The 144,179-nt window shown below is 49.9% G+C and overlaps 2 protein-coding genes and 1 long non-coding RNA gene across 5 annotated transcripts; 1 reads left to right on the top strand and 2 right to left on the bottom strand.

The window, feature by feature from the left end:
* Positions 1-54,185: 54,185 nt before the first annotated feature.
* On the bottom strand, positions 54,186-88,604 carry LOC140385050 (probable G-protein coupled receptor 141). Its single transcript, XM_072466842.1, has 2 exons — positions 88,495-88,604; positions 54,186-55,163 (listed from the first exon to the last, which is right to left on the bottom strand). Exon 2 carries the CDS (start codon positions 55,127-55,129, stop codon positions 54,233-54,235), a length of 897 nt encoding a protein of 298 aa, XP_072322943.1. The 5' UTR covers positions 55,130-55,163; positions 88,495-88,604; the 3' UTR covers positions 54,186-54,232.
* Positions 85,069-90,854, bottom strand: LOC140385049 (probable G-protein coupled receptor 141). The gene is made up of 2 exons (XM_072466841.1): positions 90,769-90,854; positions 85,069-88,843 (listed from the first exon to the last, which is right to left on the bottom strand). The coding sequence occupies exon 2, from the start codon at positions 88,819-88,821 to the stop codon at positions 87,907-87,909; it is 915 nt and encodes a 304-aa protein (XP_072322942.1). The 5' UTR covers positions 88,822-88,843; positions 90,769-90,854; the 3' UTR covers positions 85,069-87,906.
* Positions 90,086-120,234, top strand: LOC140385051 (uncharacterized). Of its 3 annotated transcripts, none has more exons than XR_011933279.1 (4): positions 90,086-90,172; positions 99,482-99,583; positions 110,674-110,853; positions 118,788-120,234. It is a non-coding gene; the product is annotated as an uncharacterized lncRNA (long non-coding RNA). The 3 variants fall into 3 exon arrangements; XR_011933278.1 differs by having other exon boundaries at positions 99,482-99,771; XR_011933280.1 differs by lacking the exon at positions 90,086-90,172 and adding an exon at positions 90,561-90,955.
* Positions 120,235-144,179: the final 23,945 nt, after the last annotated feature.

The raw sequence follows: 144,179 nt of genomic DNA, 5'->3' as shown, positions 1-144,179 counted from the left end.
GTTGTTAAATAAAGTTGGTTTGATGTTATACTTGTGTTGTCCTTTGTTTGCCTCTGGGTAAAATGTTTGATTAATACACTGTTGCTAACTTTCTCCTTGGTTCAATTGCTCTGTTTTATTACCTTTGTTCTCGCCAGGTATCTTTATGATACCACCACGAGGTTCAAGTCCGAGTAATGATCAATAACACAATACACCGATCAGTAAGATTCAAATCAAAGCACATTTATTATACACAGTAATCGTTACTCATGCACAAATTCTACGTCGAAGCTACTTCTACAACTAACAGGCCTATACTTAACTTTGGACTGACCCACCAGGTCAGGGGAACAAAAGGCCTTTCGTTCGGGTTCTGAGTCTGCGGGATTCGAAGTTGGTACGGATTGGTAGCTAGGAGCGCCTATCTCGTAGCAAGCGTTGAATTAAGACTTACTTCGTTCGGTGGTCACTGCACCGGTCACGGTCAATGTTGGTTCGTGTTGCTGGGTGACCCGGGCAGGACGAAGAGGTGAAGAGAGCGATTTGAACTTGGGGCTTAACTCTTATAGTCCCCAGGGGCTTCCCGCCTTTCGGGGCGGACCCTGTACCTGGTCCCGAATGATTGGACTTTGTCTCAATCGCTTGGTTCGATTTCTCCAATACTGGAGCAGTTCCCTGATCGATGGGCGGTCTTGAGGTGCTCGTTCACCTCCATTGTGTAGGCTTCTGCTGGCGCTGGGGAGTCTGGCTTTGCTTTGTGTGTTCCAAATGTTACTTATTGTTCCCGGGGATTGCTCATCAGTATGCAGATGGCTGCTACATTGTTATGGTGATGGTCGCTGGTATCGATGTTGTTTGACCTTTTGCAGAGTTTTAATACACAGCAAACCTGCACCTGCCGGTTTCTGTCTTGTTGGCTGACTCTCCCATCAGCCTTTGCCGTTCGCCATTTTAAATCGGGAGTTGGCCAATTTAGGTGGCTGCAACACGGGTCGAAGGTATCTGAGATTTTACAGATACAATAATATGCAGCAGAGACAGCCATGCCATAATGGGCCTCCTGAGCCCACCAAGCAATACCGAACACGGAGCTGTCCGCCATGGTGCAAACCATTGTCTTACAAGATGGACAGTTGCCATCAGAGGTGTCTCACATTTCACTGATCCCACTTCATAAATCGCAAGTCAAGTTGGTGGATGACTTTGATGGAAATTTGTTATTTGCTTAGTGGTTCTGGATTAGAAATACGGAAGTTGGGAGTTGTATTGTCTCCAGCGGAGCGGGCAGAGAGTGGAGCGATTTTTGTAGGGGAGAGCTGGAAGGTAAGCTGAGTTTTTGATTTTTAACTTACTTTTTCAGAGCAGGAAACCGGAAGTCGGCCGTGGGGAGACCTGGGAAGATTGTATTACCCATTAAATTTGAACGGTGAGGAAACCCGAGTGTCTCCCACCCTCCCTCCTCCTCTAACCTAAAAAAAATCTGAGGAAGGAGCAGCGCTCCGAAAGCTAGTGACATCGAAACAAACCTGGACTTTAACCTGGTGTTGTAAAATTTCTTACTGTGCTCACCCCAGTCCAACGCCGGCATCTCCACATCATAAAAAAAAAGACTCAGTGATGTGAGCAGGTAAGCTATTTACTTTTTAAAATTTTTTTACTGGGAGACTAAGTAGAGGTGATGGCAGCTAGGGCAGTGGAATGTTCCTCGTGGAGAATGTTCGAGGTAAGGGAGACCACCGGTGTCCTTGCTGACTTCACCTGCGGGAAGTGCAGCCATCTCCAGCTCCTCACAGACCATGTTAGGGAACTGGAGCTGGAGCTGGATGAACTGAGGATCATTCGGGAAGCTGAGGGGTGATAGATAGAAGCTACAGGGACATAGTTACACCTGAGACCAAAGGTAGCTGGGTAAGTTAGAGGTGGGAAGAGGAGAAAGCAGTCAGTGCAGGGATCCCCTGTGGTTGTTCCTCTCAACAATAAGTATACTGCTTTGGATACTGTTGGGGGGGATTACCTAGCAGGGGTAGGCTGCAGTGACCGGGTCTCTGGCACAAGGTCCAGCTCTGGGGCTCAGAAGGGAAGGGGGGAGATTAGGAGAGCATTAGTTATAGGGGACTCAATAGTTAGAGGTACAGACAGGCGGTTCTGTGGGCACGGGTGAGACTCTCGGATGGTTTGTTGCCTCACGGGTGCCAGGGTCCATGACGTCTCGGATCGGATCTTCAGGATCCTTAAGGGAGAGGGAGGGCAGCCAGAAGTCATGGTGCACATTGGTACCAACGACATTGGTAGGAAAAGGGGTGTGGATGTATTAAACGAGTTTGGGAGTTAGGCTGGAAGTTAAAAGCCAGGGCAGACAGAGTTGTCATCTCTGGTTTGTTGCCAGTGCCACGTAATAGCGAGGCTAGGAATAGGGAGAGAGTGCAGTTGAACACGAGGCTGCAGGAATGGTGTAGGAGGGAGGGCTTCAGGTATTTGGATAATTGGAGCGCATTCTGGGGAAGGTGGGACCTGTACAAGCAGGACGGGTTGCACGTGAACCAGAGGGACACCGATATCCTGGGAGGGAGATTTTCTAGTACTCTTCGGGAGGGGTAAACTTATTTGGCTGGGGAATGGGAACTGGATTTGTAGTCGAGCAACTAAGGTAGCCGATGTTCAGGACGCCAAAGCGTGTAGTGAGGCAGTGGGGAAGGTAACACTGACAAAGGAGAATACTTGCAGGCACGGAGATGGGTTGAAGTGTGTATACTTCAACGCAAGAAGCATCAGGAATAAGGTGGGTGAACTTAAGGCATGAATCGGTACTTGGGACTACGATGTGGTGGCCATCACGGAAACTTGGATAGAAGAGGGGCAGAAATGATTGTTGGAGGTTCCTGGTTATAGATGTTTCAATAAGATTAGGGAGGGTGGTAAAAGAGGTGGGGGGTGGCATTGTTAATTAGAGATAGTATAACAGCTGCAGAAAGGCAGTTCGAGGAGGATCTGCCTACTGAGGTAGTATGGGTTGAAGTAAGAAATAGGAAAGGAGCAGTCACCTTGTTGGGAGTTTTCTATAGGCGCCCCAATAGTAGCAGAGATGTGGAGGAACAGATTGGGAAACAGATTTTGGAAAGGTGCAGAAGTCACAGGGTAGTAGTCATGGGTGACTTCAACTTCCCAAATATTGAGTGGAAACTCTTTAGATCAAATAATTTGGACGGGGTGGTGTTTGTGCAGTGTGCCCAGGAAGCTTTTCTAACACAGTATGCATATTGTCCGACCAGACGGGAGGCCATATTGGATTAGGTACTTGGTAATGAACCAGGGCAAGTGATAGATTTGTTAGTGGGGGAGCATTTTGGAGATAGTGACCACAATTCTGTGATTTTCACTTTAGTAATGGAGAGGGAAGGTGCGTGCAACAGGCCAAGGTTTACAATTGGGGGAAGGGTAAATACGATGCTGTCAGACAAGAACTGAAGTGCATAAGTTGGGAACATAGGCTGTCAGGGAAGGACACAAGTGAAATGTGGAACTTGTTCAAGGAACAGATACTACATGTCCTTAATATGTATGTCCCTGTCAGGCAGGGAAGAGATGGTCGAGTGAGGGAACCATGGTTGACAAGAGAGGTTGAATGTCTTGTTAAGAGGAAGAAGGAGACTTATGTAAGGCTGAGGAAACAAGGTTCAGACAGGGCGCTGGAGGGATACAAGATAGCCAGGAGGGAACTGAAGAAAGGGATTAGGAGAGCTAAGAGAGGGCATGAAAACTCTTTAGCAGGTAGGATCAAGGAAAACCCCAAGGCCTTTGACACATATGTGAGAAATATGAGAATGACTAGAGCGAGGGTAGGTCCGATCAAGGAAAGTAGCGGGAGATTGTGCATTGAGTCTGAAGAGATAGGAGAGGTCTTGAACGAGTACTTTTCTTCAGTATTTACGAATGAGAGGGGCCATATTGTTGGAGCAGACAGTGTGAAACAGACTGGTAAGCTCGAGGAGATACTTGTTAGGAAGGAAGATGTGTTGGGCATTTTGAAAAACTTGAGGATAGACAAGTCACCAAGGCCTGACGGGATATATTCAAGGATTCTATGGGAAGAAAGAGATGAAATTGCAGAGCCGTTGGGAATGAGCTTTTCGTCCACACTACCAACAGGGGTGGTACCAGGGGATTGGAGAGTGGCGAATGTCGTGCCCCTGTTCAAAAAAGGGAATAGGGATAACACTGGGAATTACAGACTAGTTAGTCTTACTTCGGTGATAGGCAAAGTAATGGAAAGGGTACTGAGGGATAGGATTTCTGAGCATCTGGAAAGACACTGCTTGATTAGGGATAGTCAGCACGGATTTGTGAGGGGTAGGTCTTGCCTTACAAGTCTTATTGAATTCTTTGAGGAGGTGACCAAGCATGTGGATGAAGGGAAAGCAGTGGATGTAGTGTACATGGATTTTAGTAAGGCATTTGATAAGGTTCCCCATGGTAGGCTTATGCAGAAAGTAAGGAGGCATGGGATAGTGGGGAATTTGACCAGTTGGAGAATGAACTGGCTAACCGATAGAAGTCAGAGAATGGTGGTGGATGGCAAATATTCAGCCTGGAGACCTGCGTACCGCAGGGATCAGTTTTGGGTCTTCTGCTGTTTGTGATTTTCATTAATGACTTGGATGAGGAAGTTGAAGGGTGGGTCAGTAAATTTGCAGCCGATACGAAGATTGGTGGAGTTGTGGATAGTGAGGAGGGCTGTTGTCAGCTGCAAAGAGACACAGATAGGATGCAGAGCTGGGCTGAGAAGTGGCAGGTGGAGTTTAACCCTGGAAAGGGTGAGGTTGTCCATTTTGGAAGGACAAATATGAATGCGGAATACAGGGTTAATGGTAGGGTTCTTGGCAGTGTGGAGGAGCAGAGAGATCTTGAGGTTTATGTTCATGGATCGTTGAAAGTGGCCACTCAAGTGGATATAACTGTGCACAAGACCTATGGTGTGCTAGCGTTCATTAGCAGAGGGATTGAATTTAAGAGCCGTGAGGTGATGATGCAGCTGTACAAAACCTTGGTAAGGCCACATTTGGAGTACTGTGTGCAGTTCTGGTCGCCTCATTTTACAAACAAAGAACAAAGAAATGTACAGCCAGGAACAGGCCCTTCGGCCCTCCAAGCCCGTGCCGACCATGCTGCCCGACTAAACTACAATCTTCTAAACTTCCTGGGTCCGTATCCCTCTATTCCCATCCTATTCATGTATTTGTCAAGATGCACCTTAAATGTCACTATCGTCCCTGCTTCCACCACCTCCTCCGGTAGCAAGTTCCAGGCACCCACTACCCTCTGTGTAAAACACTTGCCTCGTACATCTACTCTAAACCTTGCCCCTCTCACCTTAAACCTATGCCCCCTAGTAATTGACCCCTCTACCCTGGGGAAAAGCCTCTGACTATCCACTCTGTCTATGCCCCTCATAATTTTGTAGACCTCTATCAGGTCGCCCCTCAGCCTCCGTCGTTCCAGTGAGAACAAACCGAGTTTACTCAACCGCTCCTCATAGCTAATGCCCTCCATACCAAGCAACATTCTGGTAAATCTCTTCTGCACCTTCTCTAAAGCCTCCACATCCTTCTGGTAGTGTGGCGACCAGAATTGAACACTATACTCCAAGTGTGGCCTAACTAAGGTTCTATACAGTTGCAACATGACTTGCCAATTCTTATACTCAATGCCCCGGCCAATGAAGGCAAGCATGCCGTATGCCTTCTTGACTCCCTTCTCCACCTGTGTTGCCCCTTTCAGTGACCTGTGGACCTGTACTCCTAGATCTCTCTGACTTTCAATACTCTTGAGGGTTCTACCATTCACTGTATATTCCCTACCTGCATTAGACCTTCCAAAATGCATTACCTCACATTTGTCCGGATTAAACTCCATCTGCCATCTCTCCGCCCAAGTCTCCAAACAATCTAAATCGTGCTGTATCCTCTGACAGTCCTCATCGCTATCCGCAATTCCACCAACCTTTGTGTCGTCTGCAAACTTACTAATCAGACCAGTTACATTTTCCTCCAAATAAGTTATATATACTACAAACAGCAAAGGTCCCAGCACTGATCCCTGCAGAACACCACTGGTCACAGCCCTCCAATTAGAAAAGCATCCTTCCATTGCTACTCTCTGCCTTCTATGACCTAGCCAGTTCTGTATCCACCTTGCCAGCTCACCCCTGATCCCATGTGACTTCACCTTTTGTACTAGTCTACCATGAAGGACCTTGTCAAAGGCCTTACTGAAGTCCATATAGACAACATCCACTGCCCTACCTGCATTAATCATCTTTGTGACCTCCTCGAAAAACTCTATCAAGTTAGTGAGACACGACCTCCCCTTCACAAAACCATGCTGCCTCTCACTAATACGTCCATTTGCTTCCAAATGGGAGTAGATCCTGTCTCGAAGAATTCTCTCCAGTAATTTCCCTACCACTGAGGGAAGTAAGGCTCACCGGCCTTTAGTTTCCTGGATTATCCTTGCTACCTTTCTTAAACAGAGGAACAACATTGGCTATTCTCCAGTCCTCCGGGACATCACCTGAAGACAGTGAGGATCCAAAGATTTCTGTCAAGGCCTCAGCAATTTCCTCTCAGCCTCCTTCAGTATTCTGGGATAGATCCCATCAGGCCCTGGGGAATTAGCTACCTTAATATTTTTTAAGACGCCCAACACCTCGTCTTTTTGGATCTCAATGTGACCCAGGCTATCTACACACTGTTCTCCAGACTCAACATCTACCAATTCCTTCTCTTTGGTGAATACTGATGCAAAGTATTAATTTAGTACCTCGCCCATTTCCTCTGGCTCCACACATAGATTCCCTTGCCTATCCTTCAGTGGGCCAACCCTTTCCCTGGCTACCCTCTTGCTTTTTATGTACGTGTAAAAAGCCTTGGGATTTTCCTTAACCCTATTTGCCAATTACTTTTCGTGGCCCCTTCTAGCCCTCCTGACTCCTTGCTTAAGTTCCTTCCTACTTTCCTTATATTCCACACAGGCTTCGTCTGTTCCCAGCCTTTTAGCCCTGACAAATGCCTCCTTTTTCTTTTTGACGAGGCCTACAATATCTCTCGTTAGCCAAGGTTCCCGAAAATTGCCGTATTTATCCTTCTTCCTGACAGGAACATGCCGGTCCTGAATTCCTTTCAACTGACACTTGAAAGCCTCCCACATGTCAGATGTTGATTTGCCCTCAAACATCCGCCCCCAATCTAGATTCTTCAGTTCCCGCCTAATTTTGTTATAATTAGCCTTCCCCCAATTTAGCACATTCATCCTAGGACCACTCTTATCCTTGTCCACCAGCACTTTAAAACTTACTGAATTGTGGTCACTGTTCCCGAAATGCTCCCCTACTGAAACTTCTGCCACCTGGCCGGGCTCAATCCCCAATACCAGGTCCAGTACCGCCCCTTCCCTAGTTGGACTGTCTACATATTGTTTTAAGAAGCCCTCCTGGATGCTCCTTACAAACTCTTCCCATCTAAGCCCCTGGCACTAAGTGAGTCCCAGTCAATATTGGGGAAGTTGAAGTCTCCCATCACCACAACCCTGTTGTTTTTACTCATTTCCAAAATCTGTCTACCTATCCGCTCCTCTATCTCCCACTGGCTGTTGGGAGGCCTGTAGTAAACCCCCAACATTGTGACTGCACCCTTCTTATTCCTGATCTCTACCCATATAGCCTCACTGCCCTATGAGGTGTCCTCCCGTAGTACAGCTGTGATATTCTCCCTAACCAGTAGCGCAACTCCGCCACCCCTTTTACATCCGCCTCTATCCCGCCTGAAACATCTAAATCCTGGAAAGTTTAGCTGCCAATCCTGCCCTTCCCTCAACCAGGTCTTTGTAATGGCAACAACATCATAGTTCCAAGTACTAATCCAAGCTCTAAGTTCATCTGCCTTACCCGTAATACTTCTTGCATTAAAACATATGCACTTCAGGCCACCAGACCCGCTGTGTTCAGCAACCTCTCCCTATCTGCTCAGCCTCAGAGCCACACTGTCCCTATTCCCTAGTTCTCCCTCAATGCTCTCACCTTCTGACCTATTGCTCCCGTGCCCACCCCCCTGCCATACTAGTTTAAACCCTCCCGTGTGACACTAGCAAACCTCGCGGCCAGGATATTTATGCCTCTCCAGTTTAGATGCAACCCGTCCTTCTTATATAGGTCACACCTGCCCCGGAAGAGCTCCCAGTGGTCCGGATAATGGAAACCCTCCCTCCTACACCAGCTGTTTAGCCTCGTGTTTAGCTGCTCTATCTTCCTATTTCTAGCCTCACTGGCACGTGGCACAGGGAGTAATCCCGAGATTACAACCCTAGAGGTCCTGTCTTTTAACTTTCTGCCTAGCTCCCTGAACTCCTGCTGCAGGACCTCATGCCCCTTCCTGCTTATGTCATTAGTACCAATGTGTACAACGACCTCTGCCTGTTTGCCCTCCCCCTTCAGGATGCCCTCTACCCGTTCGGAGACATCCTGGACCCTGGCACCAGGGAGGCAACATACCATCATGGAGTCTCTTTCACGTCCAAAGAAGCGCCTATCTGTGCCCCTGACTATAGAGTCCCCTATTACTACTGCTCTTCTGCGCTTTGACCCTCCCTTCTGAACATCAGAGCCAGCCGTGGTGCCACTGCTCTGGCTGCTGCTGTTTTCCCCTGATAGACTATCCCCCCCAACAGTATCCAGAGGGGTATACCTGTTCGAGAGGGGGACAACCACAGGGGATTCCTGCACTGACTGCCTGCCCTTTCTGGTGGTCACCCATTTCTCTGCCTGCACCTTGGGTGTGACCACATTTATATAACTGCGATCTATGACGCTTTCCGCCACCTGCATGCTCCTAAGTGCATCCAATTGCTGCTCCAACCGAACCATGCGGTCTGTGAGGAGCTCCAGTTGGGTGCACTTTCTGCAGATGAAGCCATCCGGGACGCTGGAAGCCTCCCGGACCTGCCACATCTCACAGTCAGAGCACTGCACCCCTCTAACTGACATTGCGTCAATTAAAGTTAAAAAAATTTAAAATTAAAAAAAGTTACTGTTAACTATCTGGGGCGTCATTCTCCGACCCCCCAGCGGGTCGGAGAATGGCCGTTGGCAGCCGTGAATCCCGCCCCCGCCGGTTGCCGAAGTCTCCGAAGGGAGAAAAGTCGGCGGGGTGTTAATGGCGCAGCAGACGTCGGAGAATGACACGGGTGTGCGCAAGGCAGCCGATTTTGGGCCTGCCGAGATTCTCCCGTCCGGATGGGCCGACGTCCCGTCGACGTAAATCAAACCTCCTTTTAATCGGCGTAAACCTGTGCTCCAGGTTCACGCCGACCAGCGTGGAGGTGAGTGACGGTCTGGGGGCTTGGCCGCTGGGCAGGCGATGGCGTGGCCGCAGTCTGAATGTGTGGGGAGAGGTGTGGCTAGGGTTGTGTGTGTGTGTGTGTGTGTGCGGCGGGGGGGGGTGGTTAGAGTGGGCTGGGCTCCGGGGGAGTGCCGGGAGGGGGGTCCGTGCCGGGGAGGAGGATGGGGGGTCCGTGCCGGGGAGGGGGATGGGGGGCCCGTGCCGGGGAGGAGGATGGGGGGTCCGTGCCGGGGAGGAGGATGGGGGATCCGTGCCGGGGAGGAGGATGGGGGGTGGGGGCCCGTGCCGGGGAGGAGGATGGGGGGTCCGTGCCGGGGAGGGGGATGGGGGGCCCGTGCCGGGGAGGAGGATGGGGGGTCCCTGCCGGGGAGGAGGCTGGGGGGTCCGTGCCGGGGAGGGGGATGGGGGGGTCCGTGCCGGGGAGGAGGACGGGGTCCGTGCCGGGGAGGGGGGGCCCGTGCCGGGGAGGGGGGTGGGGGGGGGCCCGTGCCGGGGAGGGGGATCCGTGCTGGGGAGGAGGATGGGGGGCCCATGCCGGGGAGGGGGATGGGGGGCCCGTGCAGGGGAGGGGGATGGGGGGGCCCGTGCCGGGGAGGGGGATGGGGGGGCCCGTGCCAGGGAGGTGGATGGGGGGGCCCGTGCCGGGGAGGATGGGGGGGTCCATGCCGGGGAGGGGGATGGGGGGGCCCGTGCCGGGGAGGAGGATGGGGGGGGGGTCCGTGCCGGGGAGGGGGATCCGTGCCGGGGAGGAGGATGGGGGGGGGGGTCCGTGCCGGGGAGGAGGATGGGGGGGTGTGGGGGCCGTGCCGGGGAGGGGGATCCGTTCTGGGGAGGAGGATGGGGGGTCCGAGCCGGGGAGGAGGATGGGGGGGTCCGTGCCGGAGAGGGGGATGGGGGGGTCCGTGCCGGGGAGGAGGACGGGGTCCGTGCCGGTGGGGGGGGGGATGGGGGGGGGGGTGGGGTCCGTGCCGGGGAGGAGGATGGGGGGGGCCCGTGCCGGGGAGGGGGATGGGGGGTCCGTGCCGGGGAGGGGGATGCGAGGGCAAGTGAGTTGGTCCACCTGGCCGGGTGCCAGCCTCCAACAGTTGGACCCATGCGGTCCATGTCACCTGGCTGGAGGAAAGGAGGGGATATGGGCAATGATGACATGTCGTCGTTCCCACCCCCCCCCCCACCAGGCCGTCATGTTTTCCGATCATCCAGCGATGTTGGCCGCCGTGGCGGCAGCCGCTATTGTCTATGATGCCCTGGATGAGGAGGAGGAGGAGGAGTGTGCCAGAGAGGCGGTGCAGTCTGCCGCAGAGGGGCAGGCGGCAGCCGCCCAGGCTGGAGGGACACCTGACCGACAGGACGAGGAGGGGGAGGAGGACGTCGCGGCCCCACGGCAACGGAGGCACCCGAGGGCGCCCCGTGTGTACCGACCCCGGCAGTCATACCATGACCTCACGGACCGGGAATGCAGGAGGAGACTCCGGATGAGCCGGGAAACCGTGGCACACATCTGCCACCTGCTGGCACACCTGTCACCGCGTGGCACTGGCGGGGGACACCCTCTCCCCGTGTCCATCAAGGTTACCGTGGCCCTGAACTTTTATGCAACGGGGTCATTCCAGGCACCGAGTGGGGACCTGTCCGGCATATCGCAGACATCGGTGCATCCGGGCAGTGACAGATGCCCTATATGCCATGGCGCACCGCTACATCCGCTTCCCTGTGGACCGGGCCAGCCAAGATGCCCGGGCCGTGGGCTTCTCTGCCGTGGCCGGGTTCCCCATGGTCCAGGGCGCGATTGATGGGATGCACGTCGCCGTGCGGCCACCTGCAGATAACAGGGTCGTGTTCACCAATAGGAAGGGGACCTATTCGATGAACATACAGGTGGTCTGCGACCACCGCATGATGATCCTGCACGTCTGCGCACAGGCAGTGTACACGACTCATACGTGTTGTCGCGGTCATCCATCCCCGGCATGTACGAGGGACGCCATCCCCGGCTGAGGGGCTGGTTGCTGGGCGACAGGGGCTACCCATTGCGATTGTGGCTGATGACGCCTATACGGAGGCCACGCAATGAGGTGGAGAACCGCTACAATGATGCCCATGTAGCGACAAGGGGAGTGATAGAGAGGTGCTTTGGCGTGCTGAAGATGCGTTTCAGGTGCCTGGACCTCTCTGGGGGCGCCCTCCAGTATCGGTCACATAGGGTCGGCCGCATCATTGTGGTGTGCTGCGTCCTGCACAACATAGCCCAACAGAGGGGCGATGTGCTGCAGGCAGAGGAGGGCGGAGTGGAGGAGCAGCAGGAAGAGGCGCAGTCCTCCCCAGATGAGGGGGATGGGGGCAATGGTCAGGGCAGACGGGCTAGGCACAGGCGGGTGGCTGTCCACCGTTACCGGCTGGCCCAGCGGGCACGGGGAAGACTGATAGCCGCCCGCTTCACTGACTAGATGGGCGTGGGAATCGGGTAGTATGGCCACAGACCGCACACCATGGCAACAGCCGACCACCCACACCCCCCACCCATCCGCCCACCCAGCACCCTCACCCTCCACCCCAACCCCACCCACCCCACTCACATGCACACCACCCCCCCCCCCATTGCCGATCCACCTGCGGCACAATGGCCGGGCTCACACAGTTGCGGGTGGACGCGTGTCTATTGCAGGCCATGGAGGATGATGACAACCCGCCCTGCGATGAGCTCCTGGCTCCACATCGTTGGACTATGTCTGACCCATGGCCACAGTACCACCATCCACCCGGACCATCCCTGCATGCGGCTGTGACACTGCAGCGCACGGTCCCGTCCTCTGCCCGGGGGGATGTTGATGGCGGCCCAGGGGGAAGGGGGCAGACTCACCTGGGGCTGAGGTAAGACCACCCCTCACACACACACTTGCGCTCAACGTACATGACACCCCCGTACGCTTTGGACAGAGCACAAAGGCAGCTTCGGTAGGTGTAACATTGACTTTAATAACCAAAGGAGTTCATGCACGTGCCCTCGCCCCTAAAACTCATCTGTGCCCTGCACCCGTGCCAACTTACTCAGTGTCTAATTGTTTGGCCTTACGGGCCCTTTGACTACGTCTACGTGGTTCCCCAGACGGTACAGCAGAACTGGAGGTGGACTCCTGTGATTCCTGCCCTCTGACACGGGATCCCTTTGGCGGCCGTTTCCTGGGGCGTCCTGGCCTAGATGGGCCAGGCTGCGGCCCGGGCGACTGGGATGGCGAGCTGCCAGCCTGACCTGCCCGTTGCCCACCCGATGCACCTGGGACGGAAGGGGGGGAGTCCGAGGTGTCGCGGTGTACCGGGACCTCCCCTACAGAGGGAGCCGGGACGGACCACACAACCTCCTCCTCCCTCGGGGTGCCCGATGGCCCCCAGGCCTCTACATGGGTGGGGGATGCGAACGGACTGGCCATCCGACGCCCCCCCCGACATCTGGCGCTGCCAGTCCTGGAGGCCCGTGCTGGTATCGACAGGGGTCTGCAGGTTTGCAGCCATGGAGCCCAGGGGATTGGCAAACCCTGTCTGTGACTGTGTGACGCCGGCTCGCACATGGCCCCTGGCGCCAATGCCCTCAGCGATGGCCTGCTGAGACTGGGCTATGGCCTGCTGAGACTGGGCTATGGCCTGCTGAGACTGGGCCATGGCCTGCAGAGACTGGGCTATGGCCTGCTGAGACTAGGCCATGGCGTTGAGCGCCTCTGCCATCTGGCGCTGGCACTGGCTCATGGCCTCCTGTGAGAGGGCAGCCATGTCCTGGGCCACAGACGCCGCCTGCACGGAAAGTCCCAGGCCTCACAAACCATTCCCCATGTCTGACACCATCGCACCCATTGCCTCCACCGCGGACGCCACCCGTGCGGTGTCGGCCTAGGTGGCACGCATGACCGGCACCACTCCCAGCTCCTGGACGCGGGTGGACTCCTCCACCTGCGACTGCAGCCGCCGCAAGCCGGCCGTCACCCTCTTCGCTCGTCTCCGGGTCGGTGGTTGCATCGGATCTATGTGTGGGTGTGGTAACTCCAGGAACCCGGGATCCATCTGGGCGGCAGATGTTCGCTTGGGCTGGGCTGCCCTCCGACCGCCCCGCCCCTCTGCTGCTCCTACCTCCACCTGCTGTACCGGGACGGCTGTGTTGTGCGCACCAGTGAGTGTACGAGACGCCTCATCACTAAAGTGCCCAACCGAGGTAAGTGTTTCTGCGATGGTGGAGGGTGTTGGTGACAGCAGTGGCGTTGTGTCGTGCTCTTCGTCCCACTCTGAGTCCATGGCACTTTGGGGTGGGGGTTCGTCTCCACCCATCCACTCTGTGTCACTGTCCGGTATTTCGTCTTCCTGGGTAGTGCTGTCCCGGGTAGGGGTGTCCCGGGTAGGGGTGTCCTGGGTAGGGGTGTCCTGGGTAGGGGTGTCCTGGGTAGGGGTGTCCTGGCTCGGCTGTGACGGGGGCCTGTGGCTGCCCCTCTCATCGCTGGGTGGCACACGCCTGCGTCGTCGCACCCGCACGTGACGGGGGCGTCGTCTCCCTGTTGCTCCAGGTCTCTCCGTCTCCCGTGGTCTCCAAGGGACATCCTGCGGGCGTCGTATGCCGGAGGGTCCGGGTCTCTCCCTCTCCCGTGGTGTGCGAGGGGCATCCTGCGGGCTTCGCATGCCGGAGGGTCCGGGTCTCTCCGTCTCCCATGGTGTGCGAGGGGCATCCTGCGGGCGTCGCATTCCGGAGGGTCCGGGTCTCTCCGTCTCCCGTGGTGTGCGAGGGGCATCCTGCGGGCGTCGCATTCCGGAGGGTCCGGGTCTCTCCGTCTCCCGTGGTGTGTGAGGGGCATCCTGCGGGCGTCGCATTCCGGAGGGTCCGGGTCTCTCCGTCTCCCGTGGCCTCCGAGGGGCATCCTGCGGGCGGTCTGCATCTGCGGGGATGGGTGCCTCGACGTTTGCTCCTGCGATACACAATGAAGCATGCATGGTTAGACACGCAGGCAGTGATCAGGTGATATGGGGGAGGGGGATATAGGGGAGGGGGGATATGGGGGAGGGAGGATATGGGGGAGGGGGGATATGGGGAGGGGGGATATGGGAGAGGGGGATATGGGGAGGGGGATCTGGGGGAGGGGAGATATGGGGGAGGGGGATATGGGGAGGGGGGTATGGGGGAGGGGGGATATGGGGAGGGGGTATTGGGGAGGGGGGATATGGGGGAGGGGGGATATGGGGGATGGGGGATATGGGGGAGGGGGGATATGGGGAGGGGGGATATGGGGGAGGGGAGTATATGGGGGATATGGGGGAGGGGGGATATGGGGAGGGGGGATATGGCGGATATGGGGGAGGGGGGATATGGGGGAGGGGGGATATGGGGGAGGGGGGATATGGGGGAGGGGGGATATGGGGAGGGGGGATATGGGGGAGGGGGGATATGGGGGAGGGGGGATATGGGGAGGGGGGATATGTGGGAGGGGGGATATGGGGGAGGGGGGATATGGGGGAGGGGGGATATGGGGGATATGGATATTGGGCGGGGGGGGGGGGGGGAGGCTCACCCTGCCTGCTCTGACGAGGTTGTTCACCTTCTTGTGGCACTGGGTGCCTGTCCGTGGTGTTAGGGCCGCAGCGGTGACGGCCTCGGCCACCTCCCTCCACAGACGCCGGCTGTGGTGTGGGGCAACTCTGCGGCCGTGCCCGGGATACAGGGCCTCCCTCCTCTGCTCCACTGCGTCCAGGAGCACCTCCACATCCCGTGACTGGAACCTCGGGGCTGAGCGGCGGCCAGCCATCCAGTCGGGTGTTCCGGTCGGGTGTTCCGGTCGGGTGGGGGGGGAGCAGCGCGTCGTTATGAGCCGTCACGCCGTGCGGCGTGTATGACGCTGCACGGCGTGAACCACGTGAGCAAGCGCGGATCCCGTCACGTCGCTGCTAGCCCATTTCGGGCCGGAGACTTCGCAACGATTTTTGCGGAGTGACGCAAGTCGGATTTGCGCCGTTTTTTGCGCCGATCGGCGGACTTTGCGCCGATAACGGAGAATTTCGCCCCTGTTTCCTAGCACTAGATTTCTACTATAAATGTGAAAGCTAAATATAGTACTCTCCGATCTCTGGCTCAGATACCCCTCTAAATTATAATTAAGTAATTATGTTTAATTAGTTACCAATGCTTAATTTTTTTAATTTAGTGTAGATTCCCAACCAGCCACTCAGGTCACAGCTTTTCTGTGATGTCACTTCAGTCCCCCCCCCCACACATACACAATTTGAAAAAGGTATAAAAGTAAAAATGAGTAAAAATCACTTACTTACCTTCTTACCTTCTGAGGGTCTTAGATGTTCTCAGGTTCTCTCCCTGACAGAGACTGCTCCTCCTCCTCCGAATGGCTCCCGAAACTAGGCCGCGATCTTTTGAAATCTCTGCTCCGACTCGCAGCTCCCGCGCTTTTTAAATCTCCGCTCCGACTCGCAGCTCCCGCGCTTTTTAAATCTTCGCTCCGACTCGCAGCTCCCGCGCTTTTTAAATCTCCGCTCCGACTCGCAGCTCCTGCGCTTTTTAAATCTCTGCTCCGACTCGCAGCTCCCGCGCTTTTTAAATCTCTGCTCCGACTCGCAGCTCCCACTCTTTTAAAATCGCCGCTCCGACTCGCAGCTCCTGCGCTTTTTAAATCTCTGCTCCGACTCGCAGCTCCCGCGCTTTTTAAATCTCCGCTCCGACTCGCAGCTCCTGCGCTTTTTAAATCTCTGCTCCGACTCGCAGCTCCCGCGCTTTTTAAATCTCTGCTCCGACTCGCAGCTCCCACTCTTTTAAAATCGCCGCTCCGACTCGCAGCTCCCGCGCTTTTTAAATTTTAGGAAGGATGTGGAAGTTTTGGAAAAGGTGCAAAGGAGATTTACCAGGATGTTGCCTGGAATGGAGAGTAAGTCTTACGAGGAAAGGTTGAGGGTGCTAGGCCTTTTCTCATTAGAACAGAGAAGGATGAGGGGCGATTTGATAGAGGTTTATAAGATGATCAGGGGAATAGATAGAGTAGACAGTCAGAGAGCTTTTCCTCGGGTTGAACAAATCATTACAAGGGGACATAAATTTAGGGTGAAAGGTGGAAGATATAGGGGGGATATCAGAGGTAGTTTCTTTATCCAGAGAGTAGTGGGGGCATGGAATGCACTGCCTGTGGAAGTAGTTGAGTCGGAAACATTAGAGTCTTTCAAGCGGCTATTGGATAGGTACATGGATTATGGTAGAATGCTGGTGTGTAGATTGATTTGTTCTTAATCTAGAACAAAAGTGTGGCACAACATCGTGGGCCAAAGGGCGTGTTCTGTGCTGTATTTTCTATGTTCTATGTTCACTATCATCCCAGCTGATATGAACTAAAATGCCATAAGTCCAGGGACTTAACATGAAACCTTCCTGTTCCATCACTCACCTATTGGCAGATAAATATATTGAGTCATCAGAGAGCTATCTGATACCTTTGATCCATAGAACTAAAATAACTGTTTTCAGTATAACTGAATTGTTACAGGACAGGAGGCCATTCAGCCCACCGCGTGTGTACCAGCTCTCTGAATAACCAATTCACATAGTGCCATTATCTCAACTTCTCTATGACACCTGTCGTGTTAATCACCCTGGGGTAACACGGACTGCAACTGGATGCAGTTGTACTTGAAAGTAGACTCCAAACTTTGATGTTAGTTCAATACGCTTTATTGAACTTGTTAAGCAATGCACACAGTTCGCTGTGGGTTTGACACTCTACTAATTTAAGGTGCTTACTAAAACTACCGAGACCAGACTAGCTCTGAGCCACGTGTAGAAGGTGCTAACTGATATATACACCCTGACTGTCACAACAGTTGTCACCAGTGGAAAGAGGCAGAGTGTTGATGTCTCGTGTGTTTTATAGTGGGAGACCACCCTCTAGTGTTCTGACTGGTGATTGGTTGTGTTCTGTCCTGTGTGTTGATTGGCTTTACTGGATGCCTGTCACTGCCTGTCTGTATCTCATTATGTGCATGAGTGCATATCATGACATCTCCCCTTTTAAAAAAAAAATGTTGGTTGCTTGGAGCACATGCGACTACGTGTATAACTATTTACATTAAATGGTGAGTGGATGAATATATACATAAGAGGTGGCTAGCGTGCAGATACAGAACAAATTTACAAGATAAATGTCTATAAGTCCAATCTTTGGGGCTTGCGTCTGATCCTTGTCAACCGCCTGAGAGGTGGAGGTGGGGACGATGGCGCCTTGACAGGCGGGATTGCTGCCAGATTGGTGGCCTCATAGTGCGAGGTGCCCGGAGGAGGCATAACAATATATGGAAAAGTAGGATCTGGTGGTGGGCAGGCAACTTTGCGCAGTGCCCTTCTGTTGCGCCTGACAATGGAGCCATCAGCCATACGAACTACAAACGATCTGGGAGCAGCCTGTCGAACAACAACAGCTGGAGCTGACCAGCCTCCATCAGGCAGCTTGATCCGGACAGCATCTTCCGGAGATAGCACAAGCAAATTGGTAGCATTAGCATTGTACGTCAGTTTTTGCCGGTTCCGGAGTTGCTGCACCTTTTGCAGCACTGGGAGGTGATCCAGGTGTGGCAAGCGTATGGCTGGAACAGTCGTTCGCAGGTCTGACAGCTTCACAACTTCCGGGTAACTTGAGCAGAAATCTGACTATGAATTTGGCGTGTGCCATCTCACTGGTCAGTTCCTCCCGCTTCGGGATCAGGTAGTGTTCCCACATTATGTTCTGGTTATGATCTTTGGGATCTATGCATATCCGCAACTCTCCTGAGGGCTTCTTCGCACAGACCATTGAGCTGACTCAGTCAGTCGGTTCCATCACTTTGGAGATGATGCCCTGTTCTTGGAGCTCCTGTAGCTGTTCCTTTAAGCGTTCCTTCAGAGGAGCCGGCACCCGGCGTGGTGCATGGATTACAGGCATGGCATCAGGCCTGAGTAGGGTTTTGTAGCAGTATGGCAGAGTACCCATTCGATCAAACATATCCGGATATTGAGCAAGGATGTCATCAATGTCAGCTTTAAGATCCACATTGGAAGAAGACATGGCATGGACTCGCTATACGAGGTTGAATAGCTTGCATACATGGGCACCAAGCAGGGATGCTTTATCAGGTTTGACGATTTTGAATCGCAGTGTGACATTGATGGTCTTGTTGGAGACAAACAGATGACAAGATCCTAGTGCAGTTATGACATGCTGGCAGAAGAATTTTCGGTTGCTTTTTAATGCGGTCAAAATCAGCTTGAGAGATGAGATTGGCAAAAGCACCAGTGTCCAGTTTGAACTGTATGCTGCATTGATTTACGTGTATGACAGCACGCCATTCGTCCGCGGAATCCACATTGAGGATAGAGAGGCGTCTTGCTGAATTTGAGCAGGCATACTCACATGTAGTGATGATGCCCACACTATAGGGGGACTCCAGGAAGTCGTCCTCTGGATCCGTAGTGCTACCAGGATCAGAATCGAGTAAACCTTGCTGTACACATCAAACGCGCTTGCGTTGAAATTGGGATCGCTGGCCCTTGACTGGTTGTGCAGACCTGCTCAAGGCTGCATAATATCCAGGCTTCCCGCAATTTAAACATCGCCTGCCTTTTGCAGGGCATTGCTGCTTTAAGTGGGCGGTGCCGCAGTTCGGGCACGTCATGACGGTGACGTCGTTACGCTCCATGCGTCGTCGCACGTACGCAGTGCAGTCAGCAGACGTCCGCACCTGCGCAGTTTGGTTTTCGGCCGCTTCATTCTCCCGTTCATGTTGCGCATGCGCGGTGCCCCAGGAAAAGCGCACGATATGGCCGCTTTCATCGATACTGAGGCGCTGCATCCGGGCGATGGCCTGTACACACTGCCTCTTGGGAGGCAAGTTTTCGTATTCTGCCAATTTGAAACGGGAGTACCGATTTCTCGCATGCTCATGCATTATACACGTCTCGATTGTGACTGGCAGGGTCATGTGCTTAATTTTGAGGAGTTGCTCCCGCAAGGAATCGGAGTGCACCCAAACACGATCTGATCCCTGATGATGGAATCAGCGGTTTCACCATAATTGCAGGACTGCGCTAATATACGGAGATATGTTAGAAAGGATTGGAAAGGTTCATCCTTACCCTGAAGGCGTTGCTGGAAGATATAGCGCTCAAAGATCTCGTTTGTTTCGACTTCACAGTGACTGTTGAACTTCCCTAAAACGGTCTTGAAATTGGTCTTGTCCTGGCCGTCGGTAAAATTAAGCGAGTTGAAAATCTGGATGGCTTGGTCCCCCGCAGTTGATAGGAGCAGAGCGATTTTTCTGGCATCGGACGCATCCTCGAGGTCTGAGGCTTCAATGTAGAGAAGGAACCTTTGCTTGAAGACCCGCCAGATGGCGCCGAGATTGCCGGAGATTCGTAGCTGTGTAAGGGCCTGGATCTTCTCCATGCCACTGGAAGGCACTTGCTGGTCAACACGGAATCACTCGAGATAAACCATTTAGAGAAAGTAGACTACTGGTACCACGTCGTGTTAATCACCCTGGGGTTACTCGGACTGCAACTGGATGCAGTTGTACTTGAAAGTAGACTCCAAACTTTGATGTTAGTTCAATACGCTTTATTGAACTTGTTAAGCAGTGCACACAGTTCACTGTGCGTTTGACACCCTACCAATCTAAGCGTGCTTACTAATACTAACTAGACCAGACTAGCTCTGAGCCACGTGTAGAAGGTGCTAACTGATATATACACCCTGACTGTCACTGCAGTTGCCATCAGTGGAAAGAGGCAGAGTGTTGATGCCTCGTGTGTTTTATAGTGGGAGAGCACCCTCTCGTGTTCTGCCTGGTGATTGGTTGTGTTCTGTCCTGTGTGTTGATTGGCTGTACTGGGTGTCTGTCACTGCCTGTCTGTATCTCATGAGTGCATATCATGACAACACCCAGGACTAATTCCCTTTTGAAAGCCTCAATTGAACCTGCCTCCACCACATTCTTAGGCAGAGACAGATCTTAACCACTCACGATATGAATATGTTTTCCTCATATTGAGTTGGCTTTTTTGTCCTTTGTACCTTCTTGTTCTTGCTCCTTTCACGAGTGGGAACAATTTTTTTCCTCTTTGTTCTGTCCAGACCGCTCATGATTTTGAATATTTTAATCAGACCTCCTCTCAATCTTCTTTTCTCCAAGGAGTTCCAACTTCTCCATTTTTTCTATGTAACTGACGTTCATTATCCCTGGAACCATTTTCATTCATCTTTTCTATATTCTTTCCAACATCTTCACATCTTTCCTAACATGCGGTGCCCAGGACTGGATGAAATACTTTAGCTGAAGCCAAACTTGTACTCTATAATTTATGAACCGTGCTCTCAACCTGCCCTGTCGCCTTCAATGATTCATACACATCCCTCTGCTCCTGCACTCCCTTTGCAGTTGCTCCTTTTGTTTTATATGGTCTCTTCCTTCCATAATGAACTTCACACTTTTCTGCTTGAATTTTATCTGCCACTTGCTTACCTAATTTTTGTGAGGGCCACAAAGAATCCAGCATAAGTTTTTTAGAGTCAAAAGATATATATATATAGTCAATTATATATACAACAGTACTACTACTATCACTGCATCACTCCTCTAGCTGGTACCACACTGACCAGCTCTATTCAAGCAGGTGAAACTGCTAATTATTTCCCCGCCCCCCTCATTGGGGGAGCTCACACTCCACCTGAGTAGCTCATGCTCTGAGGTGCAGGAGGGGAAATCTGTCTCTGAGCTCCTGTTTCTCTGGCTGTAAACCTGCTTCTGGACTTGGTGTGTTATTTGGTATACTGGCTGCCTTTTCCGGACAGAGGCCTGGACTACGGCAAGGTGGAACGGTGCTACGACCGGTTGAATGGGAGGAAAGAACCTGTTGCTATTGCCAGTTACTTGTAGGGGAGAGAGAGGAGTGCTTGCCTGCAGTTTCCACACCTGAGACTTGTTCTTGTTACTGGCTGCCTTTCTGCTTACCGGCTGGTAGTGGAGCATGGGGTGGATTTTGTTTGGCCTGCTGCTGAGCTGAAAGTGGAGGGGAACAGGCTTGCTTTTGCAGTTTTGGACTGGATGGTGTCTGGAGACCGGATGCCAAACCTGTGAGAGTAGTAGGGCGGTGGCCCAATTGACTTTGTGTACTGTCCGTACTGATGTTGGTTGCATTTTACTATTGGGGGATTGTATGATTTTTATTGTATTTTTGTTGTGTATTGTTATTTTGGGCTTAACACTGGGTGCTCACCTGTTGCGGCCCTCCTATTTCTGTGCACTGGAGGTTAAGGGTGTTTTGTTATGCTCTTGTCGTAGCATAAGCTGCTTCCTTGATGTGCACTCTGACAAAGGAAGGTTCAGACTTGGAAATAACTTTAACACGTTTATTAAACTATTAACAATTCTCCTACTTGGATTCGGCGCTACTGTTAATCCTGCTATAGTTACTCAGACTAACAAACCAGTCTGCTACAATCCATGTGGTGGGAGTGATGTTCAATCAAACCTGTGCCTGTGTCTGACTCACTGAGAGTCTCCACTGGAAAGAGACTGAGCATGTGCGATGTGTCCTTTTATATGGGTTGGTGTAATGCTCCCTTGTGGTAGTGTCACCTGTGTGTCTCGTGAATGCCCATTGATCATGTCCTATCTTACTGACCTATTGGTTGACTGTGTGTCATGTCTGTTATAACCTGCCTGCTTACCATTGGCTGGGGACTAATGACAATCCCACAATCCTGTGGGAGTATGAGCTTCCCCAATGAGGGGGGTGGAGAAACCATTAGTAAACTCCTAGTATAAATAAAGCTGGCCAGTTTGGAAACAGCAGGAAGGAGTGTGCAGCAAGGGAAGTTGTTGCTGCTGTTATATATATATGTTATTGTAAATAAATGTTATTACTTTGTATCCTTAAAACCCGTGCTGGATTCTTCGTGGCCCTCACAAAACTGGTGACGAGGGTTAAAGTGAATAGCTGTCTACACTGCTGAAGCCACCTCCCTGGATTTTTGTTGGATACAGGTTGGAAGTTGTTTTCTATTATACCATGCCTCTGTACGGACGTTTGGATGTTTTTGATGCTGCGCTGGAAAGCTGGAACCAGTACACACAACGGATGCGTTACTATTTCCGGGCAAACAATATCACCGAAAATGAGCGCCAGGTGGTCATATTGCTCACCGCCTGCGGCCCGCATACGTTTGGGGTGATTAGGAGCCTTACGTACCCAGCTGCGCCGGACACCAAAACGTTTGATGAACTTGTGAATATAGTGGGGCAACATTTTAACCCAACCCCGTCCACGATAGTCCAGCGTTACCGGTTTAATACCGCTGAGAGGACCCCTGGAGAATCCCTTGCCGATTTTCTATCCGGGCTACGCAGGATTGCGGAGTACTGTGACTATGGTGAGACCTTGTCAGAAATGTTACGTGACCGTTTGGTTTGCGGTATTAACAATGCGGCCACCCAGAGAAGGTTGTTAGCTGAGCCAACATTGACTTTTCAACAGGCCATTCAAATAGTATTGTCCCGAGAGAGCGCAGAACGAGGAGTGCAGGAGCTACAGGGAATGGAAGTGCATGCCTTGGGGCATGCACTTCCTTCCATCCGAAAACGTTCCCCCCACACTCCTGTGGTACCTTGGGCGAGGTAACATCCGGACCGCGCCAGTGGCCGTCGGACATTCCTCCCGAAGGGAGCCTTCTCCAGAACCAATGGATGAGGAGCCATGTCTGTGTCAGACTTGTAGGCGCCGACCCCGTCACGGATGGCGGTCCTGGGGGCGCTGTCGTTCCGACCGAAACTGGGACCAGCCCAGGGGCCGTAACTGGGACCAACCCAAGGGCCGTACCTTCCATGTGGATGAAACCACTGGACATTGCAGGAACTACAATGACCCTGTTGTTTATGGACGCCAGGAGGGGCGTTTCCCACTTATCGTGGGGCGGCCATGGGCCCAGCCTGTTGGGTCGGGACTGGTTGCGCCATTTGCGGTTGCAATGGCAGCACATCCTCCAACCAGTTTCTGAAGGGTTGACTGAGGTGCTAGGACGATACCCAGATGTATTCCAGCCTGGTTTGAGGAAAATAAAAGGGGCCGTAGCCCGTATCCAAGTCGAACCAGGAGCCACGCTGCGCTATTTCCGGGCGCGCCCGGTGCCTTACGCCTTGCTCGAGAAGGTAGAAGGGGAGCTCACTCGTTTGGAGAGTTTGGGTATTATCAGGCCCTTCCGTTTTGCAGACTGGGCAGCACCAATTGTACCTGTAATGAAGCCAGATGCCACAGTTCGCTTGTGTGGCGACGATAAACTTACAGTGAATACGGCTTCCCGACTCAACCGATATCCAATGCCTCGCATAGAGGATCTCTACGCGAAGCTTGCAGGTGGACTCTCGTTCACAAAATTAGATATGAGTCACGCCTACCTGCAGTTGGAGCTGGACCCTGCCTCACGACCATATGTAACGATTAATACACACCGGGGCCTGTATGAATATACACGGTTGCCCTTTGGAGTATCCTCTGCCTGCGCAATTTTTCAACGTGTTATGGAGGGCATTTTGAGAGGTTTACCACGTGTTGCTGTCTACTTAGATGACGTTTTGATTACAGGGACGTCGGAGCAGGAACATTTGGAAAATCTGGAGGCTGTCCTTAAGACACTTTTCGGAGGCTAGTCCATTTACGTCGCACAAAGTGCAGACGTAAGGACGTAGGGGCAGCACGGTAGCCTTGTGGATAGCACAATTGCTTCACAGCTCCAGTGTCCCAGGTTCGATTCTGGCTTGGGTCACTGTCTGTGCGGAGTCTGCACATCCTCCCCGTGTGTGCGTGGGTTTCCTCCGGGTGCTCCGGTTTCCTCCCACAGTCCAAAGATGTGCGGGTTCGGTGGATTGGCCATGATAAATTGCCCTTGCTGTCCGAAATTGCCCTTAGTGTTGGGTGGGGTTACTGGGTTATGGGGATAGGGTGGCGGTTTGACCTTGGGTAGGGTGCTCTTTCCAAGAGCCGGTGCAGACTCGATGGGCCGAATGGCCTCCTTCTGCTCTGTAAATTCTATGAAAGTGCGTATTTCAGGCAAAGGAAGTAGTGTACCTAGGTTATCGGGTGGACCGCGAAGGTTTGCACCCCATCGCAGAGAAAGTGCGTGCAATTCAACAGGCCCCCGCCCCGACTGACACTTCGCATCTTCGTTCTTTTCTCGGTCTCGTAAACTATTACGGGAAGTTCCTCCCCAATCTGGCAACTACGCTGGCCCCTTTGCACCTTCTGCTAAAGAAAAATCACACCTGGGTTTGGGGTCAGCCGCAAGAAACCACTTTCCGGTGGGTAAACCAACAATTGTCGTCGTCTGGGTTACTAACCCACTATGATCCTGGAAAGCTTTTGCTCGTCACATGTGATGCATCCCTGTGTGGTATTGGGGCCGTCCTGTCCCACAAGATGGAGAACGGGGCCGAGCGACCGATAGCTTTCGCCTCCCGCACATTGACTGCAGCGGAGAACAAGTACGCACAGATCGAGAAGGAGGGCCTGGCAGTGGTTTTTACGGTGAAACGCTTCCACCAGTACGTGTATGGCCGCCATTTCACTATCGTGACTGATCATAAGCCTCTACTGGGACTTTTCAGAGAAGATAAGCCAATACCGCCCATTGCTTCCGCACGGATCCAGCGCTGGGCTTTGTTGCTTGCTGCATACGAGTATTCTCTGGAGCACAAAGCAGGAACGCAGATAGCAAATGCTGACGCACTGAGCCGATTGCCTTTATCGACCGGCCCCATGTCGACCCCCATGACCGGTGAGGTGGTTGCAACCCAAAGTTTTATGGACACCTTGCCTGTCACGACATCAGAGATCCGTGAGTGGACCCAGACGGAGCCAGTCCTGTCAAAGGTTCGGCACATAGTCCTGTATGGTGGGCAGCATAGACAGCTCCCAGGCGAGTTGTGGGCATTTCCCTCCAAGCTGTAAGAAATCAGCGTGGAAGACGGCATCCTCTTGTGGGGGACGCGTGTGATTGTCCCGGAAAAAGGCCAGGAGCTGATACTAACAGACTTGCACAATGGGCATCCACGTGTGACCATAATGAAAATGTTGGCCCGGAGTTATGTCTAGTGGCCAGGCCTCGACACCGACATTGAGAAGGTGGCCCAAAACTGCTCCATTTGCCAGGAGCATCAGAAGCTTCTGCCGGCCGCGCCCCTACATCACTGGGAATGGCCAGGGTGGCCCTGGGCACGCTTGCATGCAGATTTCGCAGGCCCTTTTCAAGGATCCATTTTCCTTCTATTTTTTAAAAAATAATTTTTATTAAAGGTTTTCATAAAATATCAATAACAAAATGAGAAAGAAAAAAGAACCCAACAGGGTTAAGTACAAAACACAATCTAAAAAAGCAACCCCCCCAAACCCCTCCCTCCCATACCTTAATGATAAATTAACATTAACACCCCGACTTAAGACAACAGGTGTATACACCCCCTCAGACCCTTCCAGTGTAAATAACATAAACAAAAATAAATTAAACCCCCCCCCCCCCCCCCCCGAGCTGCTGCTGCCATTGACCAATGTCTAGCGTTCTGCCAGAAAGTCTAAGAACGGTTGCAACCGCCTAAAGAAACCTTGTACCGACCATCTCAAGGCGAATTTCACCCTCTCCAATTTAATGAACCCTGCCATATCGCTGCTCCAGGATTCCACGTTTGGGGGCCTCGTATCTTTCCACTGAAGGAGAATCCTTCGCCGGGCTACCAGGGACGCAAAGGCCAGAATTCCGGCCTCTTTCGCCTCCTGCACTCCCGGCTCCTCTGCCACCCCAAATATTGCGAGCCCCCAGCCCGGTTTGACCCTGGATCCTACCACCCTCGACACCGTCCTCGCTACGCCCTTCCAAAGTTCCTCCAGCGCTGGGCACGCCCAGAACATATGGGTGTGATTTGCTGGGCTCCCTGAGCACCTAACACACCTGTCCTCACCCCCAAAGAACCTGCTCATCCTTGTCCCGGTCATGTGTGCCCTGTGCAGCACCTTAAACTGTATGAGGCTGAGCCTCGCGCATGAAGAGGAAGAGTTCACCCTCCCTAGGGCATCTGCCCACGTCCCCTCTTCGATCTCCTCTCCCAACTCCTCCTCCCACTTACCTTTCAACTCCACCACTGAGGTCTCCTCCTCCTCCTGCATCACCTGGTAAGTTTCCGAGATCTTCCCCACTCCCACCCACCCCCCCCCGAGAGAACCCTGTCCTGTACTGTGTGTGGCAGTAGCCGTGGGAATTCCATCACCTGCCGTCTGGCAAACACCCTTACCTGTAAGTACCTGAAGGTGTTCCCCGGGGGGAGCCCATACTTCTCCTCCAGCTCACCCAAGCTTGCGAACATCCCGTCCACAAACAGGTCCCCCAACCTTCGTATGCCTGCCCTGTGCCACCCCAAAAACCCTCCACCTGTTCTTCCTGGGGCGAACCGGTGGTTCCCCGTAATGGGGTCCACGCCGAGGCCCTAACTTCCCCCCTATGCCGCCTCCACTGCCTCCAAATTTTGAGGGCCGCACCACCACCGGGCTCGTGGTATACCTCCTTGGAGGGAGCGGCAGCGGCGCCGTTGCCAGCGCCCCCAGACTCGTACCCACACAGGACGCCGTCTCCAGCATCTTCCATGCAGCCCCCTCCCCCTCCATCACCCACTTGTGCACCATTGTCGCATTGGCGGCCCAGTAGTACCCACAGAGGTTGGGCAGCGCCAGCCCCCCCCTATCTCTACTCCGCTCCAGGAACACCCTTCTCAGCCTCGGAGTCCCTCGCGCCCACACAAACCCCATTATACTCCTGTTAACCCGCCTGAAAAAAGCCTTTGGGATAAACACAGGGAAGCACTGGAACAGGAACAAAAACCTTGGGAGCACCGTCATTTTGATTGACTGCACCCTACCCGCCAGGGACAGCGGCAACGCGTCCCACCTCTTGAACTCCTCCTCCATTTGCTCCACCAACCTTGTAAAGTTAAGCCTATGCAGGGCCCCCCAGCTCCTGGCCACCTGGACCCCCAAATATCTGAAACTCCTCTCCGCCCTTTTTAGTGGGAGCTCGCCAATCCCCCTCTCCTGGTCCCCTAGCTGAACTACGAACAGCTCGCTCTTCCCCATATTGAGCTTGTACCCCGAAAAGTCCCCGAATTCCCTAAGCATCCTCATTACCTCTGGCATTCCTCCCACCGGGTCCGCCACATACAGCAGCAGGTCGTCCGCATAAAGCGACACCCTATGCTCCTCCCCACCCCGCACCAACCCCCTCCAGTTCCTCGACTCTCTCAGTGCCATAGCCAGGGGTTCAATTGCCAGTGCGAAGAGCAGGGGGGGCCAGGGGACACCCCTGTCTCGTCCCTCGGTGCAACCGAAAGTACTCGGACCTCCTCCTATTTGTGACCACACTCGCCATCGGGACCTCGTACAACAGCCTAACCCACCTGACAAAACCCTCCCCAAACCCGAACCTCTTCAGCACCTCCCACAGGTTCCCCCACTCTACCCTATCGAAGGCTTTCTCAGCGTCCATCGCCACCACTATCTCCACCTCCCCCGCCCTCGCCAGCATCATGATAACGTTCAAAAGCCTCCGCACATTCGCGTTCAACTGTCTCCCCTTCACAAACCCCGTCTGGTCTTCATGGATGATCTGCGGCACACAATCCTCAATCCTCGTGGCTAAGACCTTCGCCAGCACCTTGGCATCTACATTTAGCAAGGAAATCGGTCTGTAAGACCCACATTGCAGGGGATCCTTGTCCCGCTTCAGGACCAAGGAGATCAGTGCCTGGGACATCGTCAGGGGTAAAGCCCCCCACTCCCTTGCCTCATTAAAGGTCCTAACTAACAGCGGGCCCAACAGGTCCATATATTTTTATAGAACTCGACCGGGAAACCATCCGGCCCCGGTGCCTTCCCCGCCTGCATGCTTCCTATCCCTTTGATCAGCTCCTCCAGCCCAATCGGGACCCCCAGTCCCGTCACCAGTCCCTCTTCCACCTTTGGAAACCTCAATTGGTCCAGGAAACGGCCCATCCCTCCCTCCTCCCGTGGGGGCTCGGATCGGTACAATTCCTCGTAGAAGTCCCTGAAAACCCCATTGATGCCAACCACACTCCGCACCACGCTCCCTCCCCTGTCCTTAACTCCCCCGATCTCCCTAGCTGCGTCCCGCTTCCGAAGCTGATGCGCCAGCATCCGGCTTGCCTTTTCCCCATACTCGTAGACCGCCCCCTGGGCCTTCCTCCACTGCACCTCCGCCTTTCTGGTGGTCACCAGGTCGAATTCGGCCTGGAGGCTGCGCCTCTTCCTCAACAATCCTTCCTCAGGTTCTTCCGCATACCTCCTGTCTACCCTCACCATCTCCCCCACCAGCCTCTCCCTCTCCCCCCGCTCCCTCCGCTCCTTGTGGGCCCTGATGGAGATCAGCTCTCCCCTCACCACCGCCTTCAGTGCCTCCCATACCATCCCCACTCGGACCTCCCCGTTGTCATTGGTCTCCAAGTACCTCTCTATACTTCCTCGGACCCGCTCGCTCACCTCCTCGTCCGCCAACAGCCCCACCTCCAGGCGCCACAGCGGGCGCTGGTCCCTCTTCTCCCCCATCTCCAAGTCCACCCAATGCGGGGCGTGGTCCGAAATGGCTATTGCCGAATACTCGGTATCCTCTACTCTCGCTATCAGCGCCCTACTCAAAATGAAAAAGTCGATTCGAGAATAAGCCTTATGGACATGTGAGAAGAATGAAAATTCCCTAGCCCCCGGCCTTGCAAATCTCCAAGGGTCCACCCCTCCCATTTGGTCCATAAATCCCCTCAACAATCTAGCCGCCGCCGGCTTCCTACCCGTCCTAGACCTGGAGCGATCCAGTGCAGGGTCCAACACCGTGTTAAAGTCTCCCCCCATTGTCAGGCCCCCCACTTCCAAGTCTGGGATCCGACCCAACATATGCCGCATAAAACCCGCATCGTCCCAGTTCGGAGCATACACATTGACCAGTACCAGGGACCCTCTCTCCCTGCAACTTACCACTTACCATTATGTACCTACCGCCATTATCTGCCACAATGCTCGACGCCTCGAATAACACTTTCTTTCCCACCAAGATCGCCACCCCTCGATTTTTGGCATCTCGCCCCGAGTGAAACACCTGACCTACCCACCCTTTCCTCAGTCTTACCTGGTCTGCCATCTTCAGGTGTGTCTCCTGGAGCATAACCACATCCGCCTTGAGCCCCTTCAGGTGCGCGAACACGCGGGCCCGCTTAACCGGCCCATTCAGTCCCCTTACATTCCAGGTTATCAGCCGGATCAGGGGGCTACCCGCCCCCCTCCCCCGCTGACTAGCCATGACCCCTCCTCGGCCAGCCACGCGCCCGCACCCCACACCCAGCCCATTCCCCACAGCGGCATACCCCCGTCTTGACCCACCCCACTTGCTCCAGCTCCTCCTTGATCTTAGCAGCAGCAACTCGACCCCCCCCCCCCGGCTAGGACCCATCCTAGCTGGTTTACTCCCCCCATTGCACTTCCGCAAGTCAGCTGACTCCTGCTGACCCCGGCCACTCCTGCCTCCCCTTCGACTCCTCCCATTGTGTGGCACACCCTCCTCTCCCGCTCCCCATTCACAGGCTCTCCCCCTCCGTTCTAAGCGCGGGAAACAATCCTCGCTTCCCCGCCCCGGTCCCGCCCCCCCCCCCCCGTCATCGGCGCGGGAAAAAAATCCCGCGCTCTCCACCTACCAGGCCCCGCCACCAACCAAAACAGTGCCCAACCCACCCCATCCACCCTCCCCAACCCGAAAGAGAAAAACACAGAGAAAAAGAAACCCAAAACAATGCAAAGCCCCCCCCCCCCCCCCGAACCAAAAATAGGCATAACATATCCACCGCAGTCCCCAATCGCCCATCCCGACCCTCAGTCTGTGTCCAGCTTCTCAGCCTGAACAAAGGCCCACGCCTCCTCCGGAGACTCAAAATAATGGTGCTGGTCTTTGTAGGTAACCCACAGTCGCGCCGGCTGCAACATGCCAAACTTCACCCCCTTCCTGTGCAGCACCGCCTTCGCTCGATTGTACCCGGCCCTCCTCTTCACCACCTCCGCACTCCAGTCCTGGTATATCTGAACCTCTGCATTTTCCCACCTGCTGCTCCTCTCCTTGGCCCACCTGCGCACGCACTGCCTGTCGACGAACCGATGAAACCGCACCAGCACCGCCCGCGGAGGCTCGTTAGCCTTGGGCCTCCTCGCCAACACTCTATGGACCCCTTCCAGCTCCGGGGGCCCCTGGAAGGACCCCGCTCCCATCAGCGAGTTTAACATGGTGACCACATAGGCCCCCACGTCCGGCCCCTCCAGCCCCTCCGGGAGGCCCAGAATCCACAGATTCTTCCGCCTCGACCGATTCTCCGTCTCCTCGAACCGCTCCTGCCATTTCTTGTGGAGCGCCTCGTACGCCTCCACCTTTACCGCCAGGGCTAAGATCTCGTCCTCATTGTCAGAGATCTTTTGTTGAGCCTCTCGGATCGCCACCCCCTGGGCCATCTGTGTCTCCAGCAGCTTATCAATAGAAGCCTTCATCGGCTCTAGCAGGTCCTTTTTAATCTCTCTGAGGCAGCGCTGGATACCCTCCTGGTGCTCCTCCGCCCACTGCCTCCACGCTGCCTGGTCTCCGCCCGCCGCCATTTTGTCCTTCTTCCCTCCCTTCTTCTGGTCCACCACCACCTTTTTTGTCACCCCGCTCCTAGTTAAAGCCATATACTGACAGGGAACTATCATTAACTCCTTCCCACACCGGGAAACGTCGAAAAAGTGCCCTTGGGGGCCCTGAAAAGAGCCCAAAAGTCTCGAGAGGGAATCCTTTTGGCAGTGTTCGCTTCACCAATCTGCCCCAAAATGTCCGTGGAAACTCCTGAAAAAGGTCTAAGTGTCCGTTCCAGACGGGAGCTGCCGAATGCGTGACCTACTCCTCCATGGCCGCCACCGGAAGCCTCGTCCCCGCTTCTTCAGTGGCCCTGGTGAGATCTTTTCACAGTCGTTCCCTCTGCTGTTAGAATTCACTTTTGATAAAAGTCCTCAGGTCAGTTTGCAGCTTTAAGCTTGCCCTTCCCCCGCTTGCATGCTGGAAGGGGCCCTGTTTATCCTGTTGCAGCCAAATCTTCCACTGCTTCTGCCGGGCCTGGCAGCCAAAAGACACAACACTCCAGGGGGACGCCGTCAGGGGAGTGTTGCAGTCCTCTTGCCACACCGGGAAATGTCAAACAATGCCGTGGGGGCCCTGCAAAAGAGCCCAAAAGTCCGTTCCAAGCGGGAGCTACCGAATATGCGACCTAGCTCTGCATAGCCGCACCCGGAAGTCCATGTTCCTTCTATTAATTGACGCCCAGTCTAAATGGCTAGAGGTGCATAAGATGCAGGGGACAACGTCCTGTGCAACAATTGTTTGTCTTTTAGCACGCATGGCCTCCCCGAGGTGCTGGTCACAGATAACGGCACTCCATTCACGAGTGAGGAGTTTGTGAGGTTCACGAAGATGAACGGCATACGCCATATCCGCGCTGCCCCTTACCACCCGGCTTCAAATGGGTTGGCAGAGCGCGCAGTGCAGACATTCAAAAGAGGCCTAAAGGAGCAGTCTTCCGGATCAATGGACACGAGACTGGCTCGCTTTTTGTTTACGTATAGGACCACCCCCCATGCGGTGACTGGGGTAGCTCCCGCAGAACTCCTAATGGGCCGGAGACTTCGCACCCGCCTTAGTATGGTTTTCCCGGACATTGGTGCAAAAGTACGCCGCACACAAGAACGGCAGGGACAGGGATTTTCTCGGCATCGGCCGATTCGGCAGTTTGCGCCCGGTGACCCAGTGTTCGTTCGGAATTTTGCTGGTGGTGCCCAGTGGGTTCTTGGTGTAATCTTTCGCAAAACGGGCCCTATATCTTACCAGGTGCAAGCCCAGAGTCGTCTCCAGCGCAAACATGTAGACCACGTTCGGTCCAGAATACTATCCCCTCAAAAGATTCCCCGCCCCCAGAGCTCATTTCTACAGCCGCAGAGACCAGAGACAATGGAAGGTAGTCCTCACAATCTTCCACTGGTGCCTCACTCGAAGCCTGCGCAGGTCGTTACGGAACCAAATGGAGATAGAGACGCTGACATGACGGAGGCAGCAGACTCTGACTCCGAGATGGAGACACAGGATGCATCAGAGGGGGAATCCTCGGGTCCACGGGCCGTGGATGTACAACCGCGCCGTTCATCACGGAAGCGCCGGTCTCCGTCTCGTTACACGCCGCCTGATCCAGCACCGCGTGCAAATGGTGTCCGGCCTGCGGCCAAACGAGTCCGACGCCCTCCTTCGCCAGGGTCTTCGGTGGATTCCTTGGACTTTGGGGGGGGAGGGATGTTATAACCTGCCTACTTACCATTGGCTGGGGACTAATGACAATCCCACAATCCTGTGGGAGTATGAGCTTCCCCAATGAGGGGGGCGGAGAAAACATTAGTAAACTCCAAGTATAAATAAAGCTGGCCAGTTAGGAACCAGCAGGAAGGAGTGTGCAGCAAGGGACGTTGCTGCTGCTGTTATATATATATATGTTATTGTAAATAAATGTTATTACTTTGTATCCTTAAAACTCGTGCTGGATTCTTCGTGGCCCTCACAAAAATGTCTCTGGTGCTCTCTCTAGTGTCTAGCTAGGTGTAGTGTATGTATATTAACCCTTTGTGTACTTACAGTGATGTATATCACCACAAGAACAAGGGTGTTCTCTCTCTCTCCCTCCTCAACCACACACTGCCTGTCCTTTTCCGGTGAACTGAGCTGCTTGCGGGCGCCTCTTCACCGACATGGGGCTGTTGCTGGAGCTGGGGGAGGATGAGGAAAGGGAGCGTGCGCTGGCTTGAGTGCTGGCAGCTTTGATTTGTATTTAATTGTCTGTTGGGTATCTTGTGGTTTCTCTATTTAGTTGATTGGCCCTATAACTAGCACGGTAGCATAGTGGTTAGCACAATTGCTTCACAGCTCCAGGGTCCCAGGTTCGATTCCGGCTTGGGTCACTGTCTGTGTGGAGTCTGCACATCCTCCCCGTGTGTGCGTGGGTTTCCTCCGGGTGCTCCGGTTTCCTCCCACAGTCCAAAGATTTGCAGGTTAGGTGGATTGGCCATGATAAATTGCCCTTAGTGTCCAAAATTGCCCTTAGTGTTGGGTGGGGTTACTGGGTTATGGGGCTAGGGTAGAGGTGTTGACCTTGGGTAGGGTGCACTTTCCAAGGGCCGGTACAGACTCGATGGGCCGAATGGCCTCCTTCTGCACTGTAAATTCTATGATAATCTATGATAATGCATACATTATGGGATATCCAATAGTCCCCAGCCAATGGTATTCAGGCAGGTTACAACAGTAATCCACCAACATATCTAAGTTCTACACTATGCTTCTCACAGTTCACAATGCTTCCAAGTTCTTGTTATCTACAAATTGAGAAATTATGCCCTGTACACCATGATCTAGTTCATGATTATACATCTGGGATAGCAAGGCTCCCAACACTGACCCCGGGAGCTCCATTGCAAACATTAGTCCATCAATCCACTCTCGATGACAGTGCTGTTAAACTCCACAATATCAACAACTCAGCAATATCTTGATCACTAACACTCAGTTTGGTTTCCACCAGGGCCACTTAGCTCCTGACCTCATTACAATCTTGATCCAAGCATGGACAAAAGAACTGAACTGCAAAGGTGAGGCAAGAATGACTGCCTTAACATCATGGCAGCTTTGACCAATGGAGGGAAGATCTTATGAGGGAAGGCTGAGGGACTTGAGGTTGTTTTCGTTAGAGAGAAGAAGGTTAAGAGGTGACTTAATTGAGGCACACAAGATGATCAGAGGATTGGGTAGGGTGGATAGTGAGAGCCTTATTCCTTGGATGGTGATGTCTAGCACGAGGGGACATAGCTTTAAATTGAGGGAGATAGATATAGGACAGATGTCAGAGGTAGGTTCTTTACTCAGAGAGTATTAAGGGCATGGAATGCCCTGCCTGCAACAGTAGTGAACTCGCCAACACTAAGGGCATTCAAATGGTTATTGGATAGACATATGGACGATAAGGGAATAGTGTAGATGGGCTTTAGAGTGGTTTCACAGGTCGGCGCAACATCGAGAACCGAAGGGCCTGTACTGCGCTATAATGTTCTATGTTCTAAGTGTGGCATCAAGAGTCCTAGTAAAACTGGAGTCAAACCCCACTGGTAGGAGTCATACCTTAACTCCAGATTCTTTCCTGCCTCCCATAACCCTTGATTCCCTTGTATACCAAAATTTTGTCTCATTAGTTCACTGGTACTTTTTCTCAAGTGATATTAATTTCTTTAAGCTCTTCCCTTCCTTTGCTTCTTCATTTTCTGATACTCTTGGGATGCTTTTTATGCCTGCTCCAGTGAAGACAGATACAACATAAGCATACAAAGTCTCTGCCTTGTTTCCCACTATTAATTACTCCTTCTCATCCGCTAAGGCATCAATGTTAACTATACCTTGTGTTTTCCTTTTCATATACTTGTAGAAGCTTTTACTATCCGTTGTTATTTTTCTTGCTTGTTTTCACTCATACTCTAACATAGAGCGCGATTTAACGGAAAGTTTAGAAATGTGGGAATAGCCGTGAGCTTCCCAATGCTCAGTTTGGTGAGGCTGTCACCGCTATAAAACTACAATTGGGACTTCGGGTTGCAGCATGTGGGTGGAGGTCATGTTTGGTGGTTCCTGCCAGAGCTCACTTTTATGGCCTTTGTAGTCAGGTTTCGGTGAAGATTTGTTTGTGAAGAGCTGTGGGAAGGTTTAGGGCATTTATAGAATGTCAAAAACCGGCAAGAAGAATCCACGGAAGAAGGCAGAGAGCGAAAGTCCGACGCCGACCGTGGTGAGGGGTGCAGCGGGAGGGAAGATGGCAGGAGGTTGCCCATTGGATGGGGCTGCGCCCATCACTGTGGAGAAGATGACGGAGGTGATCACTGGGGAGTTCGAACAGCTGTTCTCAAAGCAATTTGAAAAGCATCAGATGGAGCTGATGGCCTCGCTGAAGGTGTGAGTGGGACCCTTACCCCGGTGAGAGAGGCGTTGGTGAGAACTTTGACGACGGTGTGGGAGCAGCGGGAGAAAATGAAAGGGCAAGAAGAGGCCTTGTCGCGGCATAATGCCCATTTCAACATGGTGGATAAGGAGCTGCGGAGAGTGGAAGAGATTAACAGTGGGCTGAAAGCCAAGGGGGAGGACATGGAGAACAGGTTGCAAAGGAATAACAAGAGGATCGTTCGTGGGCCCGAAAGGGGGGCAGACAGAACCTACAGAATACTTCATTGACGTGATAGTGAAGCTGATGGGGAGGAAGAGGAGCCCTCCCAGTACGAGTTGGATAGGACCCAGCAGACAGCCGCTGAGGATACATGTGCCACCGAGGGTGGTGACGTCGGTTTCTCTAATTTTCAGGTGAAGGGGATAGGGCTTGAGGTGGGCGACGCAGAGGTGCGACGTGCAGTGGGAAGGCAAGGGGATACACAAATGTCAGGCCATAACGACAGAGGCGAGTGGCTTCAGAGAGGGACGGTACCTGCTGTTTTATATCAGTCACGGGGTCGGTACCTGCTGTTTTATATCAGTCACGGGGACGGTACCCGCTGTTTTACATCAGTCACGGGGACGGTACCCGCTGTTTTATATCAGTCACGGGGAAGGTACCTGCTGTTTTATATCAGTCACTGGGACGGTACCTGCTGTTTTATATCAGTCACGGGGAAGGTACCTGCTGTTTTATATCAGTCACTGGGACGGTACCTGCTGTTTTATATCAGTCACGGGGAAGGTACCTGCTGTTTTATATCAGTCACGGGGACGGTACCTGCTGTTTTATATCAGTCACGGAGACGGTACCCGCTGTTTTATATCAGTCACGGGGACGGTACCCGCTGTTTTATATCAGTCACGGAGACGGTACCCGCTGTTTTATAACAGTCACGGAGACGGTACCCGCTGTTTTATATCAGTCACGGGGACGGTACCCGCTGTTTTATATCAGTCACGGAAACGGTACCTGCTGTTTTATATCAGTCACGGGGACGGTACCCGCTGTTTTATATCAGTCACGGGGACGGTACCTGCTGTTTTATATCAGTCACGGGGACGGTACCCGCTGTTTTATATCAGTCACGGAGACGGTACCTGCTGTTTTATATCAGTAACGGAGACGGTACCAGCTGTTTTATATCAGTCACGGGGACGGTAGCTGCTGTTTTATATCAGTCACGGGGACGGTACCCGCTGTTTTATATCAGTCACGGGGACGGTACCTGCTGTTTTATATCAGTCACGGGGACGGTACCTGCTGTTTTATATCAGTCACGGAGACGGTACCTGCTGTTTTATATCAGTCACGGAGACGGTACCTGCTGTTTTATATCAGTCACGGGGACGGTACCTGCTGTTTTATATCAGTCACGGGGACGGTACCCGCTGTTTTATATCAGTCACGGAGACGGTACCCGCTGTTTTATATCAGTCACGGGGAAGGTACCCGCTGTTTTATATCAGTCACGGGGACGGTACCCGCTGTTTTATATCAGTCACGGGGACGGTACCTGCTGTTTTATATCAGTCACGGAGACGGTACCTGCTGTTTTATATCAGTCACGGGGACGGTACCTGCTGTTTTATATCAGTCACGGGGACGGTACCTGCTGTTTTATATCAGTCACGGGGACGGTACCCGCTGATTTATATCAGTCACGGAGACGGTACCCGCTGTTTTATATCAGTCACGGAGACGGTACCCGCTGTTTTATATCAGTCACGGGGACGGTACCCGCTGTTTTATATCAGTCACGGGGTCGGTACCCGCTGTTTTATATCAGTCACGGAGACGGTACCCGCTGTTTTATATCAGTCACGGGGACGGTACCCGCTGTTTTATATCAGTCACGGGGAAGGTACCCGCTGTTTTATATCAGTCACGGAGACGGTACCCGCTGTTTTATATCAGTCACGGGGACGGTACCCGCTGTTTTATATCAGTCACGGGGACGGTACCTGCTGTTTTATATCAGTCACGGAGACGGTACCTGCTGTTTTATATCAGTCACGGGGACGGTACCTGCTGTTTTATATCAGTCACGGGGACGGTACCCGCTGTTTTATATCAGTCACGGGGACGGTACCCGCTGTTTTATATCAGTCACGGGGACGGTACCCGCTGTTTTATATCAGTCACGGGGACGGTACCCGCTGTTTTATATCAGTCACGGAGACGGTACCTGCTGTTTTATATCAGTCACGGGGACGGTACCCGCTGTTTTATATCAGTCACGGAGACGGTACCCGCTGTTTTATATCAGTCACGGAGACGGTACCCGCTGTTTTATATCAGTCACGGAGACGGTACCCGCTGTTTTATATCAGTCACGGGGACGGTACCTGCTGTTTTATATCAGTCACGGGGACGGTACCCGCTGTTTTATATCAGTCACGGGGACGGTACCCGCTGTTTTATATCAGTCACGGAGACGGTACCTGCTGTTGTATATCAGTCACGGGGACGGTACCCGCTGTTTTATATCAGTCACGGAGACGGTACCTGCTGTTTTATATCAGTCACGGGGACGGTACCCGCTGTTTCATATCAGTCACGGAGACGGTACCCGCTGTTTTATATCAGTCACGGAGACGGTACCCGCTGTTTTATATCAGTCACGGAGACGGTACCCGCTGTTTTATATCAGTCACGGAGACGGTACCCGCTGTTTTATATCAGTCACGGGGACGGTACCTGCTGTTTTATATCAGTCACGGGGACGGTACCCGCTGTTTTATATCAGTCACGGGGAAGGTACCCGCTGTTTTATATCAGTCACGGAGACGGTACCCGCTGTTTTATATCAGTCACGGGGAAGGTACCCGCTGTTTTATATCAGTCATGGAGACGGTACCCGCTGTTTTATATCAGTCACGGGCCGGTACCTGCTGTTTTATATCAGTCACGGGGACGGTACCCGCTGTTTTATATCAGTGTCACGGGGAAGGTACCTGCTGTTTTATATCAGTCACGGAGACGGTACCTGCTGTTTTATATCAGTCACGGAGACGGTACCCGCTGTTTTATATCAGTCACGGGGACGGTACCCGCTGTTTTATATCAGTCACGGAGACGGTACCCGCTGTTTTATATCAGTCACGGAGACGGTACCCGCTGTTTTATATCAGTCACGGAGACGGTACCCGCTGTTTTATATCAGTCACGGAGACGGTACCCGCTGTTTTATATCAGTCACGGGCCGGTACCTGCTGTTTTATATCAGTCACGGGGACGGTACCCGCTGTTTTATATCAGTCACGGGGAAGGTACCTGCTGTTTTATATCAGTCACGGAGACGGTACCTGCTGTTTTATATCAGTCACGGAGACGGTACCCGCTGTTTTATATCAGTCACGGAGACGGTACCTGCTGTTTTATATCAGTCACGGAGACGGTACCCGCTGTTTTATATCAGTCACGGAGACGGTACCCGCTGTTTTATATCAGTCACGGGCCGGTACCCGCTGTTTTATATCAGTCACGGAGACGGTACCCGCTGTTTTATATCAGTCACGGAGACGGTACCCGCTGTTTTATATCAGTCACGGAGACGGTACCCGCTGTTTTATATCAGTCACGGAGACGGTACCCGCTGTTTTATATCAGTCACGGGGACGGTACCCGCTGTTTTATATCAGTCACGGAGACGGTACCCGCTGTTTTATATCAGTCACGGGGACGGTACCCGCTGTTTTATATCAGTCACGGGCCGGTACCTGCTGTTTTTTATCAGTCACGGGGACGGTACCCGCTGTTTTATATCAGTCACGGGGACGGTACCCGCTGTTTTATATCAGTCACGGGGACGGTACCCGCTGTTTTATATCAGTCACGGAGACGGTACCTGCTGTTTTATATCAGTCACGGAGACGGTACCCGCTGTTTTATATCAGTCACGGGCCGGTACCTGCTGTTTTTTATCAGTCACGGGGACGGTACCCGCTGTTTTATATCAGTTACGGGGACGGTACCTGCTGTTTTTTATCAGTCACGGAGACGGTACCCGCTGTTTTATATCAGTCACGGGGACGGTACCCGCTGTTTTATATCAGTCACGGAGACGGTACCCGCTGTTTTATATCAGTTACGGGGACGGTACCTGCTGTTTTATATCAGTTACGGGGACGGTACCTGCTGTTTTATATCAGTCACGGAGACGGTACCCGCTGTTTTATATCAGTTACGGGGACGGTACCTGCTGTTTTATATCAGTTACGGGGACGGTACCTGCTGTTTTATATCAGTCACGGAGACGGTACCCGCTGTTTTATATCAGTCACGGGGACGGTACCCGCTGTTTTATATCAGTCACGGGGACGGTACCCGCTGTTTTATATCAGTCACGGGGACGGTACCCGCTGTTTTATATCAGTCACGGGGACGGTACCCGCTGTTTTATATCAGTCACGGGGAAGGTACCCGCTGTTTTATATCAGTCACGGGGACGGTACCCGCTGTTTTATATCAGTCACGGAGACGGTACCCGCTGTTTTATATCAGTCACGGGGACGGTACCCGCTGTTTTATATCAGTCACGGAGACGGTACCCGCTGTTTTATATCAGTCACGGGGAAGGTACCCGCTGTTTTATATCAGTCACGGGGACGGTACCCGCTGTTTTATATCAGTCACGGAGACGGTACCCGCTGTTTTATATCAGTCACGGAGACGGTACCTGCTGTTTTATATCAGTCACGGAGACGGTACCCGCTGTTTTATATCAGTCACGGGGACGGTACCCGCTGTTTTATATCAGTCACGGGGACGGTACCCGCTGTTTTATATCAGTCACGGGGACGGTACCCGCTGTTTTATATCAGTCACGGAGACGGTACCCGCTGTTTTATATCAGTCACGGGGACGGTACCTGCTGTTTTATATCAGTCACGGAGACGGTACCCGCTGTTTTATATCAGTCACGGAGACGGTACCCGCTGTTTTATATCAGTCACGGAGACGGTACCCGCTGTTTTATATCAGTCACGGAGACGGTACCCGCTGTTTTATATCAGTCACGGGGACGGTACCCGCTGTTTTATATCAGTTACGGGGACGGTACCTGCTGTTTTATATCAGTTACGGGGACGGTACCTGCTGTTTTATATCAGTCACGGAGACGGTACCCGCTGTTTTATATCAGTCACGGAGACGGTACCCGCTGTTTTATATCAGTTACGGGGACGGTACCTGCTGTTTTATATCAGTTACGGGGACGGTACCTGCTGTTTTATATCAGTCACGGAGACGGTACCCGCTGTTTTATATCAGTCACGGGGACGGTACCCGCTGTTTTATATCAGTCACGGGGACGGTACCCGCTGTTTTATATCAGTCACGGGGACGGTACCCGCTGTTTTATATCAGTCACGGGGACGGTACCCGCTGTTTTATATCAGTCACGGGGAAGGTACCCGCTGTTTTATATCAGTCACGGGGACGGTACCCGCTGTTTTATATCAGTCACGGAGACGGTACCCGCTGTTTTATATCAGTCACGGAGACGGTACCCGCTGTTTTATATCAGTCACGGAGACGGTACCCGCTGTTTTATATCAGTCACGGAGACGGTACCCGCTGTTTTATATCAGTCACGGGGAAGGTACCCGCTGTTTTATATCAGTCACGGGGACGGTACCCGCTGTTTTATATCAGTCACGGAGACGGTACCCGCTGTTTTATATCAGTCACGGAGACGGTACCTGCTGTTTTATATCAGTCACGGAGACGGTACCCGCTGTTTTATATCAGTCACGGGGACGGTACCCGCTGTTTTATATCAGTCACGGGGACGGTACCCGCTGTTTTATATCAGTCACGGGGACGGTACCCGCTGTTTTATATCAGTCACGGGGACGGTACCCGCTGTTTTATATCAGTCACGGAGACGGTACCCGCTGTTTTATATCAGTCACGGAGACGGTACCCGCTGTTTTATATCAGTCACGGAGACGGTACCTGCTGTTTTATATCAGTCACGGGGACGGTACCTGCTGTTTTATATCAGTCACGGGGACGGTACCTGCTGTTTTATATCAGTCACGGGGACGGTACCCGCTGTTTTATATCAGTCACGGGGACGGTACCCGCTGTTTTATATCAGTCACGGGGACGGTACCTGCTGTTTTATATCAGTCACGGAGACGGTACCTGCTGTTTTATATCAGTCACGGGGACGGTACCTGCTGTTTTATATCAGTCACGGGGACGGTACCTGCTGTTTTATATCAGTCACGGGGACGGTACCTGCTGTTTTATATCAGTCACGGAGACGGTACCTGCTGTTTTATATCAGTCACGGGGACGGTACCCGCTGATTTATATCAGTCACGGGGACGGTACCCGCTGTTTTATATCAGTCACGGGGACGGTACCCGCTGTTTTATATCTTATAAATATATATATAATATATTTTATTACCTGCTGTTTCTCTCTGACGGGCGGGTCGCTCACGCGGCGCTGCCGGCCGTTGGGTTTTTCCCGCCGTTTTTTATCGCGCGATGACTGCGTGCGCGGGGGGGGGGGGGGAGGGAAAGAGAGCGTGAGGGAGGCAGAGTGTGCGGGAGGGGGACTGAGGAGGTTAGTGTGAGGGACGGGGTGGAGGGCGGGCTGGTGTGAACGGGGGTCTCTTGCCGGAGTTATGTTTGTGGGAGTGAAGTGGTTTGGGGGTTAATTTGGGAATGAATCTGGATGGACCCCACCAAGAAGGTGGAATCGTGGCGATACCATTGACTAGTTAATCCACCTACCCAGGCTATTGCTGTGGGGACACAAGTTTATGTTCCACACAGCAGATGTTGAAATTTAATTTGGTTAATAAATCTGGAATTTAAAAACCAATGTCAAAATATTCATCTGGTTCACTGAGGTTCATTCGGGAAGGAAATCTGCTATTCTGCATGTGACTCCAGACCAACAGCAATGTTGTTTTACCATTCAGCCCCTTAAGCCTACTCCACTATTTTTGAATAAAAATCGATATTTTAATTTGTTTTATTGTCACGTGTACCAAGGTACAGTGAAAAGTATTGTTTTTGCATACAGTCCAGACAGGTCGGGGCTGGTTTAGCTCAGTAGGCTAGATAGCTGGGATGTGATGCAGAACACGGCCAGCAGTGCGGGTTCAATTCCCGCACCAGCTGAGAATTCTGAATTCTCCCTCTGTGTACCTGACTTGTGACTTGGGGATTTTCACAGTAACTTCATTGCAGTGCTATTGTGAGCCTACTTGTGACAATAAAGATTATTTATTTATAGATCGTTCCATACATGAAAAGACATAGGATAGACGATAGATACACAATGTAAATACATGGATACTGGCATCGGGTGAAGCATACGGAGTGTATTACTACCCTGTAGAGAAGATGTATGAAGAGATCAGTTCAGTCCAGAAGAGGGTCGTTCAGGAATTGCAATAGCGGGGTGGAAGCTGTTTTTGAACCTGGTAGTGCGTGTTCTCAGACTTTTGTATCTCCTGCTGATGGAAGAAGTTGGAAGAGAGAATAACCCAGTGGGAGGAGTCTTTGATTATGCTGCCTGCTTTCCCACGGTAGCGGGAGATGTCGACAAAGTCAATGGATGGGAGGTTGGTTTGTGTGATGAACTGGACTGTGTTCACGACTCTGTGGTTTCTTACGGTCTTGGGCCGAGCAGTTGCCATACCAGGTTGTGATGCAGCCAGATAGGAAGCTTTATGGGTGCATCTGTAAAAGTTGGTAAGAGTCGAATCAATGTGGACATGCCAAATTTCTCTTATTTCTTGATGAAGTATAGGCGCTGTTGTGCTTTCTTCATTGTAGCGTCAACGTGGGTGGACCAGGGCAGATTGTTGATGATGTGCGCACCTAGGAAATTGAAGCTGTCAACCATCTCCACCCATCGCCACCTCGGCACCATTGATGCAGATAGAGGTGTGTACAATACTTTGCTTCATTAAGTCAATGGCCAGCTCCTTAGTTTTGCTGACGTTCAGGGAGAGATTGTTGTCATTACACCACTCCACTAGGTTCTCTATCTCCCTCCTGTACTCTGACTAATCAATCTTCGAGATCTGACCCACTGCGGTTGTGTCATCAGCAAACTTGTAGATGGAGTTGGAGCCAAATTTTGCCACACAATCGTGTGTGTGTAGGGAGTATAGTCGGTAGATAAATACGCAGCCTTGTGGGGCCCCGGCATTGAGGGCTATCGTGGAGGAGGTGTTGTTGTTTATCCTTACTATGGTCTATGGGTCAGAAAGTCAAGGAGCCAAGTCCTAGGTTTTGGAGTTTTGATATGAACTTGGCTGGAATTATAGTGTTGAAGGCGGAGCTGTAGTCAATGAATAGGAGTCGGAACAGGTGTCCTTGTCGAGATACTCCAGGGATGAGTGTAGGGCCAGGGAGATGGCGTCCGCTGTGGACTGGTTGTGGCGGAATGGGAATTGCAGTGGATCAAGGCATTCTGGGAGTATGGAGTTAATGTGTCTCATGACCAACCTTTCGAAGCACTTCATAATGATCAATGTCAAGGCCACTGGCCGTGAAGTCATTGAGGCACATTGCCTGGTTCTTCTTTGGCACTGATATGATGGTGGTCTTCTTGAAGCAGGTGCGAACTGTGGAATGGAGTTCTATCTCAGATTTAAAATTCACAACTGATCTAGCATCAATTGCTGTTTGTGGAAGATAGTTCCAAACCTCTACCAGCCTTTTGTGTGGCTCTCTAAATGTTCAGCTGGTCTGCGACACACCAAACACATCCTGCAGGTGTGTGCACATGCCAGGGAATGTGCAGGACTCCTACGTTCTGAACCACTCCCTGACATGTTTCAGGGTCCACAGAGGCTGCAGGGTTGGCCCCTTGGGGACAAGGGTTACCCACTGAGGATGTGGTTGATGACGCCTTTGCGGAGGCCACAGAGTGCAGCTGGGACAAAATACAATGAGGCCGATGCTGCAACCTGCGCTTTGATGGAGCAGACCATAGGAATGCTAAAGATGCGGTTCCAGTGCCTGGATCAGTCTGATGGAATCCTGCATACAATCCGCAGAGGGTGTCATGCATCGTTGGGGGGAGCAGGCCTTGGTCATTGTTATTGAACCAATCATGGTTCTTCCATTTAACAAATCCTAGGACCTCTGATGCTGTGCTGTAAGGAACAAAGCTTAACTTTTTTGAAGAATCTTCAAAGGCAGTCTTCTTCGGCAATCACTCACTAAATCGTAACAAGGTTAAGAAATTTGAAAGTTCCACAAGTTTCAGGTTTGTGGATGATAATACTCAAGTCACTGAAAAGAGTGGTGATTGATCCCTTGCAATATTGTCGGAGTGAATTATTTCATTAGCACAGATGTTATATGAAGTGAGATACCTTTGCTTCTAAGCAGACCATCGATGAAGAAAGCACACGTGAAACTGTATATGGAACACTTGAAACTGGATATGAAACAGGATAAGGCAACAGTTTTTGGAAAGACGGTGGACTTACTATTTACACAGTCGGGACACTATTGTATTCTATTACTGGCAAATAATATTTCGGGTGCAGTTGTTAAGGATGTGTTGTTGGCAGCTGGAAATGGGACTTTAGCTGATAAAAAGCTTGTTGTATTAAAAGGCAATTTGCACATCCGTCTCCTCGGAGGCTGAAAAATGTATTGAAAGTTTGCAGGGTAAGTGATGAAGATTATACTAAGCTGATAGAATAGGTTAGTGATCGCTGTGAGGTTTGTGGGAAATACAGAAGGACACCATCATAATCGATGTTAAAATCCTTTTAACGACATTGTGGCCATGGACCTGAAGATCTGGGATAAAGCTAACAATATATTTATTTAGAATTTTGTAGATTTAGCGACCAGATTCAGTCAGTCAACCATTGTACAAAGTAAAGAAAAGAGAGTAATCCTGGATCAAATGTGGAAAAATGGATAGGGACAGGAATGAGCCCACCGGCAAAATTCCTTACAGACAATGGGGGAGAATTTGCTAATGATGAGATGAGTTTAGGGATATGTGTGAAAACGTGAATATCACAGTTATGAATGCGGCTGCGGAAAGCCCATTTAGTAATGGTGTGTGTGAAATAAACCATGCGGTAATAGATGACATGTTCCAGAAAATTTTGGCAGATAGACCAAATTCCAAGTTAAATTTGGCCTTGGCATGGGCGGTACATGCAAATAATTTGTTGCAGATGGTTGGGGGCTAGTCCCTATCAATTAGTGTTTGGTAGAAATCCTAAAATTCCATCCATTTTAGATGACCGGCCTCCAGCTTGAGAAGGAACTACAATTAGCTCTGCCTTTGCTGAGCATTTAAATGCATTACATAGCAGTAGACAAGCTTTTTTGGAAGCTGAAGTCTCTGAAAGAATTCGCAGAGCTTTAAGGCATAATGTACGGCCATCAAATACCGTTTTTCAGCAAGGAGACATAGTATACTATAAGAGAGGCAATTTTAATGAATGGAAAGGCCCAGGGAAGATCATAGGCATAGATGGCGAAAAAATTATTTTGCAACATGGCAATCAGATTATTGGGGTACATTATTCAAGGATAATGGGTACAGATTACAAATTTTCAAATTTAGACAGAGCAGGCAGACATGAGGAGGAACCAGGGTCATCTGGTACGCATGTGTTACAGAACTATGAGGACCAATTAACTGATATAGACAGGGTTTCTGTGGAGGAACACAATACATTTGATGAATTAGAACTGGCAATGTTTCCGAAAGGACAACTGCCAAAAGTTGGTACAAAAGTGACATACTTGCCTGAAGGGTCTAGTCAATGGAAGGATGCAACAGTTATTAGTAGAGCAGGGAAGGCCACTGGAAAGTATAAACACTGCTTGAATGTACAGCATACAGGGGAGGGAATCAAGACAATGGATTGAGAGCACGAAGTTCAAACATGGAGGGCAAAAAATGCAGTTCCAGTTCTCGGATAGTGAACCGGTTCACAGGAAAAGGTCAAGAACTATTGAAAGGACATCCCACAGCAGAAGGGAAAGATCTAGCAGTACAGAACGAGATACCAGGTGGGAGAGGGTCGTAGTTTGTCAAGGTCTCGGAACATGAGTAAGACTATGAATGCTACTAGCAGTAGAAGCCCACATGCTCTTGAAATTTTGGTGGCCTCCAATAAATTAGATGGAAAAGTTATCAAAGATGCCAAACAGCCAGAACTGCATAGTTGGAGTGAATTTGGGGTATGAACGGAAGTACCGGATAGGGGACAAAGAGCTCTATCCCACAGATGGATTTGCACGAAAAAGGTTCTTCCGGATGGAACTTAAGGCAAAGGCCAGGCTTGTGGCAAGGGGATTTGAAGAAAACTTAGAAGATCAGGATTTAAGGGTAAATTCACCTACGGCAGGAAAGGTTATTTTAAAGATCTTCTTGGCTCTATTAGTCACAAAGGCATGGGAATGCAAATCTATAGATATAAAAGCTGCCTTTTTGCAGGGGCATCAGCTCCAGAGAGACATTTTTCTCCGTCCTAAAGAAGCAGCTAAAACAGAAGGCGCACTCTGGAAGGTGAACAAATGTGCATATGGATTAAATGATGCATCTAGAGTCTGGTATTTTTCGGTAAGGTCAGTTTTGTTAAAGTTATGCTGTTGCCGGTTGAAAGCAGATCTGGCAATGTTTTACTGGCACTATAAAGGAAATACTTCTGGCATCTTTTTGATGCATGTCATGATTTTTCTATGGGGTGGGGCTCGTGATTTTGAAACTATTGTAATCTCTGGGTTGAGGAAAGAATTCAGGGTTGGAAGTCAGGCTTCCGGTGCATTTAAATATATTGGACTGGAAATCAGACAGACTGAGTTAGGTGAAACTTTACGTCAGCAATCTTATTTGGAGAGCATCAGCCCAATTGCAATTAGTCGTGGTCAGGTTTCACAAAAAGACGCAGTGGTTTCAAAGATGGAAGAAGAGCAACTGCGAAGTTTAATTGGACAACTGAATTGGTTAGGTAGACAGGCTAGACCGGACGTTAGTTTGATTGAATTGAGTACAAAAAAAGACATAATGAGAGCAAATAAAGTGTTGGTCAAATTAAAAATGCAGGAGTGTGTTTTGAGGTTCCCGGTTTTAGGTTATCTTAGGCACTTGAAACTCATAGTTTATAGTGATGCATCCTATGCAATTTTATGTGATGTGGTTTCAACCGCACGAGGTTTTATAATTTTCATTTTAGGGAACAATGGTAAATGTTGCCCTCTTGCGTGGGAAACAAAGAAAATAAGGAGAGTGGTCAAAAGCACTTTGCCGCTGAGATGTTAAGCCTTGTAGAGGCAGTGGATATGGCCTTTTATATATCTCCGATATTGACAGACATTTTGGGATTAGAGGATTTGGGTAACATACCCATTGAGTGTCACAGGGAAAATGCACACTCTACAAAAAGTGTCAATGAGAAAAGGGGTTAAGGATCGACATTGCAAGTTTGAAGCAGATTCTTTTTTTTTCATAGTATTTACCGTGCAGAAGGAGGCCATTCGGCCCATCGAGTCTACACCGGCTCTTGGAAAGAGCACCCTACCCAAGGTCAACACCTCCACCCTATCCCCATAACCCAGTAACCCCACCCAACACTAAGGGCAATTTTGGACACTAAGGGCAATTTATCATGGCCAATCCACCTAACCTTCACATCTTTGGACTGTGGGAGGAAACCGGAGCACCCGGAGGTAACCCACACACACACGGGGAGGATGTGCAGACTCCGCACAGGCAGTGACCCAAGCCGGAACCGAACCTGGAGCTGTGAAGCAATTGTGCTATCCACAATGCTACCGTGCTGCCCCTGGTTGGACAGATGTTGGACAGAGGGGAGATAGAAAAATGAAATGGGTCGACAGTAGCTATCAATTGTCAGATTGTTTTACGAAAAGAGGGGCTTGTTCACAGAAACCTTTGGATATCGTTAATGAAGGGCGCCTGTTTCTGTGACTTTTTTTTCCTTCCAAAAATGATAAAAAAGAGGGGGGAAATTGTGCGTGTTTTTGAGTTTCTTGTAATTTTGTTTTTAACCACAATTTTTTTTTCTCCAAGGAAGGGGAGATTGTTAGGAATAGTTTAAGAGACTTCCATTTAGATGTCTCTTTTGATGTTAAGTATCCAATAATTGACACTGATATGTAAAGAGATTGCAGGTGGCCCTTGTGGGGTGTGATGTGGTGAGTTTTGTACAGTGTGTTCAAGGAAAATAAAGGTGTCTTGGGAAAGGAGCAGAACTCTTCACTCTTTACTGAACAGCAGCCAGAAGCTAACACAGTTTCCTCCCACAAGTCCAGAAAAACATGCTTGTTAGGTGAATTGGATATTTTGAATTCTCCCTCCGTGTACCCGAACAGGAGCCGGAGCGTGGCGACTTGAGGATTTTCACAGTAACTTCATTGCAATGTGGCCTACCTGTGACACTAATAAAGATTATTATTAAGATGTTTGTTCATCATTGTTGGATGATGGACCTACCTGATTTGAAGACGGAAATTGATAACAAATTGACTGATTTATAAAGTGCGTTCCTTGGAGAGTTTTAGGCTAGATTGTTTCATGTCTGAAATTTGGGTACAGAAAAGTTGGTGCATGTGGAGGTGTTTCTGGAAATGCTTTTTATTCAAAAAGAATGTATTCCTTGGAATAATTATCGAAGATACAAAAGTAAGCCAATACTGTACAGAGTTGAAAATTTGCATCAGAATACATTATTACAAATGCTTCTTTGGAGAATGGCAGAGGCATCCAGCTTCAGGTAGGATGGTTTTCCATAATTCAGTGAGAATGTAGAAGCGCATGTATGACCTCTTCTTTAGTAAATCACATCCATCTTTTCCAACCGAGCAGTAACAGGCAACAATATTAAAAATCATATCAGTAACAAAGTGAGTCAAACAGGATGTGTTTAACCTTTGACAAGTTTTACTTTACAGATTTGCAATGATAATGGACTTCCTTTTGTTATATTTTAATTCTCAACTGTCCATGATCCCAAATTGATACCATAAATGGCAATTTACTATCGGAACCCAAAGAGATCCCATAAATGTTGGAAATAGCAAGGTAATTAGTAAGTGTATGTTTCTGAAATTGTTAACTATTAAAAGTATTTTTTTTGTTCTATAAAAGTATGGGATGTGCCCAAAAGAAATAAATACATGCAGTTACAATCTTCATTTGGCTCATTGCACTGAGTGCTGAATTTGGTGATTTTTGAGTGCGATAGTGAGAGTTTGGTGACCGAAAGAGTTAGGTGAGGAGGGAGTAAGGTGCTCCTTTCATTTTGTTTCCGACATTTCCGCAAAGAGTGCGAAGAGAGCCAGGAGTTTACAGGAAGTGTAGCTGACTGGGAGCAGAGTCGGAGGGCGGAGATCTAGTTAGTCCACACAGCAGCTATATTCTGTAAGGTAAGAGGGGATGGAGGCTAGGCCAGTTACATGCTCCTCCTGTAGGATGTGGGTGGTGAGGGATACCACCGGTGTCCCCATTGACTATACCTGCGGGAAGTGCACCCAACTTCAGCTCCTCAAAGACCGTGTTAGGGAACTGGAGCTGAAGCTGGATGAACTTCGGATCATCCGGGAGGCAGAGGGGGTGATTGAGAATAGTTACAGGGAGGTAACCACACCCAAGGTACAGGACAAGAATAGCTGGGTTACAGTCAGGGGGGAAAAAACAAACAGGCAGACAGTGCAGGGATCCCTCGTGGCCGTTCCCCTTCAAAACAAGTATACCGTTTTGGATGCTGTTGGGGGGGATGACCTACCGGGGGAAGGCCCTAGCGGCCAGGTCTCTGGCACTGAGTCTGGCTCTGGGGCTCAGAAGGGAAGGGGGGAGAATAGAAAAGCATTAGTTGTAGGAGATTCAATGGTTAGGGGAATAGATAGGAGATTCTGTGGTCGCGAGCGAGACTCCCGGAAGGTATGTTGCCTCCCGGGTGCCAGGGCCAGGGATGTCTCGGATCGTGTCTTCAGGATCCTTAAGGGGGAGGGGGAGCAGCCAGAAGTCGTGGTGCACATTGGTACCAACGACATAGGTAGGAAAAGGGGTGTGGAGGTAATAAACAAGTTTAGGGAGTTAGGCTGGAAGTTGAAAGCCAGGACAGACAGAGTTGTCATCTCTGGTTTGTTGCCGGTGCCACGTGATAGCGAGGCTAGGAATAGAGAGAGAGTGCAGTTGAACACGTGGCTGCAGGAATGGTGTAGGAGGGAGGGCTTCAGGTACTTGGATAATTGGAGCGCATTCTGGGGAAGGTGGGACCTGTACAAGCAGGACGGGTTGCACCTGAACCAGAGGGGCACCAATATCCTGGGAGGGAGGTTTGCTAGTACTCTTCGGGAGGGTTTAAACTAATTTGGCAGGGGAATGGGAACCGGATTTGTAGTCCAGCAACTAAGGTAGCCGATATTCAGGACGCCAAAGCTTGTAATGAGGCAGTGGGGAAGGGAACACTGACAAAGGAGAGTATTTGCAGGCACGGAGATGGGTTGAAGTGTGTCTACTTCAACGCAAGAAGCATCAGGAATAAGGTGGGTGAACTTAAGGCATGGATCGGTACTTGGGACTACGATGTGGTGGCCATCACGGAAACTTGGATAGAAGAGGGGCAGAAATGGTTGTTGGAGGTCCCTGGTTATAGATGTTTCAATAAGATTAGGGAGGGTGGTAAAAGAGGTGGGGGGTGGCATTATTAATTAGAGATAGTATAACAGCTGCAGAAAGGCAGTTTGAGGAGTATCACCCTATTGAGGTAGTATGGGTTGAAGTCAGAAATAGGAAAGGAGCAGTCACCTTGTTAGGAGTTTTCTATAGGCCCCCCAATAGTAGCAGAGATGTGGAGGAACAGATTGGGAAACAGATTTTGGAAAGGTGCAGAAGTCATAGGGTAGTAGTCATGGGCGACTTTAACTTCCCAAATATTGAGTGGAAACTCTTTAGATCAAATAGTTTGGATGGGGTGGTGTTTGTGCAGTGTGTCCAGGAAGCTTTTCTAACACAGTATGTAGATTGTCCAACCAGAGGAGGGGCAATATTGGATTTAGTACTGGGTAATGAACCAGGGCAAGTGATAGATTTGTTAGTGGGGGAGCATTTTGGAGATAGTGACCACAATTCTGTGACTTTCACTTTAGTAATGGAGAGGGATAGGTACGTGCAACAGGGCAAGGTTTACAATTGGGGGAAGGGTAAATACGATGTTGTCAGACAAGAATTGAAGTGCATAAGTTGGGAACATAGGCTGGCAGGGAAGGACACAAGTGAAATGTGGAACTTGTTCAAGGAACAGGTGCTACGTGTCCTTGATATGTATGTCCCTGTCAGGCAGGGAAGAGATGGTCGAGTGAGGGAACCATGGTTGACAAGAGAGGTTGAATGTCTTGTTAAGAGGAAAAAGGTGACTTATGTAAGGCTGAGGAAACAAGGTTCAGACAGGGCATTGGAGGGATACAAGATAGCCAGGAGGGAACTGAAGAAAGGGATTAGGAGAGCTAAGAGAGGGCATGAACAATCTTTGGCGGGTAGGATCAAGGAAAACCCCAAGGCCTTTTACACATATGTGAGAAATATGAGAATGACTAGAGCGAGGGTAGGTCCGATCAAGGACGGTAGCGGGAGATTGTGTATTGAGTCTGAAGAGATAGGAGAGGTCTTGAATGAGTACTTTTCTTCTGTATTTACAAATGAGAGGGGCGATATTGTTGGAGAGGACAGTGTGAAACAGATTGGTAAGCTCGAGGAAATACTTGTTAGGAAGGAAGATGTGTTGGGCATTTTGAAAAACTTGAGGATAGACAAGTCCCCCGGGCCTGAAGGGTTATATCCAAGGATTCTATGGGAAGCAAGAGATGAAATTGCAGAGCCGTTGGCAATTATCTTTTCGTCCTCACTGTCAACAGGGGTGGTACCAGGGGATTGGAGAGTGGCGAATGTCGTGCCCCTGTTCAAAAAAGGAACTAGGGATAACCCTGGGAATTACAGGCCAGTTAGTCTTACTTCGGTGGTAGGCAAAGTAATGGAAAGGGTACTGAAGGATAGGATTTCTGAGCATCTGGAAAGACACTGCTTGATTAGGGATAGTCAGCACGGATTTGTGAGGGGTAGGTCTTGCCTTACAAATCTTATTGAATTCTTTGAGGAGGTGACCAAGCATGTGGATGAAGGTAAAGCAGTGGATGTAGTGTACATGGATTTTAGTAAGGCATTTGATAAAGTTCCCCATGGTAGGCTTCTGCACAAAGTAAGGAGGCATGGGATAGTGGGAAATTTGGCCAGTTGGATAACGATAGAAGTCAGAGAGTGGTGGTGGATGGCAAATATTCAGCCTGGATCCCAGTTACCAGTGGTGTACCGCAGGGATCAGTTCTGGGTCCTCTGCTGTTTGTGATTTTCATTAATGACTTGGATGAGGGAGTTGAAGGGTGGGTCAGTAAATTTGCAGACGATACGAAGATTGGTGGAGTTGTGGATAGTAAGGAAGGCTGTTGTCGGCTGCAAAGAGACATAGATAGGATGCAGAGCTGGGCTGAGAAGTGGCAGGTGGAGTTTAACCCTGAAAAGTGTGAGGTTGTCCATTTTGGAAAGACAAATATGAATGCGGAATACAGGGTTAATGGTAGAGTTCTTGGCATTGTGGAGGAGCAGAGAGACCTTGGGGTCTATGTTCATACATCTTTGAAAGTTGCCACTCAAGTGGATAGAGCTGTGAAGAAGGCCTATGGTGTGCTCGCGTTCATTAACAGAGGGATTGAATTTAAGAGCCATGAGGTAATGATGCAGCTGTACAAAACCTTGGTAAGGCCACATTTGGAGTACTGTGTACAGTTCTGGTCGCCTCATTTTAGGAAGGATGTGGAAGCTCTGGAAAAGGTGCAAAGAAGATTTACCAGGCTGTTGCCTGGAATGGAGAGTAGGTCTTACGAGGAAAGGTTGAGGGTGCTAGGCCTTTTCTCATTAGAGCGGAGAAGGATGAGGGGCGACTTGATAGAGGTTTATAAGATGATCAGGGGAATAGATAGAGTAGACAGTCAGAGACTTTTTCCCCAGGTGGAACACACCATTACAAGAGGACATAAATTTAAGGTGAAAGGTGGAAGATATAGGAGGGATATCAGAGGTAGGTTCTTTACCCAGAGAGTAGTGGGGGCATGGAATGCACTGCCTGTGGAAGTAGTTGAGTCGGAAACATTAGGGACCTTCAAGCAGCTGTTGGATAGGTACATGGATTACGGGAAAATGATATAGTGTAGATTTATTTGTTCTTAAGGGCAGCACGGTAGCATTGTGGATAGCACAATTGCTTCACAGATCCATGGTCCCAGGTTCGATTCCAGCTTGGGTCATTGTCTGTGCGGAGTCTGCACGTCCTCCCCGTGTCTGCATGGGTTTCCTCCGGGTGCTCCGGTTTCCTCCCACAGTCCAAAGATGTGCGGGTTAGGTGAATTGGCCAATGATAAATTGCCCTTAATGTCCAAATTGCCCTTGGTGTTGGGTGGAGGTGTTGAGTTTGGGTAGGGTGCTCTTTCCAAGAGCTGGTGCAGACTCAAGGGGCCGAATGGCCTCCTTCTGCACTGTAAATTCAATGATAATCTATGATTAATCTAGGACAAAGGTTCGGCACAACATCGTGGGCCGAAGGGCCTGTTCTGTGCTGTATTTTCTATGTTCTATGTTCTATTGCCTGCTAATTTCTAAAAGGAATACCAAATCCAAAAAATTAGCAAATCGAAACAACACATTCCTGTTATGGATAAACCAATTTCATTAATTGAATGCAGAATTGATGATTTTTCATCAAAGTTTTTGATGTAATATATTCTGAATACAAGATATGGAACAAGAAACACAAACATTATCAATATAAATGTCAGTGTCTTTAGTTGGGCACGAAAAACTTGATGAGCACATGTCTGTGAGCCATGTTTGATGGCCAGATTTGACATTATACTTATCTGCCAGATAAACAAAATGATAATGGTACACATTGTTGTACAGATCAAAATGTAGTTGACTATCCTCACAGGTGCTGATGAAATTTCAGCCTCAAAATGAAAACACCGATTTTCTTCATAATTCTGGTTAACGCCATAATTAATTAGAAATATTGGAAAAATAATCACAGTTGCCACAAGCCAAAGGGTTACACTGAACACTAAAGCAATCCATGGCCTGTTAAACTTTAGATACTCCCTCTTTTGCAAGACATTAAGAAATCTTGTGGTGATGATGATCACATAAAATACAAAGGTTAAATACATGTGAACGTGTATAACAGCACTGACCAACTTACAGAAAACTAGGCCAAATGTCCATTGTTCGGTTACATAGTAAGAAATACGAAATGGCACTGTTATAAGAAAAATGACATGTGCTACTGAGAGATTGATTATGATAAATGACTTTGAGTTCTTGTCACTCTTGAGTATCCGATGTAGCATAACGCTAGCTCCAATGACTCCTCCCACAAACACAATAGAGTACAGTACTATTAAAACAGACTTCTGCTCTTCATGGTCTAAGTGGACTGTTCGATTATCGCCTGAAGAGTTGAAATGGCCTTCAATAGACATTGCCGATTGTTCTGTCATTTCTCGAGCTGATGAATTTAGTTTGTTGCCCAACCTTCAATAAAACAAAAGCTCTTATGTTTATCAACATGGTGATAGTTTCACAGACAATGTACTTTCTCAAATTCTCAGTCGTAACCCAAATGTATAGTTTTAATATAATCTGCAGAAAGCTGTGAAGGCCAAATCACAGTGTCTTTAAGGCATAAGTAGATAGCTTTTTGATCAATAAGGGGATAGAGGTTATGGAGAGAAGGCAGGAGAAGTTGGGAAGTTATGTTGCAGTTGTGCCACACCTGGAGTATTGTTCAGTTTTGGTCACCTTGCTACAGGAAAGATGGTATTAAACTGAAGAGAGTGCAGAAGAGATTTACAAGGATGTTGCCAGGACTCAAGGGACTGAGTTACAGGGAGAGACTGGACAGGCTGGGACAGTTTTCTTTGGAGTGTAGGAGACTGAGGGGTGATCTTGGAGAGGTGGATAAGATCATAAGAGGCATGGATAGGGTGAATGTACTCAGTCTTTTCCCAGGGTTGGGGAATCGAGAACTTGAGGGCATAGGTTGAAGTTCGAGAGGATCAACGTGTAAATTGCAAATTATAACACTTTCATCCATTTCTTGTACAGTTTATAAAAAATAAAATAAAACAGTTTACAGATCAGATCACGGAAATGAAGGTCTTCAAAATGGTCTACTATTTCTTAAGCATTAGGTATTCAATTTATTGTTATTGTATGAAAACATGAAATACAAATATCAATCAAGCCAAATACAAAGAAAAAACATTTTGACAACTTAGACAGGTAGACATTGCAGCTTCCGAGAAATGTACCACCGAGGAACGGGAGAATCCCGACGCCAGGACTGAATTGCGTACAGTTTACCCGTTTGGGGCACTGCCTCTGAAGTAATTCCGGACCTGCAGATAGTCCAGCACTCTGTCCACGTGAATCGAGAGAAATTCTCATTTCTCAATGTCGGATTTGCTGGGACCGGAATTGCCGCTGGGGAGCTTGACAAGCAGGAGCTGTTTATATGCACACCATTCCCTACCCACTCATTCCAGCCAAGAAGTTACAAACTACAAATCCACGCTTCACGGACGCAGAGCTTGAGAGAATGTTGGCTGCGGTGGAGAAGAGGCGGGACACCCTCATCCCCAGTGTGGGCAGGAGGCTACCGTGCACGGTCATTAACCAGGCCTAGGTGGAGGTGGCCGATGCGCTCAGCGCGGTGAGCCTCACCATGCAGATCGGCACACAGTGCTACAAGAAGATGAACGACCTGCTTAGGGCAGCTCGGATGAGCCATCACCTCTGTCCCCTGGCATCATCCTGTCCCTCACTCCTCACATCACACCTCCACTCCCATAGAGGCCAACCAAAACCCACCTGCCCGTATCTTCCATCCCACCCTGCACAAACCCCAACACCAATATTGTCCTCTTTGGCCAGGTGCTTTGCACACGCATGCCACAAGCTACAGACTGTAATTCGCCTTCATACGTCTCACCATGTCCTTTATGTGTCCACTAGGAAAAGATAACCCATAATCTCCGGGATCGGGAGAAGACCTGAGGGGGCATCGCAGACCTCTGGATCCTCATCCCTGCTGAACAGAGGATGGTGGCATTATCCAGGGAGGTGCAGTAGAGAGCTGTCTCTGAGGCAGAGGTCGGCATGTGATAACTGTTAGCCCCTAAAATGTTGTCCCAAAAGCAAGTGAGTCACCTCTCTCCCCCAGGAAACTCCTTCCCAAGATCTCACCATGTCTCTTGTGTTTTGCCTTGCAGGATCACCATCAGATTATGCCAGCCTCTCTTGGGTATCTAGCCCCCAGCACACCCCACTCTGGAGGACCAGTCCAGGGATGCCACCAACGTCTTGTCACTGCATTCATTGCACATTCCACCATCGCAGACTATCACCCCAGTGGGGCATTTTAATGAAAAGGCTCCTGGGTCACCTTTCACACATGCTGCAGCACATCAGGTGGAGATAGGGACTCCCGAGGGTGCGGGTGGTTGGAGGGCAGCCCGATCCCAGGAACTAGCTGTAGTCCGGACAGCTATCACGCTTCTGGAAAGAATGATCCCATCGCTGGTGGAGATGCAAACGCAGAGTCAGGATCAAGGGGGGGGGGGGTCAGCAAGAATCCGGCGCCTGCAGGTGCAGCTGGAGGAGTCCAACCGCCTTCAAATGCAGGAGAATATGCCGACAATGCGTGGTACCCAGGCCAACACTGAACGGGTGGCAGCTGCAATGGAAAGCTTGGGTGAGAAAGTCACAGCCATGGGTCAAGACATCCAAGGCTTGGGCACACTCTGCGGTGATGGCTGAGGCTCAGGACAGGAAACCCAATCATAGGCAGCCATGAACTAGACCCACATGGACATTGTTGCCGCACTCTAGAACTTGGCCCAGTCACAAAGCGTCATGGCTGAGGTCAACAAGAGCATTGGCTGGGTGCTAACTGGCCTAGACCAGTCGCAGAGGGACATGTCCCAGTCTCTGTGCTCCATGGCTGAGGGCATCGAGAGCCTAGTTGAGACGAGAGCGGGCCTCCTGGACTGGCAACGCCAGGTGGAACACCTCAGTGCTTCTTAACCTCCATCCCCAACTGACACTAGCGTAACGAATGGGCAGCGGGCAGAACAGGGTGGCCCCTCGTCAAATGTGACACTTGAAAGTTGGCTGGCCCCATCCAGGTCCAGGCCCTCCAGAAGACGGCTGCCAGAGGCATCTCAGATCAGAGGGCAAGATACGCAGCAGGTCGCCTCCACATCCGTGTGCTGTCTGGCCTCACACCTTTAGAAGGTGCAGTAGGACACATTAAAATAAGGAAGGTAGGCACCAGCTAAGTTGGCACAGGTGCATCACCGGAAGTTCTTAGCTATCAGTTTCAGCGATTCTGCGTTGTCGCGCATTCTGAAGGCCACCTTGGAGAACGCCTTGGCTGCTGAAGTATTCCCTGACTGGAAAGGAACATTCCTGCCTGGCAATTGATGCGCGACGTCCATTGATCCGTTGTCACAGCATTTTCATGATCTCACCAATGTACCAATGCCTCGGGACATCCTTTCCTGCAGCGTATGAGGTAGACAACGTTGGCCGAGTCGTACGAGTCTGTCCCACGTACCTGGTGGGTGGTGTCCTCCCGTGTAATGGTACATTCTCCCAGTGTCTGTGTGGGTCCCACTTCTTCAACCCAAAAAGATGTGCAGGGTAGGTGGATTAGTTGTGCTAAATTGCCCCTTAATTGGGAAAAAAAGATTTTGGTACTCTAAATTTAGTGACCATCTACATTATTGTGCACTGACCTCTACATCTAAGTTGTGTGCCCCCCAACCAGGCTGATCACCTGGAATGTCAGAGGACTAAATGGGCCAGTTAAAAGGGCACGCGTGTTCGCGCACTTGCGGGCTCTAAAGGTGGACGTAATTATGCTGCAGGAGACACATTTGAAAGTGTCTGACCAGACTAGGCTAAGGAAGGGCTGGACCGGTCATGTCCCAGAACGGGCAGACTCCCAGCAATGGCAAGGGAGCTGAAAGGGTTCATGGAGCAAATGGGGGCTGCGGACCCATGGAGAGCCAGACAGCCGACGGGAAGGGGCTACTCGTTCTACTCGCACGTTCATAAAAGTATACTCTAGGATTGATTTCTTTATCTTGAGCAGGGACAGTGTAGGGAAGGTAAAGAATACGGAATACTCGGCAATCACTATCTCGGACCATGCCCCGCTCTGGGTGGACCTGCAGGTCGGGGGGGGCAAATTACCAACGCCCGCAATGGAGGTTAGACGTAGGACTGTTGTCGGAGGAGGGGGTATGTGAGAGACTGCGGAAGTATATGGAAAATTACTTGCAGGTGAACGATACGGGGGAGGTTTCAGCAGCGACCCTGTGGGAGGCGCTGAAGGCAGTAGTGAGGGGGGGAGCTGATCTCAATTGGGGCTCACAGGGTCGGGGCGGACAGAGCAGAAATGGACAGATTGGTTAGGGAAATTCACCGGATAGACGAGGAGCATGCGGGGTCCCAGGGGGAGGACCTACTCATGGAAAGACGGAGACTGCAGGCGGAACTGGGGGTGCTATCCACAAGTAGGGCCGTGGAACAACTTAGGAAGGCGAGGGGAGTGGTGTATGAGCATGGGGAGAAGGCCAGCAGATTGCTAGCGCAGCAACTCAGGAAGAGGGAGGCGGCCAGGGAAGTAAGTAGACTGGTTGATGGGGAGGGGAGCAGAGTGGAGGACCCGTCAGGACTGAATAAGGTGTTTCGGGACTTTTATAGTAAGCTTTACACTTCAGAACCCCCGGAGGAGCTGAAACAGTTCCTGGACGGACTAATCTTCCCAAAAGTAGGCGGGGGACTAGTGGACGGGCTGGGGGCCCCGATTAGAGTGGAGGAGGTATTGGGGGGCCTAAAGGCCATGCAGTCGGGGAAAGCCCCGGGACCAAATGGATACCCAGTAGTTTTACAAAAAGTTCTCGGAGATAGTGGGACCGGTCCTGACTAGGGTTTTTAATGAAGCGAGGGACAGAGGGACCCTGCCTCCGACGATGTCTCAAGTCACCATCTCACTGATATTAAAGCGGGACAAGGACCCGGAATCCTGCGGGTCATACAGGCCAATCTCCCTGATCAATGTGGACGCCAAGCCCCTGATCAAGGTCCTGGCGATCAGAATTGAGGACTGCATACCGGAGGTGATTGGGGACGATCAAACAGGGTTTGTGAAAGGCAGGCAGCTGACAGCCAACTTGAGAAGATTGCTTAATGTGAAGCAATGGACGCTGAGAAGGCCTTCGGTGGAGTGGGACTATTTGTGGGAGGTACACGGACGGTTTGGATTCGGGGAGGGACTGGTTAATTGGGTCAGACTATTGTACCAGGCCCCAAAAGCTAGCGTAAGGGATAATGTCAGATTACTTCAGACTACATCACGGGACCAGACAGGGATGCCCACTCTCCACGTTGCTGTTCGCGCTGGCCATAGAACCGTTGGCGATTGCGCTGAGAGCTGCAAAGGGGTGGAAGGGAATGACTAGCGGGGAGGTGGAGCACAGGGTCTCTCTCTATGCGGATAACCTGCTCTTGTACGTGTCGGAACCACTGGCCGGGATGGAAAATATACTGGAGACATTGAGGCAGTTTGGCCGGTTCTAGAACATAGAACATAGAACAATACAGCGCAGTACAGGCCCTTCGGCCCACGATGTTGCACCGAAACAAAAGCCATCTAACCTACACTATGCCATTATCATCCATATGTTTATCTAATAAACTTTTAAATGCCCTCAATGTTGGCGAGTTCACTACTGTAGCAGGTAGGGCATTCCACGGCCTCACTACTCTTTGCGTAAAGAACCTACCTCTGACCTCTGTCCTATATCTATTACCCCTCAGTTTAAAGTTATGTCCCCTCGTGCCAGCCATATCCATCCGCGGGAGAAGGCTCTCACTGTCCACCCTATCCAACCCCCTGATCATTTTGTATGCCTCTATTAAGTCTCCTCTTAACCTTCTTCTCTCCAACGAAAACAACCTCAAGTCCATCAGCCTTTCCTCATAAGATTTTCCCTCCATACCAGGCAACATCCTGGTAAATCTCCTCTGCACCCGCTCCAAAGCCTCCACGTCCTTCCTATAATGCGGTGACCAGAACTGTACGCAATACTCCAAATGCGGCCGTACCAGAGTTTTGTACAGCTGCAACATGACCTCCCGACTCCGGAACTCAATCCCTCTACCAATAAAGGCCAACACTCCATAGGCCTTCTTCACAACCCTATCAACCTGGGTGGCAACTTTCAGGGATCTATGTACATGGACACCTAGATCCCTCTGCTCATCCACACTTTCAAGAACTTTACCATTAGCCAAATATTCCGCATTCCTGTTATTCCTTCCAAAGTGAATCACCTCACACTTCTCTACATTAAACTCCATTTGCCACCTCTCAGCCCAGCTCTGCAGCTTATCTATATCCCTCTGTAACCTGCTACATCCTTCCACACTATCGACAACACCACCGACTTTAGTATCGTCTGCAAATTTACTCACCCACCCTTCTGCGCCTTCCTCTAGGTCATTGATAAAAATGACAAACAGCAACGGCCCCAGAACAGATCCTTGTGGTACTTCACTTGTGACTGTACTCCATTCTGAACATTTCCCATCAACCACCACCCTCTGTCTTCTTTCAGCTAGCCAATTTCTGATCCACATCTCTAAATCACCCTCAATCCCCAGCCTCCGTATTTTTTGCAATAGCCTACCGTGGGGAACCTTATCAAATGCTTTGCTGAAATCCATATACACCACATCAACTGCTCTACCCTCGTCTACCTGTTCAGTCACCTTCTCAAAGAACTCAATAAGGTTTGTGAGGCATGACCTACCCTTCACAAAGCCATGCTGACTATCCCTGATCATATTATTCCTATCTAGATGATTATAAGGGTTCTCAGGGTACAACTTCAATATGGCCAAGAGTGAGATGTTTGTAGTGCAGGCAAGGGGCCAGGAGAATAGTGTAGCCATGTAAAATGGCTGCGTTCCGATTAATCTGGCCAAAACCCAGTTTAAAATGGCTAACCCGAAAGACTGCTGGGAAAAGCAGCCAAGAAGACACAAGCAGGCAGCTGCAGACAGGTTTGCAGCTTCAGCTCGGGGAAGGTAGCCCAGATCGATACTCAGGGCTATCAACAGCCCATCAACCCAGGTATCCGCAGTTGCATTCAGGACTGTTTACACCTAATCTACTCAGACATCCACAGCTAAATCGGCTATCCCCGGGAACAATTGCAACATATTAGCAATTGAATACCGGGCCAGACCTGTCGGCGCCTGCAGTGGCCGAAACAAAGACAGGTGAGCGACCACCCCCCGATCGAGGAATCGCCTCACCATTGGACACATCGACCCCAGAGACTGGGGACAGAATCCAATCACTTGGGACTCAGGGTCAAGGGCCTCCCCGGGAGGCGGGAAGCCCCTGGGCCCTATAAAAGTAAAGGTCCAAGTTCAGATCTCTCTCTCTCTCCTCTTCGCCTGCTCGAGACCTTCGCAAGACCAGCCACCGTGTATCGTAAGTTTGAATCCAATGATCGCTATCCGGTAGAGACACCTAGCCACCGACCTGTAGCAGCCTTTTGAATGCCGCGGGCCAGATTTGATTGGACAAGCCATTCGTTTCCCTGACCTGGTGGGCTCTTCCTAAGTTATGTATTGGCCAGTAGTGATAGGTTTGTTATATAGAAAGTAGTATTAGGGTATTAATATTGCTTGTTGTATATAATAAATGACCGTTGTTTTAATCCTTACTAAGCGGTGTGCTGTATTGTTAATCATAACCTGAACTTGAACCACATGGCGGTATCATAAAGATACCTGGCGACTCATGAGCAAAGGTGACCTAAACAGAGCAAATAGACTAAAGCTAGAAAGAGCAACAATAGGCTGAAGGAGCTGCCATTTAGGCTGGTTGGGGAAAGTTTCCGGTACTTGGGGATACAGGTGGCACGAGACTGGGGCAGGTTACATCAGTTAAATTTGACTAGAGTGGTGGAACAAATGAAGAGAGAGTTTCGGAGATGGGATGCACTCCCGCTGTCACTTGCGGGGAGGGTGCAGACGGTAAAGATAACCACCCTCCCTCGATTCCTGTTCATCTTCCAGTGCCTCCTGATCTTTATCCCACGGTCCTTCTTCAAAAGGACCGGCAAAATCATCATTGTCGGGGGGGGGGGGGGGGGGAATCCCCGCGGGTGAGGAAGGCGATGCTTGAAAGGAGCCGAATCTGATCAACTACTGCTGGGCGTCTAATATAGCCATGATAAGGAAATGGATGGTGGGTACGGGGTCTATCTGGGAGCGAGTGGAGGCGGCTTCGTGCAGGAGCACCAGTTTGGCAGCCCTGGTCACGGCTCCCCTACCGCTTGCGCCGGCCAGGTACTCCACCAGCCCAATACTGGGGGCGGCCCTGCAGATTTGGGGCCAGTGGAGAAAGCATGCGGGGGAGGTGGGTGCGTCGGTCTGGGCTCCAATTTGTGATAACCATCTATTCGCCCCCGGGAACATGGATGGAGGGTTTCGAACATGGCGGCGGGCAGGGGTGAGAGAGGGTGGGCGATATGTTCCTGGAGGGGAACTTTCCGAGTTGGAGGAAAAAGCTGGGCTGGAAAGGGGAAATGACTTTCGGTACTTACAGGTGCGGGACTTTGTACGCAGACAGGTCCCATCCTTCCCACGCCTCCCGCCAATAGGGATCCAGGACAGAATAGTCTCTAGAGGAGAAGGAGGAGAGGGTAGAGTCTCGGATATTTACAATGTGCTCATGAAGGAAGAAGAGTCCCAGACGGAGGAACTGAAACTCAAATGGGAGGAGGAGCTCGGCGGGTAGATGGAGTACGGGGTATGGGCGGAAGCCCTGAGTAGGGGAAACTCAACTGCAACTTGTGCCAGGCTCAGCCTGATTCAGTTTAAGGTCGTTCACCGGGCCCACATGACGGTAGCTTGGATGAGCAAATTCTTTGGGGTAGAGGACAAGTGCGGCTGATGCGCGGGAGGACCAGCGAACCACGTTTCCATGTTTTGGGCATGCCCTAAGCTTAGGGGGTACTGGGAGGGATTTGCGGGGGTCATGTCCCGGGTGCTGAAAACAAGGGTGGTGATGAGTCCAGAGGTGGCAATTTTCGGGGTTTCAGAAGACCCGGGAGTCCAGGGGGAGAAAGAGGCAGATGTTCTGGCCTTTGCTTCCTTGATAGCCCGGCGGCGGATACTGCTGGCATGGAGGGACTCAAAACCCCCGAAGACCAAACTATGGCTTTCGGACATGTCAAGTTTTCTGGGTATTTAAAAAATCAAGTTCGCCTTCAGGGGAGCTGTATTGGGGTTCACCCAAACGTGGCAACCATTCATCGACTTTTTCGCGGGAGAGTGAATGTCGGGGGGGGGGGGAAGATTAGAGAAGATTAGGAAGGATAAATAGGCGGGTAGTGTCTTTATGGGAGAGGAGCGGGTGTGTGCATTATGGTTTGGTTAAAGTGTTGGTTTTCTGTTGATGTTTGCATATTTCTGTAATCTGTAACTTTACAATGCCCAAAAATACCTCAATAAAATTGTGTTTTTTTTTAAAACTGAAAGCTAAGTTCCGCATTCATGAGTACGGCCTCATATGTCACACCATATTCATCCCCCACCATCTGGCCTGGACTTGTGAAATCCTGCCAACTGTCCTGGCTTGATACAACTCACACCTCTTTAAACCTGTGATTATCCCTCACTCCAATTGCATTGTCTGGACCTGCAAAGACTTGCATTCAAAGTATCATCTTGCATCATTGACTTTGTCTATATATGTGTTTGTGGAACCCACCCCTTCACTCACCTGATGAAGGAGCAGTACTCCGGAAGCTACTAATTCGAAACAAACCCGTTGGACTTTAACCTGGTGTTGTGAGACTTCTTACTGTGCTCACCCCAGGCCAACGCCGACATCTTCACTTCTTAAATATCCCTGGATGTTGAGTTCCCATCCTTGGTCATCCTGGAGCCAGGTCTCCGTGATCCCAATTACATCATATCCGTTAATGATTGTCAGCGTCTGTTTTGTTGACATTTATTGCCCTTTTAGAATTATGATGTAATGTGGCCCTTTTTGATTTTTATCTGTGGTTTCTCTGCCTTCCACTTTTCCCTTTACTGCCTTTTGTTTCTGTCCCCACGTTACTTTCCTCCGACTTCCTGCATTGGTTCCCATTCTCCTGCCATATTAGTTTAAACCCTCCCCAACAGCACTGGCAAACACTCATCCTCGGACATTGGTTCCAGTCCTGCCCAGATGCAGACCATCTGGGTTGTACTGGTTCCATCTCTTCCAGAACCAGTTCCAATGCCCCAGGAATTTGAATCCCTCCCTCTTGCAACATCCCTCAAGCCACATATTCATCTTATCTGTCCTGCCATTCCTACTCTGACTAGCACGTGGCACTGTTAGCAATCCTGAGATCATTACCTTTTGAGGTCCTGCTTTTTAGTTTAACTCCTAACTCCCTAAATTCAGCTTGTCGGACCTCATCCAATGTTTTACCTATATTGTTGGTGTCTATATGCACTATGACAGCTGCGGAGTTTAGAAGGGCCAGGTCCCCTGCCCGCCTTCTCTCTGGAGTAGAACACTGTGGATTCTAGGATTCTTACCCATGCAAATAAAAGCAGATATCTATTTATTAATCTTAATTTTAAAAAAGAAAATGGGGAGACATTGAAGGAAAAAGAAAATCCTCGAGACTCCATTCATTTTTATTGTTTGAATCTTACTCGCCAAAAGTAGAGGAAAGTTGTTCCACCTCTGTGTGTCCATTTTAACATATCGATCAGGTTCGAGTAATTCAATTGTGAAGTGAGACCAATTGTGGGTTACCCTGACTCCCAAGGAATGAAACTTGTCCCAGAGAGGCGGGCGAGTAACGTACCTAAATGGGCTTCCATCCCGGGGGTTAATGGAAAACCATTCACTCTTTCCTAATTTATAGCCAGAGAAGAAGCCAAAGGTATTGAATGTCTTCATTATGCTGTTGTGGAGGGAGTTGGGTCTGTAATATATAAAAATAGATCATCTGCATAAAGAGGTGCTCAATGTTCCACCCCTCACAAATAATACCCTCCATTGACTAGAGGCCCTCAAGGCTATATCACCAGGGTGAAAAAGAGTGGAGAAAATGGGCAACCCTGTCCAATGCCCCTATTCAAGGGGAAGTAGTTTGAGTAAAACGTGTTGGTGCGAACGCTGGCCGTGGGGCATTATATAACAAGCAGATCCAAGAGGCAAATTTATGGCCGAATCCAAATCTCCCAGGAATCTCAAATAAATTTCACCCTGTCAAATGCTTTCTCAGTGTCCAAGGGAAACTATCGCCTCAGGCTCAGGTGCAGGTGAGGGGGAAAGAATGACATTTAAAAAGCAAAATATATTGGCTGATAACTTCCGGCCTTTACAAAGCCTGTTTGATCCTCTGAAATTATACGAAGAATGCAAGGCTTCAGACACAGCACCAGAACCTTGGTGAGCAGCTTATCGTCCACGCTTAAAAGCGAGATGGGCCGGTCTGAACCGCACTCAACGGTCCTTGCCCTTCTTAAGGAGTGAGGAAGTAGAGGCCTGAGTCAGGGTCGGAAGCAATGAACCCTGGATAGAGTGTCATTAAACCGATCTAATAACATAGGTGCAAGCTGTTCCGAGAACTGATTAAATTCGATCGGAAAGCCATCTGAGCCAGGGGTCTTGCCAGTCTGCTTCAACTCAATACCTTTCAAAACCTTGTTGGGGTATAACTGGGAGTCCAACTCACAGTTCTTATCCGCCTTCACAGCTGGGTGGGCGACTTGTCCAAAGGAGCTGCAGTTTATATAGGTAAAAAGACAAATGGCGCATTGTCCTGGTGAGGGATGGAACTGAGGCTGCCACCTAGATTAAGTATCTGGGGATCTCACGGAACCGCTTGGCGTATTAATTGATGAGCCAGAAGCCTTCACTCCATACTCATAAAAAGTACCCCTTGAGTGCTGGAACTGACATACAGCCTTGTTCTTGGACAGTAATTCAAGTTGTGTCTGCAGCTTTTTCTGCTTGCGAGTAGCTCTGAAGTAGGATTGAGTGAGTACTGGCGATCCACCTCTAAAATGGAGACCACCAGCCTCTGCTGGTCCAGCTTCTTCATCCACAGCACGTTTGCTCTATAAGAGATCATTTCCCCCATCCACAACGTGGAGGGGGGATTGAGTCGAACCTATTTAATTTGATGTCGTCGTCAATAGGAGGTGAACAGGCGCTCACAATATTTTTTAATCGGACAGCAAAGTAGTATCCAATCTCCAGGGTGGGCATTGGACAGGGCTGGACTCCAGCAACAGATAAATCAAATATGGGGCATGAACAGAAATTACAATTGCTGAGTACTCAGCCACCACTACCGAAGGGAGGAGAGCTCGATATAAAATGAAAAAATCAGTGCGGGAATAGGCATGGTGGACATGGGAAAAACCCCTGTTGTTTGGGTACAAAGAACGCCAGTGATCTATTCCCCCATCTGAGCCGTAAAGGACGACAAAGCCCTGGCCATCTGTAACGGAACAAGGGATTTAGGTTTAGATCGATCCAATTTAGGGTCCACAACGCAATTCAGGTTGCCCCCCCCCCCAGATAAGCTGGTGTGAATCGAGGTTGGGGAAGCTAACAGAGAGTTAATGAAATTCATAGCATCCCAATTAGGGGCATAAAAATTGACCAGAACTACTAGGGTTTGACAGGGAGCCACAAACAATAACGATTGGGGTCAGCCATAATCTGAGAAGAGGAGAACTGGGTTATTTTATTCATTAAAATCGCCGTACCCCTCTCCCTGCTATTGAAACTGGAATAAAAAACTTGTCAAATGCAGTCTTAGCATATCCTGGTTTCACGGTAACTTCATACTTGTGACAATAAAAGATTATTATTGTTACGCAAATGGGTTTCATGCAAAAAGACCATCAGAGTTTAGGCTCTTAAAATGAGTGAATGCTCTCGTCCGTTATACAGGCCCGTTCAAACCCCGAACGTTCCAGGTAACCAGGCGGAATGGAGGTGACAAGGGTCACAACCAAGATGAAGCAAAAAGATCCACCCAAGATGGCCACCAATCCAAGCCAGATGACTCGGCAAAGGGAAACCAGCAGATACCATCAGCAAACTACCACTAAAACCCACTTCACCCACCCCCATCCCCACCCCAAAAACAGCATCACAGTTGCTGCCCCGTGTGGGCAGCACGGTAGCACAAGTGGATAGCACTGGCTTCCCTGCTGGGTCACTGTCTGTGTGGAGTCTGCACGTTCTCCCCGTGTGTGTGTGGGTTTCCTCCGGGTGCTCCGGTTTCCTCCCACAGTCCAAAGACGTGCAGGTTAGGTGGATTGGCCATGATAAATTGCCCCTTAGTGTCCAAAAAGGTTAGGAGGGGTTATTGGGTTACGGGGATCGGGTGGAAGTGAGGGCTTAAGTGGGTCGGTGCAGACTCGATGGGCCGAATGGCCTCCTTCTGCACTGTATGTTCCATGTTCTAAGTTGAGTATAACCACACCCAAAAGCAAATGAAACACTGGCCATCAATACCTTATCCTAAAGCCTACAATTAACAAAACTAAACACAAATTCGAAGCTCATCTTCAAAACTAATGAGCTGCAGAAACCCTTCCTGTTAACTAACACTCCTTGTTAGCAGGGAGACTCCCAACTGGAGAATAAACATTGATTTATTTTACAATGCCACGCTAACGACTAAAAGTCATACCAGATGGCAATAATGAAAAGAGAAAGAGAATAATAGATTAATATAATAAACAAACAGCAGAACTCTCAAATATAACTAATAGCCCCAAAAGTACATCCAAACAACAAACATGAAAAGAAGCAAAATACAAAGTGCCTGTACATGGAGCCATAAAACATTAAACAGCGCACAACTTGTGCTTTTTGACAAAGGAGTTCCTATCTCCCAATAAGTCAAAAAAGTGGTCCTTTTCCTGGAACGTTACTCAAAGGCAAGCTGGAAAGATCGTCCCGAACCTGACTCCACTCCTGTGGAGGCTGGATTTCACTCCATTAAAAGTAGCTTCTTCCTTAGCTAGGTCCGCACTCATGTCTTAGTACAGCCTAATAGAGCGGCCTTCCCAGCTGAGATCCCGATGCTCTTTTGCCCATCGAAGAACCAACTCCTTTTCTCTGAAACAATGGAATCTTGTGATCACCGCATGTGGAGGATCTCCAGAGCGAGGCTTAGGCCGGAGCAAACACTGGGCCCCGTCTAATTCTGGGAGGGGGGGGGAAGTACACCCTCCCCCACCATCTTAAGGAACATGTTCAATAAATATTCATTAGGGTGCGGCCCTTGATCCCATCCAGTAACCACACACTATGCACATTCTGCCTCCTGGACCTGTTCTCCATCAGCTTAGCTGTTAATGTTTTGTTAACATCAACCACTGAAGCCAGGTCGGACTCCTAGGAGGTGATCCTGTCACTGTGATCCAACAATGTGACGTCCTTTCCCTTAATTGTAGCTCCATGAGCTTTGACGGTCTTATGGTGGTTTTGAGAATTAAATGGGACCAAGGCCTCTTCAATTGATTTTTTAAGATCCACCAACAACATTTGTCAGTGTTTATCGAGCTTGATCTCCAAAAGTAAAAGTCTTCCCATCTGTAGCCATAAACCCTTAAAACTGCCTGTCAGCATGCCAAGTTCTTTTTTTTTATATTAAGGCATTTATATATAAACAACAAACACACAAATGGGAGTGTGATGAACGGTTATTGTATTACTGTACCCTTATCATCATGTAAGGTGATGTCCCCTTTAAGACCGGGCTTGGAACCCTGGGGGACTCTGCCTCCGGCTCCGCCCACCTGGGAGTCGTATATAAGGGGCTGCCTTGCAGGTGGCACCCAGTAAGCACCCGTCTCGGCACCAGGCTAGTTCTTATCTTATTAAAGCCTTCTTTACCGTTTTATTCTCTAGCGTCGTTTTTGAGGGTACAACAATTTAATAAGCTAAACTACATCAGCATGGACGCAGTCCTAAAACCAGAGAAGCTCAATCTGGAAGCACGGACACTGGAGGCAAAGGACATTTTTTAATACTGGCTCCGATGCTTCGAGGCCTACCTGGACTCCTCAGGGACTCCCATCCTGGGGCCACGCAAGCTGCGCCTACTCCACGCCCGGGTGAGTCACAGAATCTCCGCCACGCTCGAAAAGGCGACTATCTACGAAGAGGCAGTCGAGATACTACGCAAGCGGTTTGTCAAACCCATCAACGAGGTACATGCCCGGCATCTGCTCTCTACCTGCCGGCAGCTTGGGGGAAACGCTAGACGAATTTGGAGAAAAACTAACCGCGCTCGCTAGGGACTATGACCATCAGGATGTGACGGGGGAAATCCATATGAACCTGCACATCAGAGACGCTTTCGTGACGGGCATCCGCTCACCTACATCCGGCAGCTGCTACTCAAAAATGGGGCAAAAGACCTCAAGGACACGCTAATGCTCGCCACCTCGCTGGAAGTGGTCCGACATAATTTAGGCACATAGGCACATACCCCGCGGACCCTGCGAGCCCCCCTCGGACTTCCCCAGACTCGGCCATGTTACGGGCCTGTGCCGCGCGGCGACCTGCCCAGACTGGGTGCACACCGTGCTACTTCTGTGGGCAGGGCCAGCACCCATGCCCACGCTGCCCAGCCTGTTCCGCCATCTGCAGCGACTGCGGGAAGAAGGGGCATTTTGCGAGGGTCTGCCTGGCCAGGCCCAAGGGCCAGAAACAAAAGTACAGCAGGCCCAAAAATCAGGCTCACAGGCCCGCAGGCCTCGCAACGCAGCTGCGCATTGACCCGACACGTCCCCTTCTGACACGTGATCTGCCTCATGCGAATCATGGGGGCAGCCATCTTGGCGGCGGTCATCTTCTCGAACCGGCTTGGCTGAGGACTCGGACTACCCGCAACTGGGAGTGATCACCCTCAACCAAACGCGGCCAAAACATCTGCAGAACTCGATGATGAAGGTCCAGGTCAACGAGCGTGACACTCCATGTCTTTTCGACTCCGGGAGCACAGAGAGCTGTATTCATCCAGAGACGGTAAGGCGCTGCTCCTTGCGCACCCATCCCGCGTCCCAAACCATAGCCCTCGCATCCGGGTCCCACTCGGTCCAAAACAAGGGGTACTGTATCGCGGATCTCTCGATCCAGGGCGCCCAATACACCCTTTTCAAACTGTATATCCTCCCTCACCTCTGTGCCCCCCTGCTGCTCGGACTGGATTTCCAATGCAGCCACCGAAGCCTGACACTGACGTTCGGTGGACCCTTGCCCCCCCCCTCACGGTATGCTACCTTGCAACACTGAAAGTCGCACCCCCCTCTCTATTCGCGAACCTCACTCCCGACTGTAACCCCGTCGCCACCAGGAGCCAGCGGTACAGTGCCCAAGACATGACTTTTATCAAGTCAGAGGTCCAGCGTTTACTGAGAGAGGGGGTCATTGAGGCTAGCAACAACCACTGGAGAGCACAAGTGGTGGTAGTCCGGATGTTCGTGGATTCTAGCCAGACCATAAACCGCTTCACGCAGCTCGATGCGTACCCCCTTCCTCGCATAGCAGAAATTCGGATCGCCCAATATCGGGTATTTTCCACAGTCAATCTCAAATCCGCCTACCACCAGCTCCCTATCCGACCAAAAGACCGCCCCTATACTGCCTTTGAAGCCACCGGCTGGCTCTTCCACTTCCTCAGGGTCCCCTTCGGCGTCACAAGTGAGGTTTCCGTCTTCTAGAGGGTGATGGACCAAATGGTGGACCATTACAGCTTGCGGGCTACATACCCGTACTTGGATAATGTCACCATCTGCGGCCATGATCAGCAGGACCATGACGCGAACCTCAAAGTTCCTCCAGACCGCCCAAGCCCTCAACCTGACCTATAAGAAGGAAAAATGCATTTTCCACACAACCCTGCTAGCCATCCTCGGCTATGTCGTGGAAAACGGGGTCCTAGGTCCCGACCCCGACCGCATGCGCCCCCTGAAGGAACTTCCCTTCCCCCGCAGCCTCAAGGCCCTCAAACGGTGCTTGGGGCTTTTCTCCTATTACGCCCAGTGGGTCCCCAAATATGCGGACAAAGCCCGCCCACTCATAAAGACCACGATATTTCCCCTGATGGCTGAGGCCCGATCGGCCTTCAGCCGCATCAAGGCCGACATCATCAAGGCCGCTATGCACGCGGAGGACAAAACTATCCCTTTCCAGGTAGAGAACGATGCGTCAGACATCGCCCTGGCTGCTACCCTCAACCAGGCAGGCAGACCAGTAGCGTTCTTCTCCCAGACCCTCACCGCCCCCGAGATTCGGCACTCTGCAGTCGAGAAGGAGGCACAAGCCATTGTGGAGGAAGTGCGGCACTGGAGGCAATACCTAACCGGTAGGAGGTTTACCCTCGTCACCAACCAACGGTCGGTAGCCTTCGTGTTTGATAACACGCAACGGGGCAAAATAAAAAACAATAACATTTTGAGCTGGAGGATCGAACTCTCCACCTACACATACGATATCAAGTATCGTCCAGGGGAGCTCAACGAGCCTCCAGATGCCCTGTCCCGCGGCACATGCGCCAACGTGCAAGAGGCCCGCCTGCAAGCCATCCACAGTGACCTCTGTCACCCGGGGGTTACCCGGCTCGTCCACGTTATCAAGTCCCGCAACCTACCTTACTCAACCGAGGAGGTCAAGGCCATGGCCAGGGCCTGCCAGATCTGCGCGGAGTGCAAACCGCTCTTCTACCGGCCAGACAAGGCTCGCCTCGTAAAGGCCTCGGGGCCCCTTTGAGCGACTAAGTGTGGACTTCAAGGGGCCCCTCCCGTCCACCAACCGCAATGCCTACTTCCTCACCATCATCGACGAGTTCTCCCGCTTCCCATTCGCCGTCCTCTGTCCCGACATGACCTCGGCCACTGTGATAAAGGCACTGCCCAGCATCTTCACCCGGTTTGGTTTCCCCGCTTATATCCACAGCGACTGGGGTACATCGTTCATGAGCGATGAACTGCGTCAGTATCTGCTCAGCAAAGGCATCGCCTCGAGCAGAACGACCAGTTATAACCCGCGGGGGAAACGGGCAGGTGGAGAGGGAGAACGCAATAGTTTGGAAGGCTGTCCTTCTGGCCCTACGGTCGAGAAGTCTCCCAACCACCCGCTGGCAGGAGGTCCTACCCGACGCCGTACACTCCATTATGTCGCTCCTCTGCATGACCACGAATGAGACCCCTCACAACTGCTTGTTTGTCTTCCCCAGGAAGTCCACCTCCAGGGTCTCACTTCCACCTTGGCTGACGGCTCCGGGACCTGTTCTTCTGCGGAGGCACGCGAGGAGCCATAAAACAGATCCCCTGGTTGAGAGGGTCCGATTACGACATGCGAACCCCCGATACGCCTATGTCAAGTACCGCGACGGCAGGCAAGATACGGTTTCCCTCTGGGATCTGGTACCTGCTGGTTCCCCCACTACAGACGCAACCTTCCTCACGGCTCCCTTGCAGGATCCGGCACCCACTACTCCCTCCCCCCCCCCCCCCCCCCCCCGCCAGTCCCAATCCCCATCGGTGTACACCGACCGCGCGCGCCCCCCCCCCCTACACCCCACCGGCGCCGGCACCACTACCCCCAGCCCCAGCTATTTCCCCTGTGCCCCGATCCCCTACCCCGACCCAGACCAAGGCTCCGACCACCGTGCTCCCGGACGTACCCTCAACTAAGACGTCCGTGTCCGCCGCACCACCGCTCAAGCTGAAAAGGTCGATGTGGATGATCAGGCCGCCGAAACGAATGGCCTTATGATTCCACTTCATCCCCGCCGGACTTCGTTTTTTTTAACCAGGGGGTGAATGTGATGAACGGTTATTGTATTACTGTACCCTTAAGACCATAAGACATCATAAGAGGCCTTATAGCTGCATTTTTCTTGCAGCTATAAGACCATAAGACATAGGAGTGGAAGTAAGGCCATTCGGCCCATCGAGTCCACTCCACCATTCAATCTTGGCTGATTTCAACTCCATTTACCCGCTAACTAATGCTTTATAAAGCTTCAGAAGTACATCCCTGCTTTTATATTCCAAGTCTCTTGAGATAAATGACAACATTGCATTTGCTTTCATAATTACGGACTCAACCTGCAAGTTTACCTTTAGAGAATCCTGGACTAGGACTCCCAAGTCCCTTTGCATTTCAGCATTATGAATTTTGTCACCGTTTAGAAAATAGTCCATGCCTCTATTCTTTTTTCCAAAGTGCAAGACTTCGCACTTGCCCACGTTGAATTTCATCAGCCATTTCTTGGACCACTCTCCTAAACTGTCTCAATCTTCCTGCAGCCTCCCCACTTCCTCAATACTACCTGCCCCTCCACCTATCTATGTATCATCGGCAAACTTAGCCAGAATGCCCCCAGTCCCATCATCTAGATCGTTAATATATAAAGAGAACAGCTGTGGCCCCAACACTGAACCCTGCGGGACACCACTCGTCACCAGTTGCCATTCCGAAAAAGAACCTTTTATTCCAACTCTCTGCCTTCTGCCTGACAGCCAATCGTCAATCCATGTTAGTACCTTGCCTCGAATACCATGGGCCCTTATTTTACTCAGCAGTCTCCCGTGAGGCACCTTATCAAAGGCCTTTTGGAAGTCAAGATAGATAACATCCATTGGCTCTCCTTGGTCTAACCTATTTGTTATCTCTTCAAAGAACTCTAGCAGGTTTGTCAGGCACGACCTCCCCTTACTAAATCCATGCTGACTTGTCCTAATCCGACCCTGCACTTCCAAAAATTTAGAAATCTCATCCTTAACAATGGATTCTAGAATCTTGCCAACAACCGAGGTTAGGCTAATTGGCCTATAATTTTCGATCTTTTTCCTTGTTCCCTTCTTGAACAGTGGGGTTACAACAGCGATGCCAAGAGAAAATATCAGACCAAGCTAGAGTGACAGACTTTGTCGGTAGTGGCAAGGCTTAAACAACATAACGGGCTACAAAGCGAAGCTGAGCAGAATCTCTGGCAACTGCGCCCCCTCCATGATGAGCTCAATGCATTCTATGCTCGGTTCAATCAGGGAACGATCAAACCGCTGTCAACTGCCCCAGCAGCCCCAGACACACCCATACCCACCATCATAGATTCCAAAGTCAGATTGGCCTTCTTGAAAATGAACCCTCGGAAGGCAACGGGCCCGGTCGGGGTCCCTGGTCGTGCACTCAGATCCTGGGCGGACCAGCTGGCAGATGTGTTCGCGGACATCTTCAACCACTCCCTACTCAGTTCCGAGGTCCCCACCTGCTTCAAGAAGACCACCATTATACCGGTGCTAAAGAAGAACCAGGCAGCGTATGTAAATGACTTTCGTCCGGTGGCCTTGACATCGATCATTATGAAGTGTTTCGAGAGGTTGGTCATGAGGCACATCAACTCCATACTCCCAGAATGCCTTGCTCCACTGCAATTCGCATACCGCCACAACCGGCCCACAGCAGACACCAACTCCCTGGCCCTCCACTCATCCCTGGAGTATCTCGACAACAAGGACTCTGACATCAGACTCCTATTTATTGATTACAGTCTGTCTTCAATACCATAATCCCAGCCAAACTCATCTCAAAGCTCCAAAACCTAGGACTTAGATCCTTATTCTGCAACTGGATCCTCGACTTCCTGACCCATCGACCACAATCAGTAAGAAAAAACAATAACTCCTCCTCCACGATAGTCCTCAATACCTGGGCCCCGCAAGGCTGCGAAGTTAGCCCCCTACCATACTCCCTATTCCCACACGACTGTGGCAAAATTTGGTTCCAACTCCATCTACAAGTTTGCTGATGACACGACCGTAGTGGGTCCAGTCTCGAACAACGATGAGTCAGAGTACAGGAGGGAGATAGAGAACCGAGTGGAGTGGTGTAACGACAACAATCTCTCCCTCAATGCCAGCAAAATTAAAGAAGCAAAGTACTGTACACAACCCTATCAGCATCAATGGGACCGAGGTGGAGATGGTTAGCAGTTATCAAATTATTAGGTGTGCATATCAAAAATCTGTCCTGGTCGACCCACGTCGACGCTATGACCAAGAAAGCACAACAGCGCCTATACATCCTCAGGAAACTAAGGAAATTCAGCATGTCCACATTGACTCTTACCAACTTTTACAGGTGCACCATAGAAAGCATCCTATCGGGCTGCATCACAGCCTGGTATGGCAACTGCTCAGCCCAGGACCGTAAGAAACTACAGAGAGTCGTGAACACCGCCCAGTCCATCACACGAACCTGCCTCCCATCCATTGACTCCGTCTACAGCTCCCGCTGCCTGGGGAAAGCGGGCAGTATAATCAAAGACCCCTCCCACCTGACTTACTCACTCTTCCAACTTCTTCCATCGGGCAGGACATACAAAAGTCTGAGAACACCCACCAACAGATTCAGAAACTGCGGATTCTGCACATTCTCCCTGTGTCTGCGTGGGTTGCCTCTGGGTGCTCCAGTTTCCTCCCACAAGTCCTGAAAGACGTCCTGTTAAGTAATTTGGACATTCGGAATTCTCCCTCTGTGTACCCGAACAGGCGCTGGAGTGTGGCAACTAGTGGATTTTCTTTTTTTGTTTTTATTTATAAATTTAGTGTACCCAATTCATTTTTCCAATTAAGGGGCAATTTAGTGTGGCCAATCCACCTAACCTGCACATCTTTGGGTTGTGGGGGCAAAACCCACGCAAACATGGGGAGAATGTGCAAACTCCACACGGACAGTGACCCAGAGCCGGGATCGAACCTGGGACCTCGGCGCCATGAGGCAGCAGGGCTAATCCACTGCGCCACCATGCTGCCCTTAGTAGATTTTCACAGTAACTTCATTGCAGTGTTAATGTAAGCCTACTTGTGACAATAATAAAGATTATTATTGTAGCTTGAGGGGCGCAACTCCACATCAAGTGTGGCTGACCAGGAGTCTCTCCTGCTCTTACCACCACACATTTGGCATTGTCGGAAAGATTTACAGGTTGACACTCAACCCGTTGGTCATGTTACAAACATACCTTCCTTGGCTATCAAGCCCTGGGGCAGGACTCGAACCCGAAGAGCTTCTGTCTCAGAGGTAGGGACGCTAACCCACTACACCACACGACCTTCTGTCAAATGAAGTTAAGATATGGATCAACCATGGTCTAATTTAGTGGTAGACCAGCGTCATGGAGCTAAATGGCTACCTTCTTGTCCTTGAACTCATTAATATAAACGTGAATCAGACGCTAGTTCCCAATAGCTCAGTTTGGGAAGAACATTGCCAGTCGGACACTGAGCAAAGGCTGCCACTCTTGGTCACTATTTAGCGACCTTCGCTGGGAAGTTTCCATGTGAGGAAGGCAGGAGGGTGTGGGATCCGACATGGCTAGAACACCGTAGCAGAACAACCTTCGCCATCTAAACGCACACAAGAGGAATAGCTATTAGCGTACCAGAGTCAGCTATGTCAATAATTTTCATTAAAGCAGAAGTAAATATAATTCCACAATAGTGTGCAAGTTGTCTATATATATATATATATATAAACAAGCACAGGTCTGAACCACAGTAACATACACAGCAAAACACATTTGTCCACTGAAGAATCTAATTTATCTGTACTGAAATCACAAGGTACTTATAATGAATAAAACGCAGGATAAATTCAAAATTAATTTTGTTCTGAGATGCATTGAGAGAATTTCAAATAATTTATCCTACCAAAATTCTGTACATGAAGAACTTGGTACCTCAAATCAAAATTGTTGATGCTGGTTTTTATCTCCGAATAAAGATGGTGGAGTGAGAAAGGTCAGTGCTGAAATACAGCAGAAACTGACTGATACTCAGGAAGAGGTGGGGCAAGCAATCACCATAAACTGAACAATTCTGATAGACCATGCACCAGTATCACATCTGTGACTACAGGCTAGCACTTCAAAGGCACATATAGAATCAGCCCAACAAGACATTCACAGGTTAACCACAAGGTTAAAATAAACAGCAGTAGGAACATCTGAAAGCTTCTCAAAAACCGCAAAGCCAAAAGCTTAAAGGTGACTTTACAAGGTAGTCCTTTCATTGTGAACATACTTTAAAATTTTATACCACTGGGTGGTATTTTTGAACAAAACAGAGTGAACTATTGATCGAAAAAGAAAAAAAATACAAATGGTGGAAACTTTAAATAAAGAAGAAATGCTGGAAAGACAACCAGGTCAAATGGCATTTGAGAAGAGAAATAGAACGTGAATGTTTCAGTTGTTCGCCCTTCAAAACAATGAAAGTTGGATAAAAAGAATATTTTAGGGGTAATGTAAAAGAAAAGGAACAACTTTTCTTTTATTTACTTGCATTGTAAAATGCAAGTAAAATTGGAAATACTGATCTCCAGGAAGCTATGAAAAGGCTGCCATGAATTCAGAAACTGGTGGATGATACACAAAGATAGTATCTATCAGGAAGTAAAAAGAACAAATGATTATACAAATAGGAATTCACAGCAAAGATGCCTGTAACAGACCCTCAAATTTGGAGCTCATTAAAACTGGTTGAAAGCTGCGGCACGTTGGCGCAGTGGTTGGCACTGCTGCCTCACAGCGCCGGGTGGCACAGTGGTTAGCCCTGCTGCCTCACAGCACCGGGGACCCGGGTGGCATGGTGGCGCAGTGGTTGGCACTGCTGCCTCACAGACGGGGACCCGGGTGGCATGGTGGCGCAATGGTTAGCCCTGCTGCCTCACAGCGCTGAGGACCTGGGTGGCGCAGTGGTTAGCCCTGCTGCCTCACAGCGCTGGGGACCCGGGTGGCATGGTGGTGCAGTGGTTAGCACTGCTGCCTCACGGTGCCAAGGATCCAGGTTCGATCCCGGCCATGGGTCACTATCCATGTGGGCTTTGCACATTCTCCCCATGTCTGTGTGGGTCTCACCCACCACAACCCAAAGATGTGCAGGGTAGGTGGATTGGCCACGCTAAATTGCCCCTTAAAAAAACTGGTTGAAAGTGGCAAGAGAACGGTGAATGTTTTATTGATCAAATGAGGCAACAATTTTCATTCGCTCCAATGCAATATATTGCTCAGAATAGTGTTACAACTGGTCCCTGAATGAGGACCACACATTTTTTTTTATTGCTTTATCAGAGTTACAGAGGCAGAGCTCAGAGTGTGGACAGGGGCAAACCCCGAATCCAGCTCCTTGCCTGCTCCAAAAACAAATTCAAATTAAATCCAATTCATGGTTCCCACAAGAGAGACATACCAGATCCAGGCATTACACCTGACCTCACGCTCACCTTAGCCAAAAGGCCGAGTTCTCTGACCCTTCTGTGGGATCTATCCGAACACAAGCACCAATTTAGGAGACTCCTAAATTGTTATGTCCCCGGGATGAACTGGTTCCCTTCATTTATTCAAACTCCTCTGTTGATCGCAACAAAATTACTTCAAAAGGATCCCTTCCCTTGTGGATACCTTTTCCCAAAATATTTATGTTTGAAAAGGAACCAATTTAAAAAGGCTTTCTTGAGCTAAAGAAAGATTGAGTTTATTAGCTACTAAATGCAAGGAAAATAATAAAACATACTCATACATTCACACAGATTAGAAATGTGAATTGACTCTGTGGAACTCTTTGCCACAGAAGGCTGTGGAGGGTCTGAGTGTCTTTAAGACAGAGATAGATAGGTTCTTGATCAATAAGGGGATCAGGGGTTATGGGGAGAAGGCAGGAGAATGGGGATGGGAAACATACCAGCCATGATTGAATGGCAGAGCAGAGATTTATACCACTGGGTGGTATTTTTGAACAAAACAGAGTGAACTATTGATCGAAAAAGAAAAAAATACAAATGGTGGAAACTTTAAATAAAGAAGAAATGCTGAAAACACACCAGGTCAAATGGCATTTGAGAAGAGAAATGGAACGTGAATGTTTCAGTTGTTGGCTCTTCAAAACAATGAAAGTTGGATAAAAAGAATATTTTTAGGAGGGGATGTAAAAGAAAAAGAATTCCAGTATCTGAGTCAGAATACAGGAGGGAGATAGAGAACCTAGTGGAGTGATGCAGCAACAACAATCTCTCCCTCAATGCCAGCAAAACTAAAGAGCTGGTCATTGACTTCAGGAAGCAAAGTACTGTACACACCCCTGTCAGCATCAACGGGGTCGAGGTGGAGATGGTTAGCAGTTTCAAATTCCTAGGGGTACACGTCTCCAAAAATCTGTCCTGGTCCATCCACGTCGACGCTCCCACCAAGAAAGCACAACAGTGCCTATACTGCCTCAGGAAACTAAGGAAATTCGGCATGTCCACATTAACCCTTACCAACTTTTACAGATGCACCATAGAAAGCATCCTATCAGGCTGCATCACAGCCTGGTATGGCAACTGCTCAGCCCAAGACCGAAAGAAACTTCAGAGAGTCGTTAACACCACCCAGTCCATCACACGAACCTGCCTCCCATCCATTGACTCCATCTACACCTCCCACTGCCTGGGGAAAGCGGGCAGTATAATCAAAGACCCCTCCCACCTGACTTACTCACTCTTCCAACTTCTTCCATCAGGCAGGAGATACAAAAGTCTGAGAACACACACAGACTCAAAAGCACCTTCTTCCCCGCTGTTACCAGACTCCTAAACGACCCTCTTATGGACTGACCTCATTAACAGTTCACCCCTGTATGCTTCACCCAATGCCAGTGTCTATTTACATTGTGTACCTTGTGTTGCCCTATTATGTTTTTTCTTTTATATCCTTTTCTTGTCATGTACTTAAGGATCAGTTGAGCTGCTCACAGAAAAATAATTTTCACTGTAGCTTGGTACACGTGACAATAAACAAATCCAATCCAATCCATGTCCCTCTTGACATCATTGGTATTCAGAAATTTGTCAATCTCCACTTCAAATGTTCTCAACCGCAGAGAGCTTTAACAGAATTTCCAGAATTTCAACGATTCAAAATCCTCTGAGTAAACAAACTCTGCTCGTCTCAGTCCAAACTCACTTCCCTATTATTTTGCGATTGCCTTCCCTCGTTCTAGACTCGCCAACCTGGGAAACATCTTACCTGCACCTACCCTTGTATTCCTTTAAGTATTTTGTCGGTTTCAATTAGATCATTTCTCATTCTTTGAAACCCAAAATTGCTGGGGCCTTGACAGCAATCTTTGTATCCTCATTGGCTACAGGTGAGGTCCCAGAGGGCTGGAGAATAACCAATGTTGTTTCTTTGTTTAAGAAGGGTAGCAGGGAGGTTGAGGGGCAACCTGATAAAGGTTTAGAAAATTATGAGTGGCATGGACAGAGTGGTTAGTCAGACACTTTTTCCCAGGGTGGAAAGTCAATTAGGAGGGGACATAGGTTTAAGGTGTGAGGTGGAAAGTTTAGAGGAGGAGAGTGAGGGAAGTTTTTTACACAGAGGGTGGTGAGTGCCTGGAACTTGCTGCTGTGGGAGATGGTGGAAGCAGATACGAGACACCTTGACAAATGCATGAATAGGGTGGGAATAGAGGGATAGGGACGTTTGAAAAGCAGGTTTTAGTTTAGACGGGTCGTGGCTGATGATCATAAGACCATCAGACATAGGAGCAGAATTAGGCCACTCGGCCCATCGAGTCTACTCTGCCATTCAATCAGGCCTGATATTTTCTCATCCCCATTCTCCTGCCTTCTCCCCATAACCCCTGATCCCCTTATTAATCAAGAATCTATCTATCTCTGTCTTAAAGACACTCAGTGATTTGGCCTCCACAGCCTTCTGCGGCAAAGAGTTCCACAGATTCACCACCCTCTGGCTGAAGAAATTCCTCCTCTTCTCTGTTTTAAAGGATCGTCCCTTTAGTCTGAGATTGTGTCCTCTGGTTCTAGTTTTTACTACAAGTGGAAACATCCTCTCCACGTCCACTCTATCCAGGCCTCGCAGTATCCTGTAAGTTTCAATAAGATCTCCCCTCATCCTTCTAAACTCCAATGAGTACAGACAGAGTCCTCAAATGTTCCTCATATGACAAGCTCTTCATTCCAGGGATCATTCTTGTGAACCTCCTCTGGATCCTTTCCAAGGCCAGCACATTCTTCCTTAGATACGGGGCCCAAAACTGCTCACAATACTCCGAATGGGGTCTGACCAGAGCCTTATACAGCCTCAGAAGTAAATCCCTAGTTTGTATTCTAGCCCTCTCGACATGAACGCTAACATTGTATTTGCCTTCTTAACTGCCGGCTGAACCTGCACGTTAACCTTAAGAGAATCGTGAACAAGGACTCCCAAGTCCCTTTGAGATTCTGATTTCCGAAGCATTTCCCCATTTTGAAAATAGTCCATGCCTAAAGTCCTCCTCGGGTGTCCTGGGTGGCATGATGCTGCCCTGTTCTGCCCGCTGTCCAACAGATGCACCAGAGACAGGAGGGGTGGAGTCCGAGGTGCTGCGGTCTCCCGGCACATTCTCTGCGGGTGTCACTGGCACGGGCCCCATCACTCCTCCTTCCTCGGGGTGCCCGATGGCTCCTGAGCTACTCCATTGGACTGGGGTGCGAGCAGAGTCATCCCCTGATGCCCTCCCTCCACCTGACGCTGCCAGTCCTGGAGGCCGGCTCTGGTCTCGACAAGGATCTGCACACTCACAACCATGGAGCACAGGGAGTGGCCCATCTCCGTCTGGGACTGCACCACATCATGCTGCGACTGTGCCACCACCCTGTGGGCCTGTGCCACATCAGCCAGTGACTGCGCAACCTACCTTTGGGATTGGTCCACCTCCCTCTGGGTCTGGGTCATCTCCGTCTGGGACCGGGGCACCCCGCCCAGTATCTGCGCCACGCTGGCCAGCGCCTGAGCTGTGCCGCTGACATTCCCAGACATGGCCCGCTGTGACTGGGCCATGCTGAGGAGCACCACTGCAATATCCGGGTGGCTCTGGCACATGGCTGCCTGTGAGAAGGCAGCCCTGACCTGGGTCTCGACCCCCGCCTACACAGAATTAACCAGACCTTGGACACACTGATCCATAGCCGAAACCGGCGCTCCTGGGTGGCACGCATGACCGGCACCACCGGGGACGGGCTGAGTTAGTGCCAGGAGCACAGAGTGGGGGAGGGTGGAGTTAGTGCCAGGGGCACGGAGCGGGGGGGGGGGAGTTAGTGCCAGGGGCACGGAGCGGGGGGGGGGAGTTAGTGTCAGGGGCACAGAGCGGGGGGGGGTGGGGGGGTTAGTGTCAGGGGCACAGAGCGGGGGGGGGGGGGCGGAGTTAGTGCCAGGGGCACAGATCGGCCAACTCATCCTGGCCGCCCTGAGGGGGTTGTGCAGTTTCATCCTGCACTGCATTCCAGTCCAGGCAACGATGCCCACGGCGCTGACCACGTCTGCCACTTGTGCCCAGGTCCGGCAGACGACGGCCTTCCTCCTGGGTCAGGGTACAGTGTCATCGCCTCTCCTCCACGTCAGGAGGGTGTCCAACTCAGGGTCCCTGAACAGTGGCGCTGCTCTCCACCAGCCACCTTGCTGGCTGGGATGGTGTGTGTGGGAATGGATCATTTAAGCGCGGCTGCGGCGTGTGATCCTCGTGAAAAAATCACGGACCCGGCGAATCCGGCACCGTTTTCTATGGAAATGATCGTGTTCCACGTGGTGATGGTGCGAGCCCATTTAGAGTTGCTGAATCAGTGAGCTGTTGCATTGTTTTTTCTGTTGTAAAACACCACTATTTCCACGCTGCCGTCGGCACTTAGTCTCAAAATTGGAGAACCCAGCCCCATGTGTTTCTTGTGCCCGTGACCTCCCCTTTAAATTTTCATCTGAATTGTATGGATGCAGCTCCCAAGATGTGAAAGAGGTGACACCACATCTGGTTCCATTGTTGGGAACAGAGTGCCATAGATTAAATTCCACTCCATGTATCCATATTCTTAATCCAGGTAGAATTACTATACTACCATCTCAGAGTAGTTGCTGTGAGCACTTTTGGGGAAGTAGTGAATAAAGGGTACAGTAGTCAGTATGTTGTGCAGTATTTTTGCACATTATCTTTCTCAGTCTTACAGAACTTCCTATTTCAGTCCCTTCATTGGCCACATCTGCAACTAAATGTGGAAGGAAGTGAACTCAAGCTATTGAAATGTCTGCCAAACAACAGAGAATGGAATTTGTCCAACTGCACAAGGGAGGTGATGTAACAGGGAACAGGAATAACTAATTCAGCTCCTCAAACTTGTGAAGGATTCTAGGAAGGGGATGAATCCTTGTTCCATACTGTAACTAATTATTTATTTGTCGATGTACTTTATTGTGTACTTTTTCGCATCAACTGCAACCATCTACTATTTTTTTTGTCTACTGTCTATGTTTCCTTGGCCGCAGAAAAATACTTTTCACTTCGGTATATGTGACAATAAATCAACCAATCAAATCGACCATGATTTTTAATCAGTAAAGGAATCGAGGGTTATGGGGTCAGGGCGGGAAAGTGGAATTGAGGATTACATCATGATCATGATCTCATTGAATGGCGGAACAGGCTCGATGGGCTGAGTGGCCTACATCTGCTCCTACAGGTGCGGTCCAATGGCCGCGCTATGCCAGAAAAGCAGTTCGCTGCAGCACCGCATGGCCAATAAAAGCCGGCAGACCCCGCTCCAACGTGATCTCGCGAGACGTTGCAATGTAAACCCTGCCCATTATGGGCGGGATCAAAGTTTTTGCAAATCTGCATATTAGAGCGAGACAGCTAGCCTCACTCTAATGTGCAGATTCCCGAGGTACCCAAGGTTTTGGGATTCATCCCGTCACCTCGGAGACCTCAGATGAGCGCTGCTTAGCACTGGTCCCCACAAATAGGGACCAGAAGGATGGAACTCCTGGGGGTCTCCCTGGGGTTTGAGGGGCCCCCTGGGGTTCCCCCAGCTGCATGACCTTTGGGAAGAATAGTGTCCTGGCACTGCTGATGCCACCTGAGCACCCTGACAGTGCAAGCCTGGCATCTTGGCAGTGCCACTTGGGATGCCAGCCTGTCACTGTCAAGGTGCCCAGGTGGCACTGCCAGCTTGCATGGGCACCACAGGGTGATAGGTTGGCACTGCCAATTTGGCATTTTGTGCGATTGGGCTGGGTGTGCTCTGCATAGGTGTTGGAGATGTTAGGACCTCCCATAGTGTGTTCTGGCTGGGCGGGAGGTTGGGGATCACTTTGGGGGTCTCGGAGATTGGGACGTTATTTTAAAATGGCGAGCAGAACACCCCGCTGTACAAAAATATATGTATATAAAAATTATATGTACAATCAAGACACCTTTATTTTGATCACTTTTTTGATTTATTTGATTATTTTGATGGATATAAATCTCATTATCAGCTCAAGAAACAATTGTTGCCATTTACAGCAGTTTTACCATTTTCGGTCATGTTATTAGGATTTGACAAAGGCAGGATATATGGGAGGTCTGCAAAGTTGGAGATAGGCATTGTTTAATAAAGAATAGAGACACCATGCTTTGTTCAAAACAGCTGGTGTGTGTTGTGCAACATTGTTCATTACACCACCTTCCTCAGTAACTGACCCCTTCCTGTTTTAATCTCCTCACTGTTGAACAAAATACTGAACAAAGAACTAAATGGATAAGAGCAAATTAAATTCATGCTTCTGTTACAAGTCTTGAAATGGAATTTTCCAAATTATATTATGAAGATGAAGTTATTAATCCACAGAGAACACCTTAAATGGGAGTTTTGAGTGGTTTAATACACAATTGAAGAGCCAATGAGAATGCTGGCTACTTGTTCATCTGCAAATCATGTACATAATAAAGGAAAGCATAGACTTTAAAACATCTCACAAAAATATTGCAAAATCTTTCACATATTTGAAATATAGCACGTATTATTATATGAACAACTTTACAAAACATTGCAAAAAGCAAGAACTCACAAACAGCCATACAAAGAACAAAGAAAAGTACAGCACAGGAACAGGCCCTTCGGCCATCCAAGCCTGCGCCAACCATGCTGCCCGACTAAACTACAATCTTCTACACTTCCTGGGTCCATATCCCTCTATTCCCATCCTATTCATGTATTTGTCAAGATGCCCCTTAAACATCACTATTGTCCCTGCTTCCACCACCTCCTCCGGCAGCGTGTTCCAGGCACCCACTACACACTGTGTAAAAAACTTGCCTCGTACATCTCCTCTAAACCTTGCCCCTCGCACCTTAAACCTATGGCCCCTAGTAATTGGCCCCTCTACCCTGGGAAAAAGTCTCTGACTATCCATTCTGTCTATGCCCCTCATAATTTTATAGACCTCTTTCAGGTCGCCCCTCAACCTCCTTCATTCCAGTGGGAACAAACCAAGTTTATTCAACCTCTCCTTATAGGTAATGCCCTCCATACCAGGCAACATTTTGGTAAATCTCTTCTGCACCCTCTCTAAAGCCTCCACATCCTTCTGGTAGTGTGGCAACCAGAATTGAAAACTATACTCCAAGTGTGGCCTAACTAAGGTTCTATACAGCTGCAACATGACTTGCCAATTCTTATACTCAATGCTCCGTCCAATGAAGGCAAGCATGCCGTATGCCTTCTTGACTACCTTCTCCACCTGTGTTGCCCCTTTCAGTGACCTGTGGACCTGTACACCTAGATCTCTCAGACTGTCAATACTCTTGAGGGTTCAACCATTCACTGTATATTCCCTACCTGCATTAGACCTTCCAAAATGCATTACCTCACATTTGTCCGGATTAAACTCCATCTGCCATCTCTCCGCCCAAGTCTCCAAACAATCTAAATCCTGCTGTATCCTCTGACAGTCCTCATCGCTATCCGCAATTCCACCAACCTTTGTGTCGTCTGCAAACTTACTAATCAGACCAGTTGCATTTTCTTCCAAATCATTTATATATACTACAAACAGCAAAGGTCCCAGCACTGATCCCGGCGGAACACCACTAATCACAGCCCTCCAATCAGAAAAGCACCCTTCCATTGCTACTCTCTGCCTTCTATTACCTAGCCAGTTCTGTATCCATCTTGCCAGCTCACCTCTGATTCCGTGTGATTTACTGTATTCCTAGTTATTTCATAGTTCTGATTAAGGAAGAATACTGACAGAATTGTGGTGAATGTACTGCTGTAACAATTCACCATGTGCATATCTGTATTACGCTGTTGCCCATGTGGGCTCCACCTATGGACCATTGTAAGGTATTACCTATGATGTAGCACGTTGGGGCCTGTGTGGGCTCTGCCCCTGGCTCCTCCCCTTGAGGGGAGGTATAAGAGCAGTCACCCTGTAGGCGGCTCCCACTAACAGATCAGTCGTAGGCAGGCACTGTTCTAGTTGATTAAAGCCACAGTTTGCTTACACCTGGTTTTGTGTGAATTGATGGTCGCATCAAGGATGTTCGGAATCTACTTCCACCTATTTCTTCCTGTTTCTGATAAAGTAATCTAGCTAAACTGGTCTCAGTTTAACAACTCTTAGAAAACCCCTGAAGATGTAGCACTGCCTCAGTACTGATCAACTTGGATTATGGGCTAGCACACAAAAACTTCTGGGGTAGGGGAAAACTCAGCTAAACTGTCACCTCAAACCTGAAGCATCAATGCACCTTGTGGAGTTGGACTAGTGAACAACCCATTGTTCTCATCAGTATTCACACCTCTAATTGTTCTCATCAGTATTCACACCTCTAATAGCAACTATTGTTTCACACAATTTATATCGCTTTCAATACTTGCTATTATAAATAGTTGCTTGATAGTACAGAATTTATGTGTGGCTGAAGAGAAACATGCTGATTGAAGTATTTCATCTCACACTCATCAAGACAGACACAAAATGCCAAATTTCATAGGAAACAACAATTTATACTGCATGAAGAAAAGGTGCTAATCTTTGGGCAGTCAACATTGATTGATCAAGCCGTTACCATGGAGAATGCGCCGAGCAAATGTTCCCATGCTTTTCCTTAATTAAAAAAGATGCAGTTCTTGGATATGTTATTTATCTTTCAGGGGACATGGCCCTGCAAATGAATATATGTAACTTTTAGTGAGTGAGCTCCGTTGCGAGCCTGGTGCATACTTCTGTTATACATAAAAGATTGACACTGACTGAAAATTAAATCAGAAGTGGCTGATTTCTCAGTAGGCAGCCACTAGGAAGATAACCACATCGAAACAGCTCATTGCAGTCAGAGCTAAAAATATTTCATTAGTGATATTTAAGCTCAATGAACAGGGGTCAGTCGCAACTTGATTTATGTAAAACAATCTGAATCCAAGGTATGGGACAAAACATATCATAACCAATATAAACAACAATGTCTTTGTCTGAGCTCCAAATTCTTGCTGGTTACGCAGATTATCTTGATAACGGATCACCAATTGCACAAATATGCCAACTTGGGTGGCAAGTAAAACAGCGAAGGTTGTTAAGACGATAATAACAGCAAGGCAGTTCATAGTCTTAGTATATGATGAGGCAGCTGTAATCGTGAATTCAAAACATTTCTTGCCATCCTTATTTGAGCTCTCAAAATATGATAAAAACAAAGGGAAAACAGCAAGAAGCACCAGTGCCCAGATGCCCAGGCTGGCAGCACTGGCATGCCAAGGCTGATAAAACTGCATCGTCTTCCTTTCGCGAAAGAAACCGATCATCCTCATGACAACTATGGCCACATAGAACATAGAGCACAAGTACATGTGAGCGTGTATCATTGCACTCACCAGCTTACAAAATATTTCACCAAACTTCCATTCACCGAGGACGTAGTAGGAAATGCGGAACGGCAGGGTCAGGAGGAAGAAAGTGTGCACCGATACAAGGTTGATCACAGCAGTGGATGTGATGGATTTCCTGTCAGTTTTTATTTTCCAAGTCATGATGGCAGCTCCAGCTGAACCTCCAATCAGCACGATGGTGTAAATTGTTATTAAAGCTGCATTAGAACTGGCTCCAAGTGGATTGCAGGCAAGTGAGGTATTGGAAGTGAAGTTGGTGCTTGTGAACGTTCCTGGCAAGGACACTGTATTATCCATCGCTGACCTGTTCATTTATCTCCAAACTTCAAGAAAACTGATAAACAACAAGTAAAATAAAACTGTCAAAATTAATCAGCAGGTTATTCACATATCTTGTGAAAATATCTCGAAGTGGGGAGTCATTAAATGATATGGACATAGTTCCTGTATTTGTAAAGATTGGATATCTGACTAGTTTATTCGTGCAGTAAAAAACTATGAAATAGCATTGGGTCCTCCTCAACCACCACCATGTCCACCCCCCCCCCACCCTCAGCATCGGGGCTCCCCCCCCCTCAGCATCGGGGCTCCTCCCCCCCCCCACCCTCAGCATCGGGGCTCCCCCCCCCCACCCTCAGCATCGGGGCTCCTCCCCCCCCACCACCCTCAGCATCGCCCCCCCCCCCCCACCCTCAGCATCGAGGCTCCTCCCCCCCCCCACCTTCAGCATCGAGGCTCCCCCCCCCCCCCACCCTCAGCATCGGGGCTCCTCCCCCCCCCCACCTTCAGCATCGAGGCTCCCCCCCCCCCCCACCTTCAGCATCGGGGCTCCTCCCCCCCCCCACCTTCAGCATCGGGGCTCCTCCCCCCCCCCCACCTTCAGCATCGCCCCCCCCCCACCCTCAGCATCGAGGCTCCCCCCCCCCCCACCTTCAGCATCGAGGCTCCTCCCCCCCCCCCACCTTCAGCATCGGGGCTCCTCCCCCCCCCCCACCTTCAGCATCGCCCCCCCCCCACCCTCAGCATCGAGGCTCCTCCCCCCCCCCCACCCTCAGCATCGAGGCTCCTCCCCCCCCCCACCTTCAGCATCGGGGCTCCTCCCCCCCCCCCCCCACCTTCAGCATCGGGGCTTTCCCCCCCCCCCTCAGCATCGGGGCTTTCCCCCCCCCCCCCTCAGCATCGGGGCTTTCCCCCCCCCCCCTCAGCATCGGGGCTTTCCCCCCCCCCACCCTCAGCATCGGGGCTCCTCCCCCCACCCCCACCTTCAGCATCGGGGCTCCTCCCCCCCCCCCCACCCTCAGCATCGGGGCTCCTCCCCCCCCCCCCACCCTCAGCATCGGGGCTCCTCCCCCCCCCCCCCACCTTCAGCATCGGGGCTTTCCCCCCCCCCCTCAGCATCGGGGCTTTCCCCCCCCCCCCCTCAGCATCGGGGCTTTCCCCCCCCCCCCCCTCAGCATCGGGGCTTTCCCCCCCCCCCTCAGCATCGGGGCTTTCCCCCCCCCCCCCCTCAGCATCGGGGCTCCTCCCCCCCCCCCCCCACCTCCAGGATCGCCCCCCCCCCCGGAACTGGTGCTGTCGCCTCCCCGGCAGTGGAGATTGCGGGTTGTGTTCAGCTTGAGGTCTGATCGTGTCCAACCCGGGGGAAAGTGCCGCCGGTGTTGATGTGAGTTTGAAACAACTCAGTTCCTATTTATCTCCACAATATGGCAGATTCTATAACCAAAGAACTGTTCCTCTTTCCTTTAACACATAACAAACAATTTTCGGACATGGCGGAGTGGGTGGAAAATCCCACAGAATCGGGAAACGCGTCTTGGCAGCGAGATAGCGCTTTTCAACCCCCCTCCCTTGCCAGTGACGTGACGAGGTTCATGTCCAGAAACGGGGGGAGCCTCATTTAAGTACATTTGAATACACTTTGCCAGCCCGCGGCACATGAACCCCCCCCTCGCTGAATATTCATACCTTGCTATCCCCGAGGGGGAGGTAGTTATAGCCCCTGGGGAGGGGGGGGGCGGCAGATGCCCAGGCACCACGCTGGCACTGCCAGGTTCGGTGACAGTCCCGATGCTGAGGGTAGTGGGAGGAGGGGTCACTGGTCTCTGTGTGTCTGACCTTGCCAGCTCTCTCAGGCCCCGCACTGCCACAGCAAACTACACCTCCTGATTCATTTTCCCGTGAGAGGCTCAGAATCTTGACTAAAAACTGGGCTGTGCAGCTGGAGAGATACTTGCTGGGTGTGGCGCAACAATTACTCACTCAAGTCGAGAAGTGATGAAGTCAATCGAGGCTTTATTAAGCAAGACTTGTTCCCCAGCAGCTCAGTTACAGAATGCGGCTGCTGGGAGAACTCGAGCTCTTATACTCCGCCTTCTGGGCAGAGCCAGCAGGCGGCAGATCCAACCAGGACCCGGGACCTGTCAGCCAATGCCTCTCGGCTTCACAGGTACCGTACTACCCCTAATACATACCACCACATTCACCCCTTGTTAAAAAAGAACCCGGCGGGGTGGTTGTTCGCATGGTGGTAGGGGTTTTCAAGGCTGGTCCTGGAACTAATTTTGTACAGTGGCTATGCATTTAGCCCAACAGTTAACTATGTACAGGTTGTCAGAATTATTTACAAGTTGTTTTTTTTGTGTCACGCGGATTCCACGTGTCGAGCGGGTGCCCTGGTCGTCCTTGTCGAACACCTCAGCACCGGTGGTGGTGCAGGTGCTGGCTCGGGCACTGTCGTCTCTGGGAGCGTTGCGCTGTTTGTCCCTGTTTCTTTACTCCTGGGCGGACACGGGAGGAGGACCGCTCCACCCAGGAAGGGAGCGGTCGTGGGGTGCGCCGGTGGGAGGGAGGGGGTGATTGGTGTTGGAGGGGTGTGTGTGTTTCCGGCGGGCGCCAGGTCCTGTAGGGAGACCGTGTCCTGTCGGCCGTTGGGGTACGCCACGTAGGCGTACTGAGGGTTTGCGTGGAGAAGGTGAACCCTCTCGACCAACGGGTCTGATTTGTGCGCCCGTACATGTTTAAGGAGCAAGATGGGCCCTGGGGCTGCCAGCCAAGTCGGCAGTGACGTTCTGGAGGAGGACTTCCTAGGGAAGACAAGGAGGTGCTCGTGAGGCGTTTGATTAGTGGTGGTACACAGCAGCGACCGGATGGAGTGGAGGACATCCGGGAGGACTTCCTGCTACCGTGAAACTGGGAGATTTCTGGACCGTAGGGCCAGTAGGACGGTCTTCCAGGCTGTACCGTTCTCCCTCTCTACCTGACCGTTCCCCCGGGGGTTGTAGCTGGTCATCCTGCTCGAGGCAATGCCCTTGTTGAGCAGGAACTGACGCAGTTCGTCGCTCATGAAGGAGGACCCCCTGTCGCTATGGATGTACGCGGGGAAACCGAACAGTGTAAAGATGGTGCCGAGGGCTTTAATGACTGTGGCCGCTGTTATGTCGGGGCAGGGGATGGCGAAGGGGAAACGGGAGTACTCGTCCACCACGTTCAGGAAGTATGTGTTGCGGTGGGTGGAGGGGAGGGGGCCTTTGAAATCCAAACTGAGGCGTTCAAAGGGACGGGAAGCTTTTATCAGGTGCGCTCTATCTGGCCTGAAAAAGTGCGGTTTGCACTCTGCGCAGATTTGGCAGTTCCTGGTGGCAGTACGGACCTCCTCAACAGAGTAGGGGAGGTTGCGGGACTTCACAAAATGGTAGAATCGAGTGACCCCCGGGTGGCAGAGGTCTTCGTGGAGAGCTTGGAGGCGGTCTACTTGTGCGTTGGCACATGTGCCGTGGGATAGGGCATCGGACGGCTCGTTCAGCTTTCCGGGACGATACAAGATCTCATAGTTATAGGTGGAGAGCTCAATCCTCCACCTCAAGATCTTGTCATTCTTGATTTTGCCCCGCTGTGCATTATCGAACATAAAGGCTACCGACCGTTGGTCAGTGAGGAGAGTGAATCTCCTGCCGGCCAGGTAATGTCTCCAATGTCGCACAGCTTCCACTATGGCTTGGGCTTCCTTTTCCACTGAGGAGTGGCGGATTTCTGAGACGTGGAGGGTCCGGGAGAAAAAGGCCACGGGTCTGCCCGCTTGGTTAAGGGTGGCCGCTAGAGCTACATCGGAGGCGTCGCTCTTGACCTGGAAGGGGAGGGACTCGTCGATTGCGTGCATCGTGGCCTTTGCGATATCTGCTTTGATGCGGCGGAAGGCCTGGCGGGCCTCTGTCGACAGGGGGAAGGTAGTGGACTGGATTAACAGGCGGGCCTTGTCTGCGTACTGGGGAACCGACTGGGCGTAATACGAAAAGAAGCCCAGGCAGCGTTTCAGGGCTTTGGAGCAGTGGGGGAGGGGAAATTCCATAAGGGGGCGCATGCGTTCGGGGTCGGGGCCTATCACTCCATTGCGCACTACGTATCCCAGGATGGCCAGACGGTTGGTGCTAAAAACGCATTTTTCCTCGTTATAGGTGAGGTTCAGGGCATTAGCGGTCTGGAGGAATTTGTGGAGGTTGGCGTCGTGGTCCTGCTGGTCATGGCCGCAGACGGTTACGTTGTCGAGATACGGGAACGTGGCCCGCAACCCGTGCTGGTCAACCATTCGGTCCATCTCCCGTTGGAAGACTGAGACTCCGTTCGTGACGCCGAATGGGGCCCTTAAAAAGTGGTAGAGCCGCCCGTCTGCCTCGAAGACCATGTACTTGCGGTCACTCAGGCGGATGGGGAGCTGGTGGTAGGCGGACTTGAGGTCCACGGTGGAAAAGACCTTGTACTGTGCAATCCGATTGACCATGTTGGATATGCGGGGGAGAGGGTACGCATATAGGTGTGTGTACCTTGATGGTCTGACTATAGTCTATGACAATCCTCTGCTTCTCCCCGGTCTTCACAACTACCACCTGGGCTCTCCAGGGACTATTGCTGGCCTGGATTATGCATTCCTTCAGCAGCCGCTGGACTTCAGACCGGATAAATGTTCGGTCCTGGGCGCTGTATCGTCTGCTCCTAGTGGCGACGGGTTTGCAATCCGGGGTGAGGTTCACAAACAAGGAAGGCGGTTCAACCTTGAGGGTCGCGAGGCTGCAGATAGTGAGTGGGGGTATTGGGCCGCCGAATTGGAACATTAGGCTTTGGAGGTTACATTGGAAAGCTAACCCCAAAAGAGTGGGAGCGCAGAGGTGGGGAAGGACATAAAGCCGATAATTCTTAAACTCCCTCCCTTGCACCGTTAGGTTCGCGATGCAGAACCCTTTGATCTCTATGGAATGGGATCCCGCTGCCAGAAAAATCTTTTGGGTACTCGGACGAATAGAGAGAAAACAGCGTCTTACTGTGTCCGGGTGGATAAAACTTTCCGTGCTCCCAGAGTCGATTAGGCATGGCGTCTCGTACCCTTTGACCAGCACCATTGTCGTTGCCGTTTGGAGCGTCCGGGGCCGCGATTGGTCCAGGGTCACCAAAGCCAGTCATGGTTGCTGCACCGTGGCGTTTTCTTCTGACCCCGTGGAGATGTCTATGCTGGGGTCCTTGGCTATCAGCCAAGATGGCGGCGTCCATGGATCGCACGCGGCTGGGGGCGGACACAATGGCCGCCCCCATGGATCGCACGTGGCCGGGTGGTCACAAGATGGCGGCACCCATCCTCCCCGCGTGGTGTCCAGGACCCAAAATGGCGGCACCCGCGGGCCGCACATGGAGCGCTGGGAGGGTTGAGTCTGCTGTCCCCGTTCTCCCCCGGAGATTGCGGCGACCCCCCGGGACTGGCACACCGCCGTGTAATGCCCCTTTTTGCCGCAGCTTTTACAAATAGCTGAGCGGGACGGGCAGTGCTGCCGGGGGTGTTTCGCTTGCCCGCAAAAATAGCAGCGGGGCCCACCGGAATGGTCTGGTGCTCTAGCCGCGCAGGCTTGCGGGGGGGTGGGGGGTGCCGGGGAGTCGGTCACAACGGGGATCCACGGAGCCCAAGGGGCTGCCGCGCGGTCGGTGCCGTAGGCGCGGGCATTTTGTGAGGCCACGTCGAGGGAGGCCGCAAGGGCCCGTGCCTCTGTGAGTCCTAACGAGTCTCTCTCTAACAGTCTCTGGCGAATTTGAGAAGAAGTCATACCTGCCACAAAAGCATCCCTGATTAGGAGCTCCGTGTGCTCGTTTGCGCTCACCGACGGGCAGTTGCAGTTCCTTCCCAATATCAACAGTGCGCTGTAGAACTCGTTGAGCGATTCTCCGGGGATTTGCCACCTCGCCGCGAGTTGGTGGCGTGCGTAGACCTGGTTTACGGGCCGAATGTAGATTCCAGCATGGCGAGCGCCGTCGGGAAATCCTCCGCGTCTTCGATGAGCGTGTAGATCTCCGGGCTCACCCTGAAATGCAGGACCTGCATTTTCTGATCTTCCGTGGTCCGGCCGGGGGCCGTTTAAAGGTAACCTTCGAAGCATGCTAGCCAGTGTTTAAACACGGCCGCCGAGTTTGCTGCATGGGGGCTGATTCGCAGACACTCCGGGGCGATCCGGAGCTCCATAGTCTTTTTAAGCTCGCTTAATAAATTGTGGCGCAACAATTACTCACTCAAGTCGAGAAGAGATGAAGTCAATCGAGGCTTTAATAAGCAAGACTTGTTCCCCAGCAGCTCAGTTACAGAATGCGGCTGCTGGGAGAACTCGAGCTCTTATACTCCGCCTTCTGGGCGGAGCCAGCAGGCGGCAGATCCAACCAGGACCCGGGACCTGTCAGCCAATAGCCTCTCGGCTTCACAGGTACCGTACTACCCCTAATACATACCACCACACTGGGTTTCAGTCAAAGCCTGACATTGTAGAATGTGTAAAATTGAGATCATTGCCTCTGCACACATGCAGTAAGTGCTTCCCCTAGTGTTGCAGTATAATTAAACATCCATTTTAAAAGAAAACAAAAAAAATCTTAAAATGTAGTCTAAATGGTCAGCACCTAAGTGCAGACTAAAAAATATCAGTGTGTTAGCGTGGCCCTTTTGAGGAGCTGGGCCTGGCAGACCACGTGATCAGCTCAGTACCAATCACATGGGAGCATGCAAACCCTAGCCAATAGCAAGTTAGCATGGGGCCCTGGGAGCAGGGACCCAGTGTGGATAAGACCCATCGTAGTGTGTTCTTGTGGTAAACACCACTGGTAACACATTGCATGTATTACGGTACTGCTCATGTATTACAGGTACCACACTAAATCCCAGCCTGCTGGCTCCTCCCTGCAGGCGGCGTATAAAAGTGTATGATCTCCTGCACTGCTCCCATTCTGGTTCCAGCTGCAGGAGGCTCAACATCTTGTGCAATAAAGCCTCGATTGTTTCACCATTCTCGTCTCGCGGTACCAGCTTTTGCCTTTCGTTAATAAACCACTTTGTTACATGTTTTGTTATGCTCTTGACGTAGCATAAGCTGCTTCTTTAATGTGCTGTCGTTCCAGGTGAAATAATCTTTTTTTTTAAAGGTTCCAAAGTTTATTTATTTAAGAATCTGTTTTTGGGGCTTTAAGTTTTTTTTCGTGTTTTGGGACATTTCCCCTTTAAGTGGGCGTGGTCCGGGGCCTCTGACATCCTGAAACATGTGACGTAGGTCGTAGGAAGCGATTGTGCATGCGCAGATCGCTGTTCCTGTATTTGGGGCCTTTTTAGCAATTACGCGTGCTCGGCCTCTCGCGCATGCGCAAACGGACCTTCCCGTTCTGTGCGCAGTTCGCGCAACTGCGCACGTGCAGCACCTTTTCCAAGGTGGCTGAAATTCAAAACTGCCGTTTTCAAAGAACAAAGAACAAAGAAATGTACAGCACAGGAACAGGCCCTTCGGCCCTCCAAGCCCGTGCCGACCATGCTGCCCGACTAAACTACAATCTTCTATGCTTCCTGGGTCCGTATCCCTCTATTCCCATCCTATTCATGTATTTGTCAAGTTGCCCCTTAAATGTCACTATCGTCCCTGCTTCCACCACCTCCTCCGGTAGCGAGTTCCAGGCACCCACTACCCTCCGTGTAAAAAACTTGCCTCGTACATCTACCCTAAACCTTGCCCCTCTCACCTTAAACCTATGCCCCCTAGTAATTGACCCCTCTACCATGGGGAAAAGCCTCTGACTATCCACTCTGTCTGTGCCCCTCATAATTTTGTAGACCTCTATCAGGTCTCCCCTCAACCTCCTTCGTTCCAGTGAGAACAAACCGAGTTTATTCAACCGCTCCTCATAGCTAATGCCCTCCATACCAGGCAACATTCTGGTAAATCTCTTCTGCACCCTCTCTAAAGCCTCCACATCCTTCTGGTAGTGTGGCGACCAGAATTGAACACTATACTCCAAGTGTGGCTTAACTAAGGTTCTATACAGCTGCAACATGACTTGCCAATTCTTATACCCAATGCAAGCATGCCGTATACCTTTTTGACTACCTTCTCCACCTGTGTTGCCCCTTTCAGTGACCTGTGGACCTGTACTCCTAGAGCTTTCTGACTTTCAATACTCTTGATGGTTCGACCATTCACTGTATATTCCCTACCTGCATTAGACCTTCCAAAATGCATTACCTCACATTTGTCCGGATTAAACTCCATCTGCCATCTCGCCGCCCAAGTCTCCAAACGATCTAAATCCTGCTGTATCCTCTGACAGTCCTCATCGCTATCCGCAATTCCACCAACCTTTGTGTCGTCTGCAAACTTACTAATCAGACCAGTTTTCCTCCAAATCATTTATATATACTACAAACAGCGAAGGTCCCAGCACTGATCCCTGTGGAACACCACTGGTCACAGCCCTCCAATTAGAAAAGCATCCTTCCATTGCTACTCTCTGCCTTCTATGACCTAGCCAGTTCTGTATCCACCTTGCCAGCTCACCCCTGATCCCGTGTGACTTCACCTTTTGTACTAGTCTACCATGAGGGACCTCGTCAAAGGCCTTACTGAAGTCCATATAGACAACATCCACTGCCCTACCTGCATCAATCATCTTAGTGACCTCCTCGAAAAACTCTATCAAGTTAGTGAGACACGACCTCCCCTTCACAAAACCATGCTGCCTCTCACTAATACGTCCATTTGCTTCCAAATGGGAGTAGATCCTGTCTCGAAGAATTCTCTCCAGTAATTTCCCTACCATTGAAGTAAGGCTCACCGGCCTGTAGTTCCCTGGATTATCCTTGCTACCCTTCTTAAACAGAGGAACAACATTGGCTATTCTCCAGTCCTCCGGGCCATCACCTGAAGACAGTGAGGATCCAAAGATTTCTGTCAAGGCCTCAGCAATTTCCTCTCCAACCTCCTTCAGTATTCTGGGGTAGATCCCATCAGGCCCTGGGGACCGATCTACCTTAATATTTTTTAAGACACCCAACACCTCGTCTTTTTGGATCTCAATGTGACCCAGGCTATCTACACAACCTTCTCCAGACTCAACATCTACCAATTTCTTCTCTTTGGTGAATACTGATGCAAAGTATTCATTTAGTACCTCGCCCATTTCCTCTGGCTCCACACATAGATTCCCTTGCCTATCCTTCAGTGGGCCAACCCTTTCCCTGGCTACCCTCTTGCTTTTTATGTACGTGTAAAAAGCCTTGGGATTTTCCTTAACCCTATTTGCCAATGACTTTTCGTGACCCCTTCGAGCCCTCTTGACTCCTTGCTTAAGTTCCTTCCTACTTTCCTTATATTCCACACAGGCTTTGTCTGTTCCCAGCCTTTTAGCCCTGACAAATGCCTCCTTTTTCCTTTTGACGAGGCCTACAATATCTCTCGTTATCCAAGGTTCCCGAAAATTGCCGTATTTATCCTTCTTTCTGACAGGAACATGCCGGTCCTGAATTCCTTTCAACTGACACTTGAAAGCCTCCCACATGTCAGATGTTGATTTGCCCTCAAACATCCGCCCCCAATCTATGTTCTTCAGTTCCCGCCTAATATTGTTATAAATAGCCTTCCCCCAATTTAGCACATTCATCCTAGGACCACTCTTATCCTTGTCCACCATCACTTTAAAACTTACTGAATTGTGGTCACTGTTCCCGAAATGCTCCCCTACTGAAACATCTACCACCTGGCCGGGCTCATTCCCCAATACCAGGTCCAGTACCGCCCCTTCCCTAGTTGGACTGTCCACATATTGTTTTAAGAAGCCCTCCTGGATGCTCCTTACAAACTCCGCCCCGTCTAACCCCCTGGCACTAAGTGAGTCCCAGTCAACATTGGGGAAGTTGAAGTCTCCCATCACCACAACCCTGTTGTTTTTACTCTTTTCCAAAATCTGTCTACCTATCTGCTCCTCTATCTCCCGCTGGCTGTTGGGAGGCCTGTAGTAAACCCCCAACATTGTGACTGCACCCTTCTTATTCCTGATCTCTACCCATATAGCCTCACTGCCCTCTGAGGTGTCCTCCCCCAGTACAGCTGTGATATTCTCCCTAACCAGTAGCGCAACTCCGCCACCCCTTTTACATCCACCTCTATCCCGCCTGAAACATCTAAATCCTGGAACGTTTAGCTGCCAATCCTGCCCTTCCCTCAACCAGGTCTCTGTAATGGCAACAACATCATCGTTCCAAGTACTAATCCAAGCTCTAAGTTCATCTGCCTTACCAGTGATACTTCTTGCATTAAAACATATGCACTTCAGGCCACCAGACCCGCTGTGTTCAGCAACTTCTCCCTGTCTGCTCTGCCTCAGAGCCCCACTGTCCCTATTCCCTAGTTCTCCCTCAATGCTCTCACCTTCTGACCTATTGCTCCCGTGCCCACCCCCCTGCCATACTAGTTTAAACCCTCCCGTGTGACACTAGCAAACCTCGCGGCCAGGATATTTATGCCTCTCCAGTTTAGCTGCAACCCGTCCTTCTTATGTAGGTCACACCTGCCCCGGAAGAGCTCCCAGTGGTCCAGATAACGGAAACCTTATCTTCAAAGGAAATCCTACCTTCGCCTCGTGGTGAGTTTTGGCGCCTCTTTTACTGTTTATTCTTGTATGTTCCTCGCAGAATTATTGGAATTTGTCCAGGACTGTCTGGAAATCGCTCTTGTTTTGCCCCTTTGAGTATTTGAAGGTCTGGAAGATTTCAGCTCCTTCTGGACCCGCGATGGTAAGTAGAAGCTTTATTTTCTCTGCATCCGCCACGCCATCTAGGTCGGACGCGACCAGGTAGATCTCGAATCTCTGCCGGAACCAACGCCAGTTTTCACTGAGATTGCCTTGGTACTGGAGCTGCTGTGGAATAGGAATCCCGAACATCATCTTGCCTGGCTTTTGTTGCTGGTTGTCACTGTTTTGGTGAGTTGAGCTATATGGATTTTAACAGTTACTCACTGGAACCATGTTTTGTTATGCCCTTGTCGTAGCATAAGCTGCTTCCTTGATGTGTACTCTGACAAAGGAAGGTTCAGACTTGGAGACAGCTTTAACACATTTACTAAACTATTAACAATTCTCCTACTTGGATTCGACTCTACTGTTAATCCTGCTATAGCTACTCAGACTAACAAACCAGTCTGCTACAATCCATGTGGTGGGAGTGATGTTCAATCAACCCTGTGTCTGTACTCACTGAGTGTCTCCACTGGAAATAGACTGAGCATGTGTGATGTGTCCTTTTATATGGGTTGGCGTAATGCCCTCCTGGGGTAGTGTCACCTCAGTGTTTATTGTGACTGCCCATTGGTCGTGTCCTATCCTACTGACCTATTGTCTGACTGTCTGTGTGTATTGTCTCTGGTGTTCCCTCTAGTGTCTAGCTAGGTGTAGTGTATTTACATGAACCCTTTGTGTACTTACAGTGATGTATATCACCACATCCCCCCTTTTTTCGTGTTACATATTTTCTGTACAGTGTTAAAGAAAATTGAACAAACTAGGTAGATGAGTGATACTCTGTACAAGCGATCATTAAACAATGAGTCCAAATCATATGCATGAGTCCAAATTTCATGAATTATTATGGTCGAGTGGCTTTCTTGTTTGGTTGGTGAGTTGGTGATGTTGATGGTGGCATTGCATTGTAAACGCCATCAGTGTCCCTGTGCTGAAGGAACCAAGAAGTGGTCACATCACTTCGTTGTCGGATTTGGACTCTTTTTTTCTTGCGTTGCTTGTGGTGGTAATTCTTGATGGCATCTGTCCTGAAAGCCAGGTTGCCGGTTGGTAGTGCAGCAAACATGAATTGGTAAGATGCATCGTCCTGCCATGGCATGTCATTGTACTGAGCTGAGCAGTAACAGTGTCCCTCATTTGCAGAGTTGTACCACGTTGTTCCAGTCGTAATTCCATTGGTGTTGTTTTTGTCGCGCTCGTTGTCGACGTTGTTGCCTTTGGTACGCTTCTTGCTATTGTCTTTGATGTTGTTGTTGTGGTGGTTGGTTTTGTTGCCGTGTTTGCTGCGCTCAAGGACCACTCTGTGGATAATACGAGTCCTTCACACAGTTACTCGTGTCAGCGTGATTTGTGGCTTCTGCTGTCTCCTTGAGCGTGCCGTCACTGAGTTCGCAGCGCTCCCCATCTGGAGTCATGTCCGGCTTACTTGAATCAGCTTTGGCTTGTTGATGCTCCCCGTCTGGGGTCTGGTCTGTTTCACCTGAGTCAGTTTTGGCTTGTCGATGCTCCCCGTCTGCAGCCCTTTCTGGTTCACCTGAATCAGCTTTGGCTTCTTGATGCTCCCCTTCCGGAGTCATTTCAGGTTCACTTGCATCTTCTGAAGTTTCTTGATGCTCCACATCCGGAGTCAAAACATTCAGGAATGCATTTGCTTGTGGAGAGGCTCGAGCGAATGAGGTTTGAAGTAACGTGGTGTCACCGGAGTCACCAGCAGTCTCACTGTGATTGTCGAGTGCCTCGGTACATTCTAGCTTAGGTCTGTCACGTTGCATATCTGGTATGGGAAGTGGGATGCCGTCGTCACCTGTCTCACATACAGTGGGTAGAGCCTCAGTGTGTTCTTGTCCTTCACTTGAGCTGGGTAGACTGTCAGAGTCTTCTTCTGGTGGCTCAAATAATCTGGGTAGACTGTCAGAGTCTTCTTCTTGTTCACTGGAGCGTGGTAGACTGTCATAGTCTGCTTGCTGTGCACTTGAGCATGGCAGACTGTCATAGTCTTTCTGTTGTTCACTTGAGCGTGGCAGACTTGCATTGTCTGCTGCTGGTTGCTCAGAGGAGGTTGCTAGACCTTCATGGTCTTGTTCATGCAAGGACTGCGCTTTGGAGTCTTGCATTGCTTCTATCGTGGAGGCTGTCCACGAGCTCGCTGTGGAGGCTTGTATCACTCCCTCTGTGGAGTCTTGCAGCGTTCCCTGTGTGGAATCGTGCATTGGTCTCTCTGTGGAAACTGTCATCACTTCTTGTTCATGCACGGACTGCGCTCTGGAGCCTTGCGTTGCTTCTATCGTGGAGTCTGTCCATGAGCTCTCCGTGGAGGCTTGTGTCACTCGAGTCACTTCTTGTTCATGCGTTGCTTCTATCGTGGAATCTGTCCACAAGCTCGCTGTGGAGGCTTGTGTCACTGGAATCACTTCTTGTGTGGAGACGTGCAGTTGTCTCGCTGTGGAGTCTTTCATCGCTTTCTGTGTGGAGGCTGGGACCCTTTGTGGTGCGTGGACCACTCTCTGTGTGGAGCCGGAGACCCTTCACGGTGCGTGGACCACTCTCCGTGAGGTAGCAGGCCGCTCTCTGTGGGCTTGTACCGTTCTCTGTCTCTTGGTGTCAGGCTGCAGCATCATCCTGCACTCACGAGGCGGGATGTCATTTCTGCTGGGCTGAAGATCCTCAAATCCGAAGAACTCGTCGTCGGGGTCTTCAAAGTACAACCCCTCTAGTTGCGGTTCGGATTTGGTACTGGGGTAGTCTCCCAAGGTGAAATCTTCGTCTGAGTCGTAGTCTTCTAGAACCATAGCATCACATTTTGTGTCGGAGCTGGCATTGGGCTCGCGATGTCCAAAGAAGAATTCAAGGTCTGAGTCATCATCTTCAAGGACTGTGCCATCTCTTTGGGCGGTGCTTACTGCTTGTTGCAGGGTTCTGCGGAGGTTCCTTTCAGCTACTGTCAAATTTCAGGCATTGTGCTGTCGTTCCAGGTGAAAGAATCTGTTTTTGAGGCTTTAAATTTTTTTTTCGTGTTTTGGGACATTTCCCCTTTAAGGGGGCGTAGTCCGGGACCTCTGACGTCATGAAGTGTGTGACGTAGGTCATAGGAAGCGATTGCGCATGCGCAGATCGCTGTTCCTGTACTTGGGGCCTTTTTGCAATTGCGCGTGCTCGGACTCTCGCGCATGCGCAAACAGATCTTCCCGTTCTGTGCTCTGTTCGCGCGCAGATTGCCTGTGCAGGTGCGTTGAGCCAACTCCTCCTCCCCCGTGCCACCTCCACCAGTACACCAGGAGATCATATTGACCTTGACTTTCTTCGATACCTTGCCAGTGTCGGCTGGCCACATTCATAACTGGATCCAGTGGGATCCCATATTGGCAAAAGTGAAGTGGATGATACAGTCTGGGTGGCACTATGAGAAGTCCAAGCACCTAAGGCCCTATTTAACCCACAAAGGTGCACTGACCTGTGCGGATGGGATGATCTTATGGGGCTCATGTTGTTCCACCACCAGCCAGAGATCCCTCTCTTACAGGAGTTGCCTATCCAGGGCAAACAGCACGCAGATATATATGTTGGTCAAGAATATAAAGCCATCAGAGAAATGTTACAGCAATGTATCCCCTGTCAGGCTGAACAATCTCTGCTTCCATCGGCCAGACTCCACCCCTGGGAATGTGCAGGTCGCCCATGGACCAGGATCAACATTGACTACACGGGCCCTATCCTGGGGGTGTTGGTGGATGTCCACTCCAAGTGGCTGTCTATACAAGGGGTGGGTACTTTGAACTCGGCAGCTATGGTGGACGCCTTACGCCAGATTTTCGCTATACATGGTCTGCCAGAATCCATTGTATCTGACACCTGCACCCCTTTCACAGGGGAGGTTTCTAGAATTTTGTTGGAGTTAATGGCATATGCCACACCAGGACAGCCTCATACCATCCTGCGACCAATGGATTGGCCGAAATGGCTGTTCAAACACCATGAGGAAACAATCCGACAAATCTCAGCACCAACGCCTTGCTAATTTTCTGTAATCATACAACTCAAACCCCCCCACACCACCATGGGGGGTCACACCCGCCAAGTTGCTGATGGGCCATCGCCTCAGAACCCGTTTGGATTTAATGTTTCCTGACTTGGCTGGGAGGATGGAGGGGTGCCAGGCCTCCCACAGAAATCAAGGGGCTATGCAGAAGGTCGACAGATCATTCTGGGTAGGGGACCTGGTCTTAAGTTTGCCTCGGGCTTACTATGATTAGCCGGGCAGAATGTGTCCCTGTCGGGGCCCATGTCATACGTGGTGAATGTAAATGGAAGGGCCGTCAAAAAACATATTGACCATTTGAGGAGCCGTGATGTGCGGGAGGGAGGGTTGGGGGTAGGGGGCGTGGGGGGGGGGTGGTGCGGCAACACATGCGGGTCCCACTGGTGTTGACACTACTGTGAGTGTTCCTGAGCAGAGGGAGCTGAGAACTCCCGGGTCAACCCAAGCAGCTGTACCGCTGGAAGCCAGTCAAGCCTGCTCCCCGATCAGTGCCTCCTGGACTGTCACCGGCCACTTGCCTCAGAGGCTGCTGAGCATGTGAGAGGACTATTGACGTCCAGGAGAACTCGAAGGTCCACAGACTGACTGACTCATTGATGAATACTCTCTCACCTGATATTTTTTGCCATGTATGTCGTACTTGTGCATAGATATTGTGTAAAATGTAATAAGGGACTTTAAGGGGGGGTGGAGATGTTGCAGTACGGTCCCATTAAGGGGCGGTCTGGCGGACCACGTGGCCAGCTTGAGGCCAACCATATGGGAGCGTGTAAACCCCAGACAACAGTGAGTTAGCGCTGGGCCCTGGGAGGAGGGGCCTGGGCAGAGTGGAGCCCAAAGCCAAAGACATAAGACCCTGTGCCTGTAAATAGACCAGCGTTTGCCTTTTGTTAATAAACCCCTTTGTTGCCAGTGGAAGCCTCCAGATTGTTACTCAAGCCACCACAATAAGGACCAAATACAGAAAGCTAGGATCATTTTTAAAATTTCCAGTTAAGTCTATTCAGCTGGGTAAACAGCTTCCAGACCCAGATTAAAAACATAGAAAATAGGAGCAGCAGTAGGCCATTCAGCCCATCAAGCCTGCGCCGCCATTCATAGAACATAGAACATAGAACACAGAAAAATACAGCACAGAACAGGCCCTTCGGCCCACAATGTTGTGACGAACCTTTGACCTAGATTAATCATACATTATCATAGAATTGACAGTGTAGAAGGAGGCCATTCGGCCCATCGAGTCTGCATCAGCTCCTGGAAAGAGCACCCTACCCAAGGTCAACACCTCCACCCTATCCCCACAATCCAGCAACCCCACCCAGCACTAAGGGCAATTTTGGACACTAAGGGCAATTTATCATGGCCAATCCACCTAATCTGCACATCTTTGGAGAGTGGGAGGAAACCGGAGCACCCGGAGGAAACCCACGCACACACGGGGAGGATGTGCAGATTCCGCACAGACAGTGACCCAAGCCGGAATCGAACCTGGGATCCTGGAGCTGTGAAGCAATTGTGCTAGCCACAATGCTACCGTGCTGCCCTTAAGAACAAATTAATCTACACTATATCATTCTACCGTAATCCATGTACCTATCCAATAGCTGCTTGAAGGTCCCTAATGTTTCCGACTCAACTATTTCCACAGGCAGTGCATTCCATGCCCCCACTACTCTCTGGGTAAAGAACCTACCTCTGACATCCCCCTTATATCTTCCACCATTCACCTTAAATTTATATCCCCTTGTAATGGTTTGTTCCACCCGGGGAAAAAGTCTCTGACTGTCTACTCTATCTATTCCCCTGATCATCTTATAAACCTCTATCAAGTCGCCCCTCATCCTTCTCCGCTCTAATGAGAAAAGGCCTAGCACCCTCAACCTTTCCTCGTAAGACCTACTCTCCATTCCAGGCAACATCCTGGTAAATCTTCTTTGCACCTTTTCCAAAGCTTCCACATCCTTCCTAAAATGAGGCGACCAGAACTGTTCACAGTACTCCAAATGTGGCCTTACCAAAGTTTTGCACAGCTGCATCATCACCTCACGGCTCTTAAATTCAATCCCTCTGTCAATGAACGCTAGCACACCATAGGCCTTCTTCACAGCTCTATCCACTTGAGTGGCAACTTTCAAAGATGTATGAACATAGGCCCCAAGATCTCTCTGCTCCTCCACATTGCCAAGAACTCTACCGTTAACCCTGTACTCCGCATTCATATTTGTCCTTCCAAAATGGACAACCTCACACTTTTCAGGGTTAAACTCCATCTGCCACTTCTCAGCCCAGCTCTGCATCCTATCTATGTCTCTTTGCAGCTGACAACAGCCCTCCTCACTATCCATAACTCCACCAATCTTCGTATCGTCTGCAAATTTACTGATCCACCTTTCAACTCCCTCATCCAAGTCATGAATGAAAATCACAAACAGCAGAGGACCCAGGACTGATCCCTGCGGTGCGCCACTGGTAACTGGGCTCCAGGCTGAATATTTGCCATCCACCACCACTCTCTGACTTCTATCGGTTAGCCAGTTTGTTATCCAACTGGCCAAATTTCCCACTATCTCATGCCTCCTTACTTTCTGCATAAGCCTACTATGGGGAACCTTATCAAATGCCTTACTAAAATCCATGTACACTACATCCACTGCTTTACCTTCATCCACATGCTTGGTCACCTCCTCAAAGAATTCAATAAGACTTGTGAGGCAAGACCTACCCCTCACAAATCCGTGCTGACTATCTCTAATCAAGCATTGTCTTTCCAGATGCTCAGAAATCCTATCCTTCAGTACCCTTTCCATTACTTTGCCTACCACCGAAGTAAGACTAACTGGCCTGTAATTCCCAGGGTTATCCCTAGTCTCTTTTTTGAACAGGGGCACAACATTCGCCACTCTCCAATCCCCTGGTACCACCCCTGTTGACAGCGAGGACGAAAAGATCATTGCCAACGACTCTGCAATTTCACTCTTGCTTCCCATAGAATCCTTGGATATATCCCGTCAGGCCCGGGAGACTTGTCTATCCTCAAGTTTTTCAAAATGCCCAACACATCTTCCTTCCTAACAAGTATTTCCTCGAGCTTACCAATCTGTTTCACACTGTCCTCTCCAACAATATCGCCCCTCTCATTTGTAAATACAGAAGAAAAGTATTCGTTCGAGACCTCGCCTATCTCTTCAGACTCAATACACAATCTCCCGCTACTGTCCTTGATCGGACCTACTCTTCCTCTAGTCATTCTCATATTTCTCACATATGTGTAAAAGGCCTTGGGGTTTTCCTTGATCCTACCCGCCAAAGATTGTTCATGCCCTCTCTTAGCTCTCCTAATCCCTTTCCTCAGTTCCCTCCTGGCTATCTTGTATCCCTCCAGCGCCCTGTCTGAACCTTGTTTTCTCAGCCTTACATAAGTCTCCTTTTTCCTCTTAACAAGACATTCAACCTCTCTTGTCAACCATGGTTCCCTCACTCGACCATCTCTTCCCTGCCTGACAGGGACATACATATCAAGGACACGTAGTACCTGTTCCTTGAACAAGTTCCACATTTCACTTGTGTCCTTCCCTGACAGCCTATGTTCCCAACGTATGCACTTCAATTCTTGTCTGACATCGTATTTACCCTTCCCCCAATTGTAAACCTTGCCCTGTTGCACGCACCTATCCCTCTCCATTACTAAATCCATTACTCCCCCACTAACAAATCTATCACTTGCCCTGGTTCATTACCAAGTACCAAATCCAATATGGCCTCCCCTCTGGTCGGATAATCTACATACTGTGTTAGAAAAACTTCCTGGACACACTGCACAAACACCTCCCCATCCAAACTATTTGATCTAAAGAGTTTCCACTCAATGTTTGGAAAGTTGAAGTCACCCATGACTACTACCCTGTGACTTCTGCACCTTTCCAAAATCTGTTTCCCAATCTGTTCCTCCACATCTCTGTTACTATTGGGGGTCCTATAGAAAACTCCTAACAAGGCGACTACTCCTTTCCTATTTCTGACTTCAACCCATACTACCTCAGTAGGCAGATACTCCTCGAACTGCCTTTCTGCAGCTGTTATACTATTTCTAATTAACAATGCCACCCCCCACCTCTTTTACCACCCTCCCTAATCTTATTGAAACATCTATAACCAGGGACCTCCAACAACCATTTCTGCCCCTCTTCTATCCAAGTTTCCGTGATGGCCACCACATCGTAGTCCCAAGTACAGATCCATGCCTTAAGTTCACCAACCTTATTCCTGATGCTTCTTGCGTTGAAGTATACACACTTCAACCCATCTCCGTGCCTGCAACACTCCTTTGTCAGTGTTCCCTTCCCCACTGCCTCACTACACGCTTTGGCGTCCTGAATATCGGCTACCTTAGTTGCTGGACTACAAATCCGGTTCCCATTCCCCTGCCAAATTAGTTTAATCCTTCCCGAAGATTAGTAGAAAACCTCCCTCCCAGGATATTGGTGCCCCTCTGGTTCAGATGCAACCCGTCCTGCTTGTACAGGTCCCACCTTCCCCAGAATGCGCTCCAATTATCCAAATACCTGAAGCCCTCCCTCCTACACCATTCCTGCAGCCACGTGTTCAACTGCACTCTCTCCCTATTCCTAGCCTCGCTATCACGTGGCACCGGCAACAAACCAAAGATGACAACTCTGTCTGGCCTGGCTTTTAACTTCCATTAATGGACTTCAATGTCATTATGGCTGATCCTCTAACTGAATGATATTCTCCCGCACTCTCCCCAAACCTCTGGACATCTTTAGTGTCTAGAAATCTATCTATTTCTTTCTCAACTACATTCAGCGATCTGGCCTCCACAGACTTACGTGGTGGAGAATTCCACACGTTTGCCACCCTCCTAGTGGAGGAATTTTTCCTCATCCCTGTACTAAATGGCCTTCCCTATCCTGACACCATGATCCACGAGCCCCTCAGCTAGTGGAGACATCAGGCGTGATTTAACTGGAAGAAATGTGTCCAGTTTTGTGCACGTTTAGTCGGGTGTTTCTCTGCGCTAATCAATGGCACTTTGCTGTTGGACTCGGGGGAGGGGGGGGTCTCTCTGCCGAGGCCACACTTCGAATCATTTCCTGACGGGCACAGCGGGAAAGGCTCCTCACAGGTCAGGGTTCCATTTTGTCCCACGGCCCTGATCTCACCACCCCCAACCCCCCCCCCCCCCCACCCTGTTTCTGACCCCCCCCCCCCCCCGAACCTCAGGGAGGCCTTCGGAAACACTCCCTCACCCCCTCTATTTGGTAAGGGCCCCCTGGGCCTCATCCCTGGCAGTGCCAGGCTGGCACCCAGACACTGTAGCACTGTCACCCCGGCAGTGCTACCTGGGCAGTGCAGCAGTGGCAAGGTGGCACTGCCAAGGTGCCAGGCTCGGAGTGACAAGGTACCCAGGTGCCTGAGAGAGTGCCAAGGTGCCCTACTGCCCTGTTCCCGATCACCTGGGGGTTTCGTCAGGCTTTGGAGACCCCCAAGTGCCACTGGGACTGCGGTCTACATTTGTGGAAACCAGTACTAAACAGCGCCCTGGCGAGCTTAATGACTCATTTAAATATGCAGTGAGGGCGAGATCCAGATTGCAACGTCTAGCGAGATCCATTAAATTTTGAGCAGCGTTTTGAGAGTCGCAAATCTCACGAGAGGCCTCTTGTGCGTTTCAACCACCTCGTCCCGATGCCAAGTCGGACGCCAAGGTCGTTAAGTCGTGCTCATCATCTCCGAACTCAGTCTGTCCAATCTTGTCAGCATTATATACGTTTCAATGAGATTCCCTCTCATTCTCCTAACCCCAGTGAATACAGCTCAGGCAGAGAGGCAGTGCAATGGTATTGCCACTGGACTAATAATCCAGACACCCAGGGTCACGCTCTAGGACTCGGGGTTGAATTCCACCTAGGCAGATGGTCATATTTGAATTCAATAAAAATCTGGAATTAAAAGTCTAATGATAACCATGAAACCATTGCCGATTGTCGTAAAAACCCATCTGGTTCACTAATGCCCTTCAGGGAAGGAAATCTGCCGTCCTGACCCGGTCTGGCCTACATGTGACTCCAGACACACACAGAGATGTAGTTGATTCTTAACTACCCCCACACTCCCCCCCCCCCCCCCGAAATGGCCTGGATAGCCACTCAGTTAAAGGGCAATTAGGAATGGGCAGCAAATGCCCACATTCCAAGAAAGAATTTTTTAAAAGTCGACCCAATCTCTCCTCGAAAGGCAATCCTGCTACCTCAGAATCAGTCTGGTGAACCTCCACTACACTCTGCTACCTCAGAATCAGTCTGGTGAACCTCCACTACACTCTGCTACCTCAGAATCAGTCTGGTGAACCTCCACTACACTCTGCCCATGGCAAGAACATCCTTTCTTAGAAAAGGTCCCCAACTGCCACAATACTCCAGCTGTGGCCTCACCAAGGCCCTGTACAGCTGCTGTAAGACATCCTTGCTCCATGGTAGCACAGTGGTTAGCACTGTTGCTTCACAGCCTTAGGGATCCAGGTTCCCGGCTTGGGTCACTTCATTGCAGTGTTAATGTAAGCCTACTTGTGTCAATAAAGATTATTATTATTACTCAAATTATTTTGCAATGAAGGCCAACATACCATTGGTCTTCCTAACAGCTTGCTGTACCTGCATGTTTGCTTTCAACTAAGAGCAAAATGCTCTGGATGCAGGGAATCTGAACTAAAAACAAAATGCTGGACTAATGCCCCATTAGTCAGTGTCTTCCATTCTGAAAAAGGCCCAATTATTCCTCCTCTCAATCAATGCCAGCACATTACCCCCAATCCAATGTGCTTTCATTTTGCTCACTAAACTCCTATCTGGGACTTTCTCAGAAGCGTTGTAAAAACCCAAATAACCTACATCCTCCAGTTTCCCTTATCCTACTCGTTACATCCTATCAAAAACTCCAGCAGGTTTGTCAGGCATGATTTTTCTTTCATCAACTTTGTCTAATCCCGTTGATATTTTCTCAGTCTCCTGTTATCACATCCTTTATAATAGACTCCAGCAGAGGCAGCAGAAGAGGATTCTGGGAGAAGTCAACTCCATCACCTCGAATGTACTGTGGGTAGCTGACGAACTGGTGTCAAGGAGCGGTTAAACCTGAAACACTAAATTAGTGTTTCCCTCCCTTCCTCTTCCTCTAAACAAAAAAAAGGCACTGTGAGGAAGACAAGCAAGGTAAGATTCTAATTCTTCTATCTTTCTTAAATGTACAAGGGCAGAGATGGCAGTTAGTGCAGTGATAGGCTTCTCCTGTCAGATGTGGGAGATCGGGGCGCTTTCTAGCATCCCTGTCAACTCTGTCTGCGGGAAGTGTGACCAGCTGCATCTCCTCACAGACCACGTAGTTCGGTTGGAGCAGCAGCTGGATTCATTGCGGAGCATAGGGGAGTAGAGAGTGTGATAGACACTAGCTTCAGGGAGGTGGTCACACCACAGGTTCAGGCAGGTAGATGGGTGACCGTCAGGAGAGGCAGGCAGGTAAGGCAGGAGCCTCCTGTCGCTATTCCCCTCTCAAACAGGGAGACCGCTTTGGATACTGTTGAGGGGGGGGGGGGGGGGATAGCCTCTCAGGGAAGATACCAGCAGCAGCCAGGCCTGTGGCACCACAACTGGTTCTGATGTAGAGCAGGGTCGGGCTAAGTCCAAGTGAGTGATAGGAGTAGGAGACTTGATAGTCAGGGGCACATTTCTGTGGCCACAAAAGGGACCATTGTCCACCTTGGAACTAATGACATAGGCAGGAAGAGGGAAGAGGTCCTGCAAAGACAATTCAGAGAATTAGGTCAGGAGCTAAAAAGCAGGACCTCTAACGTAGTAATCTCAGGGTTACTCCCTGTGCCACATGCTAATGAGGCTGGGAACAGGGAGATTGTCAGCTAAACAGGTTGGGTAAAGAGCTGGTGTAGGAGGGAGGATACGGATCACTGGGATGTCTTCTGGGGAAGGTGGGACCTGTACAAGAAACTGCGTTGCACCTGAGCAGCACCATTATCCTGGGCGGGAGGTTTGCTCGTGCTGTTCGGAAGGGTTTAAACTAGTGTGGCAGGGGGGTTGGGAACCGGAACAGCAGGCCAGTAAGTGTCGAGACTGGGGGAAACATTGACCAGAGGAGTGAAGAATAGCTAATGTGGAACTGCTGTTTAAGAAAGGTAGCAGGGATAATCCAGGAAACTATACGCCGGTGAGCCTCACATCAGTAGTAGATAAATTATTGGAGAGAACTCTCAGGGACAGGATTTATACCCATTTGGAAACAAATGGACTCTTTAGCGATAGGCAGCATGGTTTTCTGAAGGGGAGGTCGGGCCTCACTAACTTGATCGAGTTTTTTGAAGTGGTGACAAAGATGACTGATGAGGGGAGGGCGGTGGATGTTGTTTACATGGACTTCAGTAAAGCCTTGACAAGGTGCCTCAAGGCAGACTGGTACAAAAAGTTAAGGCACACAGAATCAGAGGTGAGGTGGTAAGATGGATAAGGAAATGGCTCAGTAACAGAAGGCAAAGGGTAGCAGTAGAAGGGTGTTTTGCTGAATGGAAGGTTGTGACTAGTGGTGTTCCACAGGGATCTGTGTTGGGGCCTCTGCTGTTTGTAGTGTACATAAACAATTTGGAGGAAAACGCAGCTGATTAATAAGTTTGCGGATGATACCAAGGGTGGTGGAGTGGCAGATAGTGTTGAGGATTGTCAGAGGATACAGCAGGATTTAGATAGGTTGGAGACCTGGGCAGAGAAATGGCAAATGGAGTTTAATCCAGACAAATGTGAGGTAATGCATTTTGGTAGGTCTAACACAGGGGGGAAATCTCCCGTAAATGGCAAAACTCTAAGGAATATGGAAAGTCAGAGAGATCTGGGCGTGCAGGTCCACAGATCTTTGAAGGTGGCAACACAAGTGGACAAGGTAGTCAAGAAAGCATACGGAATACTTGCCTTCATTGGACGGGGCATCGAGTATAAAAACTGGCAAGACATGCTACAGTTGTATAGAATTTTGGTAAGGGCTCACTTGGAATATTGAGCACAATTCTGGTCGCAGAAGGATGTGGAGGCTTTGGAGAGGGTGCAGAGGAGGTTTACCAGGATGTTGCCTGGTCTGGTGTTAGGTATGCAGAGAGGCTGAATAGACTCGGACTGTTTTCATTAGAAAGATGGAGATTGAGGGATGACCTGTTAGAGGTCTACAAGATTATGAGGGGTATGGATAGAATGGATGGGCAGGTACTCTTTCCCAGGGTGGAGGGGTCAGTCACCAGGGGGAATATGTTTAAGGTCCGTGGGGTAAAGTTTAGAGGATATGTGCGAGGCAGGTTTTTTACACAGAGGGTGGTGAGTGCCTGGAACGCGTTGCCAGAGGAGGTTGTGGAAGGTTATTAACAGAGTTCAAAAGGCATCTTGACAAATACATGGATAGGACGGGTATAGAGGGATACGGCACTAGGAAGTGCTGAGGGTTTTGGTCAAGGGTGGTATCATGGCCGGTACAGGCTTGGAGGGCAGAAGGGCCTGATCCTGTGCTGTATTGTTCTTTGTTCTTTGAAATCACAATGTTGGGACTGTACTCTCGCTCGCCCAACAGCCTGCAGTAGACAGAGGAGCAGTTGTGTAGTCAGATATAGAAAATGTGCAAAAAAAGCAGGGTAGTTGTGATGGGCGATTTTAACTTCCCCCATAATAACTAGGAATCCCTGACAGCCAGAGGCTCGGATGGAGAGCAATTTATTAGATGTTTCCATGAGGGCTTTTTGATACAGTATGTTGACAATCCAACCAGGGAGGGGGCCATACTGGACTTGGTATTGGGGAATGAGCCATACCAGGTGATTGATGTGTCAGTGCCTGGAATGCGCTGCCAGAGGATGTGGTGGAAGCAGGCACATTAACAAGTTTTAGAGGCATCTGGATGGGTATCTGAATAGGGAGGAAATAGAGGGATACAGGCCGAGTAAGGGCAGAAGTTTTTTTTTTAAAGTTAGGGCATCATGATCGGCGCAGGCTTGGAGAGCCGAAGGGCCTGATCCTGTGCTGTACTTTTCTTTGATGTGGCGATGCCGGCGTTGGACTGGGGTGAGCACAGTAAGAAGTCTTACAACACCAGGTTAAAGTCTAACAGGTTTGTTTCAAACACTAGCTTTCGGAGCACTGCTCCTTCCTCAGGTGAATGAAGAGGTATGTTCCAGAAACACATATATAGACACTGTGTGCAGTTCTGGTCAACTGTGTGCAGTTCTGGTCACCCTATTATAGAAAGGATATTATTAAACTAGAAAGAGTGCAGAAAAGATTTACTAGGATGTTGCCGGGACTTGATGGTTTGAGTTATAAGGAGAGGCTGGATAGACTGGGACTTTTTTCCCTGGAGCGTAGGAGGCTTAGGGGTGATCTTATAGAGGTCTATAAAATAATGAGGGGCATAGATAAGGTAGATAGTCAACATCTTTTCCCAAAGGTAGGGGAGTCTAAAACTAGAGGGCATAGGTTTAAGGTGAGAGGGGAGAGATTCAGAAGGGCCCAGAGGGGCAATTTCTTCACTCAGAGGGTAGTGAGTGTCTGGAATGGGCTGCCAGAGGTAGTAGTAGAAGCGGGTACAATTGTGTCTTTCAAAAAGCATTTAGATGGTTACATGGGTAAGATGGGTATAGAGGGTTATGGGCCAAGTGCGGGCTTAATGGTAGCTTAATGGTAAAAAACTGGGCGGCATGGACTGGTTGGGCCGAAGGGCCTGTTTCCATGCTGTAAACTTCTATGATTCTATGACAGATTCAAAGATGCCAAACAATGCTTAGAATGCGAGCATTAGCAGGTGATTAAATCTTTACAGATCCAGAGATAGGGGTAACCCTAGGTTAAAGAGGTGTGAATTGTCTCAAGCCAGCACAGTTGGTAGGATTTCGCAAGCCAGATGGTGGGGGGGTGAATGTAATGTGACATGAATCCCAGGTCCCGGTTGAGGCCGCACTCATGTGTGCGGAACTTGGCTATAAGTTTCTGCTCGGCGATTCTGCGTTGTCGCGCGTCCTGAAGACCGCCTTAGAGAACGCTTACCCGGAGAGAGGCTGAATGCCCTTGACTGCTGAAGTGTTCCCCGACTGGAAGGGAACATTCCTGCCTGATGATTGTTGCGCGATGTCCGTTCATTCGTTGTCGCAGCGTCTGCATGGTCTCGCCAATGTACCACGCTTCGGGACATCCTTTCCTGCAGCGTATGAGGTAGACAACGTTGGCCGAGTCGCACGAGTATGTACCGCGTACCTGGTGGGTGGTGTTCTCACGTGTAATGGTGGTATCCATGTCGATGATCTGGCACGTCTTGCAGAGATTGCCATGGCAGGGTTGTGTGGTGTCGTGGTCACTGTTCTGAAGACTGGGTAGTTTGCTGCAAACAATGGTTTGTTTGAGGTTGCGCGGTTGTTTGAAGGCAAGTAGTGGGGGTGTGGGGATGACCTTGGCAAGATGTTAATCTTCATCGATGACATGTTGAAGGCTGCGAAGAAGATGTCGTAGTTTCTCCGCTCCGGGAAAGTACTGGACGACGAAGGGTACTCTGTCGGTTGTGTCCCGTGTTTGTCTTCTGAGGAGGTCGGTGTGGTTTTTTGCTGTGGCGCGTTGGAACTGTCGATCGATGAGTCGAGCGTCATATCCCGTTCGTACGAGGGCATCTTTCAGTGTCTGTAGATGTCTGTTACGCTCCTCCTCGTCTGAGCAGTGCGGCCTCAACCGGGACCTGGGATTCATGTCACATTACATTCACCCCCCACCATCTGGCCTGTGCTGCGAAATCCTACCAACTGTCCTGGCTTGAGACAATTCACACCTCTTTAACCTGGGGTTACCCCTATCTCTGGATCTGTAAAGACTTAATTAACTGCAAATGCTCGCATTCTAAGCATTGTCTTGCATCCTTGAATTTGTCTATATATATGTTTCTGGTACATACCTCTTCATTCACCTGAGGAAGGAGCAGCGCTCCGAAAGCTAGTGTTTGAAACAAACCTGTTGGACTTTAACCTGGTGTTGTAAGACTTCTTACTGTACTTTTCTTTGTTTTTTGTTTTCCTTGTTGCTGATAGTCTGACCGGTCGATCGTTGCCTGTTTTCTCCCTTGATCCTTTTTTAAATAGTTTGCCACTCTCCAATCTGCCGAGATATTTTCAGAATCTACAGAACTTTGGAAGGTGACAACTAAAACATCCATTATTTCCATGGTCACTTCCTTTAGTACCCTGTGATGAAGATCATCAGGCCCTGTGGATTTACCAGATTTCAGTCCTATTAAGTTATACAGCACTTTTTTTCACTGAAGCTAATTTCCTTCAATTCCTCCTTTTTGCTAGACCCTTGCTTCCCGAGTAAGTTATTTGTGTCTTCTTCATTTGTGAAGATAGAACTAAAGTAGTTGTTTAACTGCTCTGCCATTGTCCTGTTCTCTATTATCAATTCTTCCATTTCAGACTGAGGGACCTACATTTGTTGTCACTAATCTTTTTTTTTTTAACCTATTTACAGAAACTTTCACAGGCCGCATTTATATTCCTTGCAAATTTATTCTCATATTCTATTTTTCCCCTCTTGATCAATCTCTTGGCCCTCCTTTGCTGAATTCTAAACTGCTCCCAATCGCTGGCTTACTACTTTTACGAGCAATTTTGTATGACACCCCTTTGGATTTGTTAGTCATGGTTTAGCCACTTTGCCTGTTGTGTTTTTGCGCCTGAAAGGAATGTATAGCTGTTGAAATGCATGCATCATTTCTTAAATATTAGCCAATGGCTATCTACCATCATGGCTTTCAATGAAGTTACCCAATCGATTGCAACCAACTCACCCCTCATGTCTTTGTAGTTCCTTTTGTTTAGATTTAGGACCCTAGTTTTGGATTGGGCTACTTCACTTTCTAATCCAATGAAGAATTTTATCACATATGGTCACTATTCCCTAAAGGACCCCAAACAATAAGATTATGAAGTAACCTCTTTGCATTGCCCAATACGGCAGCTCGAGCGAGAACACAACACGACTGGAGTTTCAGGGGAGAGGCCTCGTGGCAGCCTCTGCCCCTCGCGGAATTCACCCAAGTCCCGTGAGGCGCCCGAACCGGAACTCCACCCACATAGGGTGGGACCAAGCGGCGCTCCTGGAAGTAGGCTGTAAACCTACTGAAGGCCTACTCACCCGGGATACACAGGCCTTCCTCGATTCTCCGGCCTCCCCAGGGAGGCTGCAGCCAGGCGCCAATCAGTACAGGTCCTCATGAATTTTCCGGAGAATTGCGCCCTAAGTGTCATTGGATAGCGGTGGGCAAATTGCCGGCAATGCAGGCGGCAAACTCCCTGAAAAACCCACCACAAATGAACCTCGAAAATGCTTCATTGAATCCCATCCCAAACCTAGGATAACCTGTTCTCTAGTTAGTTCCTCAACATACTGGTCCAAAAAAACACCCAGTACACACTCCAGGGGTTCATCTGCCAATTTATCATTGCTAACGTGGTTTGCCCAATTTATATGTAGATTAAAGTTACCTGCATCTCTAATTTCCTGTTTAATGCCATCCCTTACCTTTCCACCAATGTTTGGATGCTACTAGAAAACTCCCACCAAGTTCAGTCGTTTGTTGCTTTGCCCAGACTGATTCAACATCCAGATGCTCTGAGCCAATATCCTTTCTCACTGATTTCACCCTTTACTAACAATGCCACCTCACCTCCTTTTTCCTTTTGCTTGTCCTTCCTAAGTATTGAATACCCTTGAATATCTAGTTTCCAACCTTGGTCACTCTGTAGCCAAGTCAGTTACAAAAGGGAAATGATGCTTGACAAATCTACTAGAATTCTTTGAAGTAGAACCCGTAGAGTTGACCAGGGAGAACCAGTGGATGTGGTTTGTATAGATTTTCTGAAGGCTTTCGACAAGGTCTCACATAGCAGATTAATTTGTAAAGTTAACGTGCATGGGATTACAGGTAGTGTCTTGAGATGGATAGAAAGCTAGTTAGCAGACAGGAAGCAAAAGGTTGAAATAAATGGGTCTTTTTCTGATTGGCAGGCAGTGACTAATGGGGTCCCGCATTATATATTAATATTTGGATGAGGGAACTAAATGTATTATCTCCAAATTTGCAGATGATACAAAGTTGGGTGGGAGGGTGAGCTGTGAGGAGGATGCAGAGATGCTTCAGCTGGATTTGGACAGGCTGAGTGAGTGGGCACATGCATGGCAGATGCAGTATAATGTGGATAAATGTGAGGTTATCCACTTGGGTAGCAAAAACAGGAAAGCAGATTATTATTAGAATTGAAGTAAATTGAGAGAGGCGGATACCCAGCGAGAGCTTGGTGTCCTCGTGCATCAGTCGCTGAAAGTAAGGACACAGGTACAGCAGGCAGTAAAGGCGGCAAATGGTATGTTGGTCTTCATAGCGAGAGGATTTGAGTACAGGATAAGAGATGTGTTGCTGCAATTGTACAGGGCCTTGGTGAGGCCACACCTGGAGTATTGTGGGCAGTTTCGGTGTCCTTATCTGAGGAAGGATGTTCTTGCTATGCAGGGAGCGCAGCGAAGGTTTACCAGACTGATTCCTGGGGTGGCGGGACTGACATATAAGGAGAGACTAAGTTGGTTCAGATTATACTCACTGGAGTTTAGAAGAGCGAGAGGGGATCACACAGAAACTTATAAAATTCTAACAGGATTAGACAGGGTAGATTCAGAAAGAATGTTCCCGATGGTGGGGGAGTCCAGAACTCGGGGTCACAGTTTGAGGATTAGGGGTAAACCTTTCAGGACTGAGGTGAGGAGAAATGTCTTCACCCAGAGAGCGGTGAATCTGTGGAATTCACTCCCACAGAAAGTAGTTGAGGCCAAAATGTTGTGTAATCTCAAAAAGGGATTAGATATAGCTCTTGGGCTAAAGGGATCAAAAGATAAGGGGGGAAGGCGGGATCAGGGTATTGAACTTGATGATCGTACATGATCATAATGAATGGCGGAGCAGGCTTGAAGGGCCGAATGGCCTCCTCCTGCTTCTATTTTCTATGCGTATCGTAACCGTATGCATCTATTTTCGCTGTTAATTCATCGACCTTATTGTGATTGATTCATTCATTCAGATACAGCCGGCGGAATTCTCCGTTCCTGAGACTCCATGTGAATGCTGGGACAGGATTCATGGAGTTCCACAACAGCAAAGCTGGCGCCACACCTGGACCAATATAGCGACAATTGAGGGGCTGGCACCGGCACCTTGTGGAGCACAATCGACTCTAATGAAAAACAGTGCGGGATTCGCCGGGTCTGTGATTGACACACTCGGGAGGCTGACAAGCTGCAGCTGCACACACACATTACACTCCCCACACACACTCATCCCAGCCGCACACACACATTACACTCCCCACACACGCTCATCCCAGCCGCACACACACATTACACTCCCCACACACACTCATCCCAGCCGCTCACACACATTACACTCCCCACACACACTCATCCCATCCGCACACACACATTCCACTCCCCACACACACCATCCCAGCCGCTCACACACATTACACTCCCCACACACACTCATCCCATCCGCACACACACATTCCACTCCCCACACACACCATCCCAGCCGCACACACACATTACACTCCCCACACACGCTCATCCCAGCCGCACACACACATTACACTCGCCACACACACTCATCCCAGCCCCACACACACATTACACTCCCCACACACACTCATCCCAGCCAACAAGATGGCACTGGCTGTGCTGGAGCGCGCCCACACAGCTGATAGGTTGGCTGGGGCCAGAAGGAAGCTGGGGGACGCCTGGGAGGGGCCCCATACGACCCATGGCAAAGTGGCTGTTAACAGCGTGCGCAGCCACATGGCTGCCTGGCAAGCTGCGGCAATGGTGTTCGATGCCAATGGTGTTCGATGCCCATCCATCCCGACCCCACAGCTCACCTCTTGGCCATCCCCACTACTCACCCCGACCCTGGCAGAAGCCCCCCGGCCAGCGGCACAACTGTCAACAAGCTATGGCGGTGTTGGAAACTTTCCGTCCCCCCTCTCCCTCCCTCAGCAGCCACAGTGCATGATTCACGATTTTTTAAAACACAAGTGAACCGCGCAGTGGGGAATTGCCCCCTGCAGAGGCGGAGAATTGCGGAGGCCCTAGGAAATACCGGCTCAGGCCCACTAATGATATGCCATTTACTGTATGTGCGGAGTGGAACGCATTGACGCTGCTGTCGAGGCGCCGGATAATTGTGATTTGACGTTAAACCGGTGCCCGCCACGATTTCAGCGCCAAAACCAATTCTCCGCCCAATTGCGTTTTGCGATTCCAGCGTCGGCTGATGGGGAATTCTGCCCAGTACCCTTGGATTTGTCTTTTACAAGTCCTGAAAGACGTGCTGTTAGGTGAATTGGACATTCTGAATTCTCCCTCCGTGTACCCGAACAGGCACCGGAGTGTGGCGACTCGGGGATTTTCACAGTAACTTCATTGCAGCGTTAATGGAAGCCTACTTGTGACAATAATAAAGATTATTATTATTAACATTTTTACACATCATATTTTGTAAAATAGCCTGGTATGCTGCAAGGCAAACAAAATTGAAGTACTCTTTCATTAACTAAGTAGAGTGAAAAAACCGGAGGACGGAGATTAGTGTATTTAGCATTTAATATTTATAAATGAAATATAGCTCCAGGGACCATTTAGTTCATTGTAACTTAATTTAATAAGCATTCATTTTAAAACTAATTAATTAGTGCTAGAAATGTCAGTCAGCGGGTAAAGTGCTTCACCTGGGCGATGTGGGAGATCCGTGATGCTTCCAACATTCTGGACAACTACATCTGCAGGAAATGCACCCAATTGCAACTCCTCACAGACCGCATGGATTGGTTGGAGCAGCAGTTGGTTGCACTTAGGAGCATGCAGGCGGCGGAAAGCATCATAGACAGGAGTTTTAGAGATGTGGTTACACCCAAAGCGCAGGCAGGCAGATGGGTGATCACTAGAAGGGGCAGGCAGTCAGTGCAGGAATCCCCTGTGACTGTCACCCTCTCTAACAGGTATACTGTTTTGGATACTGTTGGAGGATAGCCTATCAGAGGAAAACAACAGCAGCCAGAGCAGTGACACCACGGCTGGCTCTAATGTTCAGCAGGGAGGGACAAAGCACAAAAGAGCATTAGTTATAGGGGACTCTATAGTTAGAGGCAGAGATTGGAGCTTCTGTGGACGTGAAAGAGACTCCAGGATGGTATGTTTCCTCCATGGTGCCAGGGTCAAGGGTGTCTCTGAACAGGCACGAGTCATCTTGAAGGGGGAGGGTAAACAGCCAGAAGTCGTGGTACACATTGGTACTAACAACATAGGCAGGAAGAATTAGGGGTCCTGCAGGGTGGGTTCAGGGAGATAGGTAGTAAGTTAAAAAATAGAGCTTCTTGGGTAGTAATCTTGGATTGATTCCTGTGTCATGTGACAGTGAGGCTAGAAATAGGAGGACAGTGGAGCTAAACATGTGGCTAAAAGGTTGGTGTAGGAGGGAGGGTTCAGGTATCTGGACCATTGGGATTTCTTCTGGGGCAGGTGGGACCTGTACATGGAGGACGGGTTCCCCTAAACTGGAGGGGCACCAATATCCTGACTAGGAGGTTTGCTAGTGTCACACTGGAGGGTTTAAATTAGTGTGACAGGGTGTGGGAACCAGAGCAATAGGTCAGAAGGTAAAATAACTGGACAAAGGAATAGGATCAGGAAGAGACGGAGGAAGAGCAGAAAGATGTTGCTGAACACAGCGGGACTGGTGGTCTGAAATGCATTTGTTTCAACTTGAGAAGTACAGCAGGTAAGGCAGATGAACTTAGAGCTTGGATCAGTACTTGGAATATAAAAGAAGATAGCAAGAGTTTTTTTTCCAATATATAAAAGGTAAGAGAGAGGCAAGAATAGACATTGGACCACAGGAAAATGAGACGGGTTAAGTATGCTGTGGAGATACTGGCGCTAGACTGGGATGGGCACAGTAAGAGGTCCCACAACACCAGGTTAATGTCCAACAGGTTTATTTGAAATCACAAGGTTTCAGAGCACTCCTTCATCAGGTGAATGGAGGCAAGTTCACAATCACAGCAGATACCGGACAGACACAATTGCAAGATAATCTTGATAACATGATCGGGTTTTTTGAGGAGATGTTGCCTTTGACAAGGTCCCTCATTTTAAAAAAAAAAATAATTTTTATTAAAGGTTTTCATAAAATATCAATAACAAAATGAGAAAGAAAAAAGAACCCAACAGGATTAAGTACAAAACACAATCTAAAAAAGCAACTCCCCAAACCCCTCCCCCCCCGTACCTAAATAATGAATTAACATTAACACCCCGACTTAACACAACAGGTGTATACACCCCCTCAGACCCTCCAGTGTAAATTAAACAAAAATAAAGTAAACCCCCCCCCACCCCCCGAGCTGCTGCTGCCACTGACCAATGTCTATCGTTCTGCCAGAAAGTCTAAGACCGGTTGCCACCGCCTAAAGAACCCTTGTACCGACCCTCTCAAGGCGAATTTCACCCTCTCCAATTTAATGAACCCTGCCATATCGCTGATCCAGGATTCCACGCTTGGGGGCCTCGCATCTTTCCACTGAAGGAGAATCCTTCGCCGGGCTACCAGGGACGTAAAGGCCAGAATTCCGGCCTCTTTCGCCTCCTGCACTCCCGGCTCCTCTGCCACCCCAAATATTGCGAGCCTCCAGCCCAGTTTGACCCTGGATCCTACCACCCTCGACACCGTCCTCGCTACGCCCTTCCAAAATTCCTCCAGCGCTGGGCATGCCCAGAACATATGGGTGTGATTTGCTGGGCTCCCTGAGCACCTAACACACCTGTCCTCACCCCCAAAGAACCGGCTCTTCCTTGTCCCGATCATGTGTGCCCTGTGCAGCACCTTAAACTGTATGAGGCTGAGCCTCGCGTACGAAGAGGAAGAGTTCACCCTCCCTAGGGCATCTGCCCACGTCCCCTCTTCGATCTGCTCTCCCAACTCCTCCTCCCACTTACCTTTCAACTCCACCACCTCCTGCATCCCCTGGTAAGTTTCCGAGATCTTCCCCACTCCCACCCACCCCCCCGAGAGCACCCTGTCCTGTACTGTTTGTGGCAGTAGCCGCGGGAATTCCACCACCTGCCGATTGGCAAACGCCCTTACCTGTAAGTACCTGAAGGTGTTCCCCGGGGGGAGCCAATACTTCTCCTCCAGCTCACCCAAGCTCGCGAACTTCCCATCCAGAAACAGGTCCCCCAACTTTCGTACACCTGCCCTGTGCCACCCCGAAAACCCTCCACCTGTTCTTCCTGGGGCGAACCGGTGGTTCCCCCGTAATGGGGTCCACGCCGAGGCCCCAACTTCCCCCCTATGCCGCCTCCACCGCCCCCAAATTTTGAGGGCCGCCACCACCACCGGGCTCGTGGTATACCTCCTTGGAGGGAGCGGCAGCGGTGCCGTTGCCAGCACCCCCAGACTCGTACCCACACAGGACGCCGTCTCCAGCCTCTTCCATGCAGCCCCCTCCCTCTCCATCACCCACTTGCGCACCATCGTCGCATTGGCGGCCCAGTAGTGCCCACAGAGGTTGGGCAGCGCCAGCCCCCCCCTATCTCTACTCCGCTCCAGGAACACCCTTCTCAGCCTCGGAGTCCCTCGCGCCCACACAAACCCCATTATACTCCTGTTAACCCGCCTGAAAAAAGCCTTCGGGATAAACACGGGGAGGCACTGGAACAGGAACAAAATCCTTGGGAGCACCGTCATTTTGACTGACTGCACCCTACCTGCCAAGGACAGCGGCAACGCATCCCACCTCTTGAACTCCTCCTCCATTTGCTCCACCAGCCTTGTAAAGTTAAGCCTATGCAGGGCCCCCCAGCTCCTGGCCACCTGGACACCCAAATATCTGAAACTCCTCTCCGCCCTTTTTAGTGGGAGCTCGCCAATCCCCCTCTCCTGGTCCCCTAGCTGAACTACGAACAGCTCGCTCTTCCCCATATTGAGCTTGTACCCCGAAAAGTCCCCGAATTCCCTAAGCATCCTCATTACCTCTGGCATTCCTCCCACCGGGTCCGCCACATACAGCAGCAGGTCGTCCGCATAAAGCGACACCCTATGCTCCTCCCCACCCCGCACCAACCCCCTCCAGCTCCTCGACTCTCTCAGTGCCATAGCCAGGGGTTCAATCGCCAGTGCGAAGAGCAGGGGGGACAGGGGACACTCCTGTCTCGTCCCTCGGTGTAACCGAAAGTACTCGGACCTCCTCCTGTTGGTGGCCACACTTGCCATCGGGACCTCGTACAACAGCCTAACCCACCTGACAAACCCCTCCCCAAACCCGAACCTCTTCAGCACCTCCCACAGGTACCCCCACTCTACCCTATCGAAGGCTTTCTCAGCGTCCATCGCCACCACTATCTCCACCTCCCCCTCCCTCGCCAGCATCATGATAACGTTCAAAAGCTTCCGCACATTCGCGTTCAACTGTCTCCCCTTCACAAACCCCGTCTGGTCTTCATGGATGATCTGCGGCACACAATCCTCAATCCTCGTGGCTAAGACCTTCGCCAGCACCTTGGCATCTACATTTAGCAAGGAAATCGGTCTGTAAGACCCACATTGCAGGGGTTCCTTGTCCCGCTTCAGGATCAAGGAGACCAGTGCCCGGGACATCGTTGGGGGTAAAGCCCCCCCTCCCTTGCCTCATTAAAGGTCCTAACTAACAGCGGGCCCAACAGGTCCATATATTTTTCAAGAACTCGACAGGGAAACCGTCCGGCCCCGGTGCCTTCCCTGTCTGCATGCTTCCTATCCCTTTGATCAGCTCCTCCAGCCCAATCGGGGCCCCCAGTCCCGCCACCAGCCCCTCTTCCACCTTTGGAAACCTCAATTGGTCCAGGAAACGGCCCATCCCTCCCTCCTCCCGTGGGAGCTCGGATCGGTACAATTCCTCGTAGAAGTCCCTGAAGACCCCATTGATGCCAACCCCACTCCGCACCACACTCCCTCCCCTGTCCTTAACTCCCCCGATCTCCCTAGCTGTGTCCCGCTTCCGAAGCTGATGCGCCAGCATCCGGCTTGCCTTTTCCCCATACTCGTAGACCGCCCCCTGGGCCTTCCTCCACTGCACCTCCGCCTTCCTGGTGGTCACCAGGTCAAATTCGGCCTGGAGGCTGCACCTCTTCCTCAACAATCCTTCCTCAGGCTCTTCCGCATACCTCCTGTCTACCCTCACCATCTCCCCCACCAGCCTCTCCCTCTCCCCCCGCTCCCTCCGCACCTTGTGGGCCCTAATGGAGATCAGCTCTCCCCTCACCACCGCCTTCAGTGCCTCCCATACCATCCCCACTCGGACTTCCCCGTTGTCGTTGGTCTCCAAGTACCTCTCTATACTTCCTCGGACCCGCTCGCTCACCTCCTCGTCCGCCAACAGCCCCACATCCAAGCGCCACAGCGGGCGCTGGTCCCTCTCCTCCCCCATCTCCAAGTCCACCCAATGCGGGGCGTGGTCCGAAATGGCTATTGCCGAATACTTGGTATCCTCTACTCTCGCTATCAGCGCCCTACTCAAAATGAAAAAGTCGATTCGAGAATAAGCCTTCTGGACATGTGAGAAGAATGAAAATTCCCTAGCCCCCGGCCTTGCAAATCTCCAAGGGTCCACCCCTCCCATTTGGTCCATAAACCCCCTCAGCTCTCTAGCCGCCGCCGGCTTCCTACCCGTCCTAGACCTGGAGCGATCCAGTGCCGGATCCAACACCGTGTTAAAGTCTCCCCCCATTATCAGGCCCCCCACTTCCAAGTCTGGGATCCGACCCAACATACGCCGCATAAAACCCGCACCGTCCCAGTTCGGAGCATACACATTGACCAGTACCACCCTCTCTCCCTGCAACTTACCACCTACCATTATGTACCTACTGCCATTATCTGCCACAATGCTCGACGCCTCGAATGACACCTTCTTTCCCACCAAGATCGCCACCCCTCGATTTTTGGCATCTAGCCCCGAGTGAAACACCTGACCTACCCACCCTTTCCTCAGTCTTACCTGGTCTGCCACCTTCAGGTGTGTCTCCTGGAGCATAACCACATCCGCCTTGAGCCCCTTCAGGTGCGCGAACACGCGGGCCCGCTTAACCAGCCCATTCAGTCCCCTTACATTCCAGGTTATCAGCCGGATCAGGGGGCTACCCGCCCCCCTCCCCCGCCGACGAGCCATGACCCCTCCTCGGCCAGCCACGCGCCCGCACCCCACACCAGGCCCGTTCCCCACAGCGGCATACCCCCGTCTCGACCCCCCCACTCGCTCCAGCTCCTCCTTGACCTTAGCAGCAGCAACTCCCACTGCCTCCACGCTGCCTGGTCGCCGCCCGCCGCCATTTTGTCCTTCTTCCCACCCTTCTTTGGGCCCACCACCACCTTTTTTGTCGCCCCGCTCCTAGATAAAGCCATATACTGACGGGGAGCTGTTATTAACTCCTTCCCACACCGGGAAACGTTGAAAAAGTGCCATTGGGGGCCCTGAAAAGAGCCCAAAAGTCCGTTTTTGCGGGAGCCGCCGAATGTGTAAATTAGCTCTGCATAGCCGCAACCGGAAGTCTCGACAAGGTCCCTCATGGCAGACAGTTACAAAAGGTGAAGTCACACGGGATCTGAGGTGAGCTGGCAAGGTGGATACAGAACTGCTAGGTCATAGAAGGCAGAGAGTGGCAATGGAAGGATGCTTTTCTGATTGGAGGGCTGTGACCAGTGGTGTTCCACAGGGATCAGTGCTGGGACCTTTGCTGTTTGTAGTATATATAAATAATTTGGAGGAAAACTGGTCTGATTAGTAAGTTTGCAGACGACACAAAGGTTGGTAGAATTGCGGATAGCGATGAGGACTGTCAGAGGATACAGCAGGATTTAGATCGTTTGGAGACTTGGGCGGAGAGATAGCAGATGGATTTAATACAGACAAATGTGAGGTAATGCATTTTGGAAGGTCTAATGCCGGTGGGAATTAAACAGTAAATGGTAGAACCCTTAGGAGTATTGACAGTCAGAGAGATCTGGGTGTACAGGTCACAGATCACTGAAAGGGGCAACACAAGTGGATAAGGAAGTCAAGAAGGCATACGGCATGTTTGCTTTCATCGGCCAGGGCATTGAGTATAAAAACTGGCAAGTCATGCTGCAGCTGTACAGAACCTTATTTAGGCCTCATTTGGAATATTGCATACACACTACCAGAAGGATGTGGATGCTTTGGAGAGGGTACAGAAGAGGTTTGAGGGTATTAGCTATGAGGAGAGGTTGGATAAACCAAAATTATTTCACTGGAATGACGGAGGTTAAGGGACAACCTGATCGAGGTTTAGACTGGATAATCACATGTTTTTTCCCCAGGGTAGAAAAGTCAATTACGAGGGGACATAGGTTTACGGTGCGAGGGGCAAGGTTTAGAGGAGATGTGCGAGGGATGTTTTTTACACAGAGGGTAGTGGGTGCCTGGAACTCGCTGCCGGAGGAGGTGGTGGAAGTGAGAAATTAATAAATTCTTTACCCGTCAGTCTGGCCTCAATAAAACTCGAGATGGATTTGCAGGCATAGCATTAGTTATTTTTATTCGACTTGCAAGTCTGACTCGTTTCACAAAAACCCAGAACACAAGCAGTCTCCTCGGTCTCCAGAATCGAGTGCTGTTGGAAACAAAGAAATCTTTACAAATACATTCAAATGGCATCAAGTTTCACACACACGACTCCCACAGGTCATCCTATACCCCTCCTGACCTGGCCATACATCCTAATTGGATCACTTCTCATTCCTTCCCCTGGCCTCTTATTACCCAGCATCCTTTTCTCCTCATACTCTAAACACCCCATCCCCCCCTCCTTTGCCATGCTCTCTGAAATCCTTTGTCTGTGAACTCACTAGAATTAGACCGGCCTATATCTACATTACAGTAACTAATATCGTTAAAGTTACTATTTTATATCACATTCATCAGAAGCAGGTACGATAGTGATGTTTAAGGGGCATCTTGACAAATACACAAATAGGATGGGAATAGAGGGATACGGATCCTGGAAGTGGAAAAGGTTTTAGATCAGATGGGCAGTATGGTCGGTGCAGGCTTGGTAGGCCAAAGGGCCTGTTCCTTTGCTCTACTGTTATTTGGTCTAGGCTTTGATTCCTCTGCCTTCCACTTCTGCTTTCTATTTTTCCATCCTGAATTCCCATCTTTCTTTTCCTCTCATGTCTCCCCGTTCAGGTTGCTACTCCTGTCTCTGAGTGTAAACCATCTCCCACAGCACTGGCAAATGCCACAGTGAAGATATTGGCCGCACACCAGCTGGGGTGCAACCCGTCCAACTTGTACAGGTCCCATCTGATGTGTTGGGTGCTCTGAATCCGTGGAACACATACAGGCTACCAACACTTAAAATAGTGCAACACTATTTATTAAGTTAGAAACTGTTGAACATACTTTCACTGTGGGTTAACACGATGTTAGATTAAACTAAAGACCTATGCCTGTCCTAACCAGTCTATGCACTCAGCAAATGGTGAAGATCTGTGCTGTAAGCTGTAAGCTCTGTCCTTGTAAGGCTGCATCCCGAATGAACGGGAGCTCTGATGCCCCCTGTCTTTATAGTGAGTGTGCTCTCACTGGTGATTGGCTGCGGTGTTGTGTGTGTTGATTGGTCTTGCTGTGTGTCCATCAGTGTGTGTATCTGCACCATTATATACTGGTGTATATTATGACATCCCCCCTTTTATAAAAGAATGTATGTGCGTGGCAATAAATAATGTATGGTGATAATGTTCCTAACTACGTGTGGGGTGCGAAGACATATTTACAGGATTATGTACATGATAACTAAGCTATTTACATGGGAAGGTGCCTGGTGCAGAGAAGCAGTATGCAACAAGAATAACGAGATCAACACTATATACAAACCAGGGAAACGATCAAACATAGCAACAAAACAATTCAGAGAGTCCATAAGTCCGCAAAGTTCATAAATTTAGTCTCTGAGGTGGGCGACAAATTCTGGTTGACCGCCTCAAGGGTGAGTCTAGAGCCGGCGGTTCAGGAGCGGGCTGGACGGGGGGATGCTGCGTCAGAGTCAGGGGGATGCAGAGTGACAGGGAGCTCTGCATAGTCCGTGGCAGGGTCAGCAGGAGGGCGAGGCGACAGTGGAGGATCACGTGGCGAGCGTGGAACGAGACGAAGGGCGCGTCAATTGCAGCGCAGAATAGAGCCATCCGGTAGACGAACCAGGAACGAGCAGGGGGCCACCTGCCGAAGGACAACAGCGGTTGCAGTCCAGCCACCATCCGGAAGATGGATGCGGACATTGTCACCTGGAGCCAGAGCAGGGAGATCAGCTGCACGGGAGTCATGAGCCGCCTTGTGCTGTGCACGAGACAGCTGCATCCGGCGAAGGACCGGAATGTGGTCGAGGTCTGGGACATGGATGGACTACATGGATGGGAATAGAGGGATACGGACCCAGGAAGTGTAGAAGATTGTAGTTTAGTCGGGCAGCATGGTCGGCGCTGGCTTGGAGGGCCGAAGGGCCTGTTCCTGTGCTGTACATTTCTTTGTTCTTTGTTGTTCTACACCGTCGTCCTCAGGGTACGACCCATGAATAACTGGGCTGGCGACAGGCCAGTGGACAGTGGGGCGGAGCGATAGGCCAGCAAGGCGAGGTAGAAATCGGACCCAGCATCGGCAGCCTTGCATAGGAGCCGTTTGACTATATGTACTCCCTTCTCCGCTTTGCCGTTGGATTGGGGGTACAGGGGACTGGATGTCACATGGGCAAAATTGTACTGCCTGGCAAAGTTGGACCATTCCTGGCTGGCAAAGCAGGGGCCATTGTCCGACATCACCGTGAGTGGGATGCTGTGTCGAGCAAAGGTTTCTTTACAGGCACGAATGACTGCAGACGAGGTGATGTCGTGCAACCGTATCACCTCCGGGTAATTCGAAAAGTAGTCCACGATCAGGACATAGTCTCTACCCAGCGCGTGGAACAGGTCGATGCCCACCTTGGTCCATGGTGACGTGACCAACTCATGGGGCTGCAGGGTCTCACGTGGTAGGGCCGGCTGGAAGCGCTGACAAGTGGGGCAGTTGAGCATTGTGTTGGCTATGTCCTCATTAATGCCGGGCCAGTACACTGCCTCTTGGGCCCGTCGGCGGCACTTTTCCATGCCAAGGTGGCCCTCGTGTAGTTGTTCCAGGACAAGCTGGCGCATGCTATGCGGGATGACAATGCGGTCCAGTTTTAGAAGAACCCCGCCTACTACCGCCAGATCATCTCTGACATTATAGAACTGAGGGCATTGGCCCTTGAGCCACCCGTCCGTTAGGTGGCGCATGACACGCTGTAGCAAGGGGTCAGCCGCCGTCTCGCGGTGAATTTGGACGAGGCGTTCATCCGTGGCAGGTAGATTGGAGGCCGCGAATGCCACATTGGCGTCAACCTGGCAGACAAATCCCGCTGGGTCACACGGAGTGTTGACTGACCTGGAGAGAGCGTCAGCAATGATGAGGTCTTTGCCTGGGGTGTATACCAGCTGGAAGCCGTATTGCCGGAGCTTGAGAAGAATACGCTGGAGGCGAGACATCATGTCGTTCAAGTCTTTCTGTATTATATTGACCAGCGGGCGATGGTCGGTCTCGACGGTGAATTGAGGAAGTCCGCAGACATAATCATGAAACTTAACCACACCGGTCAGAAGGCCCAGGCACTCCTTTCCTATCTGCGCGTAGCGTTGCTCCGTGGGGGTCATCGCACGTGACACATATGCAACGGGGGCCCATGATGAGGCCTCATCACGTTGAAGGAGCACTGCCCCAATGCCGGATTGACTGGCATCGGTCGAAATTTTGGTCTCCTTTGCTGGATCAAAGAAAGCTAAGACTGGGGCCGTGGTCAGTTTTGTTTTGAGTTCTCTCCATTCGCGCTCGTGGGCAGGGAGCCATTGGAAGTCTGTCGTCTTCCTGACCAGGTTCCTGAGAGGCGAGGTTAGGGATGAATTTCCCTAAAAAATTGACCATGCCCAGAAATCGGAGGACCGCCTTCTTGTCCTCTGGTGTTTTCATAGCTGTGATGGCAGCTACCTTGTCCGCATCCAGCTGCACACCCAATTGGGAGATGTGGTCCCCGAGGAACTTGAGTTCCGTCTGACCAAAGGAGCATTTGGCCCTGTTGAGGTGGAGGCCATGCTCATGTATACGTCTGAATACACGCTGGAGGCGACTAACATGCTCCTGCGGGGTGGTGTACCAAATGATTATGTCATCGACATAGATGCGAACACCTTCAATGCCTTCCATCATTTGTTCCATAATCCTATGGAACACTTCTGATGCAGATATGATCCCGAACGGCACCCTGTTGTAACAATATCTGCCAAAGGGGGTATTGAATGTGCAAAGTTTCCTGCTGGATTTATCGAGCTGGATTTGCCAGAATCCTTTTGAGGCGTCGAGTTTGGTAAAGAGCTTGGCGCGAGCCATCTCGCATGTGAGCTCTTCGCGCTTGGGAATTGGATCGTGCTCCCTCATGATATTGCGATTTAGATCCTTGGGATCAATGCAAATTCTCAGCTCGCCGGAAGGCTTTTTTACACACACCATGGAGCTGACCCAGTCGGTCGGTTCCGTGACTTTGGAAATCACTCCTTGGTTCTGGAGGTCCTGCAGCTGCTGCTTGAGGCGGTCCTTAAGGGGTGCTGGGACCCTGCGAGGTGCGTGCACCACAGGCGTGGCATTTGGTTTTAATAAAATCTTGTAGGTGTACGGGAGCGTGCCCATGCCCTCGAAGACGTCGTGGTGCTGGTCGATGATGGCGTCGAGCTGCGTCCTGAAGTCGGTGTCCTGAAAGGCAGACGTGTCATCAGGAGAGAGAGAGTGAACTCTCTGAACTAGGTTCAACAGCTTGCATGCCTGCGCGCCAAGCAGGGAGGCTTTCGAGGAGCCCACGATTTCAAAGGGAAGGATGGCTTTGCGTGACCTGTGCGTCACTTCAAGTTGGCACGAGCCGCTAGCAGCAATGGCATTGCCATTATAATCTAATAGCTGGCAGGCTGATGGGAGGATGGCTGGTTTGACACAAAGGCTTTGGAGGTCAGACCGCGCAATGAGATTGGCGGAGGCACCAGTGTCCAGGCGGAATCGTATTTGGGTCCGGTTGACCATCAGGGTGGCACACCACTCATCGTCTGGATTGATGCTGTATACCGACAGCGGCTGGATTCTTTGCTTCGGGGACACCCTGTTTTTTGTAACGATACCGACTCGAAAAGGCACCTTCGGGTCCTCGGTGTCAATATCGGGTAGCAGGTCCGAATTGGGCTCGGTGACCGTGGGTTGAATGGCCCGGACATTTCTGCGATGCTGGCCGGAGCGATACGAGTTGGCAGGCTAAGCTGATCTGCATCAAGCACCATAGTGGCCAAGTTTGCCACATCTCAGGCAGTCGGGATTTGGCAGGGCATTGCCGCTTTAAGTGGGCGGAGCCACAGTTGCTGCACGTTGTAGCATCAGTACGTTCGCTGCGGCACCGCGCATGCGTGGTGCGCTAGTACGTGGTGCGTGCCTGCACAGTACGTTCGTCGACGTCGCCGTCCCCTCGTTCGGTGTGCACAAGCGCGGGAGTCTGCGAAAAGCGCGCGAAATGGCCGCCCTCATCCAGGCTGAGGCCCTGGAGTTGCTCGATTGCTTGGACCCGTTCTGCCTCGTGGGGACCTTGCCGCGCCGTTTCAGCCGCTTGGATGTGGGAATACCAACTAGTGGCGTGTTCATGTAGCACGCAGGTCTCAATGGCAACCGTTAGGGTGAGCTGCTTTACCTTGAGGAGCTGCTGGCGTAGGGGGTCCGACTGAACACCGAAAACGATCTGGTCGCGTATCATGGACCATAAGACATAGGAGCGGAAGTAAGGCCATTTGGCCCATCGAGTCCACTCCACCATTCAATCATGGCTGATTTCAACTCCATTTACCCGCTCTCTCTCCATAGCCCTTAATTCCTCGAGAAATCAAGAATTTATCAACTTCTGTCTTAAAGACACTCAACGTCCCGGCCTCCACCGCCCTCTGTGGCAATGAATTCCACAGACCCACCACTCTCTGGCTGAAGAAATTTCTCCTCATCTCTGTTCTAAAGTGACTCCCTTTTATTCTAAGGCTGTGCCCCCGGGCCCTAGTCTCCCCTGCTAATGGAAACAACTTCCCTACATCCATCCTATCTAAGCCATTCATTATCTTGTAAGTTTCTATTAGATCTCCCCTCAACCTCCTTAACTCCAATGAATATAATCCCAGGATCCTCATCGTATGTTAGGCCTACCATTCCTGGGATCACCGTGTGAATCTCCGCTGGATCTGCTCCAGTGCCAGTATGTCCTTCCTGAGGTGTGGGGCCCAAAACTGCTCACAGTATTCTAAATGGGGCCTAACTAATGCTTTATAAAGCTTCAGAAGTACATCCCTGCTTTTATATTCCAAGCCTCTTGAGATGAATGACAACATTGCATTTGCTTTCTTAATTACGGACTCAACCTGCAAGTTTACCTTTAGAGAATCCTGGACTAGGACTCCCAAGTCCCTTTGCACTTTAGCATTATGAATTTTGTCACCGTTTAGAAAATAGTCCATGCCTCTATTCTTTTTTCCAAAGTGCAAGACCTCACACTTGCCCACGTTGAATTTCATCAGCCATTTCTTGGACCACTCTCCTAAACTGTCTAAATCTTTCTGCAGAGTTGGAGGTGGGGCCGTAATTACAGAACTGCGCAAGGATGCGGAGTGAGAAAGGACTGGAAAGGTTCATCCTTACCCTGTAAACGCTGTTGGAATACATAGCGCTCGAAACATTCATTCACCTCTATGCTGCAGTGAGTGTCAAACTTGAGGAGGACCGTCTTGAATTTTGATTTATCTTCATCATCCGCAAAGGTGAGAGAATTGAAAATGTGGATGGCATGTTCCCCGGCCGTGGATAGGAAGAGAGCGATCTTCCTGGTGTCTGAGGCATTTTCCCGGTCTGTGGTTTCAAGGTAGAGCTGGAAGCGTTGTTTGAATATCTTCCAGTTGGCCCCCAGGTTACCGGTGATGCGGAGCGGCGGCGGCGGGCAGACGCTGTCCATTTTGCAGGATGGCTGTATGCTGGTGGAAGGCAGATCACTTGCAGGTAGGTCTAAGAAGTTCTAATATCCCTCAACTCCTGGTATCATGATGTGTTGGGTGCTCTGGATCCGTGGAACACATACAGGCCACCAACACTTAAAATAGTGCAACACTATTTTATTAAGTTAGAAACTGTTGAACATACTTTCACTGTGGGTTAACACGATGTTAGATTAAACTAAAGACCTATGCCTGTCCTAACCAGTCTATGCACTCAGCACATGGTGAGGATCTGTGCTGTAAGCTGTAAGCTCTGTCCTTCTGAGAGGCTGCATCCCGAATGAGCGGGAACTCTGATGCCCCCTGTCTTTATAGTGCGTGTGCTCTAACTGGTGATTGGCTGCGGTGTTGGGTGTGTTGATTGGTCCCGCTGTGTGTCCATCAGTGTGTGTGTCTGCACCATGATATACTGGTGTATATTATGACACCATCTTCCCCTGAAATCGGTTCTAATGCCTCAGAAATCTAAATTCCTCCCTCCTATTCTATTTCTCCAGTCACGTGTTCATCTGGTCTGTTCTCCAATTCCTGATCTCACCAGCACATGGCACTGGGAGTGATCTGAGATTACTGTCTTCAAGGTTGTGTTTTAAAATGTATTTCCTAGTTCCCTATATTCAGCCTCACCCCCTTTCTAATCTATGTCGTTGGTACCGACATAGACCACAACCTCTGGTGCTGACCCTCCCTCTTCAGAATGTCCTGCAGCCGTTCAGTGATATCCTTGGCTCTGGCACCAGGGAGGCAGTATGCCACCCTCGTGTCACATCTGTGGCCACAGAATTACCTGTCTGTTCCACTTAAGATAGAAGCCCCATCATTATTGACATCCCACTCTTCGAACATAGAACAGAGAACGTTACAGCGCAGTACAGGCCCTTCGGCCCTCGATGTTGCGCCGACCTGTGAAACCGCTCTAAATCCCATCTACACTCTTGTTTTCCTCCCGGTCTGTACAGCTGGGCCACTCATAGACTTAGCTTGTGCTGCATTCCCCAGAGAAATCATCTCCCTAGCAGCATCCAAAATGTGGGATATGGGCCAAGGTGACTCCTAGACTACCTGCCTGGGTGCATTCACTCTATCTGGGAGTCATCCATTCCTTTTCTGCCTGTCCACTTGGGCGGTTGGGGGGGTGGGGTGCTGAATATTTTTCGGACACATTTCACAAGATGGTGGGTAAGGGTGTGACTACACCCCCCCAATATTATACCAGGCCCATCGTTCTTTGCGACCAAAGCCTCAATCTGGAGATCCACCTTTTGCAGTTATTGAACAATTTAATACCTTCAAGGAAAAGGAACAGGTCCTTCGCTGGGCTAGAGAGCATCGAGATATCAAATAGCTGTACCAAGATCTGAGTGTGGACTGGCAAAACCAAGAGCTGCCTTCAATGGAGTGAAAGCCATCTTGTATAAAAATGGAGTCAGATTTGGATTAGGCTGCATTTGGAGTATCGCGTGTAGTTCTGGTGACCACATTATCAGAAGGACGTGGAAGCTTTAGAGAGAGTGCAAAGAAGGTTCACCAGTATATTGCCTGGTCTCGAGGGTGTTGGCTATGAGGAGAGGTTGAATAAACTAGCATTGTTTTCACTGGAAAGACGGAGGCTGAGGGGAGACCTGATAGTGGTCGACAAAATTATGAGAGGTATATTCAGGGTGGACAGTCAGAGGCTTTTTCCAAGGGTGGAAGTGCCAATTACAAGGGGTCACAGGTTCAAGGTGAGAGGAGGAAAGTTTAAGGGAGATGTGAGGGGTATAGATAGAGTGGATGGGCAGGCACTCTTTCCCAGGGTGGAGGGGTCAGTCACCAGGGGGGATAGGTTTAAGGTCTGTGGGGCAAAATTTAGAGGAGATGTGCGAGGCAGGTCTTTTACACAGAGGGTGGAGAGTGTCTGGAACGCGTTGTCAGGAGAGGTTGGGGAAGCAGATACATTAACGGCGTTCAAAAGGCATCTTGACAAACACACAGATAGGATGGGTATAGAGGGATACGGCACTAGGAAGTGCTGAGGGTTTTGGTCAAGGGTGGTATCATGGCCGGTACGGGCTTGGAGGGCTGAAGGGCCTTTTCCTGTGCTGTATTGTTCTTTGTTCTCAACTTTTTCACGCAGAGAGTGGTGGGTGCCTGGAACGCGCTGCTACAGGATGTGGTGGAAGCACATTAGGTACAGTAAGAGGCATCTGGATGTGTGCATGAATAGAACAAAGAACAATACAGCACAGGAACAGGCCCTTCGGCCCTCCAAGCCTGCGTCGATCATGTGTCTTATCTAAACCAACCGCCTGTATCCTTCTATACCCCGTCTGTTCATGTGTCTATCAAGATAAATCTTAAAGGTTGTTAACGTATCTGTCTCAACCACCTCACTTGGCCGTGCATTCCAGGCCACCACCACCCTCTGTGTAAAAAAACTCCAACTGTTCACCCTATCTATACCCATCATAATTTTATAAACTTCTATCAGGTCACCCCTCAGCCTCCGTCTATCTAGGGAGAACAATCCCAGTTTATTCAATCTCTCCTCATAGCTAATACCCTCCGTACCAGGCAACATCCTGGTAAACCTTTTCTGTACTCTCTCCAAAGCCTCCATGATCTTCTGGTAGTGTGGTGACCAGAATTGGACACAGTATTCCAAATGTGGCCTAACCAACGTTCTCTATAACTGTAACATAGTTTGCGAGGTTTATACTCGATACCCCATCTAATGAAAGCAAGGGAGGAAATAGAGGGATACGGACCGAGTAAGGGCATAAGGGTTTTTTTTTTAGTTAGGGCATTATGATCGGCACAGGCTTGGAGGGCCGAATGGCCTGATCCTGTGCTATACTTTTCTTTGTTTTCCTTGTTGCTGATGTTAGTCTAATCGGTCTATCGTTGCCTGTTTTCTCCCTTAATCCTTTTTTAAATAGCGGAGTTATATTTGCCACTCTAGGGCAGCACGGTGGCGCAGTGGGTTAGCTCTGCTGCCTCATGGCGCCGAGGTCCCAGGTTCGATCCCGGCTCTGGGTCACTGTCCGTGTGGAGTTTGCACATTCTCCCCATGTTTGCGTGGGTTTTGCTCCCACAACCCAAAGATGCGCAGGCTAGGTGGATTGGCCACGCTAAATTGCCCCTTAATTGGAAAAAATGAATTGGGTATTCTAAATTTTTTTTTTTTAAATTGCCACGCTCCAATCTGCCGAGACATTTCAGAATCTACGGAACTTTGGAAGGTGACAACTTCATCAGGCCCTGTGGATTTACCAGCTTTCAGTCCTATTAAGTTATACAGCACTTTTTTTCACTGAAGTTAATTTCCTTCAATTTCTCCTTTTTGCTAGACCCTTGCTTCCCGAGCAAGTTATTTGTGTCTTCTTCATTTGTGAAGACAGAACTAAAGTAGTTGTTTAACTGCTCTGCCATTGTCCTGTTCTCCATTATCAGGGACCTACATTTGTTGTCGCTAATCTTTTTTCTTTTTACCTTTTACAGAAACATTTACAGGCTGCATTTATGTTCCTTGTAAGTTCATTCTCATATTCTATTTTTCCCCTCTTAATCAATCTCTTGGTCCTCTAATAGAAGGACCTCTCTCAGAGGCTCATAGGCAGTTGCAACATCCAAAGCTCGTAAACAACTGTTAATATTGTTCTAATAATCCTCTCAAACTCTGCACAAGTCTGCCCCGGCAGTCTCTTCAAATTCCGGAGGTTTTGTCTATATGCATCAGGAACCAATTCATATGCATCTAGAATAGCCATCTTCACCCAGTCAGAATCCCTGGAATTCTGCTCTGACAAGGCAGCATAAACTTCCTGTGCCCTCCCCATCAACTTACTCTGCAGGGTTATCACCACTAAGTTCTGTTCTCGGACTAGGCTCCTCTTCACATTCTGGAAGCTACCCACCCCTTTTTCTAACTCTAGCTTCTTCATCTCCATCTCCACTTCTTTTTCTTTTTGCTCGCTCGCTCTTTCCTCTCTCTTCATTTCTGTTTCTCTCTGTTTTTGCTGCATTTCTAACTGTTTCACCTGTAACTGGATCGTAGCCAATTCTACTGACCGTGGATCTGGCTTGGGCTGCATTGCCTTCAAATTTAAATGTTGAGCAGTCACCTCAATTACCTCCACCTTTTTAGCTCTAGCATGTACAACCAGATTCAATTCCCTTGCCAATTCGATGAGTGGGTCTTTGCAAAGCTCCTCCAAAAATACCAGGGATATGTTGTCCACCTGGAAAAATGTCTTAGCCGTTTCCATAGCCATCTTGTTATATTATAACAAACCTGGTGTCTTTTTGTAATTTACTCTGTACCCCCAAATTCACAGTTGAACGTTTCCAATCCCGGACGAGCCCCCAATTTATATTATGACACCCTGGGCGAGTGCATGGTCAATACCAGCTTCACAGACCCCAGAGTCCCAACGTAAGTGAATTAACCAATAATTTGCATTTTCCAAAGATCTTTAACCCTTGACTGCTCCAATGAGTTACAGACACCAGATTCATAAGTCAATCATTAATAAACTGTTCATTAATAAAAAGAAGAAAAGATGAACATATAAGGAAACAACCGTCTACCAGACTACCTAATCGCAAGACCCACAAGGGCAGCACGGTAGCATTGTGGATAGCACAATTGCTTCACAGCTCCAGGGTCCCAGGTTCGATTCCGGCTTGGGTCACTGTCTGCGCGGAGTCTGCACATCCTCCCCGTGTGTGCGTGAGTTTCCTCCGGGTGCTCCGGTTTCTCCCACAGTCCCACAGATGTGCAGGTTAGGTGGATTGGCCATGATAAATTGTCCTTCGTGTCCAAAATTGCCCTTAGTGTTGGGTGGGGTTACTGGGTTATGGGGATAGGGTGGAGGTGTTGACCTTGGGTAGGGTGCTCTTGCCAAGAGCCAGTGCAGACTCGATGGGCCGAATGGCCTCCTCTGCACTGTAAATTCTATGAAACCACCCTCTACCCACAGATACACACAAGACAGACACAAATAAGTGTTGGCAGGGATAAAAATAAAATGGGGATTAAAGGGTAGGTTTGAGATGAGTGTTCCATGCTGTGGTTGCAGCCTCTAGAAAATAGATTTAGTCAAGAGATACAGGTTGGCGCAATTCCATCCTTCAACCACCAGATGGTGTTTCACCCAAGAATTCCAGGTCCGTGCGATTCTGCTTTTCTACCACCAGGTGGAGTTTTTGCTCCCTGTGAGAATGCAGCTCTGATCCTGGAATGTCGCAGTCTTTTCCTGGTCTGATTCCTGGACAAGCCTCTGGAGGTTTTATCACAAATGCTTCCACTTTAAGCTTCAATTCTTCAGCTTTTGCCAGCCCCTGACACACACAGTTCAAAGGTTATTTACCTCTGTGAAAGAGACTTGCACGTCCACATTCAGGATCTTAATGTAAAACAGAACTCAAGTTTTACAAAATATTCTTGGAACAGCTCGTACCCTTAATATTTGATACAAAGAAACATAGATAGAAAATAGAAACAGGAGGAGGCCATTCGGCCCTTCTGAGCCTTCTCCACCATTCATTATGATCATGGCTGATCATCACGTTCAATACCCTGATCCCGCCTTCCCCCATATCCCTCGATCCCTTTAGCCCCAAGAGCTATATCTAATTCCTTCTTGAAATTACGCAAATATGTTTAATGAGCCAGTGTCTCAGGGTTCATTGTCTCAGACCCTCACTCAATTCTCTATTTCTTTGCTGCTTTAAGGGGACAGGGACTGTAATTGAAAATATGGAAAGATGTGTCATTTGAAACATGGAAGTCTGGCAATATCTGGTCTGAGAGAAACATGGGAGGATACAGGGAAATATCCCACAAAGGGTTAACAGCAGCTGCCAGGAGAGGATTGTAAACTGCAGATAGCCTTGGTCAAGCAGGCTCAGCAAACAAGACAAACAGGATTTTGAATGAAGCCAAAAACAATGTTTCACACCTTCATTGAAATTAACTATCTTAGTGAGCAGCTGGAAAGGAAAGCATGAGGTTCAGTTGAATTTGGTGATAATTCTAGGTGTGAAAATTTGCTAAACCAGGTAAATTAAAGAAAACTGGAGACTATCAGTCTACGAGAAACATAATTCAAAGCCAAAATCAAAGTCAAAATTATGAGCTGAGGACATAATTGGAAAATAAAACTATAGAAATGACAGGAATTAAAATTCACAACTCTATTGAAACCAAAGCATTTTGAACATCACAAAGGAAACAATGTAATCAGATCTATGAGATGAAGTCATGTCAGAATGAATACTTAGTGGATTAGAATGTTTAGATCAAAGATACTTTTTACAATCAAAGTGAAATATGTTACTTTACAATAACGTCATAAAAACTTAATAACTGTTAGAAAAATATATAAACCGAGAGACCAGAGCAGGAACTACCCAGAACCAGAACTCAGAGAGAATCAGAGAAGGAACAAGAGAAGCAGCTCAGAGCCAGGTTACAGTCAGCTCGGTCATGGGAAAGAGACAGGGCAAAGCAGTCGAGCTAAAATAGCTAATACATCTAAGGAAGATTAGAATTTAAAGAGTAGGCAGAGTCAGCTCAGAGACAAGTCAGCAGAGTCAGCTCTCACAGCTCGGTACATGGGAAAGACAGGACACAGCAACCGAGCTCATCAGCGAATACATCTAAAGAAGACCAGAAGGAATGGGTTATACCGGGGGATAAGTTGAAAACATAGTTTGACCTGAATAGCACCCACTGAAGCCTGCATCGGAGTCGGGGAGTGAGAATCCCTGATCACCATTTAGAATGTCGGCCCTTTTTGGTATAGGGGGAATTCTAAGAATAGTGGTGAGTTTTCAAAAACAGAACCCAGCTGAATGCGGTTCAGATCGACGCATCTCACTTTTAAACATGGATGTTAAGCTTCTGGGGTCTTGCCTCCCAGGCATAATTTTGGAGGATCAAACAGACTTTGTGAAAGGCCGACATTGTGGGCCAATGTTCATTGCCTTTTAAACGTTATTCATTCCCCCTCAGCACGAGCCTAAGGTTATAGTATCCCCCGACGCTGAAAAAGCATTTAATAAAGTGGAATGGAAATGTCTGCTTGGAATTCTTGCCAGGTTTGGATTCAGCCATAAATCTGCCTCCTGGATTCCTCTGTCATATAATGCCCCTAAATGCCAACGTTCGTAAGGGCAATCTACACTCAGATTACTTCCCCTTGGGTTGGGGCACTAGTGGGCTGCCCTCTTTCCCCACTTTTGTTTGTCTTGGCAATAGAGCTTCTCTGTATAGCGCTAATGGCCTCTGATCATTGGAGGGATATTTGCCGGGAGCATCGGGTATCACTTTAATGTGGACGACGTACTTCTGTACATTACAGACCCGACTCCCTCCATAGATGACATAATGAAGACGTTCTGCACAGTGGTTAGCACTGCTGCCTACAGTACTGAGGACCTGGGTGCGATCCCGGCACTGGGTCACTTTCCGTGTGGAGTTTGCACATTCTCCCCCACATTCCAAAGGTGGGCAGGGCAGGTGGATTTGCCACGCTAAATTGCCCCTGAAGAACATAACATAAGAACATAAGAACTAGGAGCAGGAGTAGGCCATCTGGCCCCTCGAGCCTGCTCCACCATTCAATGAGATCATGGCTGATCCTTTGTGGACTCAGCTCCACTTTCCGGCCCGAGCACCATAACCCTTAATCCCTTTATTCTTCAAAAAACGATCTATCTTTATCTTAAAAACATTTAATGAAGGAGCCTCTACTGCTTCACTGGGCAAGGAATTCCATAGATTCACAACCCTTTGGGTGAAGAAGTTCCTCCTAAACTCAGTCCTAAATCTACTTCCCCTTATTTTGAGGCTATGCCCCCTAGTTCTGCTTTCAACCGCCAGTGGAAACAACCTGCCTGCATCTATCCTATCTATTCCCTTCATAATCTTATATGTTTCTATAAGATCCCCCCCTCATCCAACCCCTTCAGCTCTGGGATTAACCTAGTGAATCTTTTCTGCACACCCTCCAGTGCCAGTACGTCCTTTCTCAATTCAGGAGACCAAAACTGAACACAATACTCCAGGTGTGGCCTCACTAACACCTTATACAATTGCAGCATAACCTCCCTAGTCTTAAACTCCATCCCTCTAGCAATGAAGGACAAAATTCCATTTGCCTTCTTGATCACCTGTTGCACCTGTAAATCAACTTTTTGCGACTCATGCAATAGCACACCCAGGTCTCTGCACAGCAGCATGTTTTAATATTTTATCATTTAAATAATAATCCTTTTTGCTGTTATTCTTACCAAAATGGATAATCTCACATTTGTCAACACTGTATTCCATCTGCCAGACCCTAGCCCATTCACTTAGCCTATCCAAATCCCTCTGCAGACTTCCAGTATCCTCTGCACTTTTTGCTTTACCACTTATCCTTAGTGTTGTCTGCAAACTTGGACACATTGCCCTTGGTCCCGAACTCCAAATCATCTATGTAAATTGTGAACAGTTTTGGGCCTAACACTGATCCCTGAGGGACACCACTAGCTACTGATTGCCAACCAGAGAAACACCCATTAATCCCCACTCTTTGCTTTCTATTAATTACCCAATCCTCTATCCATGCTACTACTTTCCCCTTAATGCCATGCATCTTTATCTTATGCAGTAACCTTTTGTGTGGCACCTTGTCAAAGGCTTTATGGAAATCCAGATATACCACATCCATTGGCTCCCCGTTATCTACCGCACTGTTAATGTCCTCAAAAAATTCCACTAAATTAGTTAGGCACGACCTGCCCTTTATGAACCCATGCTGCGTCTGCCCAAAGGGACAATTTCCATCCAGATGCCTCGCTAGTTCTTACTTGATGATAGATTCCAGCATCTTCCCTACTACCGAAGTTAAGCTCACTGGCCTATAATTACCCGCTTTCTGCCTACCTCCTTTTTTAAACAGTGGTGTCACGTTTGCTAATTTCCAATCCGCCGGGACCACCTCAGAGTCTAGTGAATTTTGGTGAATTATCACCAGTGCATTTGCAATTTCCCTAGCCATCTCTTTTAGCACTCTGGGATGCATTCCATCAGGTCCAGGAGACTTGTCTACCTTTAGCCCCATTAGCTTGCCCATCACTACCTCCTTGGTGATAACAATCCACTCAAGGTCCTCACCTGTCATAGCCTCATTTCCATCAGTCACTGGCATGTTATTTGTGTCTTCCACTGTGAAGACCGACCCAAAAAACCTGTTCAGTTCCTCAGCCATTTCCTCATCTCCCATTATTAAATCTCCCTTCTCATAATCTAAAGGACCAATATTTACCTGAGCCACTCTTTTTTGTTTTATATATTTGTAGAAACTTTTACTATCTGTTTTTATATTCTGAGCAAGTTTACTCTCATAATCTATCTTACTCTTCTTTATAGCTTTTTTAGTAGCTTTCTGTTGCCCCCTAAAGATTTCCCAGTCCTCTAGTCTCCCACTGATCTTTGCTACTTTGTATGTTTTTTCCTTCAATTTGATACTCTCCCTTATTTCCTTAGATATCCACGGTCGATATTCCCTCTTTTTACCGTCCTTCCTTTTTGTTGGTATAAACCTTTGCTGAGCACTGTGAAAAATCACTTGGAAGGTTCTCCACTGTTCCTCAACTGTTTCACTATAAAGTCTTTGCTCCTAGTCTACCTTAGCTAGTTCTTCTCTCATCCCATTGTAATCTTCTTTATTTAAGCACAAAACACTAGTGCTTGATTTTACCTTCTCACCCTCCATCTGTATTTTAAATTCCACCATATTGTGATCGCTCCTTCCGAGAGGATCCCTAACTATGAGATCCTGAATCAATCCTGTCTCATTACACAGGACCAGATCTAGGACCCCTTGTTCCCTCGTAGGTTCCATTACATACTGTTCTAGGAAACTATCGCGGATACATTCTATAAACTCCTCCTCAAGGCTGCCTTGACCGACCTGGTTAAACCAATCAACATGTAGATTAAAATCCCCCATGATAACTGCTGTACCATTTTTACATGCATCTGTTATTTCTTTGTTTATTGCCTGCCCCACCATAATGTTACTATTTGGTGGCCTATAGACTACTCCTATCAGTGACTTTTTTGCCTTACTATTCCTGATTTCCACCCAAATGGATTCAACCTTATCCTCCATAGCACCGATGTCATCTCTTACTGTTGCCGGGATGTCATCCTTAAATAACAGAGCTACACCACCTCCCTTACCATCCACTCTGTCCTTCCGAATAGTTTGAT

This window comes from Scyliorhinus torazame, chromosome 11 (genome assembly GCF_047496885.1).
Source record: "Scyliorhinus torazame isolate Kashiwa2021f chromosome 11, sScyTor2.1, whole genome shotgun sequence".
NCBI classification, from domain to species: Eukaryota; Metazoa; Chordata; class Chondrichthyes; order Carcharhiniformes; family Scyliorhinidae; genus Scyliorhinus; species Scyliorhinus torazame.
This window is presented reverse-complemented; position numbering and strand designations above follow the sequence as displayed.

Excerpts from the sequence above, each read along its gene's own strand:
- LOC140385050 (XM_072466842.1), bottom strand. The coding sequence starts at position 55,129 with ATGACAGAACAATCGGCAATGTCTATTGAAGGCCATTTCAACTCTTCA.
- LOC140385049 (XM_072466841.1), bottom strand. The coding sequence starts at position 88,821 with ATGAACAGGTCAGCGATGGATAATACAGTGTCCTTGCCAGGAACGTTC.